General features: G+C 39.5%; 4 protein-coding genes and 1 long non-coding RNA gene across 8 annotated transcripts; 3 read left to right on the top strand and 2 right to left on the bottom strand.

Moving 5' to 3' along the window:
- The first annotated feature begins 1,265 nt into the window (after positions 1 to 1,265).
- Positions 1,266 to 19,922, top strand: LOC117337547 (protogenin A-like). 2 transcript variants are annotated; one of them, XR_004534855.1, is made up of 14 exons: positions 1,266 to 1,456; positions 2,843 to 2,960; positions 3,238 to 3,413; positions 8,081 to 8,260; positions 9,916 to 10,038; positions 10,443 to 10,545; positions 10,793 to 10,989; positions 11,181 to 11,330; positions 11,611 to 11,751; positions 15,504 to 15,965; positions 17,959 to 18,057; positions 18,578 to 18,665; positions 19,597 to 19,767; positions 19,802 to 19,922. XR_004534855.1 is itself a non-coding variant. In XM_033898574.1 (13 exons), the coding sequence occupies exons 1-13, from the start codon at positions 1,315 to 1,317 to the stop codon at positions 19,694 to 19,696; spliced, it is 2,079 nt and encodes a 692-aa protein (XP_033754465.1). In that variant the 5' UTR covers positions 1,266 to 1,314; the 3' UTR covers positions 19,697 to 19,922. The 2 variants fall into 2 exon arrangements, 1 of the variants encoding a protein (XP_033754465.1); XM_033898574.1 differs by having other exon boundaries at positions 19,597 to 19,922.
- Positions 19,923 to 20,292: 370 nt separating this feature from the next.
- Positions 20,293 to 31,156, bottom strand: LOC117337548 (malonate--CoA ligase ACSF3, mitochondrial-like). Of its 2 annotated transcripts, none has more exons than XM_033898575.1 (9): positions 31,018 to 31,156; positions 29,163 to 29,950; positions 28,880 to 29,071; positions 28,418 to 28,584; positions 26,695 to 26,840; positions 25,281 to 25,307; positions 25,017 to 25,136; positions 23,989 to 24,102; positions 20,293 to 23,621 (listed from the first exon to the last, which is right to left on the bottom strand). In XM_033898575.1, the coding sequence occupies exons 2-9, from the start codon at positions 29,940 to 29,942 to the stop codon at positions 23,221 to 23,223; spliced, it is 1,947 nt and encodes a 648-aa protein (XP_033754466.1). In that variant the 5' UTR covers positions 29,943 to 29,950; positions 31,018 to 31,156; the 3' UTR covers positions 20,293 to 23,220. The 2 variants fall into 2 exon arrangements, with proteins under 2 accessions (XP_033754466.1, XP_033754467.1); XM_033898576.1 differs by having other exon boundaries at positions 31,038 to 31,114.
- A 6,286-nt stretch (positions 31,157 to 37,442) lies between these two features.
- On the top strand, positions 37,443 to 38,194 carry LOC117337140. The gene is made up of 2 exons (XR_004534762.1): positions 37,443 to 37,592; positions 37,709 to 38,194. It is a non-coding gene; the product is annotated as an uncharacterized LOC117337140 (long non-coding RNA).
- Positions 38,195 to 38,434: 240 nt separating this feature from the next.
- LOC117337139 (cytochrome b-245 light chain-like) lies at positions 38,435 to 62,695 on the bottom strand. Its single transcript, XM_033897965.1, has 6 exons — positions 62,552 to 62,695; positions 62,382 to 62,451; positions 60,629 to 60,706; positions 60,055 to 60,138; positions 57,706 to 57,787; positions 38,435 to 38,761 (listed from the first exon to the last, which is right to left on the bottom strand). Exons 1-6 carry the CDS (start codon positions 62,610 to 62,612, stop codon positions 38,615 to 38,617), a joined length of 522 nt encoding a protein of 173 aa, XP_033753856.1. The 5' UTR covers positions 62,613 to 62,695; the 3' UTR covers positions 38,435 to 38,614.
- A 95-nt stretch (positions 62,696 to 62,790) lies between these two features.
- On the top strand, positions 62,791 to 106,131 carry LOC117337137 (GPI ethanolamine phosphate transferase 1-like). 2 transcript variants are annotated; one of them, XM_033897963.1, is made up of 30 exons: positions 62,791 to 62,917; positions 63,441 to 63,677; positions 64,165 to 64,286; positions 65,200 to 65,298; positions 66,041 to 66,147; positions 66,761 to 66,885; positions 67,184 to 67,314; positions 69,102 to 69,218; positions 70,288 to 70,328; positions 70,456 to 70,515; positions 70,734 to 70,826; positions 71,320 to 71,375; positions 71,564 to 71,585; positions 71,690 to 71,746; positions 72,443 to 72,522; positions 72,926 to 73,113; positions 73,527 to 73,599; positions 74,003 to 74,114; positions 76,505 to 76,597; positions 77,469 to 77,560; positions 78,218 to 78,268; positions 78,434 to 78,488; positions 82,117 to 82,225; positions 85,426 to 85,528; positions 86,470 to 86,566; positions 86,820 to 86,912; positions 87,287 to 87,342; positions 93,278 to 93,353; positions 104,520 to 104,636; positions 105,585 to 106,131. In XM_033897963.1, the coding sequence occupies exons 2-30, from the start codon at positions 63,451 to 63,453 to the stop codon at positions 105,750 to 105,752; spliced, it is 2,820 nt and encodes a 939-aa protein (XP_033753854.1). In that variant the 5' UTR covers positions 62,791 to 62,917; positions 63,441 to 63,450; the 3' UTR covers positions 105,753 to 106,131. The 2 variants fall into 2 exon arrangements, with proteins under 2 accessions (XP_033753854.1, XP_033753855.1); XM_033897964.1 differs by lacking the exons at positions 93,278 to 93,353; positions 105,585 to 106,131 and having other exon boundaries at positions 104,520 to 104,630.
- The last annotated feature ends 6,114 nt before the right edge of the window (positions 106,132 to 112,245 follow it).

Raw genomic sequence — 112,245 nt, 5'->3', positions numbered from 1 at the left:
ATCACTACGATACTATATCACATCAGTATTATCTGGCCATTATACACTGATCCCGATACTATAATCACATCAGTATTATCTGGCCATTATACACTGATCCCGATACTATATCACAGCAGTATTATCTGGCCATTATATACTGATCCCGATACTATAACACAGCAGTATTATCTGGCCATTATACACTGATCCCGATACCTACTCCGCTGATAAAAACTTGAAAAGTCCCCCCCCCCCCCCCCCCCCCCCACCCCGATTTTAAAAAAAAGAAAATGACTTCAATTATCTGTTAGATTACATCTGCGACGATGATATACATGTATATCTTAAAAACATAGATGAAAGTGATAACTTCCTTCCTCGTGTTAAAACCATAACCGATTTAATATCAATGGGAACTCAACACTTAACCAGTGTTCCCACGCTGTTATTAATATTTTAAGTATATTTCGCAAAATTCATATAAATGGGCGGAAATTGTATCATATCTAAACGTACTGTATATCCCTATATATTCCGCCAGAAAATAAGCGGACTTCCTTACGTGAGGGAGCGAGAGTGCGACGACGGCCGCTGAGGTCTGATCTAGCTTTACCGACCTTCGGTTGAAAACGCAAACACGCCACGGCGAGGGAGCGGAATCACGACGGCGAGAGTGCGAGATTAATCTCAAGTTTTCGCATTCTCGCCGCTCAAATTTCTCATTCTCGAGTTGTCGACCCCTCGCCATCGCGTTTTCGCCTTCTCGCGTTTTCGAGATTTGATATTTGGCCCTAACGAGCCACCATACGGTTTGATTATTCCGGCCACTATCTGATGATATTGGACTAAAAATCAAAGATCCGGAATTAAAAAAATTTTTTTTTGCTTATGGTAGCAACTAGGGATACATTGTGAACTGAAATGTTTGTAATATAGGCCACTGTATAATTCTATTCATATTTTTGTCAAAAGACAATTATTTTTGTAAATGCATGATAGTACCATCACAAACATGACCGATTCATATTCGCATATTATTGACATTATAGCATTCCATAAGTAAGATACATGAACATCCCGTCATGGTAATTTTGTATACATATATATATGGTTTGTTTAAGTGTTATATGTGTGGGACGAACTGACACCATCTCTTTGAATAGTTTGACATTGAGCTGGCTCCGACGGGTGAATCATAGGAAATATTGGCCGGGTAATTCTAGAAAGTTTCCTTCCCTTTGCCGAATTAATCACTAAATTAAGTGGTTACGCATGTAAGCTCCAGTCGGCGTGCGACACGCGCATATACTTACATATGTACAGAGACAGAAGATGAAGCTATGGACTGATGTTATTGACGCACCGTGCATAACTACATATCTACAAAGACAGAAGATGAAGTTATGGACGTATGTCATTGTGTACTTGTTCTACCACTTACAAGGCACGTCTTCTATGGACACAGATAACAAAAGTTTGTATCTTGTTCTCGTTCCTCTATACTGTATTTCAAAGCGTCAGCTCTTTGAAGGATACGAGAATATCTATACATAAGACCTTGAGAACGTAATCCATAAAGTGTCATGTACAAAATGCTAAGCTAGAAGTTAATTTAATTTAAGGCACACAATTTTATATAATTAGTGGGGAGACACCTCTAATATAACAGAGATATAAACGTTCAGGCGAGACATCCATACGACAACTTCCGGTCTCCATACCGCTGATGACAAAAATGTGTATTAGGGACGAATGGAAGAGATAAAATACTTAAAAAGAATCTAGAGTACACAGCACACTCGTAATACAAAGCAGGACCTTATTTGGTATCATTCAGATTTTCTACCCTCGGGTATGAAGTGCGGGCTCGGAACCAGTTCTATCATCCAATATCTTGAAAATACTGCCATTTTGTAGTTTGGCCTATTACTGTATTCGTTTGTTTTTGGTTTGGTTTGTGTTTGTTTAACGTCATATTAACAGCCATGGTCATTTATGGACGTGCTAGGTTTTGTAGGTGTAGGAAAGCCAGAGAAAAACCACCGGCCTATAGTCAGTACCTGGCAACTGCCCCTCGTAGGTTTCGAACTCGCAACCCAGAGGTGGAGGACTAGTGATGAAGTGTCAGGACACCTTAAGCACTTGGCCACAGCGGCCCCTTTAACTTTACTGTATTCATCCAGGGTACAGTCAGGTGGAGGGTTTACACTGATCGTCAATATCCTATCACAGAAGATATATTCAGAATTGAACTATTCATTGTATTAGGTTTGAGGTTTGTTTAGTTTTCCCTGGTCGCTTTAGGCCCTTAGTATCAATCTGTGCGATGCAGTTTAATTATGTTGGCTCTATCTAACCGTAGACTTGTATTGCATGGTGCTAATATCTTGTAATGTTGTATGCCTTATGTAAATACGTTTCAAGGTTTCTTTTTCTATCTATATGAAATGGTAACGTTCACATACCTTTAAAAAGAACGAGAGGGGAAAGAGAAAATGTATTTTTGTCGACTATACATTTGATATTGTGACATTGCCTGTTGTTACTGTACTCACTGCTAGTTTATTTACAATAACAATCCTCGATTTATCTACTTCATAACAACTAGTTCGCACACATATGTTCCTTGCAAAGATAATATTATCAAAACGCCCCATATACATTTGAAAAGACAAAATGATCCAATGTTTTTTTCAACTATGTTTGTTTTAATAATCAAAGGGAAATGCATGGATTTATGTTTATATTTCACGTGTTTTTGCTGTTTTTTTTTTTTTTTTTTTAGAAAACATTGGATTTTATTATGATTATCTGATCGAACGTAATCCTACGTCACTGTTTATTTATTACTGTCGCCCAGGGTTAACAGAGGAGTTCGGACTGCCATCAGTCGAGACCGTATTTGAAGACATCTACTACATGGTACCTAACGATATGCTTAATCTGACATGTAAGGCGAACGGAAATCCTACACCAAGGTACATTCTAATAACCAAGCCACACTTTATAACTATGGTATAGAAACGTCGTCTGACTGATAACTGTCAGAATAGGTTTTCAATGTGTATGATAAAGATACATGTAGGCAGCTATACAAAATGGTTTCTAAGAAAGGAAAGAAAAGACAACTAGCTATCAGAATATTTCATATTAATGTGATTGGCGACAAATAACGTCAAATGGTGATATAGTAGGACGACACCATATACCAGCCAACTTTTGTCTACATTATAAACGTTTTGTTGTTTCCCATAGAATCACCTGGTTGAAAAATGGACAACCCTTCCTTGATACACGAAAGGTACACGTAACATCTACTGGAATCCTGGTAATCATGGATACCGATTCAAGTACGTTAGGAACCTACCAATGCCGAGCCAGTAATATACACGGAGCGTCCGTATCTCCTGTCGTCACCGTCAAACGTGCTGGTGAGTAATCATGATCCACTTTAAAAATAGCACACAACGTTACCGTGACGTCATAAACTAAACCATAGTTAAAATAAAACGTTTTACTTAGTTAAGTAGTTCAGTTACCGGTAATTAGTTGAAACAATGGACAATGGCCCTTTGTCTGTAACGGAAATGATGCCGTCATACAAAATGGACAACACGGCAGTATTAAACAACAAGCATAGCATTTTTGTTATAATTGAAATTTTCAAAATTGAAATATTAATGTTAGTACATTTAATGTTTACTCAAGACATTTTCATAATAGGGGATGGCTTCCGAAAGTCACTCAGGCGATATAAAGCAGGACAACCAAATATTATACCTGAGAATATAGTATACTTGTTGTCTTATTGATAGGCCTACCTTCGTTACCTTAATGGTGTCTTATTGATAGGCCTACCTTCGTTATCTTAATGGTGTCTTATTGATAGGCCTACCTTCGTTACCTTAATGGTGTCTTATTGATAGGCCTACCTTTGTTACCTTAATGGTGTCTTATTGATAGGCCTACCTTTGTTACCTTAATGGTGTCTTATTGATAGGCCTACCTTTGTTACCTTAATGGTGTCTTATTGATAGGCCTACCTTTGTTACCTTAATGGTGTCTTATTGATAGGCCTGCCTTTGTTACATTAATGGTGTCTTATTGATAGACCTACCTTTGTTACCTTAATGGTGTCTTATTGATAGGTCTACCTTTGTTACATTAATGGTGTCTTATTGCTAGGCCTACCTTTGTAACATTAATGGTGTCTTATTGATAGGCCTACCTTTGTAACATTAATGGTGTCTTATTGATAGGCCTACCTTTGTTACCTTAATGGAGTCTTATTGATAGGCCTACCATTGTTACCTTAATGGAGTCTTATTGATAGGCCTACCTTTGTTACATTAATGGTGTCTTATTGGTAGACGTACCTTTGTTACCTTAATGGTGTCTTATTGATAGGCCTACCTTTGTTACCTTAATGGAGTCTTATTGATAGGCCTACCTTTGTTACATTAATGGTGTCTTATTGGTAGACGTACCTTTTTTACCTTAATGGAGTCTTATTGATAGGCGTACCTTTGTTACCTTAATGGAGTCTTATTGATAGGCGTACCTTTGTTACATTAATGGTGTCTTATTGATAGGCCTACCTTTGTTACTTTAATGGCGTCTTATTGATAGGCCTACCTTTGTTACCTTAATGGTGTCTTATTGATAGGCCTACCTTCGTTATCTAAATGGTGTCTTATTGATAGGCCTACCTTTGTTACATTAATGGTGTCTTATTGGTAGACGTACCTTTGTTACATTAATGGTGTCTTATTGATAGGCCTACCTTTGTTACCTTAATGGAGTCTTATTGATAGGCCTACCTTTGTTACCTTAATGGTGTCTTATTGATAGGCCTACCTTCGTTACCTTAATGGTGTCTTATTGATAGGCCTACCTTTGTTATCTTAATGGTGTCTTATTGATAGGCCTACCTTCGTTATCTAAATGGTGTCTTATTGATAGGCCTACCTTTGTTACATTAATGGTGTCTTATTGATAGGCCTACCTTTGTTACATTAATGGTGTCTTATTGATAGGCCTACCTTTGTTACATTAATGGTGTCTTATTGATAGGCCTATCTTCGTTATCTAAATGGTGTCTTATTGATAGGCCTACCTTTGTTACATTAATGGTGTCTTATTGATAGGCCTACCTTCGTTATCTAAATGGTGTCTTATTGATAGGCCTACCTTCGTTTCATTAATGGTGTCTTATTGATAGGCCTACCTTTGTTACATTAATGGTGTCTTATTGATAGGCCTAACCTCGTTATCTTAATGGTGTCTTATTGATAGGCCTACCTTTGTTATCTTAATGGTGTCTTATTGATAGGCCTACCTTCGTTACCTTAATGGTGTCTTATTGATAGGCCTACCTTTGTTACCTTAATGGTGTCTTATTGATAGGCCTACCTTTGTTACCTTAATGGTGTCTTATTGATAGGCCTACCTTTGTTACCTTAATGGTGTCTTATTGATAGGCCTACCTTTGTTACCTTAATGGTGTCTTATTGATAGGCCTGCCTTTGTTACATTAATGGTGTCTTATTGATAGACCTACCTTTGTTACCTTAATGGTGTCTTATTGATAGGTCTACCTTTGTTACATTAATGGTGTCTTATTGCTAGGCCTACCTTTGTAACATTAATGGTGTCTTATTGATAGGCCTACCTTTGTAACATTAATGGTGTCTTATTGATAGGCCTACCTTTGTTACCTTAATGGAGTCTTATTGATAGGCCTACCATTGTTACCTTAATGGAGTCTTATTGATAGGCCTACCTTTGTTACATTAATGGTGTCTTATTGGTAGACGTACCTTTGTTACCTTAATGGTGTCTTATTGATAGGCCTACCTTTGTTACCTTAATGGAGTCTTATTGATAGGCCTACCTTTGTTACATTAATGGTGTCTTATTGGTAGACGTACCTTTTTTACCTTAATGGAGTCTTATTGATAGGCGTACCTTTGTTACCTTAATGGAGTCTTATTGATAGGCGTACCTTTGTTACATAAATGGTGTCTTATTGATAGGCCTACCTTTGTTACATTAATGGTGTCTTATTGATAGGCCTACCTTTGTTACATTAATGGTGTCTTATTGATAGGCCTACCTTTGTTACATTAATGGTGTCTTATTGATAGGCCTATCTTCGTTATCTAAATGGTGTCTTATTGATAGGCCTACCTTTGTTACATTAATGGTGTCTTATTGATAGGCCTACCTTCGTTATCTAAATGGTGTCTTATTGATAGGCCTTCCTTCGTTTCATTAATGGTGTCTTATTGATAGGCCTACCTTTGTTACATTAATGGTGTCTTATTGATAGGCCTAACCTCGTTATCTTAATGGTGTCTTATTGATAGGCCTAACTTTGTTACCTTAATGGTGTCTTATTGATAGGCCTACCTTTGTGACATTAATGGTGTCTTATTGATAGGCCTATCTTTGTTACATTAATGGTGTCTTATTGATATGTCTACCTTTGTAACATTAATGGTGTCTTATTGATAGGCCTGTCTTTGTTACCTTAATGGTGTCTGATTGATAGGCCTACCTTTGTTACCTTAATGGAGTCTTATTGATAGGCCTACCTCTGTTACCTTAATGGTGTCTTATTGATAGGCCTACCTTTGTTACATTAATGGTGTCTTATTGATAGGCCTACCTTTGTTTCCTTAATGGTGTCTTATTGATAGGCCTATCTTTGTTACATTAATGGTGTCTTATTGATAGGCCTATCTTTGTTACCTTAATGGTGTCTTATTGATAGATGTACCTTTGTAACATTAATGGTGTCTTATTGATAGGCCTACCTTCGTTACCTTAATGGTGTCTTATTGATAGGCCTACCTTTGTTACCTTAATGGTGTCTTATTGATAGGTCTACCTTTGTTACATTAATGGTGTCTTATTGATAGGCCTACCTTTGTTACCTTAATGGTGTCTTATTGATAGGCCTACCTTCGATATCTTAACGGTGTCTTATTGATAGACGTACCTTTGTTACCTTAATGGTGTCTTATTGATAGGCCTGCCTTTGTTACCTTAATGGTGTCTTATTGATAGGCCTACCTTTGTTACATTAATGGTGTCTTATTGATAGGCCTACCTTTGTTACTTTAATGGTGTCTTATTGATAGGCCTACCTTTGTTACATTAATGGTGTCTTATTGATAGGCCTACCTTTGTTACGTTAATGGTGTCTTATTGATAGGCCTACCTTTGTTACGTTAATGGTGTCTTATTGATAGGCCTAACCTCGTTATCTTAATGGTGTCTTATTGATAGGCCTACCTTCGTTATCTTAATGGTGTCTTATTGATAGGCCTACCTTTGTTACCTGAATGGTGTCTTATTGATAGGTCTACCTTTGTTACATTAATGGTGTCTTATTGATAGGCCTACCTTTGTTATCTTAATGGAGTCTTATTGATAGGCCTACCTTTGTTACCTTAATGGTATCTTATTGATAGGCCTACCTTCGTTATCTTAATGGTGTCTTATTGATAGGCCTACCTTCGTTACCTTAATGGTGTCTTATTGATAGGCCTACCTTTGTTACCTTAATGGTGTCTTATTGATAGGCCTACCTTTGTGACATTAATTGTGTCTTATTGATAGGCCTACCTTTGTTACCTTAATGGTGTCTTATTGATAGGCCTACCTTCGTTATCTTAATGGTGTCTTATTGATAGGCCTACCTTCGTTACCTTAATGGTGTCTTATTGATAGGCCTACCTTTGTTACCTTAATGGTGTCTTATTGATAGGCCTACCTTCGTTATCTTAATGGTGTCTTATTGATAGGCCTACCTTTGTTACCTTAATGGTGTCTTATTGATAGGCCTACCTTTGTTACCTTAATGGTGTCTTATTGATAGGCCTAACCTCGTTACCTTAATGGTGTCTTATTGATAGGCCTACCTTTGTTACCTTAATGGTGTCTTATTGATAGGCCTACCTTTGTTACCTTAATGGTGTCTTATTGATAGACCTACGTTTGTTACCTTAATGGTGTGTTATTGATAGGCCTACCTTTGTTACCTTAAGAAACCAGTTACAACTGATATTTTCAATCTATGGATACTTTCCAGTGCTGGGAAATTTTCCACAGAGACAAGAAAAGGTAATTAATGAAGATCGGTACCAAGACCTAGCCTTGCCTTGTACAGACCGACCACGATGTGAACCAGCCAGTGTCTGCACGTTCGAGTGGAAGCGAGGCGAAGGCGATAAACTCCCCTCCGAAAACCGCATCTTCGTGGATAATGACGGTAATATAGGATACAACAACCAAGATGTTACAGCTAAAAAGTATTTAAAGAAATATTTAAGTCATATATTCTGCTGGATTATAGGGTGATTTACCAATATATTCTGCATTTGCCATGAAAATTAAAGATATATATATATGTTTCCATATTCCGGTAAAATACTTTTACCAACATTTCCTCTTGTTCTGATCAGAGATAACCACGTGCAGGTCGATATATATTTTTATTACATATTTACCAGTGAAATATCGAAAAAAAAATCATTCTATAAAAGTGATACTTTTCACTAGTGAAAAATATCACTATTTCTTTTTTTATTTGACTAATCAGAACACTGCTTACAAACGAAAATGGAGACAATCAGCAAAATTAGAGCTTTCCGTCATGTTATTTGACGTCATAGTGCAAGACAGAATACATACCGTCAGGATTTGGCGTATTTTGTGAGCCGTTGACAGGGGACTGGGAGAATGAGCTGCCTCGGTGTATTTTGCTATACAATGTAATAAACAGAATATCTAACAGTATCTTCAGTGATACCAAATATATTTCACGAGTGTGGTTAACATTTAAATATTTTTCAAAAGTGCGCACTCGTGAAATATATTTGGTAATACTGCAGAAACAGTTAAATATCCTCTGTATACCATAGGGACCCCGTGTTTCTATTTTAACAACCAGATCATATGAACCACATATTTCTAAATTTAGACCAGCTAAACCGTATTCAATTCCATTCAACTTTATTCCGTAATTTGTTATTTGTTTTACACGCGTTATAAATGCTACTTCCTGTATGTTGTTTTACTTCCTGTATGTAGTTTTACACTTGTTTTAGACAACGTCACTTCCTGTATGTTGTTGAACACGTGTTTTAGACAACGTTACTTCCTGTATGTTGTTGAACACGTGTTATAAACGTTACTTCCTGTATGCTGTGGTACACGTTACTTCCTGTATGTTGTTGAACATGTGTTTTAGACAACGTTATTTCCTGTATGTTATTGAACACGTGTTTTAGACAACGTTTTTTCCTGTATGTTGTTGAACACGTGTTTTAGACAACGTTACTTCCTATATGTTGTTGAACACGTGTTTTAGACAACGTTATTTCCTGTATGTTGTTGAACACGTGTTTTAGACAACGTTATTTTCTGTATGTTGTTGAACACGTGTTTTAGACAACGTTATTTCCTGTATGTTGTTGAACACGTGTTTTAGACAACGTTATTTCCTGTATGTTGTTGAACACGTGTTTAAGACTACGTTATTTCCTGTATGTTGTTGAACACGTGTTTTAGACAACGGTGCGTCCTGTATGTTGTTGAACACGTGTTTAAGACAACGTTATTTCCTGTATGTTGTTGAACACGTGTTTTAGACGTTATTTCCTGTATGTTGTTGAACACGTGTTTTAGACAACGTTATTTCCTGTATGTTGTTGAGCACGTGTTTTAGACAACGTCACTTCCTGTATGTTGTTGCACACATGTTTTAGACAACGTTACTTCCTGTATGTTATTGAACACGTGTTTTAGACAACGTTACTTCCTGTGTGTTGTTGAACACGTATTTTAGACCACGTTACTTCCTGTATGTTGTTGAACACGTGTAACAGACATTTTTAGTTTCTGTGTGTTGTAAATGCTTTGTAGGCACACTTCATTTCCTATACCTGGAACAGTCAGATGACCAAAGCTATGCTTGTGGAGTATGGAATGGACTGTTAAACTTGCACGTCCGCAGTCCGCAAAAAACTGTACTGTTTGTTAGATCTGGTGAGTATTACAGAACCAATACATCTAGTCTCGTGATGTTTTTTATATATCATAGACGTTATACGAGTTATAAGATTGTAACATTAAATGTAGATTTTAGCAAAATGCCCACTTAAAGATTAATATGATTACATTGTGAACGCGAGTGTATCTTAGTACATACTATTAAGTGACACGCCAGAGTATCTTGAAAATTTGACTCGCGAGTGTATCTTGGTAAATACTAAAATTTGACACGCGAGTGTATTTAATTCAATACAAAAAAGTGACTGACTTAATGTCTCTGGAATAATTAGTTTAACCAAGGAAAACATTGAAAAATCCCATACATGTACATGATAAAATTCATTTTGGTGAACGCTTATTACATGTATTTTTTCTTAATGACTTATTATTTATATCAGGCGACACCTTACCGAGTGATTATCCTCCAGCATTGCTGTATAGGAAAAACGTAGTAGGAGAGATGTCACAGTCGTGTCGACTTCAGTGTGTGTTCTCGGGACAGTGAGTACACCTTCGTTATGATTTATATTCTGCAAACCTGTTTCCTTGTAGAATAGGTTTTGTTTAGTATCAGCAATGACAAATTAGCTGTTAAATCGGCTTCTAGCGTTTTACACGTGTTTAGAATATAACATTTGACTTTTTTTGCAGTCCTCTCCTTTGCATTTGATTTTTTTCGCAGTCCGTTCCTTTACATTTATCTGTTTTCGCAGTCCGTTCCTTTACATTTTACTGTTTTTCCCCCCAGCCCTCTCCCTAATATTCTGTGGCAGGATAATAACGGTGAGGAGATAAACGAAAGTGAAGTCTACAGTCTCCATGACAACGGACAGACTTTGGTAATTAGTTCATTGAAAGATACCCACGAAGGCGTTTATACGTGCATTGGCCATCAAGAACAAACTGGCGCGAGGGCGGAGGGTGAAGTGCATCTCAACGTCACAGGTATTTTAACATGACTAAGATAAGGCAGTTAGTTGCATTTTTCGCGTGGCCATTGGTCATTATATTACCTCTCATAACAATAACACCCATCCACAATACATTGAATCATGTATCAATTTGATGTAACAAGATGGTGCTCTTGATATTCGAGCACTACTGTATGACTCTGGGTTTCTTCACCTGTAATACAGGACCTCCCATGTTTGAGGCTGGAACAATGGCGGACCAGGTGATGAGAGTTGGTTTAGACGCTCAGTATAGTTGTTTATCCCGGTCACTCCCGAACGAAATACTTCCCGAAATACCGGAGTGGTATCAAAATGGACGGAAAATATCGACATGTAAGTATCTTTTGTGTGGACCAAGTTTCATATCAACTTTTAAATTATCTTGATATGAAGCTATTGTAATCATTGAAAGACGTCCATGGGAATTTTTTTTAGATATACACTAAATTACACTTGTATCGATGCAGAAGGAAATCATAGAATAGCAATACATGTAATAAATAGCTGAAGGTTGTACGTAGTATATTTATAAAGTTACGGGTACACTGTCCATTATAAACATTCTATGACATTACACAGATCGTCATTATATCGCTCGGTATTCTGTGTTTAGATGGTCCTGACCAGAAGTTCTCCAGGAACGGCACCATGCTGATGGTGAATAATCTGCAGAAGAATGACACATCCTGCATACAGTGTGTGGTAGAGAACAGTGTAGGTCGCAGCCTCCGAGAAGCTCGACTCGTCGTCATAGGTAAACAAGAAATATCTTTAAAAAAGATAAACGGCATAGCTACATTGTAATTAATAAATGCGCAGTTTCAGCACGGATAACAAAATTATATCAGTTTGAATCAATTTTGGTGATAATAAGACTGCAAATGTGTCATTTGAATAGATGCATCCACTTATTCAGCTTGCATTCAATTTGAAAGGGACACCAAGGTAAAAACGTTGCAATTTTCACTGAATGTACGCGTTTTGTTCCTTTCCAGTTATGTTTCTGTGCTGTCCCAATGTTCACAGTCAATCCCTATGTCCAGCTTGACCACTCGATTTAGTTGGGAATCCCCCTCTAAATTTAGCGCGGAAATTATTTTTAAATCATTACGTGACTGTTTTGAAATCGTGGCAGCACAAACACACGATAGTTTACAAGGCGATATATATATTCCATCTGGGTTAGTTGGATAACGATATTATACAGTGGTTTAAATGTTAAATAACACGTTCTGTATATATTACGGCACACATATTTATGTGTAAATAAGTGTAAACTTTGTTCATATAGTATAGTGACAGTAGCGATGTACTGGTACAGACTGTATAAATATTACCGAGTTTGTGGAAATCTTATCGAGTTTGTGGAAATCTTACCGAGTTTGTGTAAATATTACCGATATTGTCATGACCTACTATCAAACAATCAAGCAGAATACGAGCGGCGTCCGTATTACTGCTGTTTTCATGTTTGAACTGTTACAGTCTATTGTACTGCTTCCCAAGTTTAATTCTAGGATTGTGTTTGACCCATTTTCCTATTATTCTCTTCACTGCGGAAGCTGTTATCGTTTTCAACCGCAGTCGATTCACATTGGAAGCCATTTTTGTTTCCATGTGTTTTAGTTTTTTGTGCGCATGCGTTTATCGTATATGTCACAAAATTTTTGCATATTCAGATTGTTTGATAACCTTTTAATAATTGATAATTGATGTTTTTATGTACATAGGCCTACACCATCGAATTCGAATGGTTATTGTTCAGAAGGTTATTTTTTTAAAAGATATACCCAATAATATGATAAAAAATACAAAATAAATATTGGTTTACCGTGAGGTCCCTTTAACTTTGTTTCGTTTTTAACTGTATATCTGCATTTTGCATTGACCGCTACATTGACCAATCATATACTTCATCTTGACCAGAACGCCACCTGTCGCGTCATATCCGGGGCCAAAACAAACTTAGACGGCTATGCCGAAAAATGACTGATTCGGTGTCTGCGATAAGTCAACTGGCAGTCGCCTTAATGTATTCTTTTTAGTTTCTTTTTAACTGATATAATCCTCCCTGTATCACAACTGTATGTACTTATAATATTACTATAATCACCCACTCCCAAACAGTACTCGTTTAGACAGGAATCCCTCTAAATTAGTTACACATAGAAGAACGTATTACAGTGGTATAAATAAGCCCCGCTGCTAGGTGTGACGTCAACATCTTAGTCCATTTTGTATCAAAACGAATACGTTTCTTTAGATATTGTTCCTAAACCAGAACGAAGGTACCTTACCTGACGTATTCCCCGCCGTGGGTATCATGACCTGTTCCCGCCGTGGGTATCATGACCTGCTCCCCGCCGTGGGTATCATGACCTGTTCCCCGCCGTGGGTATCATGACCTGTTCCCGCCGTGGGTATCATGACCTGTTCCCGCCGTGGGTATCATGACCTGCTCCCCGCCGTGGGTATCATGACCTGTTCCCCGCCGTGGGTATCATGACCTGTTCCCGCCGTGGGTATCATGACCTGCTCCCCGCCGTGGGTATCATGACCTGTTCCCCGCCGTGGGTATGATGACCTGTTCCCCGCCGTGGGTATCATGACCTATTCCCGCCGTGGGTATCATGACCTGCTCCCCGCCGTGGGTATCATGACTTATTCCCCGCCGTGGGTATAATGACCTATTCCCCGCCGTGGGTATCATGACCTGTTCCCCGCCGTGGGTATCATGACCTGCTCCCCGCCGTGGGTATCATGAATTGTTCCCCGCCGTGGGTATCATGACCTGTTCCCCGCCGTGGGTATCATGACCTATTCCCCGTCGTGGGTATCATGACCTGTTCCCCGTCGTGGGTATCATGACCTATTCCCCGTCGTGGGTATCATGACCTATTCCCCGTCGTGGGTATCATGACCTGTTCCCCGTCGTGGGTATCATGAATTGTTCCCCGCCGTGTGTATCATGACCTGTTCCCCGCCGTGGGTATCATGAATTGTTCCCCAGTGGTATCATATTCCGCCGTGTGTATCATGACCTGTTCCCCGCCGTGGGTATCATGAATTGTTCCCCGCCGTGTGTATCATGACCTGTTCCCCGCCGTGGGTATCAGGACCTGTTCCACGCCGTGGGTATCAGGACCTGTTCCACGCCGTGGGTATCAGGACCTGTTCCACGCCGTGGGTATCATGACCTGTTCCACGCCGTGGGTATCGTGACCTGTTCCCCGCCGTGGGTATGATGACCTGTTCCACGCCGTGGGTATCGTGACCTGTCCCCCGCCGTGGATATCGTGACCTGTTCCCCGCCGTGGGTATGATGACCTGTTCCCCGCCGTGGGTATGATGACCTGTTCCCCGCCGTGGGTATCATGACCTGTTCCACGCCGTGGGTATCATGACCTGTTCCCCGCCGTGGGTATCATGACCTGTTCCCCGCCGTGGGTATCATGACCTGTTCCACGCCGTGGGTATCATGACCTGTTCCACGCCGTGGGTATAATGACCTGTTACCCGCCGTGGGTATCATGACCTGTTCCCCGCCGTGGGTATCATGACCTGTTCCACGCCGTGGGTATAATGACCTGTTACCCGCCGTGGGTATCATGAACTGTTCCTCGTCGTGGGTATCATGACCTGTTCCTCGTCGTGGGTATCATGACCTGTTCCACGCCGTAGGTATCATGACCTGTTCCACGCCGTGGGTATCATGACCTGTTCCCCGCCGTGGGTATCATGAACTGTTCCTCGTCGTGGGTATCATGACATGCTCCCCGCCGTGGGTATCATGACCTGTTCCCCGCCGTGGGTATCATGACCTGTTCCCCGCCGTGGGTATCATGACATGCTCCCCGCCGTGGGTATCATGACCTGTTCCCCGCCGTGGGTATCATGACCTGTTCCCCGCCGTGGGTATCATGACCTGTTCCCCGCCGTGGGTATCGGGACCTGTTCCACGCCGTGGGTATCATGACCTGTTCCACGCCGTGGGTATCATGACCTGTTCCACGCCGTGGGTATCATGACCTGTTCCCCGCCGTGGGTATCATGACCTGTTCCACGCCGTGGGTATCATGACCTGTTCCACGCCGTGGGTATCATGACCTGTTCCACGCCGTGGGTATCATGACCTGTTCCACGCCGTGGGTATCATGACCTGTTCCACGCCGTGGGTATCATGACCTGTTCCACGCCGTGGGTATCATGACCTGTTCCACGCCGTGGGTATCATGACCTGTTCCACGCCGTGGGTATTTAACAGTTGTATAGGAGACACAATGGTCCCAGTGGTAAAGAATGAACATTTAACACTTTCAATATTCCGTTTTAATGTGATTATGTTTTCAGTCCTCTTCACTCATCACATCTCACAAGTAAAATTTGTTGTTCTGTACAAATAGTTATTTCAGCTTATTTACCAGGTATAATAGAAGAAAACATTTTTACACGAACTGTAATTTTGTGGGCATTGTGCAGAATTTGTTTACCGATTTTTGGTTCCAGATCCTATCACTGTCACAAAGGGTTTACAAGAATCTGTAGAAATAACCCCGAACATTCCGGTCACCGTCGGGGTGGCTGCTGTAACTGACCCACGACTGTCCCTGACGTACAACTGGTCAGTTCTCGACCACGGCACATGGACAAACTTGTCAAATGGCGTGATGATCAGTGACGACCACCAAAATGTTACGTTTACTCCGAACCCGAGAAATATCCAGGAAATGGCAGGCGTCTACAGAGTAGTTATACAGCACGCATTCGACAGTGTGATACTGGAAATTAACGTATCTTCAAATGTCCCATCCACAACAACATCGGCCACAACTACCGCGGCAACGGAAATACCAACAACTACACCTACACCTACACCTACAACTACAACTACACCTACACCTACAACTACTACTGCTGCTACTACTACTATTACTACTACGACGGCGACGACAACAACGGAAATAGCAGGTGACCTTACGACATTGTTAACTAGATAATGTTACGTCAGTGTTAACTAGATAATGTTACGTCAGTGTTAACTGTGTGATGTTACAGCAGTGTTAACTAGGTGATGTTACGGCAGTGTTAACTAGATAATGTTATGGCAGTGTTAACTAGGAGGTTTACGGCAGTGTTTACTAGATGATGTTACGGCAGTGTTAACTAGATGATGTTACTGCAGTGTTAACTAGGAGATGTAACTGCAGTGTTAACTAGGAGGTTTACGGCAGTGTTTACTAGATGATGTTACGGCATTGTTAACTAGGAGATGTTACAGCAGTGTTAACTAGGAGATGTTATGTCATTGTTAACTAGATGTTATGGCAGTGTTAACTAGATGATGTTACGGCAGTGTTAACTAGATGATGTTACGGCAGTGTTAACTAGATAATGTTACGGCAGTGTTAACTAGGAGATGTTACGGTAGTGTTAACTAGGAGATGTTATGGCAGTGTTAACTAGATGTTATGGCAGTGTTAACTAGATGATGTTACGACAGTGTTAACTAGGAGATGTTATGGCAGTGTTAACTAGGACATGTTACGGTAGTGTTAACTAGGAGGTTTATGGCATTGTTTACTAGATGATGTAACAGAAGTGTTAACTAGGTGATGTTACGGTAGTGTTAACTAGGTGATGTTACGGTAGTGTTAACTAGGAGATGTAACTGCAGTGTTAACTAGGAGGTTTACGGCAGTGTTTACTAGATGATGTTACGGCATTGTTAACTAGGATATGTTATGGCAGTGTTAACTAGGTGATGTTACTGCAGTGTTAACTAGGTGTTATGGCAGTGTGAACTAGATGATGTTACGGCAGTGTTAACTAGGAGATGTTATGGCAGTATTAACTAGGAGATGTTACGGTAGTGTTAACTAGGAGATGTTACGGCAGTGTTAACTAGATGATGTAACGGCAGTGTTAGCTAGATGATGTTACGGTAGTGTTAACTAGGAGGTTAACGGCAGTGTTTACTAGATGATGTTATGGCAGTGTTAACTAGGAGATGTTATGGCAGTGTTAACTAGGTGATGTTACAGCAGTGTTAACTAGGTGATGTTATGGCAGTGTTAACTAGGTGATGTTACGGCAGTGTTAACTAGGTGATGTTATGGCAGTGTTAACTAGGAGATGTTACGGCAGTGTTAACTAGATGATGTTATGTCATTGTTAACTAGATGATGTTACGGCAGTGTTAACTAGGAGATGTTACGGCAGTATTAACTAGGTGATGTTACGGCAGTGTTAACTAGGAGATGTTACGGCAGTATTAACTAAGTGATGTTAGGGCAGTGTTAACTAGGAGATGTTACGGCAGTGTTAACTAGGAGATGTTACGGCAGTATTAACTAGGTGATGTTACGGCAGTATTAACTAGGTGATGTTATGGCAGTATTAACTAGGTGATGTTAGGGCAGTGTTAACTAGGTGATGTTAGGGCAGTGTTAACTAGGTGATGTTATGGCAGTATTAACTAGGTGATGTTAGGGCAGTGTTAACTAGGTGATGTTAGGGCAGTATTAACTAGGTGATGTTAGGGCAGTGTTAACTAGGAGATGTTACGGCAGTGTTAACTATGTGATGTTACGGCAGTATTAACTAGGTGATGTTAGGGCAGTGTTAACTAGGAGATGTTACGGCAGTGTTAACTATGTGATGTTACGGCAGTATTAACTAGGAGATGTTACGGCAGTATTAACTAGGTGATGCTACAGCAGTGTTTACTAGGAGATGTTACGGCAGTGTTAACTAGGTGATGTTACGGCAGTATTAACTAGGTGATGCTACAGCAGTGTTTACTAGGTTACGTTATGGCAGTTTTAACTATGTGACAATATGGCAGATTTAAATATGTGTCGTTACGACAATTATAACGTAGACGTATACAAATATATATATATATATATATCATAAAGTTTCTTGCAATGACGGTGTTAAATATGCTGTTGCTTGGTTACAGATGTTACAACAATGATGATGAGCTATATCTACCCTAGCAGAACATCAGAACCAGCTACTAGACCGCCGACACACAGTCTTGAAGAGGAACTGGATAATAGTAAATATACCGTTTTCAGGGATAAAACTATGGGGGAAAATATATCGAGTGTTTGCATTTTTTTGTGTTGTCATTCATACGTATATTTTCGGTGCTACTTTTGCGGTAAACGAATCATTTGTGAATGTTTGTACAACTTTGATTAGGCAACAGTTACTAATAATATAATTTATCAATTAAAGAATACATTTGAAGTCTAGTTACATTAACTACCGGCACACAATCTGTCAGTCTTTAATGAACAAATATCTTTGTCACTTAATTAAAATCCCTTCTCGCTCTTCTTGAACCTTTCAACCCGATTCTTTAACTTATTGACCAAACTTCGCCAATTATTGAAGCTAGCAGATTTAGTCTAAACTCTGTGAAAATGTACCTATGTATATTTATTGATATGAACCTTTGTATGTTTGTTGATATGTAATTGATATGTACCTATGTATGTTTATTGATATGTACCTATGTATGTTTATTGATATGTACCTATGTATGTTTATTGATATTATGTATCTTTTTTCAGCCCCGATGGTAGTGGCTGTCGTGGTTATAGCTGTAGTCATCCTTATCGTATTAGCACTCATCATCGCAGTCCTCTTTCGCCGAAACATGTGAGTTCCAACTAATAAGGCAACATGGCAGATAAATTTACAGAAAAATATGCATGTATAGTAAATATGATAACTATAATACCACTGTATCCCAAAATGTAAATATCCAATTAACAGTGAAGTACTGTGGCCCCGAATGTAAATATCCAATATACAGTGAAATACTGTGGCCCCAAATATTAATAACCAATTAATTGCAATTAACAGTGAACCACTGTGGCCCCTAGTGTTAATAACCAATTAACAGTGAACCACTGTGGCCCCTAGTGTTAATAACCAATTAACAGTGAACTATTGTGGCCCCAAAGGTTAATAACCATTTAACAGTGAATCATAAGAAATCTGAAAAAGATTCAGTCTAAAGAGTACTTTCTGAGAAATACATGTAGCAGTAACAACTTTTCAGGTAGGATCCGATGTACGTTGTGCAACACTCCCTATGTATACCCGTGTCGGTTTGTGTTTCTCATCAAGCGGAGAAACAGGCCGGTCGGTTCTGTTGTGATTGTGTCTCGGGGCAAGATACTTTACCCTAATTGCTCTGAAGGTCATGAAACGGCCCTCCATTATGTTGTTTTTGAGGTAGTCACCAACTACTTCAAAATGACCCAGCCTCAACATGACCCGGGCTGTTCACGGGGTGATAAATCCAGCAATCAGAGAGACAGATAGACAGAAGGTCGGACCACTGACGATGATAGTAGACTAGAAATATATAGAAAATGTGGCTGTTTTCACCACAAAAACCGTTGAAATAATAATAACGCTCATATATGTGTATTGACAGTAGTTCCTCGTACCTTCAATTCCAATTGTACCCCATTATATTCAATTTAAATTTCGTCAACAATCTGTATAATGACTTGTATGCCTTCATCAATACAATTAACTGTACATTAATTATCTTTTCATTCACATACTGTATCTATAGGAGGCAAGGGACACTGGATATCGACGTGCCAACAGTGAAGTTCGAACCCGAAGCAAATGGATCAGTCAATGCGGATAAAAATCCTCTCTGTGACCAATAGCTGTGACTTACGTAGCCATGTAACAGCCGTGGATGTCAAATCATCTGTTCACATTAAAACCTGAAAAGGTCACTCAGTCAAGTAACAGTCTTTGATACAACGTGTATGTCACAAAATCATTTCTCCACTTAAAACCGTCAAAGACAATGTAGCTAATTAACAGTTATGGATATGTCAGAAAACTTAATTCCCTTAAAACCTAAAAGATCACATAGCCAAGTAACAGTCGTGGATATGTCAGAAAATCATTTCTCCCCTTAAAACCGTAAATATGGATATGCCAGAAAATCACTTATCCCTTAAAGCCGTAAAAGATCACATAGCCAAGTAACAGTCGTGGATATGTCAAGAAGTCATCTTTATCACCTTACAACCTTTTAAGGTCATTCATAGCCACGTAACAGCCTTTGATATGTCCCAAATTCATCTGTTCACCTTAAAACCTTACAAGGTCACTTAAGACAAGTAAAAGTTTGATATTGTCATCTTTATAAGCTTAAAGTCTTAAAATGTCATAATATAATGTAGCCACGTCTTTGATATGGTACAAAATCATTTTATCCCCTTAAAACGGGAAAATATCACACATAGCCAAGTAACAGTACCTGTATGTATTATCTTTAAACCTTAAGAGGTCACTCAAGCCAAGTAAAAGTTGTGGATTGTCACAAAATAATTGTATCCCCTTAAAACCTTACAAAGTCACACATAGCTAAGTTACAGGCGTGGATATGTCAAAAAAATCACATTTATTACCATAAAAGGTCACATATACAATGTAGCCATGTAACATTCATGGATATATAAAAAAAATCATATTTATTACCTTAAAAGGTCACATATACAATGTAGCCATGTAACATTCGTGGATATACAAAAAAAATCATATTTATTACCTTTAAACATCACACTCAGCCATGTAACATTCATTCTCGAAAAAGATATTTGGAATGAAGCAAATCATTCCAGGCCCAAAGAGTGACTTGTAAAATAATCATAATCAATCAATAAAAATAAAGTCTATTATAGACCCAACGTAAATCAACCTCATTTCTAAGAATAATGATTGTCACATTCTGGAATAAAAATTCATATAAAAATACTGAGTATGACATCTGTTTAAAACGACCCACGATGTAATATCACATATCATTTACAATAAATCATCTGTAATATTTTATCACAAATATTAACCAATCATATTCATATTTAATCATAAATGCTCTCCTGTCCATGTGTGTGATAAAAAATAAAAAGTTATAAAATGAAATGTGTGTAACTATTTTTAATATAAGCTCATACTGTCCCAAAGATTATGTCATGGTACTGCGTCTGTCGTGAATGTTTTTTCTTTAAAACTGGATCCAGAGGGATTTTTAGATGCACAGAGAAAAGGAAAACTATGAGAAAAGAGAGGCGTCCCCTCCCATGTGTACATGATGATGATTCTGCTGTATTTCATATTCAGTAAATCATATTCCTTGTCTGAATTAGATTCTGCATTTGGAAGGTCAGGGATCTGATAGGACTTGGTAAGGAAGCCCTAAATAGTTAAGTTACACGTTCTCTGAAAGATGCTACACTGCTGACAGTGTATGATGCACTGTGTTTCAATAAAATGCATTGGATGTTTCGTCAAATTAACAACAAATGAAAAGAATAGCAGCACCCCAACAAATGACCGCTTATAAAACCAAAACGTACTTTTCAAAAGATAAAAAAAAGAATGCAGAGATTTGGAGCGTGTAAATGGTGTGAAGTTTGTAAATTTTGGAGGATGGTATTGGTGTGAAGTACGTAACTTCTGGAGGATGGTATTGGTGCGAAGTATGTAACGTTAGGAGGATGGTATTGGTGTGAAGTATGTAACGTTTGGAGGATGGTATTGGTGTGAAGTATGTAACGTTAGGAGGATGGTATTGGTGTGAAGTATGTAACGTTAGGAGGGTGGTATTGGTGTGAAGTATGTAACGTTAGGAGGATGGTATTGGTGTGAAGTATGTAACGTTAGGAGAATGGTATTGGTGTGAAGTATGTAACGTTAGGAGGATGGTATTGGTGTGAAGTACGTAACTTCTGGAGGATGGTATTGGTGTGAAGTACGTAACGTTAGGAGGATGGTATTGGTGTGAAGTATGTAACGTTAGGAGGATGGTATTGGTGTGAAGTATGTAACGTTAGGAGGATGGTATTGGTGTGAAGTATGTAACGTTAGGAGGATGGTATTGGTGTGAAGTATGTAACGTTAGGAGGATGGTATTGGTGTGAAGTACGTAACTTTTGGAGGGTGGTATTGGTGTGAAGTATGTAACGTTTGGAGGATGGTATTTTTGTGAAGTATGTAACGTTTGGAGGATGGTATTGGTGTGAAGTACGTAAATTATGGAGGATGGTATTGGTGTGAAGTATGTAACTTTGAGAGGATGGTATTGGTGTGAAGTATGTAACTTTGAGAGGATGGTATTGGTGTGAAGTATGTAACTTTTGGAGGATGGTATTGGTGTGAAGTATGTAACTTCTGGAGGATGGTATTGGTGTGAAGTATGTAACGTTTGGAGGATGGTATTGGTGTGAAGTATGTAACGTTTGGAGGATGGTATTGGTGTGAAGTATGTAACGTTAGGAGGATGGTATTGGTGTGAAGTATGTAACGTTAGGAGGGTGGTATTGGTGTGAAGTATGTAACGTTTGGAGGGTGGTATTGGTGTGAAGTATGTAACGTTAGGAGGATGGTATTGGTGTGAAGTACGTAACGTTTGGAGGATGGTATTGGTGTGAAGTATGTAACGTTTGGAGGATGGTATTGGTGTGAAGTATGTAACTTTGAGAGGATGGTATTGGTGTGAAGTATGTAACTTTTGGAGGATGGTATTGGTGTGAAGTATGTAATTTTGAGAGGATGGTATTGGTGTGAAGTATGTAACTTCTGGAGGATGGTATTGGTGTGAAGTATGTAACGTTTGGAGGATGGTATTGGTGTGAAGTATGTAGCTTTGAGAGGATGGTATTGGTGTGAAGTATGTAACGTTTGGAGGATGGTATTGGTGTGAAGTATGTAACGTTAGGAGGATGGTATTGGTGTGAAGTATGTAACGTTTGGAGGATGGTATTGGTGTGAAGTATGTAACGTTAGGAGGATGGTATTGGTGTGAAGTATGCAACGTTAGGAGGATGGTATTGGTGTGAAGTATGTAACGTTAGGAGGATGGTATTGGTGTGAAGTATGCAACGTTAGGAGGATGGTTATAGTGTAAATCATGTACCTTTTGGAGGGAAGTAATTGGTGTAAAGTATGTAACTTTTGGAGGATGGTATTGGTGTGAAGTATGCATGCATCTTATGGAAGTTGGAAACAGTGTGAAATAGGTAACATGGTAAAGTAGCCTTTTTCAAATCTGATTATCAATAAATCATTAATAATGTTTGTTTGGCGATGAAGCACCTTAAGAAATGTCTACAAATGCTACACAAGAATGCTGTATTACCCTGGATAACAATTACATAACAAAGTGAATGTCACATCGCTAGTAAGCATTGGGTTGTATGATATTGTGACTTTTACCTGGTGGGTAAAGTTCCTTCAACAACCGTTTTTTATTACACTTGCCCATATGGTTTCTTGGTAACTCAGTCATTACTTCCAGCACAGTGGGGATTTGATAACTAGGTAGTTTGTCTATACAGAATTTTTTAACTTCTTCCAGTGTCAGAGTTGTATTTACATGCAGACAAATGACGGCCACAACCTTCTGACCATACACCGAGTCAGGCTTCCCAATAACTGCCACATCATTGATGTGTGGGTGTGTCCGTAGCACCTGCTCTATATCAAGGGCGCTGATTTTAAAGCCTCCAACCTTGATGATATCAACACTGACTCGTCCCTGTATCTTGTACAGCTCACCGTTGTAGTGAACATTGTCACCTAAACAGAAAACAAACAACTAATAATGATGAAATCTTTTCTTCCTAGTACACAGCTAAATACATAAAGCAGAAATATCCATCTTTACATCTTACGCTATCAATAATAATAAGAACTTGGGAAGGTGAGCTAAAAAATATGATAAAACTTGTCTAGGAACAACCCTTTTTCATTGATTTCTTATGTTGAAATTAAAGTTTTGCTGACATTATATACAAAATGGCGTTTGTAGTGCTACTGTTTTTATAATGACCTCATATTTTGGGATGAGTTATCTCCCATAGAATATTCTACCTTAAAACATGACTTTCACAGATCATAAGTAACATTTCATCAATTGTTTAAGATCTGTTTTGTGGAGATATACCTGTGATAAACCAGCCATCCTGTGTAAATGATTTCTCTGTGGCTTCTGGTAGGTTCCAGTATTTACCAAACACATTGGGGCCCCTAACCAGTAACTCTCCAGTAACATCTTCATCTACAAAACATTGAATAAAGGTTTACAATGATCATTTGCTCCTCTCACACAGTATGTCATACCTGTGTAGTACTTAAGTGTAGACAGTAGCTCCCTCTGGTGTCCCCTCACACAGTATGTCATACCTGTAGTACTTACCTGTGTAGACAGTAGCGCCCTCTGGCGTCCCCTCACACAGTATGTCACACCTGTGTAGTACTTACCTGTGTAGACAGTAGCGCCCTCTGGTGTCCCCTCACACAGTATGTCACACCTGTGTAGTACTTACCTGTGTAGACAGTAGCGCCCTCTGGTGTCCCCTCACACAGTATGTCATACCTGTGTATTACTTAAGTATGTAGACAGTAGCGCCCTCTGGTGTCCCCTCACACAGTACGTCATACCTGTATAGTACTTACCTGTGTAGACAGTAGTGCCCTCTGGTGTCCCCTCACACAGTATGTCATACCTGTAGTACTTACCTGTGTAGACAGTAGCGCCCTCTGGCGTCCCCTCACACAGTATGTCACACCTGTGTAGTACTTACCTGTGTAGACAGTAGCGCCCTCTGGTGTCCCCTCACACAGTACGTCATACCTGTATAGTACTTACCTGTGTAGACAGTAGCGCCCTCTGGTGTCCCCTCACACAGTATGTCATACCTATGTAGTACTTACCTGTGTAGACAGTAGCGCCCTCTGGTGTCCCCTCACACAGTATGTCATACCTATGTAGTACTTACCTGTGTAGACAGTAGCGCCCTCTGGTGTCCCCTCACACAGTATGTCATACTTGTGTAGTACTTACCTGTGTATACAGTAGTGCCCTCTGGTGTCCCCTCACACAGTATGTCATACTTGTGTAGTACTTACCTGTGTAGACAGTAGTGCCCTCTGGTGTCCCCTCACACAGTACGTCATACCTGTGGTACTTACCTGTATAGACAGTAGTGCCCTCTGGTGTCCCCTCACACAGTATGTCATACTTGTCTGGATTATCCTCAGCAAACTTCACAATTCTCACACTGACGTAAGGCATTGGGTTCCCTACGGTACCTATCAAATGTAACATATTAAATCATTTACAATAGGTAATTATTTTGTGGGGTAAATTAATTATTTGGTTGGTTATGGGTAATCTCAATCTTTTAGTTAATATTTGGAAAAGTTTCGTTGTTCACAGAGGAGATCTCTACTTACCAATAATTTTCTTCTTCTTTTCCCAATCTGAAAAAAAACCCCAATATTAACAGCTGATTTGAACCAGTAGTTGATAATGCTAACAGAAAAGTTTGTTGTCGGAAATTGTCAGCACAATTATACTAACCTATAGCAAAACAAAGGCCCGTTGGAGAACCACAACATACGCCAGCCGCAATATTTGACACTTGGAAGGGGGTAGTTTCACAGGTTGTAATGCTTTAAAATGAAGTTTCATTGTTGGAAAGTTGGAAGAAGATATTGATACACATAATGGTGTGTAGTTGAAACCGAAGGACAACTTTAAATGATGCGATGTATATATGTTGCAAATATGGAAAACCTTGGTTTAGACACAACAACACAAAAATTAATTTACATGTTTATATACAGAATATACAGAGCCTGGGTCGGGTAGTATTGAAGTTATGGTCCGGATAAATAAATTCATCAAAGGGCAATAACTCCGCTAATAAGGGGGTAAGGGGCATAATTTTGGTATGTGACACTCCGGCTCATCTAGATGTATATTTGTGTCAGGTATGGAGAGCCTGGGTCGAGTAGTATTGGAGTTATGGTCCGGACAAGTAAAATCATCAAAGGGGAATAACTCCACAAATACGGGGGTAAGGGGCATGATTTTGGTATGTGACACTCCAGTTCATCAATATGTATATTTGTGTCAAGTATGGAGAGCCTGGGTCGAGTAGTATTGGAGATATGGTCCGGACCTCATATGTGCCCGAAGTAAAATCATCAAAGGGGAATGACTCCACAAATAAGGGGGTAAGGGGCATGATTTTGGTATGCGACACTCCAGTTCATCAATATGTATATTTGTGTCAAGTATGGAGAGCCTGGGTCGAGTAGTACTGGAGTTATGGTCTGGACACCATATGTGCCCACCCACCCACCCACCCACATGATAACATAATACTTCCCGTCTTTCGTCGGGTGTATAAAACTATGTAGATAATCCTAGATTTAAGTTGGATTGACTGAAAACTTATCTGACAAGGTCTCGGCACACTTTACCAATATAGAATGTGACGAGTCAATATCATATTTTTTTGTATTGTCTGACAAGATCTTGGCATACTTTACCACTGGAATGTACTGTGTCAATATTGTTAGTTATTGTCTGACAAGATCTTGGCATACTTAACCACTGGAATGTACTGTGTCAATATTGTTAGTTATTGTCTGACAAGATCTTGGCATACTTTACCACTGGAATGTACTGTGTCAATATTGTTAGTTATTGTTTGACATGATCTTGGCATACTTTACCACTGGAATGTACAGTGTCAATATTGTTAGTTATTGTCTGACAAGATCTTGGCATACTTTACCACTGGAATGTACTGTGTCAATATTGTTAGTTATTGTCTGACAAGATCTTGGCATACTTTACCACTGGAATGTACTGTGTCAATATCGTTGGTGAGAATCATGCCCGTCTCAGACATCCCATATCTCTCTAACAGGAAGTGACCAGTCCTTACTCCCCACTGTTCCAGGACAGTTCTGGGGAGTGCGTCCGAGCCACTGACCATTAGCCTGAAAAAAAGATCATGCATTTAGTCATCTATGTATGCAGGTTAATATTCTTAAACTTGATTGATAAGTCATCAGGTTGAAGCACTATAAATAGGTGACTGGGTTCAGGTAATCTGTAACAGGATTCTACTGCAGCTAGTGATGCAAACTGTCTTTTCCATAATCTTCAATATATCTTACACTCATACAAGTATATACAGACCTGGTTATAGGAATGTAGACAATAATTAGAGAAGGGCAGATAATCTGTTGGGCTACACTCATACAAGTAGATACAGAGTCTGTCCATTTTTTCTCATGTCTGACAGCCAGGCAATAAAGAGACAGGGATGGGACCACAGGATTATCAATTTAACTTCAGAATTTGAGAAACTCTTAATTATATGTACCATATTTGTATTTAGGTGTCAACTTTGCCATAATACATGCCATGCACCTTTTATTCAGTCTTCTTTGCAAATTGAAGGGTTAACAGGTAATAGCTAGCATTAATTGCCATACTGTAAATTAAAGACAATCCAGTGAATTACATGCCAGGAATGCAGAGAGGATGAATTAGTGTAGGAACTAATTCTACACACAAAATGTTCGATAGACACATCATATATTCAATAATGCAATAATTGCATTTGTTGGTATCATTCATTTTAGCAGGTGACATCAGAAATTCAATTGAAGTGAACCCATACTCCAAATAAAAGGAGAACCCATACCCCAAATAAAAGGACTTGAATGCCGCAAGTAAAAGTTCCAGTGAAAATTAGTGCAGATCAGACCCAAACAAGTTTTTTCTTTGATTTAGGTGAGAAGTCAAAATATAGGTCAAAGCTATACTCTAGATACACGACACACCTCAACTATGGGTGAATATTAGCCCCAAAGTATCAAGTTCCATTGACTAGAAGTGCAGGAAATAAGAGACAGGACAATTTTTTCTTTGATATCAGTAAAGATCAAAATGTAGGTCAGAGTGACCAGGTTTTGGTACATGAAATACTGCCTCAGGCTAAAATTAAAATATAGTTGTTTTGGCATAACCCGCCAGACCAAGAAAAATTGCGCTGACTCAAAAAAATTTATTACGAAAAATCAAGCTTTTTTTTAACAATTTGTCTGTTCCGGATATTTATGTCCGAAAGTTGCTGTACATACAGTATGTAGGTTTGAAACTATGTCTCTCAAACCCAAATAATGTTGGTGTGTTTGTTTGTATTTTGTTTTGTTAAAGAACCCAAAATAAATAATGATTTCCGTATTTTGATTTGTTTTCGTATTAAAGGTTGAAAAATCTGTTTTCAGAACTGAATAAAAATAAATTTCAGCCCTGTATACCTACATACCCATATGTATGAGCCCCTGGTCAGGTAAGGTTACAGAAAACCAAGATATTTTTAAGGGTGGCCTCACCTATGTAAACCCGGCCCATGCCCCAAGCATGAAGATAGGCAAGATAAAGTGAGGAAGGACAGAAGGATGTACAGACACAACACAAAAACCATCCACCCCCATTTCCCAGTGAAGGACTAAATAATCTAATTGTAAAGATTTTTTCGGGACCAAAGACATGAAATATCTACCTTATCCTTGACTTCATTTCACAGGCTTTTGTCTTGAAATCTTCATCACTAGAGGATAGATCAGAAGTTTGGTCCATTACCTTGAGGTAATCTATTAATTTTGCATAAATAGTGGGAACTGCCATCAACACAGTGATGTTATCATTTCCTGTCAGCTTCATCAACACCTGAAATAAGCATTAACATAGCATACTGTTTAATGCTTTCTGCTCAGTACCAGATGAGATTTTAGAAATTTGTCTAACAGCAATACATATGGATTATTTACCAATATAATTATTATATCATATTAAAAAGAATATCTTCTGAAGCTCTTTAAAAACTGAAAAATGTTCCTGAATTCTAACATATACCATTCAACATACAGTGAATCCCACTTATTATAATACCAGATAATATTATATCCTGATTACCGGTATGTAATACATAAATGTAGATCAATTGTGTCCAATGATTATGTACCTGATGTGCATCGAACTTTGGCAACATGACGCAGGTGGCACCACAATACAGGGGGGTCATGAGTGCATTCACCAGACCGTGAACATGATACAGTGGAAGGACATGAAGGATTCTATCACTGCTGGCCCACTTCCAGGACAACACCATCCCTTCCATGTTGGCTGTGACATTCCTGTGGGTCAGCACAACACCCTGCAGGATATGTAGAATAAAGAATATTATGTATATATTTCTTGGCTTTTGAATACCTCTACCTGATATTTAAATGAGCCAGTGTTCCTACCTTTGGGTTACCAGTAGTACCACTGGTGTAGATAATGACAGCTGGAATATCATCAAAATAACCAGCTCTAGCCATATTTAGAAGTTGACCAGTGGACGTCCCAAACCAATCCTCTTGAACCTTCTGAATATCAAACTCTTTCTGGCAGGATTCTGTGTAATCTGCTGAGGTCAACTCTAGGCACGGAATTCCATAGTCGGTGGTAATACCCTCTACCTTGTCCTTAAATTCAGAACATGTCACCACAACAGAACACTGGGCATCCTTTATACGGTATTCAAGTTCTGAAGGTGGGTGTGTCTTGGCGAGAGGCACTGCTACTCCTCCTGCCATCCATATTCCCCACAAAGCTGTCACAAATGACATGTCATTCTCACACAGTATTGCCACTCTATGGTTTTCAAGCGTGTTGGAGAGATCTACCTTACAACTTTCTATTAGGCGTTGCTTCATCTTATACCCGAAGTATAGCAAGTCTCGGTATGTAAAACTGCCATGTGGATCGATGATTGCAGTGTTGTCCAAATGATCCAGTGATCGTAAATATAGTGGAGTGGACACAAATCGTTCATCTTTCACTTCTGATGAATACTGTTGAGTTCTTATGCAAGACTGCTGGAATAATGAAAATTTCGTCAAATACCTGGAATAAGGCTTCCAATGCTTTTTTTCCCGCAGGACAGATTCTTGCAGTGATATGCTCTTCAAATGATAAAGCACTCTTTGAGGTTGATTCAGCCGCCACAAGGACACAGCCTTTAATCCTAGTCTCAGAGACATCTCTCACTCTGTGGAAAAAAAATAATTAGCAATGTATATGCAAACATACATTAGTATTTATGTCAGCTTAATTATATTTATAAAAGTGAGTATAAAGTCTGCAGTGAAGTATGCATATATTGGATGTGGATATTTTGCAGGATGTCAATTTGGGTCAGAATGAAGGCTTATATATATAGCCTGATAGAATCTAACATGGGTCTGTTCCGTGGACATGGATATACATGTATCTCAACCAAAGTGTAAGAGTTTGGCCAGTCAGCACGAGGCTTATATGCCAAGTGCTGGCCAGCCAAACTCTTACATGAGGGTGGAGATATCATTGTTTGGAGAACAGACCCATGTTCGATTATTTTTCTCACATCCTTGCTAGCAAATGTAAGTTTTTATGAAAGTTTTTCATTGCGCCATATACTTTGCTTCTTGGAATGTGCGTCAGAATTGATGATTCCATCATTTAGGACATGGTTAGGCCTACTCAACGTAAAATGATGATGTTACGTTGTTATACATGTACAAGTGTGTGCACCACTGCACCTTTCACAATGTGATAGTAAAATGAGGTATACAAACTGTATATCATAAGATATGCTAAGTCCGTGATTGCATATTGGATGTATTGACAGACGAGGCTAGGACCTGTGGTTATACCACATGAGTTTGTTGGCTACATCACCGACCTAGATCTAGATTTGATGCAACACTAAATACAAAATGTACACATGAAAGACCAAAGGCGCATGTCTAGTCTTATATTAAAAAATAGTCAGAATACCTATATATACATGTAGACTATTAAGTTTTAATATATAGGTATCCTGTCTGTTTTTAATGTAAGACTAGACATGCCCCTGTGTACATACTGATAATACCTAGCCCGAGTTTCCTCTGGCCCTACACAAGACATGGTGTCAGCAGAGGAAATTCGAGCTAGATAATACCAGACTTGTAAGTTGTATATACGTCTCTGATAATAGGCCTACCCTGCTCGGACATAATACAAATATATGAGGGTTTTTTTGCAAGTGATAATTTTACGTGTAATCTAGAACTTCTAGCAGAAAATCGGCATTACCAACGTAAATGTACACTGACAGTATTAGGTTGTCACACAGAAACGTCCAGGCTCCGGTCTAGTTCTTGACCAAAGTGTGTTGTCTACCGACAGTGGCTTCCATGAGTTGTGAACCTGATAAGTACGACGTTATCAAAACAGACAGTGTGCGAGTGCCGATAACTTTACACGTTTAATATATACAGATCCTCATTAATTTATAGGTGGTAGGACTCGCGCAACTATTTTACTATAATAATGTTTAGATATATATATTACTTGTGACTCCATCCCCCATCATGGGTTTGTGTTATGGGTAAAGGAAAAGCCTATCTATTTTTTTTTACTGTTTTCAGAGACTTGTATGATATATATACGTCTCTGCTGTTTTTTTTTAATGATTTACGGCTGATTTATTCAGAGACGTGTACATGTATGTCTCTGATTTTTTTTCAAGGAACTAGATTTTTACTGAACATGAAGTTTTGGGAAAGGTGCCGTGGGGTCAACATTTGGCCCCCACATCAATTTCTTTCATATTTTTCTTATATGTAGATGTATACATGTGTGACAATAAACCATAACCCCATAAAGGATTATATTAGTCATTATCACTACGGATAGTCATACTGGACCTCCTTGCATAAAACCAGATTGAGTGACGAGGTACTCCAACAAAACGCTTGATATAACTGATAGTGTATAACTGTTATATTGGCATACACGAAGTAAGCGTAGTGACACCTTTATATATTAGAAAATATGCGAATTTTTCATAAAACAAAAAATAAATCCAACATTGCCAACCTGATTTTGAACAGAGGCTTATCTCAGGTTCTAATCACAGTCTATCTTTTATACTTCTCAAAAAACTTTCCACATACATGTATATATATATATACAATTTGTATACTGTATACAGACAAAAAATAATGTAATTTCAAAACCGGTAAAATGCTTTTTTTTAGCACGCCAAACATGCCCTATGCATAAATACCAATTATCATGAAAAATTGCCTATCAAATCAAAACATGTTCATGTGAGATATTGTCCAAGTACATATGTATGTACCGACATCCGTTCCATATATGCCTCGATAACACAGGTCACGAAAGTTTATAATTCCATGGTCAAGAATGGCACTACATTTTGTCACAAATGTAGTATAGGGTCTTTATAATACTTGTTACAAATGTTACAGAGACACTCGTCCCATGTGGGCATTGTTGTTAACATTTTTGTAACATACCTGGTGGATTTACAAGGTATTGTCAAAAGTAATTATATGGAGCACCGTAGGTATCGTGCATATCCCACTATCTCAAAAAGTCAGCATTTGCGTCGAGTCTTTCTTTCAATAAAATATTTTCTGTGTTGCCTATTGAAGTTTTTATAATTCTCCTCCAGGACTGTTTTGTCGGAAATTCCACATATCGTGAATAGCTCAAAAGATAATTTTGTAAGCCATATTTCAACAATATTTCCCAGATGTCAGGAATGAACCCCAGCTGATGTTTTGTCTGTTTTTCTATGGACTGGTACAGTCGTGTTAAGAATTTTTGTTTGGTAGCATGTGTGATTTGCCTATCATGCTTTTTATTCACAAACTACAATTTTTCTATTTCTATGACATACCAAACCACATCAATTATATTAATGACGATTTGACATGATCTTCAGCAGTTATAACATTACTCCGAGCGGAAATATGCTTTTTGCAAAAGTTATGTCTATCCTCTGAACAGCTACCTAAGGCTGAGATTGTAAACTTTGATTATCTGTCGTGAAGACGCTATATAAATGCCACAACACTGCATTTACAAGATGTTTTTATGGGGACAAGGTATTTGTTATCCTTGATGGTACTTACATTTACATCTATGTTAAAAAAAGTGCTGATCACTCTCTTCAAAGATCCTCATACTGTGGGCAAAAGAAACGCAACTATGTACATGAACATTGTCTTTCCACACGGGTATGTACTATAGATACTATATATTAGTCCATTTTATTGGAATGAAAATGATACAAATATCTTGAAAACAATACTTGTGGCTCAGTGATAATGACGACGTGATTGTTGACCGGGGGTTTAGGAATGTGCTAACTTCCTAACTTCTACCAGGTAAAACACAGCATGACACACTGTCTGCCAACGACGACCGCCGGTGTACAAAGTCAAGATGGGTAGTAGAGAGTTACCATGGAAGACTGAAACAGTGGAAACTGTTCAGAGAACAGCTCGATCAGTTCAAACTATTTCCTTAACGTAATAAAGAACTGTTGAAAGTAACAACAGCTTCCTTACGCCTTGCTGAGCGCTTGCAATCCAGTTTGGCTCTGCCAAATACTTCAGCCCCAAGGGTCGCTGATGAACTCGACCTTTCTAGTCACAACAGGGTCAATTGCGTAATACTCTATGCCTGTGCGATCAAGTTTCCAAAACTTGATATGGTATATCTGGAGATAGTAACCTGTGGATCACATCAGTTAAACGTACCTTATATACATTGCAGAGCACCTGACACCAGTTGGAGACCTTGAAGTGTGGGTCTACCAGCCCGCTGTAAATCTCATCCGAGGCCAAATCCATTCAAGGCACAGAAAGGTTACGTTACAGTGTCAGGGTGTGGTATTTTTGTGTAATGACACTACATATTGTTGCTGGGAAAGGTACGTTATCGTGTCAGGGTGTGATATTACAGTGTGATTAAACTATATAATGTGGCCGGGAAGGTTACGTTACCGTGTCAGGGTGCGATATTTCAGTGTGATTACACTACATAATGTGGTCGGGAAGGGTACGTTACAGTGTCAGGGTGGGATATTTCAGTGTGATTACACTATAAAATTGGGCCGGAAGGTTACGTTATCGTGTCAGGATATGGTATTTTTGTGTGATTACACTACATAATGTGGCCAGGAAGGTTACGTTACCGTGTCAGTGTGTGATATTTCAGTGTGATTACACTATATAATGTGGCCGGGAAGAGTACCTTACAGTGTCAGGGTGCGATATTTCAGTGTGATTACACTACATAATATGGCGGGGAAGGCTACGTTACCGTGTCAGGGTGTGATATTTTTGTGTGATTACCCTATATAATGTGGCCAGGAATCGAAGTGTACATTGCCGTGTCAGGGTGTGATATTTCAGTGTGATTACACTACATATTGTGGCCGGGAACGGTACGTTACCGTGTCAGGGTGTGTTATTTCAGTATGATGGCACTATAGAAGTGTCAGTCAACATCATCAATTGACATCATTGACATGTGTGATTAATAGGACACAATCAATACTAAACCATTCGAGAAATATAAGGTCAGATGTCACCATGCCTGTGAAACATATGTTTCAAATAAATAACATAACATATTCGTGTTGTAAAAATATATTTAATATATATCAAAAAGTTTTAAAATGGCTCTATAAATGATGAATATATGAAAAATATATACTGTAATTTCATACACATTTACATGTATACATGTACTTTGTAATATATAAGGGGTCTAATTAAAGCATTCACATGTGTTGTTTGGAACAGACAACAATTTAGTGTGATGGCATATAGATTGGCCTAAATGTTTGAGAACTTCCTAAGCTTACCCAAAAGTTGTAGTGATGACTCAAAATATAAAGAAAGTAATTGAAAAGCAAGTCTTTAAAAAAACTATTGTACTTTAGAGCCAATCTGTTCAGTGATACTTCATAAATATGTTCATCAACAGTGGACAACATGCAAAAAATGGCAAAAAATCACATGATTCATCATGTGAGGTAAAATGTATGAAATAACATTTGCAAATGGACAAGCTAAGGCCATCCTGAGAGACTCAGTAACAGAAAACAAATGAACAGCCTCCAATAAAACAAGGTAATCTAAACAATTCATTAGTCTAAAGGATGTCATCGGAAATGTGAACAACACAATAATAATCCATGGTGTTAATAAAAAAATGTAACTAAATTGAAGTAATAAATTAAAGTGGCATCAGCAATGGATACAAAGTAAGGGGGATTCTATTTATAGTAACAGTGACCTTATTGGTGGTTGATACATGAATACTGTAACAACAGATGACATATGTAATAAGTGTATGAAGTGTCACCAGAATTGGATCAAGCATGGAAGTAAACAGAGAGGCCATGCTATTCTGTCATGTCTGTATCAGTATCGGAATGATGACACTGTTCTGTCATGTCTGTATCAGTATCGGAATGATGACACTGTTCTGTCATGTCTGTATCAGTATCGGAATGATGACACTATTCTGTCATGTCTGTATCGTATCGGAATGAGGACACTATTCTGTCATGTCTGTATCAGTATCGGAATGAGGACACTGTTCTGTTATGTCTGTATCGTATCGGAATGATGACACTGTTCTGTCATGTCTGTATCAGTATCGGAATGATGACGCTGTTCTGTCATGTCTGTATCAGTATCGGAATGATGACGCTGTTCTGTCATGTCTGTATCAGTATCGGAATGATGACGCTGTTCTGTTATGTCTGTATCAGTATCGGAATGATGACACTGTTCTGTCATGTCTGTATCAGTATCGGAATGATGACACTGTTCTGTCATGTCTGTATCAGTATCGGAATGATGACGCTGTTCTGTCATGTCTGTATCGGATCAGAGCGAGAATAATGAATAGTTTGAGACAATTTCATAAAATTTTCTATGGAATGTAAACATACTTTCTTTTCATCACCAAAAATTTTTGTCAGGCAGTTAATGATGTACACATAACTACAGGTAAATCAGTGATGTACACATAACTACAGGTAAATCAGTGATGTACACATAGCTACAGGTAAATCAGTGATGTACACATAACTACAGGTAAATCAGTGATGTACACCTAACTTCTGGTAAATCGGTGATGTACACATAACTACAGGTATATCAGTGATGTACACCTAACTACAGGTATATCAGTGATGTACACATAACTACAGGTAAATCAGTGATGTACACATAACTACAGGTAAATCAGTGATGTACACCTAACTTCAGGTAAATCAGTGATGTACACATAACTACAGGTAAATCAGTGATGTACACATAACTACAGGTAAATCAGTGACGTACACATAACTACAGGTAAATCAGTGATGTACATATAACTACAGGTAAATCAGTAATGTACAAATAACTACAGGTATATCAGTGATGTACACCTAACTTCAGGTAAATCAGTGATGTACACCTAACTTCAGGTAAATCAGTGATGTACACATAACTACAGGTAAATCAGTGATGTACACATAACTACAGGTAAATCAGTAATGTACACATAACTACAGGTAAATCAGTGATGTACACCTAACTTCAGGTAAATCAGTGACGTACACATAACTACAGGTAAATCAGTAATGTACACATAACTACAGGTAAATCAGTGATGTACACATAACTACAGGTAAATCAGTGATGTACACATAACTACAGGTAAATCAGTGATGTACACCTAACTTCAGGTAAATCAGTGATGTACACCTAACTACAGGTAAATCAGTGACGTACACATAACTACAGGTAAATCAGTGACGTACACATAACTACAGGTAAATCAGTGATGTACACCTAACTTCAGGTAAATCAGTGATGTACACATAACTACAGGTAAATCAGTGATGTACACCTAACTTCAGGTAAATCAGTGATGTACACATAACTTCAGGTAAATCAGTGATGTACACATAACTACAGGTAAATCAGTGATGTACACATGACTACAGGTAAATCAGTGATGTACACCTAACTTCTGGTAAATCGGTGATGTACACATAACTACAGGTAAATCAGTGATGTACACCTAACTACAGGTAAATCAGTGATGTACACATAACTACAGGTAAATCAGTGACGTACACATAACTACAGGTAAATCAGTGATGTACACATAACTACAGGTAAATCAGTAATGTACACATAACTACAGGTAAATCAGTGATGTACACCTAACTTCAGGTAAATCAGTGATGTACACCTAACTACAGGTAAATCAGTGATGTACACATAACTACAGGTAAATCAGTGACGTACACCTAACTTCAGGTAAATCAGTGATGTACACCTAACTTCAGGTAAATCAGTAATGTACACATAACTACAGGTAAATCAGTGATGTACACATAACTACAGGTAAATCAGTGATGTACACCTAACTTCAGGTAAATCAGTGATGTACACCTAACTACAGGTAAATCAGTGATGTACACCTAACTTCAGGTAAATCAGTGATGTACACCTAACTACAGGTAAATCAGTGATGTACACATAACTACAGGTAAATCAGTGATGTACACCTAACTTCAGGTAAATCGTTGATGTACACATAACTACAGGTAAATCAGTGACGTACACATAACTACAGGTAAATCAGTGACGTACACATAACTACAGGTAAATCAGTAATGTACACATAACTACAGGTAAATCAGTGATGTACACCTAACTACAGGTAAATCAGTGATGTACACATAACTACAGGTAAATCAGTGATGTACACATAACTTCAGGTAAATCAGTGATGTACACCTAACTACAGGTATATCAGTGATGTACACATAACTACAGGTAAATCAGTGATGTACACATAACTACAGGTATATCAGTGATGTACACCTAACTTCAGGTAAATCAGTGATGTACACCTAACTTCAGGTAAATCAGTGATGTACACATAACTACAGATAAATTAATGATGTACATGTACACATTACTAATTATAATCATATTCCATTATATATCTATATTAAGAATAAATTGTATATACATAGTAATGATAATGATAAACTGTCAATATATCAACATGAAAGGACACTACAGGTGACCATCTTAATGACTCATTTTCTCTAATCAGTGTTTTTATTGCAAAATATCTAGGATCATGTCAAAATAAAAAGGTTTCCTATAGAAATATTTTGTATTTTATAAAATGAGTGATAGTGACAAACAAAATCCCTGATTTTTAAACTATTTGCATATAAAATGGACAAGTAATATTATACAATATTGACAATTGTGTTTGTTCTTTGTTCATACGTAACACACTTTACAGGATTAAAGACAAGTGTGGTTGAATATAAAGTAGAAAAAAATAATCGGATCAAATTATCTTTCCCATTTCAATCAAGATTACATCACAATGACAAAATGTATAACTGTTTACTGATATATATGGAAAAAAAACTTAAATCCATCGACATTCTCACCGAGTAGCTACAATACTTTCTCCCTGAACATAACTTATCATGAGACACATTGATCAGTTAATATACATTTGATAGTTTTTACTTAAAAAAACAAATTTTCAACAATTTTATATGTAAATTTATATAAATATTTATATAAATTCTAAATGATGAAGTCACAGAAACACAATCTTTATTTGCTAACACAGTCATTTAAAACGTTGCTAATGTAATCATAAAATTTATTTGAAGTTGGTACCAGATGGTAATGTTGTAATTTGTAATTTAATAATTAAGAATATATAGTTTAGAGTTATATGGCCGAGATTTTTTAGAGTACTTTTCCAGTGACTCCAGGCAGAATGGTTGTGTGTGAACACATTGCTGGTGAGTGTTGTGTGTGTCTCATACACGGTTGTCCCCCTCCTGTGTCTGACCACGAAACCGTGGTGGGGGTTTCCTTGGCTGTTTGAAGGACTTTAGCTCCCTGACTGGGTCTTCTTCTTTCACTTCCAAACCTACAGCTATCCACTCCTCCCCACGGAAGGCAGCCTACAAATTAAATTTTCTTCATATTATTACGTACATTGTCACTAAAATTTCAATTCCTGACATTTTCATTTAATCACTGCTGAAACAATTTTTTAGGTACAGTGTAAACTCAAACGAATTGTTTTTTTTTCTGTTTTCTCTGGATTCTTGAATGTTAAAGTTCCAAGAAAAATTTAGTCTTAATAACAAGTGTACAACATACAAAACAATACTAATACACACCAAACACATGCCTTACATAAAGAAATGTACATTTAGAAGTAAAACACTTGATGTCCATTAAACATAATGAAATCTATTTAATCTAAGAAGAATCAGTTCCAATCATTTCTCAGTAAAGAAGAGGAATACAATAAGAATATTTCAGTAACAAAAACACAACAATTACATGTAACATTCTCATTGTCCATATATTGTCAAAATCTTTAATTGTTGGCTGTGAATGACTTTTACTATAGTTTACTTCCTTATACACTTACAAACTCCAGTACCGACATGTTTACAAGGGCCTAGTTAAGTGCCTGACAGTGTATTGCATATTTAGGAATATTGGGTACATTTGGTCCTCTGTAAGGGCTGTATATGTTGTATTTTGACAGTATTCCCAGTTCCATTTTTAGGAACATTGACCTAGGCCTTAGGAATGTTTAAAAATCTTTTGCTCATCTGCACAATTACAGTTTAATTATAACCATGTTAATTTTAAGAAATTCTGGCCACCTGGATTTTTAATCTCCAATATGAAAGTGCTGATTGAAAAACAGTGATGACTGATGGGCAGACTAAGTGATCACTGATTGACAGACTCGAGCTCAGTGAAGACTGACCAACAGATTCAGTGATGACTGACCGACAGACTCAGTGATGACTGATGGACAGACTCAGTGATGACAGATGGACAGACTCAGTGATGACTGACGGACAGACTCAGTGATGACAGATGGACAGACTCAGTGATGACTGACGGACAGACTCAGCGATGACTGATGGACAGACTCAGTGATGACTGATGGAAAGACTCAGTGATGACTGATGGACAGATTCAGTGATGACTGACCGACAGGCTCAGTGATGACAGATGGACAGACTCAGTGATGACTGACAGACTCAGTGATGACTGATGGACAGACTCAGTGATGACTGACGGACAGACTCAGCGATGACTGATGGACAGACTCAGTGATGACAGATGGACAGACTCAGTGATGACTGATGGACAGACTCAGTGATGACTGATGGACAGACTCAGTGATGACAGATGGACAGACTCAGTGATGACAGATGGACAGACTCAGTGATGACCGACAGACTCAGTGATGACTGATGGACAGACTCAGTGATGACTGACGGACAGACTCAGCGATGACTGATGGACAGACTCAGTGATGACTGATGGACAGACTCAGTGATGACTGATGGACAGACTCAGTGATGACAGATGGACAGACTCAGTGATGACAGATGGACAGACTCAGTGATGACTGACGGACAGACTCAGCGATGACTGATGGACAGACTCAGTGATGACTGATGGAAAGACTCAGTGATGACTGACCGACAGGCTCAGTGATGACTGACCGACAGACTCAGTGATGACTGATGGACAGACTCAGTGATGACAGATGGACAGACTCAGTGATGACTGACGGACAGACTCAGCGATGACTGATGGACAGACTCAGTGATGACTGATGGACAGACTCAGTGATGACTGACCGACAGACTCAGTGATGACCGACAGACTCAGTGATGACTGATGGACAGACTCAGTGATGACTGATGGACAGACTCAGTGATGACTGACGGACAGACTCAGTGATGACTGACCGACAGACTCAGTGATGACTGATGGGCAGACTCAGTGATGACTGACGGACAGACTCAGCGATGACTGATGGACAGACTCAGTGATGACTGATCGACAGACTCAGTGATGACTGACCGACAGACTCAGTGATGACCGACAGACTCAGTGATAACTGATGGGCAGACTCAGTGATGACTGACGGACAGACTCAGTGATGACTGATGGACAGACTCAGTGATGACTGACCGACAGGCTCAGTGATGACTGATGGACAGACTCAGTGATGACTGACCGACAGGCTCAGTGATGACTGATGGACTCAGTGATGACTGATGGACAGACTCAGTGATGACTGGCCGACAGACTCAGTGATGACTGATGGACAGACTCAGTGATGACTGATGGACAGACTCAGTGATGACTGGCCGACAGACTCAGTGATGACTGACCGACAGACTCAGTGATGACTGACGGACAGACTCAGTGATGACTGACGGACAGACTCAGTGATGGACAGAATCAGTGATGACTGATGGACAGACTCAGTGATGACTGATGGACAGACTCAGTGATGACAGATGGACAGACTCAGTGATGACTGATGGACAGACTCAGTGATGACTGATGGACAGATTCAGTGATGACTGACCGACAGACTCAGTGATGACTGACTGACAGACTCAGTGATGACAGATGGACAGACTCAGTGATGACTGATGGACAGACTCAGTGATGACTGATGGACAGATTCAGTGATGACTGACCGACAGACTCAGTGATGACTGACTGACAGACTCAGTGATGACAGACTGACAGACTCAGTGATGATTGATGGACAGACTCAGTGATGACAGACCGACAGACTCATGATGACTGACCGACAGACTCAGTGATGACTGATGGACAGACTCAGTGATGACTGATGGACAGACTCAGTGATGACTGACCGACAGACTCAGTGATGACTGACGGACAGACTCAGTGATGACTGACCGACAGGCTCAGTGATGACTGATGGACAGACTCAGTGATGACTGACCGACAGACTCAGTGATGACTGATGGACAGACTTAGTGATGACTGATGGACAGACTCAGTGATGACTGCATGATGGACAGACTCAGTGATGACTGACCGACAGGCTCAGTGATGACTGATGGAGACTCAGTAATGACTGACCGACAGACTCAGTGATGACTGATGGACAGACTCAGTGATGACTGATGGGCAGACTCAGTGATGACTGATGGACAGACTCAGTGATGACTGACCGACAGGCTCAGTGATGACTGATGGGCAGACTCAGTGATGACTGATGGACAGACTCAGTGATGACTGATGGACAGACTCAGTGATGACTGACCGACAGGCTCAGTGATGACTGATGGACAGACTCAGTGATGACTGATGGACTCAGTGATGACTGATGGACAGACTCAGTGATGACTGACCGACAGACTCAGTGATGACTGACCGACAGACTCAGTGATGACTGACCGACAGACTCAGTGATGACTGATGGACAGACACAGTGATGACTTATGGACAGACTCAGTGACCGACAAACTCAGTGATGACTGACGGACAGAATCAGTGATGACTGACGGACAGACTCAGTGATGACTGATGGACAGACTCAGTGACCGACAAACTCAGTGATGACTGACCGACAGACTCAGTGATGACTGATGGACAGACTCAGTGATGATTGATGGACAGACTCAGTGATGACTGATGGACAGACTCAGTGATGACTGACCGACAGACTCAGTGATGACTGACCGACAGACTCAGTGATGACTGACCGACAGACTCATATACATGCAGTGATGACTGACGGACAGACTCAGTGATGACTGACGGACAGACACAGTGATGACTGATGGACAGACTCAGTGATGACTGACCGACAGGCTCAGTGATGACTGACCGACAGATTCAGTGATGACTGATGGACAGACTCAGTGATGACTGACCGACAGACTCAGTGATGACTGATGGACAGACTCAGTGATGACTGACCGACAGACTCAGTGATGACTGATGGACAGACTCAGTGATGACTGATGGACAGACTCAGTGATGACTGATGGACAGACTCAGTGATGACTGATGGACTCAGTGATGACTGATGGACAGACTCAGTGATGACTAGCCGTCAGACTCAGTGATGACTGATGGACAGACTCAGTGATGACTGACCGACAGACTCAGTGATGACTGACTGACAGACTCAGTGATGACTGACAGACAGACTCAGTGATGACTGACGGACAGACTCAGTGATGACTGGCCGACAGACTCAGTGATGACCGACCGACAGACTCAGTGATGACTGATGGACAGACTCAGTGATGACTTATAGACAGACTCAGTGATGACTGATGGACAGACACAGTGATGACTGATGGAAAGACTCATATACATGCAGTGATGACTGACGGACAGACTCAGTGATGACTGATGGACAGACTCAGTGATGACTGACGGACAGACTCAGTGATGACTGATGGACAGACTCAGTGATGACTGACGGACAGACTCAGCGATGACTGATGGACAGACTCAGTGATGACTGATGGACAGACTCAGTGATGACTGACGGACAGACTCAGTGATGACTGACCGACAGACTCAGTGATGACTGATGGGCAGACTCAGTGATGACTGACGGACAGACTCAGCGATGACTGATGGACAGACTCAGTGATGACTGATCGACAGACTCAGTGATGACTGACCGACAGACTCAGTGATGACCGACAGACTCAGTGATAACTGATGGGCAGACTCAGTGATGACTGACGGACAGACTCAGTGATGACTGATGGACAGACTCAGTGATGACTGACCGACAGGCTCAGTGATGACTGATGGACAGACTCAGTGATGACTGACCGACAGGCTCAGTGATGACTGATGGACTCAGTGATGACTGATGGACAGACTCAGTGATGACTGACCGACAGACTCAGTGATGACTGATGGACAGACTCAGTGATGACTGATGGACAGACTCAGTGATGACTGGCCGACAGACTCAGTGATGACTGACCGACAGACTCAGTGATGACTGACGGACAGACTCAGTGATGACTGACGGACAGACTCAGTGATGGACAGAATCAGTGATGACTGATGGACAGACTCAGTGATGACTGATGGACAGACTCAGTGATGACTGATGGACAGACTCAGTGATGACTGATGGACAGACTCAGTGATGACTGATGGACAGATTCAGTGATGACTGACCGACAGACTCAGTGATGACTGGCCGACAGACTCAGTGATGACAGATGGACAGACTCAGTGATGACTGATGGACAGACTCAGTGATGACTGATGGACAGATTCAGTGATGACTGACCGACAGACTCAGTGATGACTGACTGACAGACTCAGTGATGACAGACTGACAGACTCAGTGATGATTGATGGACAGACTCAGTGATGACAGACCGACAGACTCAGTGATGACTGACCGACAGACTCAGTGATGACTGATGGACAGACTCAGTGATGACTGATGGACAGACTCAGTGATGACTGACCGACAGACTCAGTGATGACTGACGGACAGACTCAGTGATGACTGACCGACAGGCTCAGTGATGACTGATGGACAGACTCAGTGATGACTGACCGACAGACTCAGTGATGACTGATGGACAGACTTAGTGATGACTTATGGACAGACTCAGTGATGACTGCATGATGGACAGACTCAGTGATGACTGACCGACAGGCTCAGTGATGACTGATGGAGACTCAGTAATGACTGACCGACAGACTCAGTGATGACTGATGGACAGACTCAGTGATGACTGATGGGCAGACTCAGTGATGACTGATGGACAGACTCAGTGATGACTGACCGACAGGCTCAGTGATGACTGATGGGCAGACTCAGTGATGACTGATGGACAGACTCAGTGATGACTGATGGACAGACTCAGTGATGACTGACCGACAGGCTCAGTGATGACTGATGGACAGACTCAGTGATGACTGATGGACTCAGTGATGACTGATGGACAGACTCAGTGATGACTGACCGACAGACTCAGTGATGACTGACCGACAGACTCAGTGATGACTGACCGACAGACTCAGTGATGACTGATGGACAGACACAGTGATGACTTATGGACAGACTCAGTGACCGACAAACTCAGTGATGACTGACGGACAGAATCAGTGATGACTGACGGACAGACTCAGTGATGACTGATGGACAGACTCAGTGACCGACAAACTCAGTGATGACTGACCGACAGACTCAGTGATGACTGATGGACAGACTCAGTGATGATTGATGGACAGACTCAGTGATGACTGATGGACAGACTCAGTGATGACTGACAGACAGACTCAGTGATGACTGACGGACAGACTCAGTGATGACTGACCGACAGACTCATATACATGCAGTGATGACTGACGGACAGACTCAGTGATGACTGACGGACAGACACAGTGATGACTGATGGACAGACTCAGTGATGACTGACCGACAGGCTCAGTGATGACTGACCGACAGATTCAGTGATGACTGATGGACAGACTCAGTGATGACTGACCGACAGACTCAGTGATGACTGATGGACAGACTCAGTGATGACTGACCGACAGACTCAGTGATGACTGATGGACAGACTCAGTGATGACTGATGGACAGACTCAGTGATGACTGATGGACAGACTCAGTGATGACTGATGGACTCAGTGATGACTGATGGACAGACTCAGTGATGACTAGCCGTCAGACTCAGTGATGACTGATGGACAGACTCAGTGATGACTGACCGACAGACTCAGTGATGACTGACTGACAGACTCAGTGATGACTGACAGACAGACTCAGTGATGACTGACGGACAGACTCAGTGATGACTGGCCGACAGACTCAGTGATGACCGACCGACAGACTCAGTGATGACTGATGGACAGACTCAGTGATGACTTATAGACAGACTCAGTGATGACTGATGGACAGACACAGTGATGACTGATGGAAAGACTCATATACATGCAGTGATGACTGACGGACAGACTCAGTGATGACTGATGGACAGACTCAGTGATGACTGACGGACAGACTCAGTGATGACTGATGGACAGACTCAGTGATGACTGATGGACAGACTCAGTGATGACAGATGGACAGACTCAGTGATGACTGACGGACAGACTCAGTGATGACAGATGGACAGACTCAGTGATGACTGACGGACAGACTCAGCGATGACTGATGGACAGACTCAGTGATGACTGATGGAAAGACTCAGTGATGACTGATGGACAGATTCAGTGATGACTGACCGACAGGCTCAGTGATGACAGATGGACAGACTCAGTGATGACTGACAGACTCAGTGATGACTGATGGACAGACTCAGTGATGACTGACGGACAGACTCAGCGATGACTGATGGACAGACTCAGTGATGACTGATGGACAGACTCAGTGATGACTGATGGACAGACTCAGTGATGACTGATGGACAGACTCAGTGATGACTGATGGACAGACTCAGTGATGACAGATGGACAGACTCAGTGATGACAGATGGACAGACTCAGTGATGACAGATGGACAGACTCAGTGATGACCGACAGACTCAGTGATGACTGATGGACAGACTCAGTGATGACTGACGGACAGACTCAGCGATGACTGATGGACAGACTCAGTGATGACTGATGGACAGACTCAGTGATGACAGATGGACAGACTCAGTGATGACAGATGGACAGACTCAGTGATGACAGATGGACAGACTCAGTGATGACTGACGGACAGACTCAGCGATGACTGATGGACAGACTCAGTGATGACTGATGGAAAGACTCAGTGATGACTGACCGACAGGCTCAGTGATGACTGACCGACAGACTCAGTGATGACTGATGGACAGACTCAGTGATGACTGATGGACAGACTCAGTGATGACTGACGGACAGACTCAGCGATGACTGATGGACAGGACTCAGTGATGACTGATGGACAGACTCAGTGATGACTGACCGACAGACCTCAGTGATGACCGACAGACTCAGTGATAACTGATGGACAGACTCAGTGATGACTGATGGACAGACTCAGTGATGACTGACGGGACAGACTCAGTGATGACTGACCGACAGACTCAGTGATGACTGATGGGCAGACTCAGTGATGACTGACGGACAGACTCAGCGATGACTGATGGACAGACTCAGTGATGACTGATCGACAGACTCAGTGATGACTGACCGACAGACTCAGTGATGACCGGACAGACTCAGTGATAACTGATGGGCAGACTCAGTGATGACTGACGGACAGACTCAGTGATGACTGATGGACAGACTCAGTGATGACTGACCGACAGGCTCAGTGATGACTGATGGACAGACTCAGTGATGACTGACCGACAGGCTCAGTGATGACTGATGGACTCAGTGATGACTGATGGACAGACTCAGTGATGACTGGCCGACAGACTCAGTGATGACTGATGGACAGACTCAGTGATGACTGATGGACAGACTCAGTGATGACTGGCCGACAGACTCAGTGATGACTGACCGACAGACTCAGTGATGACTGACGGACAGACTCAGTGATGACTGACGGACAGACTCAGTGATGGACAGAATCAGTGATGACTGATGGACAGACTCAGTGATGACTGATGGACAGACTCAGTGATGACAGATGGACAGACTCAGTGATGACTGATGGACAGACTCAGTGATGACTGATGGACAGATTCAGTGATGACTGACCGACAGACTCAGTGATGACTGACTGACAGACTCAGTGATGACAGATGGACAGACTCAGTGATGACTGATGGACTCAGTGATGACTGATGGACAGATTCAGTGATGACTGACCGACAGACTCAGGATGATGACTGACTGACAGACTCAGTGATGACATGACTGACAGACTCCAGTGATGACTTGATGGACAGACTCAGTGATGAATGACCGGACAGACTCAGTGATGACTGACTGGACAGACTCAGTGATGACTGATGGACAGACTCAGTGATGACTGATGGACAGACTCAGTGATGAATGACCGACAGACTCAGTGATGACTGACGGACAGACTCAGTGATGACTGACCGGAACAGGCCTCAGTGATGACTGATTGGACAGACTCAGTGATGACTGACTGACAGACTCAGTGATGACTGATGGACCAGACTTCAGTGATGACTGATGGAAGACTCAGTGATGACTGCATGGACAGACTCAGTGATGACTGACCGACAGGCTCAGTGATGAATGATGGACAGACTCAGTGATGACTGACCGACAGACTCAGTGATGACTGATGGACAGACTCAGTGATGACTGATGGGCAGACTCAGTGATGACTGATGGACAGACTCAGTGATGACTGACCGACAGGCTCAGTGATGACTGATGGGCAGACTCAGTGATGACTGATGGACAGACTCAGTGATGACTGATGGACAGACTCAGTGATGACTGACCGACAGGCTCAGTGATGACTGATGGACAGACTCAGTGATGACTGATGGACTCAGTGATGACTGATGGACAGACTCAGTGATGACTGATGGACTCAGTGATGATTGACCGACAGACTCAGTGATGACTGACGGACAGACTCAGTGATGACTGATGGACAGACACAGTGATGACTGATGGACAGACACAGTGATGACTGACCGACAGACTCAGTGATGACTGATGGACTCAGTGATGACTGATGGACAGACTCAGTGATGACTGACCGACAGACTCAGTGATGACTGATCGACAGACTCAGTGATGACTGACCGACAGACTCAGTGATGACTGATGGACAGACACAGTGATGACTTATTGACAGACTCAGTGACCGACAAACTCAGTGATGACTGACCGACAGAATCAGTGATGACTGACGGACATACTCAGTGATGACTGATGGACAGACTCAGTGACCGACAAACTCAGTGATGACTGACCGACAGACTCAGTGATGACTGATGGACAGACTCAGTGATGATTGATGGACAGACTCAGTGATGACTGATGGACAGACTCAGTGATGACTGACAGACAGACTCAGTGATGACTGACGGACAGACTCAGTGATGACTGACCGACAGACTCATATACATGCAGTGATGACTGACGGACAGACTCAGTGATGACTGACGGACAGACACAGTGATGACTGATGGAGACTCAGTGATGACTGATTGACAGACTCAGTGATGACTGACCGACAGGCTCAGTGATGACTGACCGACAGATTCAGTGATGACTGATGGACAGACTCAGTGATGACTGACCGACAGGCTCAGTGATGACTGATGGACAGACTCAGTGATGACTGACCGACAGACTCAGTGATGACTGATGGACAGACTCAGTGATGACTGATGGACTCAGTGATGACTGATGGACAGACTCAGTGATGACTAGCCGTCAGACTCAGTGATGACTGATGGACAGACTCAGTGATGACTGACCGACAGACTCAGTGATGACTGACTGACAGACTCAGTGATGACTGACAGACAGACTCAGTGATGACTGACCGACAGACTCAGTGATGACTGGCCGACAGACTCAGTGATGACCGACCGACAGACTCAGTGATGACTGATGGACAGACTCAGTGATGACTGACGGACAGACTCAGCGATGACTGATGGACAGATTCAGTGATGACTGACCGACAGGCTCAGTGATGACTGACAGACAGACTCAGTGATGACTGACCGACAGACTCAGTGATGACTGGCCGACAGACTCAGTGATGACCGACCGACAGACTCAGTGATGACTGATGGACAGACTCAGTGATGACTGACGGACAGACTCAGCGATGACTGATGGACAGACTCAGTGATGACTGATGGACAGACTCAGTGATGACTGATGGACAGACTCAGTGATGACAGATGGACAGACTCAGTGATGACTGACGGACAGACTCAGTGATGACAGATGGACAGACTCAGTGATGACTGACGGACAGACTCAGTGATGACTGATGGAAAGACTCAGTGATGACTGATGGACAGATTCAGTGATGACTGACCGACAGGCTCAGTGATGACAGATGGACAGACTCAGTGATGACTGACAGACTCAGTGATGACTGATGGACAGACTCAGTGATGACTGACGGACAGACTCAGCGATGACTGATGGACAGACTCAGTGATGACTGATGGACAGACTCAGTGATGACTGATGGACAGACTCAGTGATGACAGATGGACAGACTCAGTGATGACTGATGGACAGACTCAGTGATGACTGATGGACAGACTCAGTGATGACAGATGGACAGACTCAGTGATGACAGATGGACAGACTCAGTGATGACCGACAGACTCAGTGATGACTGATGGACAGACTCAGTGATGACTGACGGACAGACTCAGCGATGACTGATGGACAGACTCAGTGATGACTGATGGACAGACTCAGTGATGACTGATGGACAGACTCAGTGATGACAGATGGACAGACTCAGTGATGACAGATGGACAGACTCAGTGATGACTGACGGACAGACTCAGCGATGACTGATGGACAGACTCAGTGATGACTGATGGAAAGACTCAGTGATGACTGACCGACAGGCTCAGTGATGACTGACCGACAGACTCAGTGATGACTGATGGACAGACTCAGTGATGACAGATGGACAGACTCAGTGATGACTGACGGACAGACTCAGCGATGACTGATGGACAGACTCAGTGATGACTGATGGACAGACTCAGTGATGACTGACCGACAGACTCAGTGATGACCGACAGACTCAGTGATGACTGATGGACAGACTCAGTGATGACTGATGGACAGACTCAGTGATGACTGACGGACAGACTCAGTGATGACTGACCGACAGACTCAGTGATGACTGATGGGCAGACTCAGTGATGACTGACGGACAGACTCAGTGATGACTGATGGACAGACTCAGTGATGACTGATCGACAGACTCAGTGATGACTGACCGACAGACTCAGTGATGACCGACAGACTCAGTGATAACTGATGGGCAGACTCAGTGATGACTGACGGACAGACTCAGTGATGACTGATGGACAGACTCAGTGATGACTGACCGACAGGCTCAGTGATGACTGATGGACAGACTCAGTGATGACTGACCGACAGGCTCAGTGATGACTGATGGACTCAGTGATGACTGATGGACAGACTCAGTGATGACTGGCCGACAGACTCAGTGATGACTGATGGACAGACTCAGTGATGACTGATGGACAGACTCAGTGATGACTGGCCGACAGACTCAGTGATGACTGACCGACAGACTCAGTGATGACTGACGGACAGACTCAGTGATGACTGACGGACAGACTCAGTGATGGACAGAATTAGTGATGACTGATGGACAGACTCAGTGATGACTGATGGACAGACTCAGTGATGACAGATGGACAGACTCAGTGATGACTGATGGACAGACTCAGTGATGACTGATGGACAGATTCAGTGATGACTGACCGACAGACTCAGTGATGACTGACTGACAGACTCAGTGATGACAGATGGACAGACTCAGTGATGACTGATGGACAGACTCAGTGATGACTGACCGACAGACTCAGTGATGACTGAATGACAGACTCAGTGATGACAGACTGACAGACTCAGTGATGATTGATGGACAGACTCAGTGATGACAGACCGACAGACTCAGTGATGACTGACCGACAGACTCAGTGATGACTGATGGACAGACTCAGTGATGACTGATGGACAGACTCAGTGATGACTGACCGACAGACTCAGTGATGACTGACGGACAGACTCAGTGATGACTGATGGACAGGCTCAGTGATGACTGATGGACAGACTCAGTGATGACTGACCGACAGACTCAGTGATGACTGACGGACAGACTCAGTGATGACAGATGGACAGACTCAGTGATGACTGATGGACAGACTCAGTGATGACTGATGGACAGACTCAGTGATGACTGACGGACAGAATCAGTGATGACTGACGGACTCAGTGATGACTGACTGACAGACTCAGTGATGACTGACTGATAGACTCAGTGATGATTGATGGACAGACTCAGTGATGACAGACCGACAGACTCAGTGATGACTGATGGACAGACTCAGTGATGACTGATGGACAGACTCAGTGATGACTGATAGACAGACTCAGTGATGACTGATGGACAGACACAGTGATGACTGATGGAAAGACTCATATACATGCAGTGATGACTGACGGACAGACTCAGTGATGACTGATGGACAGACTCAGTGATGACTGACGGACAGACTCAGCGATGACTGATGGACAGACTCAGTGATGACTGATGGACAGACTCAGTGATGACTGATGGACAGACTCAGTGATGACAGATGGACAGACTCAGTGATGACTGACGGACAGACTCAGTGATGACTGATGGACAGACTCAGTGATGACTGGCCGACAGACTCAGTGATGACTGATGGAAAGACTCATATACATGCAGTGATGACTGACGGACAGACTCAGTGATGACTGATGGACAGACTCAGTGATGACTGATGGACAGACTCAGTGATGACAGATAGACAGACTCAGTGATGACTGACGGACAGACTCAGCGATGACTGATGGACAGACTCAGTGATGACTGATGGACAGACTCAGTGATGACTGACCGACAGACTCAGTGATAACTGATGGATAGACTCAGTGATGACTGATGGACAGACTCAGTGATCACTGATGGACAGACTCAGTGATGACTGACCGACAGACTCAGTGATGACTGATGGGCAGACTCAGTGATGACTGACGGACAGACTCAGTGATGACTGATGGACAGACTCAGTGATGACTGACCGACAGGCTCAGTGATGACAGATGGACAGACTCAGTGATGACTGACGGACAGACTCAGCGATGACTGACCGACAGACTCAGTGATGATCGACAGACTCAGTGATAACTGATGGGCAGACTCAGTGATGACTGACGGACAGACTCAGTGATGACTGATGGACAGACTAAGTGATGACTGACCGACAGGCTCAGTGATGACTGATGGACAGACTCAGTGATGACTGACCGACAGACTCAGTGATGACTGATGGACTCAGTGATGACTGATGGACAGACTCAGTGATGACTGGCCGACAGACTCAGTGATGACTGATGGACAGACTCAGTGATGACTGATGGACAGACTCAGTGATGACTGGCCGACAGACTCAGTGATGACTGACCGACAGACTCAGTGATGACTGACGGACAGACTCAGTGATGACTGACGGACAGACTCAGTGATGACTGACGGACAGACTCAGTGATGGACAGAATCAGTGATGACTGATGGACAGACTCAGTGATGACTGATGGACAGACTCAGTGATGACAGATGGACAGACTCAGTGATGACTGATGGACAGATTCAGTGATGACTGACCGACAGACTTAGTGATGACTGATGGACAGACTCAGTGATGACTGATGGACAGATTCAGTGATGACTGATGGACAGACTCAGTGATGACAGATGGACAGACTCAGTGATGACTGATGGACAGACTCAGTGATGACTGATGGACAGATTCAGTGATGACTGACCGACAGACTCAGTGATGACTGACTGACAGACTCAGTGATGACAGATGGACAGACTCAGTGATGACTGATGGACAGACTCAGTGATGACTGATGGACAGATTCAGTGATGACTGACCGACAGACTCAGTGATGACTGACTGACAGACTCAGTGATGACAGACTGACAGACTCAGTGATGATTGATGGACAGACTCAGTGATGACTGACCGACAGACTCAGTGATGACTGACGGACAGACTCAGTGATGACTGACCGACAGGCTCAGTGATGACTGATGGACAGACTCAGTGATGACTGACCGACAGACTCAGTGATGACTGACGGACAGACTCAGTGATGACAGATGGACAGACTCAGTGATGACTGATGGACAGACTCAGTGATGACTGATGGACAGACTCAGTGATGACTGACGGACAGAATCAGTGATGACTGACGGACTCAGTGATGACTGACTGACAGACTCAGTGATGACTGACTGATAGACTCAGTGATGATTGATGGACAGACTCAGTGATGACAGACCGACAGACTCAGTGATGACTGATGGACAGACTCAGTGATGACTGATGGACAGACTCAGTGATGACTTATAGACAGACTCAGTGATGACTGATGGACAGACACAGTGATGACTGATGGAAAGACTCATATACATGCAGTGATGACTGACGGACAGACTCAGTGATGACTGATGGACAGACTCAGTGATGACTGACGGACAGACTCAGTGATAACTGATGGACAGACTCAGTGATGACTGATGGACAGACTCAGTGATGACTGATGGACAGACTCAGTGATGACAGATGGACAGACTCAGTGATGACTGACGGACAGACTCAGTGATGACTGATGGACAGACTCAGTGATGACTGGCCGACAGACTCAGTGATGACTGATGGAAAGACTCATATACATGCAGTGATGACTGACGGACAGACTCAGTGATGACTGATGGACAGACTCAGTGATGACTGATGGACAGACTCAGTGATGACAGATGGACAGACTCAGTGATGACTGACGGACAGACTCAGCGATGACTGATGGACAGACTCAGTGATGACTGATGGACAGACTCAGTGATGACTGACCGACAGACTCAGTGATGACCGACAGACTCAGTGATAACTGATGGATAGACTCAGTGATGACTGATGGACAGACTCAGTGATCACTGATGGACAGACTCAGTGATGACTGACCGACAGACTCAGTGATGACTGATGGACAGACTCAGTGATGACTGACGGACAGACTCAGTGATGACTGATGGACAGACTCAGTGATGACTGACCGACAGGCTCAGTGATGACAGATGGACAGACTCAGTGATGACTGACGGACAGACTCAGCGATGACTGACCGACAGACTCAGTGATGATCGACAGACTCAGTGATGACTGACCGACAGACTCAGTGATGACCGACAGACTCAGTGATAACTGATGGGCAGACTCAGTGATGACTGACGGACAGACTCAGTGATGACTGATGGACAGACTCAGTGATGACTGACCGACAGGCTCAGTGATGACTGATGGGCAGACTCAGTGATGACTGATGGACAGACTCAGTGATGACTGATGGACAGACTCAGTGATGACTGATGGACTCAGTGATGACTGATGGACAGACTCAGTGATGACTGGCCGACAGACTCAGTGATGACTGATGGACAGACTCAGTGATGACTGATGGACAGACTCAGTGATGACTGGCCGACAGACTCAGTGATGACTGACCGACAGACTCAGTGATGACTGACGGACAGACTCAGTGATGACTGACGGACAGACTCAGTGATGGACAGAATCAGTGATGACTGATGGACAGACTCAGTGATGACTGATGGACAGACTCAGTGATGACAGATGGACAGACTCAGTGATGACTGATGGACAGACTCAGTGATGACTGATGGACAGATTCAGTGATGACTGACCGACAGACTTAGTGATGACTGACTGACAGACTCAGTGATGACAGATGGACAGACTCAGTGATGACTGATGGACAGACTCAGTGATGACTGATGGACAGATTCAGTGATGACTGACCGACAGACTCAGTGATGACTGACTGACAGACTCAGTGATGACAGACTGACAGACTCAGTGATGATTGATGGACAGACTCAGTGATGACAGACCGACAGACTCAGTGATGACTGACCGACAGACTCAGTGATGACTGACGGACAGACTCAGTGATGACTGACGGACAGACTCAGTGATGACAGATGGACAGACTCAGTGATGACTGACCGACAGACTCAGTGATGACTGACGGACAGACTCAGTGATGACTGACCGACAGACTCAGTGATGACTGACGGACAGACTCAGTGATGACTGACCGACAGACTCAGTGATGACTGACGGACAGACTCAGTGATGACTGACGGACAGACTCAGTGATGACAGACCGACAGACTCAGTGATGACTGACCGACAGACTCAGTGATGACTGATGGACAGACTCAGTGATGACTGATGGACAGACTCAGTGATGACTGATGGACAGACTCAGTGATGACTGATGGACAGACTCAGTGATGACTGACCGACAGACTCAGTGATGACTGACGGACAGACTCAGTGATGACTGACCGACAGGCTCAGTGATGACTGATGGACAGACTCAGTGATGACTGACCGACAGACTCAGTGATGACTGACGGACAGACTCAGTGATGACAGATGGACAGACTCAGTGATGACTGATGGACAGACTCAGTGATGACTGATGGACAGACTCAGTGATGACTGACGGACAGAATCAGTGATGACTGACGGACTCAGTGATGACTGACTGACAGACTCAGTGATGACTGACTGATAGACTCAGTGATGATTGACGGACAGACTCAGTGATGACAGATGGACAGACTCAGTGATGACTGATGGACAGACTCAGTGATGACTGATGGACAGACTCAGTGATGACTGACCGACAGACTCAGTGATGACCGACAGACTCAGTGATAACTGATGGATAGACTCAGTGATGACTGATGGACAGACTCAGTGATCACTGATGGACAGACTCAGTGATGACTGACCGACAGACTCAGTGATGACTGATGGGCAGACTCAGTGATGACTGACGGACAGACTCAGTGATGACTGATGGACAGACTCAGTGATGACTGACCGACAGGCTCAGTGATGACAGATGGACAGACTCAGTGATGACTGACGGACAGACTCAGCGATGACTGACCGACAGACTCAGTGATGATCGACAGACTCAGTGATGACTGACCGACAGACTCAGTGATGACCGACAGACTCAGTGATAACTGATGGGCAGACTCAGTGATGACTGACGGACAGACTCAGTGATGACTGATGGACAGACTCAGTGATGACTGACCGACAGGCTCAGTGATGACTGATGGACAGACTCAGTGATGACTGATGGACTCAGTGATGACTGATGGACAGACTCAGTGATGACTGGCCGACAGACTCAGTGATGACTGATGGACAGACTCAGTGATGACTGATGGACAGACTCAGTGATGACTGGCCGACAGACTCAGTGATGACTGACCGACAGACTCAGTGATGACTGACGGACAGACTCAGTGATGACTGACGGACAGACTCAGTGATGGACAGAATCAGTGATGACTGATGGACAGACTCAGTGATGACTGATGGACAGACTCAGTGATGACAGATGGACAGACTCAGTGATGACTGATGGACAGATTCAGTGATGACTGACCGACAGACTCAGTGATGACTGACTGACAGACTCAGTGATGACAGATGGACAGACTCAGTGATGACTGATGGACAGACTCAGTGATGACTGATGGACAGATTCAGTGATGATTGACCGACAGACTCAGTGATGACTGACTGACAGACTCAGTGATGACAGACTGACAGACTCAGTGATGATTGATGGACAGACTCAGTGATGACAGACCGACAGACTCAGTGATGACTGACCGACAGACTCAGTGATGACTGATGGACAGACTCAGTGATGACTGATGGACAGACTCAGTGATGACTGATGGACAGACTCAGTGATGACTGACCGACAGACTCAGTGATGACTGATGGACAGACTCAGTGATGACTGACCGACAGGCTCAGTGATGACTGATGGACAGACTCAGTGATGACTGACCGACAGACTCAGTGATGACTGACGGACAGACTCAGTGATGACTGATGGACAGACTCAGTGATGACTGATGGACAGACTCAGTGATGACTGACGGACAGAATCAGTGATGACTGACGGACTCAGTGATGACTGACTGACAGACTCAGTGATGACTGACTGATAGACTCAGTGATGATTGATGGACAGACTCAGTGATGACAGACCGACAGACTCAGTGATGACTGATGGACAGACTCAGTGATGAATGACACTGTGGTTAGTTTTGCTGGGCACCTACAAAATTACATTTCTATCAAGGGTTCCGCTGTTTGCTTGACTGTGTACAGTGTATCTCCTAATTACCATACAAAAGCAACAGACATATTTAAAGTATAAAGATACTCACAACCATGTATATCATGCTTGTGATGAAAAGACACACACCTCCCAGCAGTGTGGCCAGAGTAAAACAAGCAGGCACGCACAATCTGTAACATAAAACAGAAGATCATCAGCATGACTGCAAAACTTTCAAAAATAAAATAACACAGAGGACAATCACCAAAGTAGGACACAGAGGACAATCACCAAAGTATAACACAGAGGACAATCACCAAAGTATGACACAGAGGACAATCACCAAAGTATGACACAGAGGACAATCACCAAAGTATGACACAGAGGACAATCACCAAAGTATAACACAGAGGACAATCACCAAAGTATGACACAGAGGACAATCACCAAAGTAGGACACAGAGGACAATCACCAAAGTAGGACACAGAGGACAATCACCAAAGTATGACACAGAGGACAATCAACAAAGTATAACACAGAGGACAATCACCAAAGTATAACACAGAGGACAATCACCAAAGTAGGACACAGAGGACAATCACCAAAGTATGACACAGAGTACAATCACCAAAGTATGACACAGAGGACAATCAACAAAGTATGACACAGAGGACAATCACCAAAGTAGGACACAGAGGACAATCACCAAAGTAGGACACAGAGGACAATCACCAAAGTAGGACACAGAGGACAATCACCAAAGTAGGACACAGAGGACAATCACCAAAGTAGGACACAGAGGACAATCACCAAAGTATGACACAGAGGACAATCAACAAAGTATGACACAGAGGACAATCACCAAAGTAGGACACAGAGGACAATCACCAAAGTAGGACACAGAGGACAATCACCAAAGTAGGACACAGAGGACAATCACCCAAGTAGGACACAGAGGACAATTACCAAAGTAGGACACAGAGGACAATCACCAAAGTAGGACACAGAGGACAATCAACAAAGTAGGACACAGAGGACAATCACCAAAGTAGGACACAGAGGACAATCACCAAAGTATGGCACAGAGGACAATCACCAAAGTAGGACACAGAGGACAATCACCAAAGTATGACACAGAGGACAATCACCAAAGTAGGACACAGAGGACAATCACCAAAGTATGACATAGAGGACAATCACCAAAGTAGGACACAGAGGACAATCACCAAAGTATAACACAGAGGACAATCACCAAAGTAGGACACAGAGGACAATCACCAAAGTATAACACAGAGGACAATCACCAAAGTAGGACACAGAGGACAATCACCAAAGTAGGACACAGAGGACAATCACCAAAGTATGATTGATTTTCCTAAGATATACATGTAGTACTGTGTTTATCCTGAATAAATCCTGTACAGATAAATATGGTACAGAAAAATAAGATACATATAGACACTGAAACAGAATCACAGACCACTAACAATGAATACAGTGTAATATATATAACAGATTATTCTGCAAACAAATGAACTCTAAAGTAATTAGTGAGTACAACAGTACTAATATGTAAAAACTGTCAAACACACTACAAATGACGTAGTCTCTGTACCAGGCTCTGATCTCATCAATGTTCCGTAACATAAGAAAGTTCCTTAGCTTCAAATTTTCTATAGGCAAGCATTACAGAAGTTAAGGGGAAAATCTTAGTTAAATTATGTTGATAAAATTGGTCCAAGGGGTAATGTCCACTAACAAAGTGGAATAAATCCGGCCTTATCCTTGGTCTCTCTAATGTTCCCATACACAACCCATCTTCACATGTAGGAGTTCTACAATGGCAACAATTGCTCGTCTGTAATATGGCAAGGTTACAATAAAACATCAGAAACCTTTGGATTAGGTTATTTCCTCACTCCTTCAAGACTTGGTGTTACCTGTACCGTAAGTTACACATAAAATAGACTTGGTGTTACCTGTACCGTAAGTTATACATAAAATAGACTTGGTGTTACCTGTACCGTAAGTTACACATAAAATAGACTTGGTGTTACCTGTACCCTAAGTTACACATAAAATAGACTTGGTGTTACCTGTACCGTAAGTTACACATAAAATAGACTCGGTGTTACCTGTACCGTAAGATACACATAAAATAGACTTGGTGTTACCTGTACCGTAAGATACACATAAAATAGACTTGGTGTTACCTGTACCCTAAGTTACACATAAAATAGACTTGGTGTTACCTGTACCGTAAGTTACACATAAAATAGACTTGGTGTTACCTGTACCCTAAGTTACACATAAAATAGACTTGGTGTTACCTGTACCCTAAGTTACACATAAAATGACTTGGTGTTACCTGTACCGTAAGTTACACATAAAATAGACTTGGTGTTACCTGTACCCTAAGTTACACATAAAATACTAACAGAAAATACTATTACTTACATTAGATGCATGATAAATCTAACAAAATAATTGCGAGTGACTGGCCCACAGCAGTTCAGGAATCTTGACATTGGTCTTTGCCACCTGCAGATAATCAGATATCTACATTTTAGTATTATAACATAAAATAATAATACAACTGAAAATTGGCATCTTTAATTTAACACAGGCATGTTTGTTCTCTCCTGCGTGGGCTAGTGAGAATGATCACATATGGATATAGGTAAATCATTTTATATGCAATAGAAACAAAATATATGATCAAAAGCATTTTTGTAAAATATATTCCATTTTAAAGTTTGAGGGTCACTACGATGAAAAGCAGTCTCATTTCTTAGCTACTATAATATGTAAAGTACAGTGCCTGACAAAGTGAATGATTGGTTTCCAAACATGTTAAACATGTATGCATTTATAAGAAGTCAATTAATTAATTAATATTTCTTTTCATATTATGGTATCAATAATATATCTGAAAAAGATCCTCTTAAAAAGATGTACAGTGTATATATATATTTATCTGGGTCTGAAATGTGAAGATTGCTGGTTTCCCTACATACTGATGAGGTCTTACTTTCTTTCCTGAGTAGAATGTCCGGTTTTCCTCTTTCCTCGAGGGTACTCTATTACCAACACAAGAATGCCAGCTATGCTAAATACATGGTAAAGGAAAATAATAGTTGCACTGGTTCAGAATTGTACACATTTTCAATAATCAAACAATTATAAAATTGATCTATTTACAGGATTTACCACTCCTCCTTTATATTCATAGCATTACTGACGAGTCCTATATAGTGAAACAGCTGAACTGTGTCCCTTACATTACTGACAAGTCCAAGATGAACAAAAAGCAACGTTAACTGTATGGTGTCCCTAGCATTGCTGATGAACCCTATAAGGAGAAAACAGCTGTATGATGTCCCTAGCAAACAGCTGTATGATTTCCCTAGCAAACAGCTGTATGATTTCCCTAGCATTACTGATGAGTCATATAAGGAGAAAACAGCTGTATCATGTCCCTAGCATTACTGATGAGTCGTATAAGGAGAAAACAGTTGTATATATGATGTCCCTATACAAAAATGTATTATAGGCAATGACAGAGACAATATACAAAATCTGGAATGATCAATTCATGATAAGATTTACTGCAGTCTCCTAACATGAACATCTTCAGTTCTCATGACTACTGACACTTGTACATTTGGAATATTTTTATATTTAAATGGTCCAACATTAAGGATCCCAAAGGACATTTCATGATGACTTTTACAACTGATGTGTTACCTCAGAGTGGATCAAGCTTTCTCATTTTAAGAAATTCTAAACTGATAAATGATTAACTTGCTTGTCTTAATCTTTAGCTACACGTACTTATAATCTACCCTTTTCAAATGCTGTTATGTAATATGCATAAAGCTGTGAAACTTTTTGTGTTACATAAAAAATAAAAAAATAATTTCATATCATAAGAATCTTAATGTATTCTTATATTTTTGCATTTTTTACCCTATACAACTTTTTGTTGTTGCATATACAGTATGATTAATATCCCAAATAAATATTCTTTATCACTTTCAAAATTAATTTATTGCTTTAAAATTGAGTAAAAATGTTGATATTCATGTCACACACAAATTTAATCTCCTTTATTTTAGCCAAAACTCACTTGAAATAATCATCAATCTCCCTTATTGGTCTCCTGAAAGTATGGCATGCAGCTATAATGTATATACAAGTAGCTAGGTGTCCCTAGCATCACTGATGAGTTCTATAAGGATGTAAAAGCTGTGGGATGTACACAAATGTAGATCTATATTCATCATTCATTGCAACAATTACAATAAACATTGTAATACACATGTATAACCTTCAACGATTAACAACAAAAGTGTCTCTAAGTGTTAACCAATATTGTTAACTTAAAGTGTATATTTTTAATTATATATTACAATCCTATTTCTTCTGTTCATATATTTTGCATGTGTGCAATGTGTCACACTGACCTTTCTAGTGAATCAGATTTTCAAAATACACTGTAAATAAATAGAAAAAAACAACCAAACAGGTGTTGAAACAAACAGCAAAAAATGCTGTTGGTCAATCATAGTATATCCACCATATAACTATCAAATACAACAAAATCTTTCAGTAATACAGGTATGTAGATGAAAGCATTTGTGATTTTTTACATTTACCATCAACAGGCATTGTATCAAAATAATTTTTTTTTATACAGAATTTTTGAATTTCACATCAGCAATATGAAGCGTAAAATAAATCAAGAGAAGAATGATAGGGGTAACTTTTTCAGGAAAGGATACATTCCATAGATTCCAAACTCCCAACCTTTGAATAAACCTGCTACACCAATGGCTCCTCCAGAAATCAAAACTGAAAAATAAGAATTATTAATATTATGCCATGATCATCATTCAAATAACGATGCCACCAATGGATACAGTAGAGAAAAAGTGAAAATGTTAATGCCTACTGAATGCACTAGCTACAGCCTGCTCGTTTGCCCACATCGCCCATTCTATTTGCCGGGTCATGTTTGCTTATTTTTCTTTCAGTCTCTTTCGTTTTGGCAACTGCTCGTTTCCGTGTTTTGTTTTCCGTGTTGTTGCCGGAAGTAAAATCGGAAGTAACCGCGTCTTTCATTGGACATGTAATTGACAGTTTAGCCAATCAACGAAATCATAACAATCTCATGGGGAGATAACTCTAGACTTCCTGTTTTACCTGTCAGTTGAAACGCCGGGTCCAAGGAATGTAAATATAGCTAATTTACTGTTTCATTGCTCTGATATCTATGAATCAACCGCGACATTTATTTTGATAATTCTCAATAACGGAGGTAAGTTATTTCAAATACAGAAAACTTGTCTTCCACGTTTTCCACTCGATAGACTTGGAGATAGTGTGCTATTTAATCAAACAAATCACAGGGCCACGTCACTATCGTATCGATATCGTTTTGTAAACACTTGTTATGTCGGTATACCCTATGACTCAAAGTGTTCACAAAACAATACGACACGGTCGAGACTCTGTGAACAAATATCAGCTGATGATCTTTTTAGAGACTTGTTAGCATTACCAGAGAGAGATATATATACATGTACATATTAAATGTCCATGCTCTCGTGTTTCTTTTCTATTATTTGATTTCATCGTATATTTATCAGTTTGCATACGTTAACTTAACGGTGTAATAGCTTTGGACCTACATCGTACAATATATCAGCGGTCTGGAGTATAAAACTAAGCATTGAATTTTATGTGAATTCGTGTGGTACAGTGTAAATTAATTTTGTATAATTCAACATGTATATATAAATAGAAAATATAATTTAACTTTAGTTTTCTTTGTATTCCAGAACTCTAGTCATGCGAACATGGGCCCTGATCCTGACTGGTCTGTTCGTTCACATCATACTTTTCTATTCCATATTTGATATTTACTTCACGTCTCCGTTGGTACATGGTATGACACCACAGGTGTCTAGTGAATCTCCTCCAGCAAAAAGACTCGTACTGTTTGTGGCTGATGGCCTCAGAGCAGACAAATTTTTCGAGATGGATAGTGATGGAAAGTCAAGGGCTCCATATCTTAGGTACAAGTTTTAAAAAGTGTTTAAGAATGTGCTGTACAATGTATGTCTTGCGAATATGTAGCAAGCTGCATGTATGGAAAAAAAATTACACTGTAGTTTGTGTGTGGGGCCATGGGGGCAGGGAGGCTACAGAATCAAGTGTCTAACAAGACAATTTATTAAAACAATTTAGAGAGCTATTACAGCAAAGCTGTCTGTGATTTAATGATAATATTTACTGGTCAGATCGTCAGGTGTTGAATTTACACTGTCTTATCTAAATGTATTATAATTATGTTATCCTCAAAATGTTCAGTAACTTAAAATGAATGTTATCATTGGACTGTAAAGTGCATGAAGTAAAAGTTTACGATATATTTGAAGCAGAGCAGGAGTTTCTCTGAATTAAAATAAGCAAATGGTTTGTCAGTTCAGCTTCTTTCTCACTAAAATATTCCATCTATTGCCATGATTTCCCTAACAAAGTTTGATATTGTTGTATTTTCAGAACTGTCATAGAAGAAACAGGAGCATGGGGCGTGTCTCACACTAGAGTGCCCACAGAGTCCCGGCCTGGGCATGTGGCACTTATTGCTGGCTTTTATGAGGATGTTAGTGCAGTTGCTAAAGGTATCAACTACATTTTATTTGAAATACAAAAAAGTTTGTTACACTTACCAATTACATGTATATAATACAATCCCCTCCATCATTTTTTTTTCAAACAAAACTAGTTAAAATAGAGGACACAATATAAGGTACAATAGTATTTTGTTTGTTAATGTTTTATATCATCTGTTCAATTATGGGCTAGTTCATGTTACATGTACAGGAGATCATCAAATACAATCATTTGGATAAAACAAACACCAGGTGTAAATTGATTTCATTTGTTTTTATTTCACCATTTTTAGGTCATCTGAACAATACTCAGGGTCAAACCTTTTTCAATCCAGCTTGTTCTTTCATAGTCTGTCATCCCTTGTCTGTGGTTAGTTAACATGTTCAAATTTTTCCTTTTTTCTCAACAACTCCTGAACCATTTTTGACAAAAGTTTTGCAAAAACCCTCAGGGAGAAATTGCCAACTGAAATTTAAAATTATATGTCCCCAACCCCTAGGGGCCAGAGGGGCAGGGCCTTAAAGGGTCAAATGGACAGATATTTAAAAAATCTTCTTCCCAATACCAACATACAGTAGAATCAAATACTTTTCATGGATGGAAGGACCTTAGTTTTTTTTTTTATTAAAATTGTAAATTTCATGGCACCTGGGTTTTACATTTATTCCTGGGGAGGGGCTGAACTTTCCTATATTTTATATCAGAAATTTATCATAAGTTGTTTGTTTCCATTTCAAATGATTAAAAATTGGTTAGAATTATATGGGAAGAGGGGTTAAACTTTACTTTTATTTTTACATATAAGGAACTATTTAAAAAAAAACCCATTGTAAATCCATGTTTTAGACTTGGTGAGTGTTAAAGCCCATAGGCCTCTTGTTTTTTACTGTAATGACCTAGTGTGCATTATTTTCCATGTAGGATGGAAGGAGAACCCTGTGGAGTTTGATTCTGTTTTCAATGAGAGTCGCTATACATGGTCCTGGGGCAGTCCAGACATACTGCCCATGTTTTCCAAAGGTTTGTGTATCATGACTATGTATGACCTTTATCTGTTAAATTACCCCAGAATAAACAGAAAAAAAGATATCTAACAGAAATTGTGAGTCTTATAATTCCAAACTTTGAGTTCTTTAGTATGTTTTTATTGATTAATAGGTGCACATATAACCCAGAATCTCCCATTCATTTAACAATTTAGGTATGGAAGCTTGCAAATATTATTGTGAATTATCTCCCTTTGCTGTTTAAACAACCTCTACACATTCACAAGCCTAAACATTGAATCTCTCAGTCCCACTGCATTAGAAATGTGAAAGCTCAATGCTTGTTTTACTTACATCAAGTAAATGTTATTCAGTACGTCAGCAAACAGAATCTTTTATACAATTAATTTCATTGGAAGAAGAAAGGTAAATTTTTTATCAAAGTTTTTTTTTTAGATATTCCCCTGATGATGATTTTTGTCAAATGTTGAGATTAAAACATGGATGGGGGACTTGTGCATTTCACATGGTCTAGCTATATATTAGCCTATTATACTGGCTTGATTGTTGAAATTATTTAGATTCCCTTTATAATCCTAATTTATAATCTGAAAAAAGTAAACATTACAGAATTAATCAGGATTGATATTGTACCCAATGTATTTAATCTAGACTTGAAAAATATGTTTTGTAATTATACATGTAATACATTCTTGGATGAAAATACATTATCATGTACCTGTAGTATCCTTATTGTTATGTTTTAAATAACTCAGGAGCCAGTGGTGACCACGTGTTGACTGACCAATATCCATCAGAATTAGAGGACTTTGCAGACTCAGACTCCTCTAAGTTGGACACATGGGTGTTTGACCGCGTTAAGGTCAGTTGTGATTCTTTTCTGTATTCAACAAATTGTGTATTTGTCCTTTTCACTAGCTAAAAAAAGAACAAGCATGCTGAATTTGTGGTTTTGTACTTTGCTTGTTTCAAGTGAATTGTCTGTTGAGTGTAATTGAAACAGTAAGAAATCTGTATTCAATTGATAGAAGATCTCAAAGAGTTTCTGGTTAGGACCATACATTTCGATAAGGTTGAGATGACTACTACAAACTCATTAATAAATGTTGCCTCCTGGAGAAGGAGATGTAACAAGAGCCTTGAGAAAACAACAAGAGCCTCGAGAAAACAACAAGAGCCTCGAGAAAACAACAAGAGCCTCGAGAAAACAACAAGAACATCATTGTATCATCTGTAGACAGTATTACAAGTAAAAAAGATCTTCTCTCAATAATACAATCATTTGCTGGATTAAAAATAACTTAATCTGTTCATGCCATATCTTATGAAGGGCAGATATTTCTAGGACTTTCCACTGTGTACAAATGGGAATAGTTTCCATTGTGTAAAGATGGGAACAGTTTCCATTGTGTATGATGGGAGCAGTTTTCATAGTGTAATGATTGGAACCTTCTCCATTTTTATCACATCACTAGGCTTTATTTGAGAGAGGAAGAAGTGAGAGAACATTGACAGAACAGCTAGATCAGGACAAGATTGTATTCTTCTTCCATCTCCTGGGGATAGACACTAATGGTCACGCTCACAAACCACACTCCAGGTCAGTAAATCTACCTCAGGTCAGTCGCAAAAGGTCAATTATAATGCATGGTCAGTTCAAGGCTTGGAATGACAAGAAAAATTGAGTTGTATCATTATTCAGTTTAATAACAAGAGACATGAGGAAGACAGAATTATTCAAACATTGTCAACTAAAAACAAAATTGTTTATAGAGAACAAAATTGTTTATAGAGAACAAAATTGTTTATACATTGTATATAGAGAATAAAATTGATTAACGAAAATAAAATTGTTTATAGAGAACAAAATTGTTTATATCAAATGAAATTGCTTACAGGGAATATTTGGAAAATATCAGACTGGTTGATAGAGGAATAAAGGAAATAACAGAGCTGATAGAGGATTATTATAACAATGATGGGAAAACAGCATACCTGATGACAGCAGACCATGGCATGACAGACTGGGGTGTGTATCTTAGATCACCGTAAACATAACAGACTGGGGTGTGTATCTTAGATCACCGTAAACACGACAGACTGGGGTGTGTATCTTAGATCACCGTAAACATGACAGACTGGGGTGTGTATATATTGTTATAAGATCACCATAAACACGACAGAGTGGGGTGTGTATATATTGTTATAAGATCACCATAAACACGACAGAGTGGGGTGTGTATATATTGTTATAAGATCACTATAAACATGACAGACTGGGGTGTGTATATATTGTTATAAGATCACTATAAACACGACAGACTGGGGTGTGTATATATTGTTATAAGATCACCATAAACACGACAGAGTGGGGTGTGTATATATTGTTATAAGATCACCATAAACATGACAGACTGGGGTGTGTATATATTGTTATAAGATCACCATAAACACGACAGACTGGGGTGTGTATATATTGTTATAAGATCACTATAAACATGACAGACTGGGGTGTGTATATATTGTTATAAGATCACTATAAACACGACAGACTGGGGTGTGTATATATTGTTATAAGATCACCATAAACACGACAGACTGGGGTGTGTATATATTGTTATAAGATCACCATAAACACGACAGACTGGGGTGTGTATATATTGTTATAAGATCACTATAAACACGACAGACTGGGGTGTGTATATATTGTTATAAGATCACCATAAACATGACAGACTGGGGTGTGTATATATTGTTATAAGATCACCATAAACACGACAGACTGGGGTGTGTATATATTGTTATAAGATCACCATAAACATGACAGACTGGGGTGTGTATATATTGTTATAAGATCACCATAAACATGACAGACTGGGGTGTGTATATATTGTTATAAGATCACCATAAACATGACAGACTGGGGTGTGTATATATTGTTATAAGATCACCATAAACATGACAGACTGGGGTGTGTATATATTGTTATAAGATCACCATAAACACGACAAAGTGGGGTGTGTATATATTGTTATAAGATCACCATAAACACGACAGACTGGGGTGTGTATATATTGTTATAAGATCACCATAAACACGACAGACTGGGGTGTGTATATATTGTTATAAGATCACCATAAACACGACAGACTGGGGTGTGTATATATTGTTATAAGATCACCATAAACATGACAGACTGGGGTGTGTATATATTGTTATAAGATCACCATAAACATGACAGACTGGGGTGTGTATATATTGTTATAAGATCACCATTAACATGACAGACTGGGGTGTGTATATATTGTTATAAGATCACCATAAACATGACAGACTGGGGTGTGTATATATTGTTATAAGATCACTATAACCATGACAGACTGGGGTGTGTATATATTGTTATAAGATCACTATAAACACGACAGACTGGGGTGTGTATATATTGTTATAAGATCACTATAAACACGACAGACTGGGGTGTGTATATATTGTTATATGATCACCATAAACATGACTAACTAGGGTGTTAGATAATGCATTGATAACATTACCAAATACATAGATATTTTTTCAAATTGCATTTTACTGATATATGGATTCTTAGTTTGCTTTAAGTATTTTCTTTCATGTAGAAACATGAAGTTGTTTATGCATCTAACAGTGATTCTTTAATCTTAAACTCTAAAGATATATCTTATAAAGTTTATTATTTCAAATTTTTGAAATGTTTTGGTCTTAAAGGAGAATCAGGGGAGTAGATGGTTCATACACTAAACAATGTCAACTTTTATTATTGTAATAAGAATTTTGTTGCAGGTTCCCATGGAGCTGGACATCCTCATGAAACCTTGACCCCACTGGTTGCCTGGGGAGCTGGAGTCAGATCACCACTGACCAGGCCAGAAACGTCAGATGAGGACCCCTATTCTGGAGGTTATTGTTACAATATGTGACCCCTATTCTGGAGGTTATTGTTACAATATGTGACTCCTATTCTGGAGGTTATTGTTACAATCTTTATGTGACTCCTATTTTGGAAGTTATTGTTACAATATGTGACTCCTATTTTGGAGGTTATTGTTACAATATGTGACTCCTATTATGGAGGTTATTGTTACAATCTTTATGTGACTCCTATTTTGGAGGTTATTGTTACAATATGTGGCTCCTATTTTGGAGGTTATTGTTACAATATGTGACTCCTATTTTGGAGGTTATTGTTACAATATGTGACTCCTATTTTGGAGGTTATTGTTACAATATGTGACCCCTATTCTGGAGGTTATTGTTACAATATGTGACCCCTATTCTGGAGGTTATTGTTACAATATGTGACTCCTATTTTGGAGGTTATTGTTACAATATGTGGCTCCTATTTTGGAGGTTATTGTTACAATATGTGGCTCCTATTTTGGAGGTTATTGTTACAATATGTGACTCCTATTTTGGAGGTTATTGTTACAATATGTGACTCCTATTTTGGAGGTTATTGTTACAATATGTGACCCCTATTCTGGAGGTTATTGTTACAATATGTGACTCCTATTTTGGAGGTTATTGTTACAATATGTGACCCCTATTCTGGAGGTTATTGTTACAATATGTGACCCCTATTCTGGAGGTTATTGTTACAATATGTGACTCCTATTTTGGAGGTTATCGTTACAATCTTTATGTGGCTCCTATTCTGGAGGTTATTAACGTTACAATCTCTATATGTGAATATTGAATCTTGATAACTGTGTTGGTGCTGTCTCAAGGTTAACATTTTTTGTGCTGACTCTATTGTCTAAATTCAAAATGATTAAAATTATTGATTTTTGTATAGGTTTGAAAGATGCTGATCATTAATTTTCATAATGATTTCATCGGTATTTTTTCAACCAAATATGTTTACAATTGTTGGTTTAATTGATGAGAATATTTCATCAGTATATTGGAATCTGCAACACCAGATGTGTTTAAAATTGTTGATTTAATTGATGAGAATTTTTACCTGTAGATTGGAATCTGCGACACCTGATGAGGTCAGACGTGGAACAGGTAATGAACTCATTAGATCTTTCATTGTCGTTGAGTTGATAAAAACATAATAAAGATATACATACATCATAAGAGAGTGATGTAATCCTGTAGTTACTGACACAATGATTTACATTGTCTTTCACAGGCTGATATTGCTCCCCTGATGGCCTGTCTTATCGGGATTCCATATCCTCTCAACTCTGTGGTAAGATTTTTCGGGATGTTTCAGTAAAACTTGATAATTCCATTCATTTTTTTATTTTCAAAATGAAAAAAAACAACCAATTAGTGTAATATTAAGTTAAACATAGAAACCATTTTTGATAAATGTATTTTGATCTTAGCAGAAAAATGAATTTAATGTAAATTTGAAATTAATGTTTTGAAACTATTTTCTAGCCATGAACTTGTATATTATTATAGGGCACCCTTCCTATTGACTATCTTAACTTTGATGATCGCCAGAAATCTCAAAGTCTGTATGCAAATGCCAGACAGATCCTATCACAGTACCAGGTAGGTTGTACTTTGACAGATAAATTACAAGTGATAATGAATGTAGAATGTAGCTGTGATAGAAGCTCAGATACCTGTAACTTATTTCATTTTTGTGATTCTTATACAATTGTACCCCCAACTTATTAAAGGTAGGAGGGGGGGGGGGTTCAGTGATCACTTTGAGTTTGTGTGCCTTCATCTGTCTATCTTGCATCCATCTGTGATACACAGTATCTCATGAACCCTAGAACAGATTTAGTTTATATTCAAAGTCTAGCTCACATCATTAAGTTATACACCCGATTTACATTTTGGTGGTCATCTATCAAGGTAAATGCATGGTTAGAGGTCACATTTGTCCACTTTGCAAAATGGAGGGTATCAGTGAATCCCAATAGAATTTTAGACATTTTTCATTATGAGAATTCCCTTACATCAAAACTAGCATTCAATTCTTACAATTAAGATACTCAATCTTGCTTTTTTTAGAGAATGTAACTTGTAATTGCAGATTAAAATGGAACAGAAAAAACAAACTACCCTATCTATGACCTTCAGACCATACAGGTGAGAACTTTTAAATTGTGTTTTACAAAAAGATAATTTATCACTGGATGTTAGAGATAATTTGAAAATGCAATATAAATGGTGTGCGCACTCTGTGATTAGAATGTTTTTATAGAAAATGATTAAATCATTAAAACATATTTTAACAATAGAAATCTGTATTGACTCCATTCTCTGTTTCATTACAGTGACTTGACTCCTGTCATACAAGTGAGTATACATACATCCATCAGGATTTGTTCTATGTCATTTTCTGTCATAAGTTATATCTGAATGGAGAAAATGAATAATTCATAAATACCTATTTATTTTAGGCTGAAATGATTAGATCGATCAACAAGCTGAATCAGGCTGGCGACTATTCTGCAGCAGTAAGTGATATTATTTTTGTTTGTATAGCTGTCGAAGTAACTCATTATTAACCCACCTTTGCCTTGGTTTTGACAGTGAATACACTGTTTTCAGCATGTCACCACCTTTATATGACATGTATATACAGTAATACCACCCTATATAGTAGGGAAACTCCTAATTTTGGACCCTACATTTAGATACAAATTATTATTTTAAAAAATCCAATAAGATCACAGAAGAGAGAACAGCATAAATATGTTGTCTTATTTAAAATAAGTTATTAGTTTATTTTGATTTAGGAGGAGGTCTGTATAATAGGTGTATCTTTCCTGAGGCTTGGAAATATGAACACATATGCAATCTCCCACACGAAAGATGATGGCAAGGATGACATCTGTATACCATTGCCTCAACAACAAAAATTAAACTATTTTAGGAATGGTGACAGATATTTTAGGAATAGTGTCATATATTTTAGGAATGGTGACATATCTTTTAGGAATGGTGACATATATTTTAGGAATGGTGACAGATATTTTAGGAATGGTGACATATATTTTAGGAATGGTGACAAATCTAGGATATCTGAAAGGAAGAGTCCAAACTACAAACTTTGGTAATTTTATCTAGAAAAAAATTCCAATTTTAGATGAATGTTTTTTTTTTTTATGTTTATTTACAACTTGTAATCATTTTTTAATTGATAATTTCAGATAAATGAGAGCAAGACACTTATTCATCTTGCTTTACGGGGCCTGAGTTATTATCAGACATATGACAGGTTTTTCCTTGGGTAAGTAATATTATAAAACCTTTTTCCTTCAGTAAATAGCCTAAAGTAAAGGCCAGTGTTGCTATGTACAAAATCTATTTTCAAATCTGTTATACATTACATTGTACTGTTTAGATTACAGTTGTTTTAATTCACTATATAATGTCATAACTGTACACAAAAAAATATCATCAAATGTCACCATTCACTTTCAAACTCCAAATCTTCATCAATTGTGTTCATATTAATTCATGAGTGTTAATGAAAAAACATTCAATGTCATATAAAAAAATTGACAATGTAACAATTAATATGACAGTACACATCAATAGAAAGAACATTTTAAATTAACAGTTATCTTTCTTGGCTGCGGGTGTGTGATTGTCATGTCACCCAGTACAGAGTTCGATATTCTTTTTTCCAGTGTTAGCATTGCCAGTGGTTTCATTGGCTGGACATTGTACATCCTGGTTCTGGTTGTCAAGGAGCACACGGATGTTGTTAGAGTCCGAGTAAAGCTTGTCGCCCTCGATCAGCCTGTACTTCTGGGAAGGAAGTTCATCATTGGTGGTTACAGTGCTGTAGGGGCACTAGTCTTCATCCTGCTGTCAGGTATGGCAGGTAGAGGGTTGGAGTGGATTAAACATGCTTACACACCGTAATCAGATCCCTACTCTGATTTGTTTTTGTGTTAATGAAAATATGATTACCTTTAAATATCAGCTGTAAGTATCAATCAAATCAAATCAAATAGAGTATAAATGTAAGGAAGAGATAGTTTCAGTATTGATTAAAACTCTTACCTGTGACTTTATGTTTTAGCTCAACACTACCATTGGTGGGGTGGGATGGGGGTGGGGGGGGGGGGGGGGGGGGGGTAGTTACCAACTACTACAAGGAGACCCAATGCTCAAAGTGACACTGGCTGTTTTCGGGGCCACAAACTCAGCAAACAAAAAACCAAAAATACCTTGGACTTGGACATAACTCCTGTTCTGCCTTTTACCTGTGTCTTTTTGTTTCAGTTCAGTCACTTCCTTGGACATATTACCTGTACTGCCTTTTACCTGTGGCTTTGTGGACAGTGGTCACTCTCAAGTATGACAATTCATGTATTTTTCAACTGAGTCAAAAGGAATCTTATTTTAAATCATAATTTATGCATAAAGGAAAATCTAAAATGCCTTTTGCAAATTACCCTATTTTACAGAAACTGAATACCTTAGAAGTTCTGTGTTAAATGTGAAGCCTATTCTTTATAAGATATACATTATTATCTCAATTTGTAAGATAATTTCTATTTAGAAAAAATTAAGTAACTGATTTTCCAGTTTACGAACTTCAAGCTATAATCATACTTATTCATAATGGACCTATATAGTGGATCTATACAGACAGGAGATATCACTCTGTCACTTTTGACTGTATGAGATATCACATTGTTATACCTGTAGTAGTATTAAACGATTCTCTAATCAAATGATGATGTGTTTATGTGCAGCTGGTATGTACTATGGGATTGTTATCAGCGACTGAAGGAGGCTTCCCCAACAGGTGTCTCTGTCAATCTCTGTCTAACGGTGGTGATGTGTATACTAGGACTAGAGATACTGGTAAGCTCAGCAATCTTTTACACTTTGTTTCATTGGTGTATTGTTAATGAATGAATATGGAGTAAAAGTTGATGTAGATATAACTGTGTCAGTACAGATCAAACTTTATGTGCTCTTCTGTCCGACACATATAGTGTAGTCTTGATTCACCAGAGACAATGTACAGATGATCTGATTGTCCCAGTCACCCAGACACCATGTACAGATGATCTGATTGTCCCAGTCACCCAGACACAATGTACAGATGATCTGATTGTCCCAGTCACCCAGACACAATGTACAGATGATCTGATTGTCCCAGTCACCCAGACACAATGTAGATGATCTGATTGTCCCAGTCACCCAGACACAATGTACAGATGATCTGATTGTCCCAGTCACCCAGACACAATGTACAGATGATCTGATTGTCCCAGTCACCCAGACACAATGTACAGATGATCTGATTGTCCCAGTCACCCAGACACAATGTAGATGATCTGATTGTCCCAGTCACCCAGACACAATGTACAGGTGATCTGATTGTCCCAGTCACCCAGACACAATGTAGATGATCTGATTGTACCAGTCACCCAGACACCATGTAGATGATCTGATTGTCCCAGTCACCCAGACACAATGTAGATGATCTGATCATGATTGTCCCAGTCACCCAGACACCATGTACAGATGATCTGATTGTCCCAGTCACCCAGACACCATGTAGATGATCTGATTGTCCCAGTCACCCAGACACAATGTAGATGATCTGATTGTCCCAGTCACCCAGACACAATGTACAGGTGATCTGATTGTCCCAGTCACCCAGACACAATGTACAGGTGATCTGATTGTCCCAGTCACCCAGACACAATGTACAGGTGATCTGATTGTCCCAGTCACCCAGACACCATGTACAGATGATCTGATTGTCCCAGTCACCCAGACACCATGTACAGATGATCTGATTGTCCCAGTCACCCAGACACAATATAGATGATCTGATTGTCCCAGTCACCCAGACACAATGTACAGATGATCTGATTGTCCCAGTCACCTAGAGACAATGTACAGATGATCTGATTGTCCCAGTCAACCAGACACAATATAGATGATCTGATTGTCCCAGTCAACCAGACACAATGTAGATGATCTGATTGTCCCAGTCACCCAGAGACAATGTACAGGTGATCTGATTGTCCCAGTCACCCAGACACAATGTACAGGTGATCTGATTGTCCCAGTCACCCAGACACAATATAGATGATCTGATTGTCCCAGTCACCCAGACACAATGTAGATGATCTGATTGTCCCAGTCACCCAGACACAATGTACAGGTGATCTGATTGTCCCAGTCACTCAGACACAATGTACAGGTGATCTGATTGTCCCAGTCACCCAGACACCATGTACAGATGATCTGATTGTCCCAGTCACCCAGACACAATGTACAGGTGATCTGATTGTCCCAGTCACCCAGACACAATGTACAGATGATCTGATTGTCCCAGTCACCCAGACACAATGTACAGGTGATGTGATTGTCCCATGCAGTCACCCAGACACAATGTACAAATGATCTGATTGTCCCAGTCACCCAGACACAATGTACAGGTGATCTGATTGTCCCAGTCACCCAGACACAATGTACAAATGATCTGATTTTCGCGCACCTCGGACAGGGAAATCTCATGTGATACCCAGTGCTAGATTTTTCTATCTCGTCTGATCTGTACCTTTACGTGAGTTTTGGCGGAATTTTAACCCATTCATGTATTCATCCGCGCAAGTGACGTAATGCTCTCGATATGTGCATTCAAACTGTTTTTGTCATGTATTTAATTACTATGCATTGTTTGGTTGGTTGTTGTTTATTATCAAAATAATATGTACCGATTGATCATTGTTTTTCTTCTTTGATATAACCGAACTATATCTTTACGCGAAAGAACTGAATTTGAAGCGCAGATGAAGTGGTTAATCGGCTTTGAACCGGGAGGCCCCAGACGGGATACTCTTACACTCTAAACGCATATATAGATGGGTTGTTATTATACAACTAGATATATGTAAGAGGTGCGAGAAAAAAATCTATTACCTGTAAGTGATCGAGATCGGGTTATCTCAGTCTCGGGCTAAGATTCTGTAACATCCTCGGCTGACGCCTCGGTTGGGATTATGTTACAGAATCTTAGCCCTCGACTGAGATAACCCGATCTCGATCACTTACAGGTAATATATTTTATTAGTCCCAGTCACCCAGACACAATGTAGATGATCTGATTGTCCCAGTCACCCAGCTTTGGGTACTGCAATGTTGAGTTCTAGTATGTTTGGTAGAATTTAACCACAAATTTTCTTCATCTTTTTAGGTAATTTTCATGGTCTTAGGAAATTTTGATTTTTCAGGTTGCTGGCTTTTTCTACCGAGAAGTACTGTCAGTTGGACTTGTGTGTATGGGGGTGTTACCTCTGATATCATCGCCACAGCGTACAGACAAGGTAAGTTCTGATGTGATATACCCCACCACAGTGTACAGACAAGGTAAGTTCTGATGTGATATACCCCATCACAGCGTACAGACAAGGTAAGTTCTGATGTGATATACCCCATCACAGCGTACAGACAAGGTAAGTTCTGATGTGATATACCCCATCACAGCGTACAGACAAAGTAAGTTCTGATGTGATATACCCCACCACAGTGTACAGACAAGGTAAGTTCTGATGTGATATACTCCATCACAGCGTACAGACAAGGTAAGTTCTGATGTGATATACCCCACCACAGTGTACAGACAAGGTAAGTTCTGATGTGATATACCCCACCACAGTGTACAGACAAGGTAAGTTCTGATGTGATATACCCCACCACAGTGTACAGACAAGGTAAGTTCTGATGTAATATACCCCACCACAGTGTACAGACAAGGTAAGTTCTGATGTGATATACATGTACCCCACCACAGTGTACAGACAAGGTAAGTTCTGATGTAATATACCCCACCACAGTGTACAGACAAGGTAAGTTCTGATGTGATATACATGTACCCCACCACAGTGTACAGACAAGGTAAGTTCTGATGTGATATACCCCATCACAGCGTACAGACAAGGTAAGTTCTGATGTAGCATACATCATCATACAGACTGGGTTAGCTTCCATATAAGTTCTGATATAATATACCTACAATAATATATAACACATATTTGATTTCTTGCCTGTGAATTGTATTTATGTTTTTACATACATTTTCTTTTTTATTTAAGATTTGATGTACTTCAGATGTGTCTAATGTGCAGGCTCTGTTAGAAATATTGATTTTACATGTATGAAATCATCATCACGACATATTTGTTCATTGTTCAACAGGTGGTTTGTTTTGGATGGATGCTGAGCTGTCTAATTCTGGCAATATTTCCCATGATGCCCGTGGTTGGCCGAGAAACTAACTATTACCTAGTGTAGGTGTCATACTTTTTCTATTTAATATCATTTTTGGGAACTTGGAGGTCTGTTTTCTTACTTTCCTTACATACTGGAACAATAAATTGAAATCAGTGTTGTCACAATGAGATTGATGACCTTGGTATTACTATAGTGGTCATGTGACATGATGTACTGTTGCTGTAGTCTCCATACACCTGCACATCTATACAATGAAGACGAATAGACATTTGATGGATGTCAATTACAGCTCTCCAAATAAGGGGGCCATGATAGGTTGGTTGTTAGAGCGCCAACAACTTAACATCAGGAGAAGGTCGAAGGTGCATGGCTCTATGCTGCATGTGTCGGTTTGTGTTTCTCGGGAAAATGAGAAACCGGCCAGTCTGTGCTGTCATGGTTGTGTCCTTAAACAAGACACTTTACCGAAATGGCTATGAATGCTAAGCAATGGGCCTCTCATATGTAATTCACTGCTGTAGACCCTGTCTCAATATGACCCATGCTGTTCACTGGGCAACAAACAAGTTCTAAAGATACATCATGCAACTAGAGGGGGATAACTCTTACTCTCACACCTATTCTTAACATATTTATGTAAAGTTTGAAATATAACCATAATAATAATATTATGCTGTATATGTATGTGTCACACCTGTTTGGATTCATTACAGGGGCACTGCTGGGGTTCTTGCCATCATTACAGGTGTACTAGCTGTACACAGGTAAGTCATTCTACAGCTGTAAACCTTCATTTCACAATGTTTTTGACACTCTTTTGATAAAAAAATCTTGCACTGTTAAAATGATTTATCCCTTTATCTGATTTTCAAATTCTCTTGTATTTTTCATGTTCAATTATGATGTAAATTGTTGCTTTATCATTGTAGATTAAAGAATTTTACAACCTCAAGCAATCATACCTACAGTACAAACTACATACAGGTATGGTAGACATTGATTAACTATATTTTGTTAGGTAATAATACATACATGTATGGTAGACATTGATGGACTATAGTATGTCAGGTAATAATACATACATGTATGGTAGACATTGATGGACTATATTATGTCAGGTAATAATACATACAGGTATGGTAGACATTGATGGACTATATTATGTCAGGTAATGATACATACGTGTATGGTAGACATTGATGGACTATATTATGTCAGGTAATGATACATACGTGTATGGTAGACATTGATGGACTATTAATAGTATGTCAGGTAATAATACATACAGGTATGGTAGACATTGATATACTATATTATGTTAGGTAATGATACATACAGGTATGGTAGACATTGATGGACTATATTATGTTAGGTAATGATACATACAGGTATGGTAGACATTGATATACTATATTATGTTAGGTAATGATACATAAAGGTATGGTAGACATATTGATGGACTATATTATGTTAGGTATTCTACCACGTTTGCTATGCAACGCCTGTTTTGATTGGTTTAAAACCGTGTATTATTTGCCAGTAATACACTCTCGTGTGAAAAAAACACGCTAATGAGTCACCGCTGTTACAATCTTTCCCCCCCAAAATTGTGCATTTGTAAACAAACATGGCGGCGCCAAAACGTTTGAACGTCGGAGACCGTGTATTTTACAACAGAGAAATTTGCCAGATTGTTCATTTTTATCAACCCAGAGCAGACGTTACTAAACAATATGTTGTAGGGTCAATTTCTACAGGCAACCTTTGGCATACTTGCCAACTTTCCCGATTTAGTCGGGAATTTCCCGATTCCAGACTCCCTGCCCCGTCTCCCGATCGTATAGATAAAACATATGGTATTCTCCCGATTTTGGAGAATATGTCTTGATAACCCCGTATGGAGCCCCTATTCATCTTGTTAGTTTCACTTAGGCCTATGACAGATAACGCTTGCTGGCTGGTGAAAGACATATGTTTGGGGCATTGGTCAGTTAACTGACCTGCTCACAGACTGTAACGAAATTCTGACACTTCACTGACTGCAAGGGTGACAATACCCCGATAAATAAACAATTAATTAAAACCAATTAAGCTGAGGACGCGTGGTGATTGTTTCGTAGCAGGTCGATCATGGTTGATTAAACGCTTGCAAATAGCTTCGTATACTGCCTTTGATGTCAAGCGCATAAACGACCTCTATTTGACAGAAAACAGACACCGTAATATCTGGGGACAGAAAAAGTGAAAATAACACTGACAATGTTATCAACGGAGTATCGAATGTGACAGATTACTTATTGAAATGTTAACTATACATTTAAACTTTGGCTGATCTTTAAATAATTGCCACAAGGAAATAAATTCACAATAACGAACGACCATTTGCCTAGTTGCCGGTAGGTAACATGTCGTTTCAATCACTGTATCATCAGCATACTTAGTGTCAATTAGCAGAGACTTATTTTAGCAGAAACTTTCCCAATTCATATTTTGAAAGACAAAAATATGTCCACAAATACTCACTTTCTTAAACTAAATACTGTCATGTTAAAAACTAAGAATTTAAGTATCAGTCCCACCTACAAAGCACTGAGTACAACTGCTAGTACAGCCCTTTTTATTTTTTTGTATCATTGTCTTTGTTTTAAACCAAAAGAAACGTTTGAAATTTCATTCAGATATTATATTGTTATACTTTTATTTAGAGTGAACAGTGTTTTAAATAATTTCCAGAAATAATTAAAAATGATGTAATTTTGCATCTATTTTTAGCTCACCTGCCCAAAGGGCAAGTGAGCTTATGCCGTGGTGCTGTGGTGAAGGTCCGTCATCCGTCCGTCCGGCGTCAACTTTTCATTTAAACAACTTCTTCTCAATAACCAAGAGGCCCAGGGACTTGATATTAGACCTGTAGCATGCTGGGATGAAGTACAACCAAGTTTGTTCAAATAAATGACCTTGACCTTCATTCAAGGTCACATGGGTCAAATAGGCTATAATCTTCAAACGACTTCTTCTCAATAACCAATAGGCCCAGGGACTTGTTATTGGGCCTGTAGCATGCTGGGGTGAAGGGCTACTAAGTTTGTTCAAATAAATGACCTTGACCTTCATTCAAGGTCACATGGGTCAAATAGGCTATAATCTTCAAACGACTTCTTCTCAATAACCAAGAGGCCCAGGGACTTGTTATTTGGCCTGTAGCATGCTGGGGTGAAGGGCTACCAAGTTTGTTCAAATAAATGACCCTGACCTTCATTCAAGGTCACATGGGTCAAATAGGCTATAATCTTCAAGCGACTTCTTCTTAAACACCAAGAGGCTCAGGTACTTGAGGTTGGCCCTGTCTGTAGCATGCTGGGGTGTAGGGCTACCAAGTTTGTTCAACTGAATGACATTGACCTACATTCAAGTTCACAGGGGTGAACTATTTTAAAATCATGCGATAGCCAAGAGTCACCAAGTCCAGATATTAGGCCAATAGTATGTTGGAATGAAGGAATAAAAAATTTATTGACATGAATAAACCTAGCTTACTCTGATATTTGAATAAATTGGTTATCAGCATAGTATCTGTAAAAAATGACCTCAATCAACTGCAAATTTGCTGTAGAGCCAGGTGAGTGATACAGGCCCATTGGGCCTCTTGTTTTGTGAGGTAATACATATAGGTACATGTATCATACACATTTACATGAATTTATGGTTGAAAAAAGAACATTGACATCGCAGAAGTTCTGCCTAGAATGACCTGATGTTTGGACTAGGCTGACCAGACGTTCAGCCTATAATGACCTGATGCTTGGACTAGACTGACCTTATGTTCAGTCTAGACCAATGTGACGTTTGGACTAGACCAACCAGACATTTGGACTAGGCTGACCAGACGTTTGGACTTGAATGACCTGACGTTTAGTCTAGTCTGACCTGATGCTTGGACTAAGCTGACCAGACATTCGGTCTAGACTGACCAGATGTTCGGTTTAGAATGACCTGATGTTTGAATTAGACTGACAAGTCGTTCGGTATAGACTGACCTGATGCTTGAACTAGGATGACCAGAAGTTCCGTCTAGACCAACCTGATGTTTGGACTAGGCTGACCAGAAGTTCGTCTAGACTGACCTGATGTTTGGACTAGGCTGACCAGACGTTCGGTTTAGGCTGATCTGATGCTTGGACTAGGCTGACCAGACGTTCGGTCTAGACTGACCTGATGTTTGGACTAGACTGACCTGATGTTTGGACTAGGCTGACCAGACATTCGGTTTAGGCTGACCTGATGTTTGTACTAGGCTGACCAGACGTTCATCTAAACTGACCTGATGCTTGGACTAGGCTGACCAGACGTTTCGTCTAGACTGACCTGGTGGTTGGACTAGGCTGGCCAGAAGTTCGGTCTAGACCGACCTGATGTTTGGACTAAGATGACGTTTAGATTAGACACACCAGACGTTTGGTCTAGACTGACCTGATGTTTGGACTGACTGACCAGACGTTCGGTCTAGACTGACCTGATGTTTGGACTAGGCTGACCAGACATTCGGTCTATACTGACCTGACGTTTGGTCCTTGTACATATGTATTTGTGATTTGTTTTGGTTTATATTCAGATTGTAATAACAGCGCTGTCAGTGTATGTAGTCCTGTCCACTGCGTCCAGTATACAAAGGAAGCAGGGACTTCCTGTCGTCAACCAGATCTTTAGCTGGCTTATACTAGGTAAGCTCTTTTGATAGTCCTGTTTTAAAAGTCCACAAATATTTCCAGAAAATTTCCTTTCATGAAATATCCAACAGGCATTCAGGTCTATTTTGCTGCAGAACTTACTACTTACTGGCATGCTAACCCTTGATTTGCATGCAGTACTGACCTATATACTGGCAAATCCTTGATTTGCTGCAGTACTGACTATATACTGACCAATCCTTGATTTGCTGCAGTACTGACTATATACTGACCTATCCTTTATTTGCTGCAGTACTGACTATATACTGACCTAACCTTGATTTGCTGCAGTACTGACTATATTATATACTGGCCAACCCTTGATATGTTGCAGTACTTACTATATACTGACCAACCCTTGATTTGCTGCAGTACTGACAACTCAGTGGCCAACCCTTGATTTGCTACAGTACTGACTACTTACTGACCAATCCTTGATTTGCTGCAGTACTGACTATATACTGACCAACCCCTGATTTGCTGCAGTACTGACTATATACTGACCAACCCCTGATTTGCTGCAGTACTGACTATATACTGACCAATCCTTTATTTGCTGCAGTACTGACTACTTACTGACCAACACCTGATTTGCTGCAGTACTGACTATATACTGGCCAACCCTTTATTTGCTGCAGTACTGACTACTTACTGGCCAACCCCTGATTTGCTGCAGTACTGACTATATACTGACCAATCCTTTATTTGCTGCAGTACTGACTATATACTGGCCAACCCTTGATTTGCTGCAGTACTGACTATATACTGGCCAACCCTTGATTTGCTGCAGTACTGACTATATACTGACCTATCCTTTATTTGCTGCAGTACTGACTACTTACTGACCAACCCCTGATTTGCTGCAGTACTGACTATATACTGACCAATCCTTTATTTGCTGCAGTACTGACTACTTACTGGCTAACCCTTGATTTACTGCAGTACTGACTACTTACTGGCCAACCCCTGATTTGCTGCAGTACTGACTATATACTGGCCAACCCTTGATTTGCTGCAGTACTGACTATATACTGACCAATCCTTTATTTGCTGCAGTACTGACTACTTACTGACCAACCCTTAATTTACTGCAGTACTGACTACTTACTGGCTAACCCCTGATTTACTACAGTACTGACTACTTACTGACCAACCCCTGATTTGCTGCAGTACTGACTACTTACTGACCAACCCCTGATTTGTTGCAGTACTGACTACTTGCAGGACTGACTATATACTGACTAATCCTTGATTTGTTGCTGTTCTGACTACTTACTGACTAACCCTTGATTTACTGCAGTACTGACTACTTACTGGCTCACCATTGATTTGTTGCAGTACTGACTATATACTGACCAACCCCTGATTTGTTTCAGTACTGACTACTTGCAGGACTGACTATATACTGGCCAACCCCTGATTTGTTTCAGTACTGACTACTTGCAGGACTGACTATATACTGACCAATCCTTGATTTGCTGCAGTACTGACTACTTACTGACCAACCCCTGATTTGCTGCAGTACTGACTATATACTGACCAATCCTTTATTTGCTGCAGTACTGACTACTTACTGACCAACCCCTGATTTGCTGCAGTACTGACTACTTACTGACCAACCCTTGATTTACTGCAGTACTGACTATATACTGACCAACCCTTGATTTGCTGCAGTACTGACTATATACTGACCAACCCTTGATTTGCTGCAGTACTGACTATATACTGACCAACCCCTGATTTGCTGCAGTACTGACTATATACTGACCAATCCTTTATTTGCTGCAGTACTGACTACTTACTGGCCAACCCCTGATTTGCTGCAGTACTGACTATATACTGACCAATCCTTTATTTGCTGCAGTACTGACTATATACTGGCCAACCCTTGATTTGCTGCAGTACTGACTATATACTGGCCAACCCTTGATTTGCTGCAGTACTGACTATATACTGACCTATCCTTTATTTGCTGCAGTACTGACTACTTACTGACCAACCCCTGATTTGCTGCAGTACTGACTATATACTGACCTATCCTTTATTTGCTGCAGTACTGACTACTTACTGACCAACCCTTGATTTGCTGCAGTACTGACTATATACTGACCTATCCTTTATTTGCTGCAGTACTGACTACTTACTGACCAACCCTTGATTTGCTGCAGTACTGACTATATACTGACCAACCCTTGATTTGCTGCAGTACTGACTATATACTGACCAATCCTTTATTTGCTGCAGTACTGACTACTTACTGACCAACCCTTAATTTACTGCAGTACTGACTACTTACTGGCTAACCCCTGATTTACTACAGTACTGACTACTTACTGACCAACCCCTGATTTGCTGCAGTACTGACTACTTACTGACCAACCCCTGATTTGTTGCAGTACTGACTACTTGCAGGACTGACTATATACTGACTAATCCTTGATTTGTTGCTGTTCTGACTACTTACTGACTAACCCTTGATTTACTGCAGTACTGACTACTTACTGGCTCACCATTGATTTGTTGCAGTACTGACTATATACTGACCAACCCCTGATTTGTTTCAGTACTGACTACTTGCAGGACTGACTATATACTGGCCAACCCCTGATTTGTTTCAGTACTGACTACTTGCAGGACTGACTATATACTGACCAACCCCTGATTTGTTTCAGTACTGACTACTTGCAGGACTGACTATATACTGGCCAATCTTTGAGGTCTATATTGTGTTTTAGGTGTGTTATATTTTATAGATGTTTTGTTGGTGATATCTGTGTTGTCAAGGAAAGTTTTTCTTTTAATTTCACAGGTGTTTCGTTGGTGATATTACTGTTGTCAATGATAGTTTTTGTTACATTTTACATAATATTATGTTTCGTTGGTGATATTACTGTTGTCAAGGATTGATGTGACATATTTTACAGATGTTTCGTTGGTGGTATTACTATTGTCAAGGATACGTGTATGGTACTTTATATGTGTTTTGTTGGTGATGCATGTGGTTATGAGAGATTAGTTTGTCATATCTTACAGTTGTTTCATTGATGCTATCCGTATTGTGAGAGGCAGGTGTGCTATATTTTACAGATGTTTCGCTGATGATACACGTGTTATTAGGGACAGGTAAGTTATACTTTCAGCTGTTTCGCTGGTGATATTACTGTTGTCAAAGAGAAGTGTGCTATATTTTACAGGTGTTTCGCTGGTGATACCCGTGTTGTCTGGGACAGGGGTGTTACATCGACTCCTGACTATCACACTAGCCTACATTCCCCTCTACATGCTACTCAGCATCTCGTATCCTTTTTCATTAACGTCTTCTTGACATGGGGAAGATGGATCTAAATAGCATTTCAATTAAACGAGCCCAGGAATGAAATATGTGTCCCTTAATTGACCTTTGCTGTTGATAGGGCGTTTAACAATGCAAAGAAAAAAAAAAAAAAAAAACGAAAAAAAAAAAAGATTCAATATTCAAATTACAATCATGACTTTAGTTCTGTACGCAATAATGAATTGCCCGGTTTACTACGAGAAATAAATATGTTACCGTATATGATGTCATAGTGCAATTGATGAAAATTTCAGTCATGTGCGTTTCGTACCTCCGTCAAATTTTTGGTTGATCCAAAGGGAACTCTCTCAAAGTGAGTTCTTGGCATCAGTATTGCCCGTGGAGTGCAATGCAATCAGAAGCCATAGCTGGCGAAGATGCAATATCTTGTATTCTCCAATAGTTGCAATGGCTGCACTTTTGTGCATTGAATTGATCAATTTTGGTCCTCCTCGTTGGTATACGGTTCCATTCCTCACTCAGGGCTAACGTCAACTGAGCGACATTGATTGGAGGGTTCGGCCTTCATGTTATTTTCTATTCAATTCGTCCCATAAAATGTTTCCTGCTCGGAGAGGTCAGATCAACCTGAAATTTGATAAGAGTACAACACGTACATGGCTAATTTTTTTTATAGACGGAAGCTCCTTAGCTGTAATTACACCATTATTGTATTCTATAACATCTTTTTATTTCCGGTAGTAAACCGGACATTTTCTAATTGCGTTTATTTTTTTTCTTCGATATATCTGAATCAAACAGAATATAGAAACTTTATTTACTCGTTGGAAGATGTAAGTACTTTCAATTTAATATGATAAGTGTTATACAAGCATTGAAATAGATTTACCATCATTGGTGCCAATGAGCCGTCATGTTGTGTTTATCTTTGACCAGTAATCAGTCATGAAGGACTCTTTGTGGTCAATCTCTGCTACCTGCTATATTTTTGGCTACACTTGGAGGACAGAATTAGTCGACATACCGGCCAGATCAGACAGGTGTGTACTCGAATAGGGTGACAACAAATGGTTTGTCTTATTTCTATTATTAGTTAAAATGATAATGGTGGTGATTATTTACAGATGTATAATATTTAAATAAACTCTGTGATGGGAGTTTTTGTTCTAGCATCCTCCTTATGTACCAAGGGATGATTTCTTTCATGACATATGCATTGTAATCTATTTTGTTTTAGAGCTGTAGTATTGTGCATGCCTTGCAATAATCAGGATATACAATGTATTGTTACAGGTAGGATCTGTTGATTTTGTCCCATCAATACCATCAGAAATAAAACAACAACGCCACCTACAACTGGAAGATGTCCGCAGAGCTTTTTATTTTGTATCTTTTTCGTCGTTGTTCAATGTTCCTGTTAATAACTTCCTTCAATGTTCCTGTTAATAACTTCCTGCATGAGAAGGCGATTTCTGATTGATGGTATTTAGTCAGGTTTCTCTATAGAAAAGAAAATCGGGCTATCTGGCAATGCATTCCAGTTTTCAATCTAAATATAACTTTCTGTCCTTTTAGACAAATTTTGTTAAAGGATTTTTTATTCTTTAGAATGTGTGTAAAAAGAGTTCAAAGTTCTCCTATCGGGTCTTTAAGATTGATTACCACACAAACCATATCGGAGAAACTGATCTGCAGGGAAAACATGAAAGCAGTGTATTAATTGGTGTGATAAAAAGTTTGATGTTTCCTTAACCGACAAGGTTTTCCTCATGCTGACAGGGTTTTTCGGCACTGGCAATATAGCCAGTATAAATAGGTAAGTAATTCAGGTGTACGTCTGATTTGTTATATTACACGTCTAGAAACCTAAGTTAGAAGTAGATTTTATTGATGATGTTGTCGCATGCCATATAAACTATAATTATTAAGGATATAAGAACATTATTGTTTACCAATTGGTGTTTTGTGTGATGTTTTATTTTTACTTCTGTCCTTTTATTTTATTTTAAACATTCTGACAATTTATTCAGCATGAACACTATAAAACATTCTGACAATTTGTTCAGCATGAACACTATAAAACTTGTTCATTTTATGTACATCACATTATGTACATCACATAAACTCCACGTTTCAACATTCAACGATTTTACCAAACTACTTCAATCTGACCGGTCGATTTAGTATAATATATCTCTACCATAAGAGCGAACATTTAAAAAAAGTTGAAGTAATATAAAGAATGCGTTTTTTATGTTATCTATTTGTCAAATGGTTAGTGATGATAACTTCGTCGTGATATTTATTGGATTGTCAGGAAGACAATTTAGTTCCACGTAACAACCAGTGTAAATAGGTAGAAACATTCTTCACAAGACATCGTGATGCACCATGATGATAGGAAACAGGGACGGCTTCTATACTAAATTGTAAACGGGGCGTAGGTTTTACCTGATGCATAAATACACTTCATTCCTGGTGTAATGAGGGCTGCAATGATTTGCGCGTTGTAATTTAAAACTGAAAGCGTGTCTAATTTCTTAAAGTGGGCAAGTTATACGTCATACTAAAGCTGCCAAGTTTACGGAATAAGATGTCAGAATGTACATTACATTACTGTTTTCATCAGTTCTCGGTGGTATCGGCACACCGATCAATTATCTCATCACCTCAATACTGTTGTCAGTTTTATATTTCCGTTCCAAAAACATATCTGTATATCAGTTTAAATACACAAAGTAAGAAATGTTCTACACATATTATTATATAGCATATAAAACGTCATAATTCAGGTTCCTAAAGTTTCAATGTATCTTTATATTACTACACACAAAAGTACCGAATAAAATGATACGTACAATTTGCTGTCACATGCTGCTGCACTTATTAAATGCCACTATTGTTCAGCTACATGGTATGTCAGTCAGCTTATTTGACTAGGATACGTTAGGTGGAATTTCAAAGGTGCAGTACGCAAGGCCTTCCGTTCGTTTTCGTTTCAATTTGGTCTATTTGGTTATTAGGGACAGATGTAGACTACGTTCCTTCAATCATAGGTAAATTAACCGTAATAACAGTTTCAACAATCGCACTCGTCCACATTTGTGTTTGTCATGGTAAATATTTACGTAATTATCTTATTTGCGTTCACAACAGCATGTACCTTGAATGATGGCGCACGACTCATACATTAGCATTATAGATGTTTTTGTAGCTTAATATATGAAAAAATTCAAATATTGTGATAAAAAGTGTCGGTTGCATCAGTGCAGATTATATATACATATAGTGCAGAGTATCTACCAGTGCAGCCGAACGTCTCGTAAATGCTGCATTTTTGAACGAGTTCGCGTTACAATTCACCACGATACTTGCCATACTTTGTTTAATCGCAGGGTAAGAAATACCTAAAACTTTTAATTGCTTTCTTTTGATAAGTATAATTATTTTGATTTATGCAATTCGTGTTCAGTATGAATTTGAATATGCATTTTTCATTAAGCGAATATTTATATGTTGAATTTATTTTACATTTTCTAGCCATAAGTTTGATTTATTTCTGTTCCATGTCAGAATCATGGTCCACGAATCAAACGTGACTAAATTATATCATATATATATATAAATTGTGCTAACTATATGGACAGATAACAGTGTCATATGATAAAAAATGATGTAGTCATATTGACTGTAACGTGGTATTAAATAGTCGTTCGATATGTTGTTGCTTATCATTTACTATTCAACCATGTTGGACGTGATGAAGTAAGTACACAGTGTATGCAGGAGATCTCATTAAATATCCTAGTGATATTACTTTATTTTACTGCCGCTGGACCCTATTTGTGGAGATGAAAGTGAAACACAACTGCGATAAGTTTCAATTGTACATTATATTGACCACGTTTACCGCGCTTCAAGGAGTAAAATGTTTTCTTCATTAGATAGTTCGCTTATAAAGTAGGCGGGGCTTCAGGTCTTTCAGCGCTAACGTTCTTCATTGAATTTGCCTTTGTCCAGTTGGCATTCACCAGCCCATAACTACCAACTGAAAGCAGATCAATGCTTAAATAATTCATACATCCCGCGATAATACTACGCGTCATGAGTCATGATGTAAGAAATTATACAGCACGCGGTAACACTACGGGAGTCACGATGTAAGATTTATACAGCACGCGGTAACACTACGGGAGTCATGATGTAAGATTTATACAGCACGCGGTAAAACTACGGGAGTCATGATGTAAGATTTATACAGCACGCGGTAATACTACGGGAGTCGTGATGTAAGATTTATACAGCACGCGGTAACACTACGGGAGTCATGATGTAAGATATTATACAGCACGCGGTAATACTACGGGAGTCATGATGTAAGATTTATACAGCACGTGGTAATACTACGGGAGTCATGATGTAAGAAATTATACAGCACGCGGTAAAACTACGGGAGTCATGATGTAAGAAATTATACAGCACGCGGTAAAACTACGGGAGTCATGATGTAAGAAATTATACAGGACGCGGTAATACTACGGGAGTCATGATGTAAGAAATATACAGCACGCGGTAATACTACGGGAGTCGTGATGTTAGAAATTATACAGCACGTGGTAATACTACGGGAGTCATGATGTAAGATGTATACAGCACGCGGTAATACTACGGGAGTCATGATGTAAGATTTGTACAGCACGTGGTAATACTACGGGAGTCATGATGTAAGAAAGTATACAGCACGCGGTAATACTACGGCTCCCAGTCATGATGTAAGATTTATACAGCACGCGGTAATACTACGGGAGTCATGATGTAAGAAATTATACAGCACGCGGTAAAACTACGGGAGTCATGATGTAAGAAAGTATACAGCACGCGGTAATACTACGGCTCCCAGTCATGATGTAAGATGTTTACAGCACGCGGTAATACTACGGGAGTCATGATGTAAGAAATTATGCAGCACGCGGTAAAACTACGGGAGTCATGATGTAAGAAACCATACAGCACGCGGTAACACTACGGGAGTCATGATGTAAGAAATTATACAGCACGCGGTAAAACTACGGGAGTCATGATGTAAGAAATCATACAGGACGCGGTAACACTACGGGAGTCACGATGTAAGATTCATACACTTCGCGGTAAAACTACGGGAGTCATGATGTAAGAAATTATACAGCACGCGTAAACTACGGGAGTCATGATGTAAGAATTTACAGACGCGGTAATACTACGGGAGTCATGATGTAAGAATTTATACAGCACGCGGTAATACTACGGGAGTCGTGATGTAAAGATTTATACAGCACGCGGTAATACTACGGGAGTCATGATGTAAGATAGTATACAGCAAGCGGTAATACTACGGAGTCATGATGTAAGATTTTAGTACAGCACGTGGTATACTACGGGAGTCATGATGTAAGAAAGTATACAGCACGCGGTAATACTACGGTCCAGTCATGATGTAAGATATACAGCACGCGGGGTAAATTACTACGGGAGTCCTGATGTAAGAAATTTATACAGCACGCGGTAATACTACGGGAGTCCATGATGTAAGAAAGATATACAGCACGCGGCTAATACTACGGCTCCAGTCATGATGGTAAGAATGTATACAGCACGCGGGTAATACTACGGGAGTCATGATGTAAGAAATTATACAGCACGCGGTAAAACTACGGGAGTCATGATGTAAGAAACCATACAGCACGCGGTAACACTACGGGAGTCATGATGTAAGAAATTATACAGCACGCGGTAAAACTACGGGAGTCATGATGTAAGAAATCATACAGGACGCGGTAACACTACGGGAGTCACGATGTAAGATTCATACACTTCGCGGTAAAACTACGGGAGTCATGATGTAAGAAATTATACAGGACGCGGTAATACTACGGGAGTCATGATGTAAGAAATCATACAGCACGCGGTAACACTACGGGAGTCATGATGTAAGAAATTACACAGCACGCGGTAACACTACGGGAGTCACGATGTAAGATATTATACAGCACGCGGTAACACTACGGGAGTCATGATGTAAGAAATTATACAGCACGCGGTAACACTACGGGAGTCATGCTGTAAGAAATCATACAGCACGCGGTAACACTACGGGAGTCACGATGTAAGATTTATACAGCACGCGGTAAAACTACGGGAGTCATGATGTAAGAAATTATACAGCACGCGGTAATGCTACGGGAGTCATGATGTAAGATTGATACAGCACGCGGTAAAACTACGGGAGTCATGATGTAAGATATTATACAGCACGCGGTAACACTACGGGAGTCACGATAAAAGATATTATACAGCACGCTGTAATACTACGGAAGTCATGATGTAAGAATTTATACAGCACGCGGTAAAACTACGGGAGTCATGATGTAAGAAAGTATACAGCACGCGGTAACACTACGGGAGTCATGATGTAAGAAAGTATACAGCACGCGGTAATACTACGGGAGTCATGATGTAAGATTTATACAGCACGCGGTAATACTACGGGAGTCATGATGTAAGAAATTATACAGTACGCGGTAACACTACGGCTCCCAGTCATGATGTAAGATTTATACAGCACGCGGTAATACTACGGGAGTCGTGATGTAAGATTTATACAGCACGCGGTAATACTACGGGAATCACGATGTAAGAAATTATACAGCACGCGGTAACACTACGGCTCCCAGTCATGATGTAAGATTTATACAGCACGCGGTAATACTACGGGAGTCATGATTAAGATTTATACAGCACGCGGTAATACTACGGGAGTCGTGATGTAAGAAATTATACAGGACGCGGTAACACTACGGGAGTCATGATGTAAGATTTATACAGCACGCGGTAATACTACGGGAGTCGTGATGTAAGAAATTATACAATACTTAAACTAAGGCAGCAGGCTCATGATCAGTGATATCGTAGAATGTTTGCTGTGCACGTTGTACAGAGATCATGTTAGAGGTTTGGTGGTTGTGTCTGCTCTAACGTCACGTTTATATTGGTATTATGGGTATTTTTATACTTTCACATATTGTAATTGTAACGACTTTTCAATCGGTTTTAGTATTTAATGGTATTTAACACTGAACTTACATGTTTAAAGATTTTTGTAGTTTATTAACACGGCGTTACATCGGTGGTATTATTTACCGTCAGATCGTTCGTAATCTAAATAGAAAACCATTAGTATTAAAATGGTAGCAAACATGTTTTGGACAGATACAAAATGTACATGTAGTGATATCTCAAATAACTTACACTATTGCATACTTAATCTAATTCACAACAGGCAAATTGCTTATTTGATCGTGTAAAAACGTAACGTGTTATTTTTTAAATCAGAAATATGGAACAAATGATTTTCATTATCTATCTGTGTCATACTAAGTAGAGATAATTGATTCATACCGGTATGTATAGGTCAGAATAAATAGGTTTGCAATATATATCGGTGGGACCAGTAAAATAAAATATTGTATAATTAGCTAATAAAATACTTTCCAGTTGTAAATCTCCTGAGTTTTTGGTGAAAACCTGCTACTGCCGCATTACATAATATGTTAAGAGATTTATCAATAAAAACTATGAAAGTTAAAACTGCTATTTATCGTCCACAATGTGGGTGGGTGAGATTGGGGATTCTCTTTTTGTGCACTATGCGTTGATAACATGGTTAAGTATTACAATCTTGCATGTCAAAATGTTTCCGTTTTATCTGCTTTTAGCTTTGAGCCTGCATCTGTGTATTGTTTTATGACTGTGTTCAGTCCATTCACCATGGGAACTCTGATGATGTTAAAGGTAAGACAGTATTGATTTTTTACTAAACCACTACTCTGATTTGATCACTACATATTGTATCTTTGGTATTCAATCGACTTTGTATCTTTTTGTTCTAAACCATATAAGTTAATGCTTGACCAGCTTACATAATGCACATGCATTGTAATGATTATCTTCTATATTAATATGAATTGGCTATCGGTACTCACCAAGTTGGTCATCGTTACAAGGGCCGATTGATTTGTTGTGAGCCTCATATTGAAGGATTTGAATTTTGCCGGACATATTGTATTATTTTTCAACATAATCCCCCTTCAGTATCTATACAATTTCGCCAGCGGTGTTTAAGGGCCTCAATGCCACTTTTATAAAACTCCTTTTCTTGACTGTTCAGAAAGTCATCCACTCCATGTAAGACGTCATCATCGGACTGAAAGTGGGTCTCTGAGTTTTGAAAATAGATGAAAGTTTGATGGAGCAAGGTCAGATGAATAAGGTGGATGCTCGTTCAGTTTGAAGCCACACTCGTGGCAGCCATGGCAATGACAGTCTTGTGAACAGGAGCATTGTCCTGATGGAATAACCCACCTTTAGTAAGCTTTCCACGGCGCTTAAATTTAATTTTTTCCCGAAACTGCCTCAGAAGTGAAGCATAGTATATGCCATCGATTGTTTGTCCCTTTTGGAGATAATCTATCAGCAGAACGCCATTTGCATCCCAGAAAACCAAGGCCATATCCTTCCCAGCTGATGGAAAAGTCTTTTTCTCTTTGGCGGGTGAGAGCCAGGGTGCTTCCATTGTTTCTATTATTATTTGGCCTCTGGGGTAAAATGATGGACCAATGTTTCATGCATGGTGACAAAACCCTGAAGAAAGCTGGCAAGATCTTCCCCAAAAAGGTTAAGATTAGCAATCGATAATGCGCCCGGTGTGCTTCTGATTAGCTATCTGAAGTCTTGCTACCCATCAGAATGAAAGCTTTCTCATTGCAAGATCCTTGGTCAGGATGGAATGCACTCTTTCCTGTGAAATGCCAACTCTACTGGCTGTATATTTTTCTGTGACTCGTCTGTCAGCTATAAGAATATCATGAGCTTTATTGACCATTTCTGGGTTTGCAACATTGAAAGGCCTTCCAGGACGGGTGCCATCCTCAAGGCACTGTCGGCGGGCTTAAATCCCGCCACCCACCATTTCACTGAAGCATATGAATAGACATCTTTCCCTAGTGTTGATACCATATTATTATTGAAATCCTTAGGTGTTAAACCATTTTTTATGCACATATTAGATCACTGCTCTTTCACCGATTTTGTCCATTTCCAAAGCCGCTTGTCTGGTTTATTTTAGAGTGCTACCTTGTCGATATAAACTATAAGCAAATGAGACCAGTCCTTGGGTACATTGCCCGATATAGTCAGAGAAAAATAGGATTAAAAACGAACATCCGTGGGTACCGCCTTCAATATGAGGATCACACCATATCAATCATCCCTCGTTGATAAATCGCATTCATTAAAGTTGTATGGAAGATATTTCCGAAGTTAGGGGGGTATACTGGAATCAGGTTGTCCTTCCGTCCATCCGTCTGTAGAGACAACGATATACCGGCTAATCTTCCTAAACTACCGAGGGAATTTCAACGAAACTTGCTTGCAATGATCCTTATACATTGTAGTGGGGTTGAGTTACCTCGCCTTTTATATTTATAAGTTATTTGTTTGCGGGCGGACACACATTGGTTTCATTTCAATAACTTAGTATTTTTTTTTCAAAGCTTTATAGGCAGGTTTTATCAATATAAGGGTTCATCATGGTAAGGGAGAGTGCAATGGACCTTTTTTTGATTGGTCGACCGAAATGGCTGCCGTGGCCACGGATTGGCTAAAAAAACTAATTCAGTATAACGCTTTTACTTTTCAATGGAATTCAATGAATCTTTGTGGGAGGGATGGCTACAAGATAAACATTAATTTTGTATGAAAGAAGTTGAAAATAAAAACAAATTTGCCGCCATAGGGATGGCTTCTTTGTGGTCGAAATTCAGATATTGTTTGATTTCTATGGAAATTAGTATTCAGGTGTATTATGGAGCGGCAAATACAATGACGGTGGTAATTTGTTTGGGAAAAAATTTATAAAAAACAAAATAAAACGGATGCCATTGCCTGGACTCTGATTGGTTTCGTTGTCATTAACCATACGAAGGCTTCTGATTGGTCGAAATCTAAATAGTGTCCAATTATATAAATTTGTATCGGTTTTGCTGCAGTAGTAATTACACGGAGGTTACTGATTAGTCAAAAGGATATTGTTTGATTTCTATGAAAATTTGTTGATATGGGTTTTAGGGACTGCAAATCTAACGGCATGGGTCTCGTTGCCGTGGATACCACATCTTCGCCAGTATGTTAGGCGTTTAGGGGTGTTCTGTGATGGTTTCCCTTGTAATTATAACTTGTCACACAAATGCAATGGGATTTCAACTGATCTTACCAGCAATAGTCATTATAAATTGTAGATGTACGTAAGATATAAGAGGTAGAAGTTACCGCCTGTTTTGGAAAGATAAATTGACCCCGATCCTGTGTAAAAATAACTTCATTGGCCGGGAAGGGGGTGGGGTTATGAGTTGGCCTCCGGACGACAGTTCTATTTTCTGCCTTTCTCACACCTATTATCCTTATTTACCCTAATACGTATCTGATTATTTAGCACTTTCAAATATGACCTTCAATTGCATTAGTCTCTTTAAATACATCGTTGAGTACCCATATGAAATGCTTATGATATTGACAAAGCGAGAAAGGCGACAGTTATATTGATGCGCTATTCTACCTTTTACTCAGTAACTATTTGATGTGTGTTAATTCACAAAGGTAATTCTGTCATTGCTGTAAGATTGTTAGTCCTCAATCTGGATTGTATTATGGCCTGAATTACTCAATCTAGCTTGCGTAATGGCTTGTACCCAATATGGCTTGTGTTATGGCGTGTTCACAATCTGGCTTACGTTATGGCCGGTACACAATATGGCTTGCGTTGTGGCCTTTACACAATTTGGTTTGCGCTATGGCATTGCTTAATCTGACTTACGTACACAATCTGGCTTGTACTATGATCTGTACACAATCTGGCTTGAACTATGATCTGTACACAATCTGGCTTGCGTTCTGGCCTGGTATTGTTAGGTACACCGCATTCACTGTCACAAACCTTTATTATGTGCAAGACCATAATTGTGTATAAAAGTGTCTCTTATATGGTTTAAATTTGTTCCTCTTTTAAGCACAAGTATATTTGGTTGGAGAGGGAAGTGGGATTGATGGGAGAGAGGGGGATTTATCTGCCGTTCTAGCAAACCTAAGGTCCACACATGTAAATAAGGATCCTGAGTTGGAAATTCGTGCCAAGTCCTGTGGTATGCTCTAGCTAAATGATGCGTGATCTGGAATGGAATTTTAACAGAGGAAGAGCACGTCGTTATTCAATTCTTTTTAAAATTCATATGTATAATCCATTAGTTCTCGCAGTTTATCAACAGAATGTATGAACTCTGTATTTGTTCCAATTTTCATTAATGCATTCTTTTAAAAAATATAAATAAATATCCACCATACAAGTTTCAATGCCATGACTTATGGTGTCGTTAAGATAACAACAACACGTCCTTTTAACAGCCTTAATACTCGATATCTAATGATTCTAAGGTATTTGTATGGTACATCATTCATGAAATATGAAGACTTATCACAAAGTGGCGACGCGAATTCTCTCTTGTGATCTACATTCTGGTTCCCTGCTGCTATTTTGTTCCTTTCCAATTTATCAAATATATCTGTTACAGTTTTCTGATCATGACACTTAATAATATTATCTATTTTATCTCCTTCCAACATTAATTCCCCTTGCTATGAGATAGTATTATGATATTCTTTCTGTTTCTCGTTTTATTTATAACTCTTTTATAGAAAATATCTCAAACCAATTTTACTTACAGAAACAGAATTGTTATTGTACTACTGTGTTGGGATACATAAAGAATGCAGGCTCTCATAATCCCATTATAATCACAATTTTTTTATATATACAGCATTATGCAATGTTTGTTAACATGTACTCCGTGGGTCAGGTATTCATTAACAGCACGCTGCGTTAACACGCACAATATTTATACTACTTGAGAATGCACATGTCTCTTTCTACTTTACTCTCTAGTGTAAAGTTCGGCTTGTGCAAGAGACTTTCCGCCTTGGATATGGTTATGTTCATCAATCGACAGAGTTATTATCCTTTGTTCGAGCATGTCAAAATTTTCAGGCTTTGGCAGATCCATATTTATCCTTGGATGTGGTCAAATGAAACACTGAATATGACCAGGATCTCTGCTCTGGATCATATTAAACAAATTATGTACATGACTATAGACTAAATTTCTTCACGAAGGTTATAATTTCATAATGGGCCTCTGGGGTTGTAATGTCTTGATAGCATTTCCGTAGTTGTGATGTAAAACACACATCGGCCCTGAAATGTTATCGAACTAATGTTGTTATTAAAACGTCGTGTTGCGATGAATGTGGAATTTCCATTAATTCTTCAACAAGCCATAACTACTATTAATAAACACTAGGTTTACAAAGCGTAAAACGTGAGATTTTCTTCTTAATGCTGGATCATTAACACATATCGAGTATCATCACCTGTGTGTATTTAATAGGTACATAGCTGCTGTGTGGGTTTGTTAGTTGTTCCACTATAACCGTGCAAACATTGAGATGATGGACATGTTGAAGAGGGGTGGAGACACAGGGATATAATCATAAAACGTGTTCACTAAATCTCCAGACAAATTATGTTGTTTTAACGGGATAGCAGCGGGTAGAATTGCTGTCGTGTTCTGTATTATGTCAAAAATGCAGTTTTAGATATTTTAAGAGGTTCACGTGTTTTTACGTTTATCCAGTAAATGTTTAGATACCAGGGCCGTGTAAAAATGATTCTTATAGTACGTCACTTGAAAAATGCTACGCTCCCAACGATGGATTTATACTGTATATACAAATATATTTGGTAATATTGGTAAAGCTACACCGAATATAAACTAGTATAACATAATTCTGTTAATTAGTTTACAGTTTGAAATGATTTGGTGAAAGTGAGTATTTTGAAAAATCCATAATTAGTTTACGGTAATGTTCTCAAATGTGCAAAGTTTTCGAGTGGTGGTCGATACTTGTGTTTTGTTTTACGACGGAAATGTAGTTGTACCTTCAGTGTTGTAAGTACTTGTCATTGCTGTTATACATGTACAATGTACAAGACCTTGTTTAGAACATCACTAAACACAATAAAGCCGTTTTTTTTTATAAGATTCATCATAGACAACAGCTGTCTTATAACGAAAGGCGTCGGCCTAGATAGTTACATTTCTCTAACCTGCCAACCTGTCAGTACCGCACATACCCAAATTCTCTGAATAACATCAAACGTCTGTAATCCGTCGAACATTTACATAAAATATTAACGGATGGTCTATATTTCAAACGTGAGACATTTTATCTACAAAACAAAATACTTATCACTCAAGTACGACAAATGAGAATACATTATCTGATACTATAGTAGACAGTACAAACACATACGAAAGTTTATGTGTGTACGTATTTGATTTTTTGGGCATTTATTTAATCTTTATACCTGTACCATTCATTTGTTAGATTTAGTAGTTGTATTCGATTAATTATCCCATGCGTTGCTTGGTTTAGGTACGATAATACCCTGGTGTGGGGATATATATACACGCACCCGATACAATTTCTGGGTATATGGGTTTTATGTAACAGCTGATGCTAAGATACATATTTGTATATGGCATACACAACGGATGTCATAAATCACACACGACCCTATAACAGCTTTGACTGATTGTTTGTACAAATTACAACAGTGTTTTAAGGGTGCTGGCTGGAAGGTAACATATGTATAGGTTGGCAGTGAATCTGTCTCATAGATTAGTTATCGTGTTCTATGTAACTTGGTTATTGTTGATTCAGATACTCATCACCTATTTAGATCATGTTCTGCTTAAGTATGGACCAGTAACTGATATACTGTCAGTAACCCTGTGGTAGCTTGAGTTGTAATCCTAGTACTCTTGTTTTACCACAAGAGGGATTTCAGTCTCGATGGTTGCTCTGTTTCTATTGGCCCTGTCTCGATGGTTCCATTGTGGTGACTCTGTTTTTATGGTTACCCTGTCTCGATGGTTCCTCTGTGTATATTTTGGTACTGTCTCTATAGTTACTCTGTCTCTAGGGCTACTCAGTTTCCAGTGTCTTCATGGTCACTCTATCTCTATAGTTTCTTGAAGTTTAAGCTGTCTCCATGGTCACTCTATTTCTATAGTTTCTTGAAGTTTACTTTATCCAAACAGTCACACTATGTCTATGGTTCCTCTAGGATCAAGAGTCACTTTATATCTTTGGTTCCTCTAGGTTTACTTTGTCTCTAGGGTCTCTCTCTGTATCTATGATTCCTCTTGGTTTTCTCTCCCACAAGGCTTCCCCGAGGGTTATTCTGACTCTGGGATTCCCCGAGGGTTACTGTGTCACTAGATATCCCGAGGGGTACGCTGGCTCTAGGATTCCCTGAGGGTTACTATATCTCTAGGGTTCCCCGAGGGTTATCCTGTTTCTAGAGTTAATGTGTCACTAGGGTTCCTCGATGGTTACCCTGTTTCTAGGCTACTCTGTCTGTCGTCAAACAAAGCCAACTGTTGTAAGCTAATTTTACCTTAGATCGACTTCTCCGATGTCTGCTCGAGATACTGTCACACAAAGTGTTTTATGTGTTAAATTGCAACACTTTCTTGTCAGAATCGTTGATGTTATTTAACGCTATCACTTATTACCTCCATAATCTTGACATTATCTGGAAACTCAATAAACTACACATTGCTTGAAGTACATGTTAGAAGCTTGTTCGCCAATCCTTCCATTAATTTTACGTCGCAAGATATGTATTAATGATGCTTTTGAGATAATGCTTATCATAAAAGACCCAAATTTGACGTTATCATTGTTTTTAAACTATTTAGCGCTGTAGTTTGTACTGTTCTCTCTCTATCTTGCCAGTATGCTGTTCTGCATGATTGTTGATCAGAATTAAGATTCCCATGCTGTATCTCTTGTGACAAACGTCATAAAAATAATGCATCGACTTAATACTTTAACTTCCGTAGGCGATCCTGTACAGACATGGCTACTACCCTCTTACATTGTACTTTTAAGAATAATGGTCACTTCCTAGTGTTCCTGACACACTTCCTACTGTTCCCGACACACTTCCTGCTGTTCCTGACACTTCCTACTGTTCCTGACACACTTCCTACTGTTCCTGACACACTTCCTACTGTTCCTGACACACTTCCTACTGTTCCTGACACACTTCCTACTGTTTCTGACACTTCCTACTGTTCCCGACACACTTCCTACTGTTCCTGACACGCTTCCTACTGTTCCCGACACTCTTCCTACTGTTCCTGACACACTTCCTACTGTTCCTGACACACTTCCTACTGTTTCTGACACTTCCTACTGTTCCCGACACACTTCCTACTGTTCCTGACACGCTTCCTACTGTTCCCGACACTCTTCCAACTGTTCCTTACACTCTTCCTACTGTTCCTGACACACTTCCTACTGTTCCTGACACACTTCCTACTGTTCCCGACACACTTCCTACTGTTCCCGACACTCTTCCTACTGTTCCTGACACACTTCCTACTGTTCCTGACACACTTCCTACTGTTCCCGACACACTTCCTACTGTTCCTGACACACTTCCTACTGTTCCCGACACACTTCCTACTGTTCCTGACACACTTCCTACTGTTCCTGACACACTTCCTACTGTTCCTGACACACTTCCTTCTGTTCCTGACACACTTCCTTCTGCTCTTGACACACTTCCTACTGTTTCTGACACTTCCTACTGTTCCTGACACACTTCCTACTGTTCCCGACACACTTCCTACTGTTCCTGACACACTTCCTACTGTTCCTGACACACTTCCTACTGTTCCCGACACACTTCCTACTGTTCCTGACACACTTCCTACTGTTCCCGACACTCTTCCTACTGTTCCTGACACACTTCCTTCTGTTCCTGACACACTTCCTTCTGCTCTTGACACACTTCCTACTGTTCCTGACACTTCCTACTGTTCCCGACACTTCCTACTGTTCCCGACACACTTCCTACTGTTCCTGACACACTTCCTACAGTTCCCGACACTCTTCCTACTGTTCCTGACACACTTCCTTCTGTTCCTGACACACTTCCATCTACTCTTGACACACTTCCTAGTGTTCCTGACACTTCCTAGTGTTCCTGACACTTCCTACTGTTCCTGACACACTTCCATCTACTCTTGACACACTTCCTAGTGTTCCTGACACTTCCTAGTGTTCCTGAGACTTCCTACTATTCCCGACACACTTCCTACTGTTCCCGACACACCTCCTAGTGTTCCTGACACTTCCTACTGTTCCTGACACACTTCTATCTACTCTTGACACACTTCCTAGTGTTCCTGACACACTTCCTACTGTTCCTGACACACTTCCTACTGTTTATAGCACTTCCTACTGTTCCCGACACACTTCCTACTGTTACTGACACGCTTCCTACTGTTCCTGACACACTTCCTACTGTTCCCGACACTCTTCCTACTGTTCCTGACACATTTCCTACTGTTCCCGACACACTTCCTACTGTTACTGACACGCTTCCTACTGTTCCCGACACTTTTCCTACTGTTCCTGACACACGTCCTACTGTTCCTGACACACTTCCTTCTGCTCTTGACACACTTCCTTCTGCTCTTGACACACTTCCTACTGTTCCTGACACTTCCTACTGTTCCCGACACTCTTCCTACTGTTCCTGACACACTTCCTACTGTTCCCGACACACTTCCTACTGTTCCCGACACACTTCCTACTGTTCCTGACACACTTCCTTCTGTTCCTGACACACTTCCTACTGTTCCTGACACTTCCTATAGTTCCTGACACTCTTCCTACTGTTCCTGACACACTTCCTTCTGTTCCTGACACACTTCCTTCTGCTCTTGACACACTTCCTACTGTTCCCGACACACTTCCTACTGTTCCTGACACACTTCCTACTGTTCCTGACACTTCCTATAGTTCCTGACACACTTCCTAGTGTTCCTGACACACTTCCTAGTGTTCCCGACACACTTCCTACTGTTCCCGACACACTTCCTACTATTCCCGACACTCTTCCTACTGTTCCTGACACTTCCTATAGTTCCTGACACTTCCTATAGTTCCTGACACACTTCCTAGTGTTCCTGACACACTTCCTAGTGTTCCCGACACACTTCCTACTGTTCCCGACACACTTCCTACTATTCCCGACACTCTTCCTACTGTTCCTGACACTTCCTATAGTTCCTGACACTTCCTATAGTTCCTGACACACTTCCTACTGTTCCCGACACACTTCCTACTGTTCCTGACACACTTCCTACTGTTCCTGACACACTTCCTACTGTTCCCGACACTCTTCCTACTGTTCCCGACACACTTCCTACTGTTCCTGACACTTCCTATAGTTCCTGACACACTTCCTACTGTTCCCGACACACTTCCTACTGTTCCTGACACTCTTCCTACTGTTTCTGACACACTTCCTACTGTTCCTGACACTTCCTAGTGTTCCTGACACACTTCCTACTGTTCCCGACAATCTTCCTACTGTTTCTGACACTTCCTACTGTTCCTGACACACTTCCTACTGTTTCTGACACACTTCCTACTGTTCCTGACACACTTCCTACTGTTCCTGACACACTTCCTACTGTTCCCGATACTCTTCCTACTGTTTCTGACACACTTCCTACTGTTCCAGACATTTCATACTGCTCCTCTGCTCATGTGTTTGTGATACGACACGTTGTTTCAAGTACATCTTCAGTGTTTGCCACACGACACATTGTTGTTATATGTACAAGTTTGGTATTTGTTACATGACATTTTGTTGTTATAGGTACATGTTGGGTATTTGTCACATAACATTTTGTTGTTATAGGTACATGTTGGGTATTTAGTATTTACTACACGACACATTGTTATATATACATGTTTGGTATTTGTCACATGACATATTGTTGTTACAGGTACATGTTTTATTTGACGCAAGACATATAGTTGTTATAGGTACATCTTACGTAAGTAAACATGATATGCTTGAAAATCTTCACAAAAAACAGCACACTCTATCTTTAAAGTGTGAGTTCAAGTTTCGTTTATTGAATTGGTGCATAGGTATCGTTAAGATAGAGTTATGTAAGTTATGTGAGTATCAACGATCTTTGCTGTCGAGGCATCCAGGCTACACGGACAGGTGGAAACAGGTGCCGTGCTCCTGTCGATTGTATGAGATATGTCGATCGAGGACACAGCAGTATGATTATATTTGTTGGATTGGCACGGATGCTGCTCCCAGGCAGGTAGAGAGTTACGGATGTGTTGACAGACCGTGTACTGTATCATGACTACTGTTTATCAATTGTGTCCTCACATAACTGGCCCACTTGTGCTTTACTGAATGATTGTGCAAGGTGTGTAGCACCTGCTTCAAGGCTGTCTTAACATGAAAAAAACATGATCTTGTCATACTGGTTGAGTAGAATACCGGGTATTCCTGCGGGGGAAGAGTAGAAAACACACCTATAACTGTCTTAATTAGAATCCCTGTCACAAGTCCGACATACATAAATGTGTACGTGTCAGAATTAGTGTCGGTTTTTATGCATTTATGTGTCACATTCCCGTTGTTTTCATTTGACCGAAACAAAAAACCTTTCTAATGTATTTTAAACCTCACAGTCTTGACAAGTAAATGGGATGCCTCATAATCAAATCGTTATCGGTGCTTATTTCCTGTCTACCTTTCCTGTCCACTTTTTTTCCCCTACGTCATATGATTCATAATATTCACGCAGATTCGAGATAAAAATAGTTAAAGCCTTTTTTGAAAGTATTTTAGGTGATTGATTTGATTTATCTAAACTTCCAATATTTTGATTTCCATTGTTAATTCCAACTCAATTCAAATAAATTAAAAAATGCGATGTATTGTAATTTCAGAATGTGATTCCTCTGGTGCTCGTGACATGCACGTTCAGAGCCATCCATATTACTACGCATGTTCCCATCCGGGCATTGTTTTTACTCGTTCTGGCTATGTCTGACGTCATGGCACTGGTAAGTTAGACATGTTGATACTGATCACTATCGTATACTCCTTTTCGAACTATTTTTATGACAGCTTTTAAAGTACATTTAATTAAACAATACCCGGAAGATTCAGGCACTCAACGTTTGACAATCGCATATTCTCGGGCCTTTCCGCCATGTTTTCAAACGTCCGTCTTGCTATGTTTTGAATTATTTTTCAAAAATTTTATTTTACATTCTGTGTAATCCCATGGAGTGATTTCATTCATTAATGATTGTAATGTAAAATCGGTATTATTACACTTTTTCCACTTTCGCCAACAATGTATTACTGTACTAAAATCCTCTTAAACATAATATTAAGTTATATCTAGGTTCTGCATTGTTCATAGCATCAGGTTTTTTTCAGTTCCATACTATTTTCATTCCTGTTCATTTGTTTTCACATAAGCCACCATTCAAACTATCTAACTACTGTAGCTTTATATAAATCCTTGATATCAGTGTGATTCCTAACATTCAAAAGAGCTTGATCAATTTTTGCCGTACCAACATTAATGAATAAACAAAACTATGTTAGCACATATAGAACTGTGCGCATTAATAATCTTGGCTGGCGGGTATATTGTCATCCACTCTGTGATATTTGAGTTTTAGCGAAATTGTTTTTGATATTTCTTTCTTCAACATCACATGTCAGAAATCATGGCAAATTTGAACACAACCTGACGTTTGTTCCATACTTTTAAATATGTATGCATACAAATGAAGCTTATTTCACTGTGGCTATATTAAGATACATATACATGAATTTATTGTCACAATAAAATCTGATACAAAATTCCTATTCTAGCAGGTATAATCTTCAGTATTGACGAGCGCCGTCATGTCTTCAAGACATACTTATATTTTTATGTTAATATTTGTGTTTATAATCGATTATTTATAGACATATTCTGTATCGTTGCCTTTCAGAATTTTTTCTTCCTGGTCCGTGACTACGGAAGCTGGCTTGAGATAGGAACGAGCATCAGTCATTACGTAATTGTCATGTGTATGATCATGTTTCTCATGCTGCTGTTTGGCCTGTCTCATTGGCTCACTACATATTCTGTGATCCCTCGCAAATCGCACAAGATCTGAACTGCTCGCCACGTTCATCAAACGAAAATCTTACAAGATCTGAACTGCTCGCCAGGTTCATCAAACGAAAATCTGACAAGAACTGAACGGATCACCACGTTCATCAAACGAAAATCTCTCAATAACTTAACGAGGTCCCCATTCTGTGTAGCCCTTCTGGACTGAACGGTTCTCTTCATCAATGTTCTTACCTAAATCTCATGGAAACTGAATACATTCGCATTTCACCGGCGCTGAACGTGTTTTCCATATTTGGTGATCGTTGAACAACGTTAACATAGACTTTTGTCTTTATTTTTATCTATCGTACGTATACATTATACAATGAAGTTATACAACGTTGAATTAGTATTTTAATAATAAAATCATTTCAAGGTAACAATGTTCTGTACTTTTTCTTTTACTTCTTTAGAAAATAGTCTTTACATTTACTTTTTTCAACCACAACGTTCGTCAGAAAAAAAAAACACAATGAAAACGGATGTATAATTACATTGTATTACGTTTGTGTGGAGGAACACATTGTTCTTATTTTTGTAAAAAACATTTTGTAGAACATTTCCTACAAGCGATCATCAGCACATAGCGAAACCAAATAACAGAAAATGGATATTACTATTATACTCGAGGGTATATAATGCTTAATGTGGGTTTGATAGTACGAATGTAGATTTTTATTGATGTGTTTGGTTACTCTACTGCTGTGTAGAACTGCTGTGTGGTAGGGAGTTTATAGCTTTATATACTGGGAATTTGTGGGGATTGATTCTCATCTCATTGTTAGTTGTTTTAATGTAGCAATGATTTTCTAAGTTTCGTTCCAAGTCTAATTGGGATCATAATAAAACTTTTTATCAAACTTTCGAGCAATAACAGAACATACGGTGCCAAGTGCTCGATGGTATCTTCGTTCACAGTTAAGCTTTAACACGTGAGTAGGTGGTTATCAGATATATTTAAGATCGTCTCTCATCTATAAATATCGTGTTTATTTAAAAAAAACAAAAACAAAAAAAAAAACAAAAAAAAACACAATAGGATAAATTGTAAAAAAGGAAGTATTTAATGTTCGTATCAACAAGAGATTGTCTTGATCCTCTCCAAACGAAAAGTTGTAGGAGGAATATTTAATCGTCTGATACTTGATAAACATGCCACTGATCTGTTACGATTATGTAACTGTATTTTATAGCTAAAATTAATCAGCAACATGTATATCCCTCTGTTGTGTAATTCAATCTTGAAAAGTTAGCGAATAATGTGAGAATCTGATAAATGTTATCTCCCCGTGATACCGCTGGCAGACATTTTAATTTGTGCTGTTTGTCCATCTTCCATGCATTCATATCTTTATTCCTCAAGATCCGAAGAATTACGAATGACATCAATAATGTATTACAAAGATAAATACATAAAGGACAAAATAGTTATCGGAAATGAATTCATAAAGTATAAAGTATCAAACAAGACAAAATAAATGATTACAAAATATGTGATATTTAGTAAGGTAGTTTAATACATACACAGGACTTTATAAGAAAATATGAAAAGCAGGTAAGTAAAGATAGGATTATGAAATTGCCAGGATGAACCCTGTGCATAATACATATGTATGCCAATCCTAAAGTTAGCCAATAAAGCGAAAATATGACACATTTTAGCTCATGATAGTGTCGGCAGAAATTGTTTTGTTTGTCGGTCGATCTCCTGTCTGTCTGTGATAGTGTCGGCAGACATTATTTTGTGCTATTTTTCAGTCCATTTGCCCGTCTGTCTGTGATATTGTCGACAGACATTATATTGTGCTATCTTCAGTTTTTTGTTACATGTTACTCGTGTCTAGGGGTTGTATGGGATAGCTATTCTTGTTTAGAGGTCAAAGATCACATGGTCTTTTATAATAGAATAACATAAAGATTCACTGCAATAGCTTCTGTTTTAATGGACTAGGCATGACCGCATTTGGTGCATTGGTCGGTTGGTTACCTGTTAGAAGGGATCCCATGGGATTGTTTTTCATGTCTACAGGTCAAATGACATATCCACGGGTCAGCAGACATGCAGAATGTTTACGACGCCACCAAAGAAGACATGCATAACCCAAGACGATGCTTCAGTTGAAACTTGAACATAACCCGTTTTGATATTATGGACGCTGTTGTGTCTACCGAGTTGAGGCGAACTGCGAGAAAACGTCTATGGGTCATCTGTTTCCCTTAACAACTGATTTGAATACAAAAAAGAGTATTAATCTTAGAGTTATATTGATTCACAAACGAAGAAAATATTTTTAAAAAAGATACAAATTTGGACGTTTTTTTCCCCACAATGTACGCGCTCCTTTTGAGCTTGATGTAGAAAGGCTATCATTCAACGATTACCCTCGATGTTTTTTTATTTTTTTATTTATTTTATTTTTATTTTTTATTTTTTTGCTTTTTTAAACAAGTAAGCTAACTGTATTGCTTGGACGTTAAATATCTTTAAACAACCAAGCATCCTCACTTCTTTGCAAATGAGATTTTCGCATGTGAAAGTAAGTTAAGTAGACCTCGTAATTTCGTGTAAATATATAAGTTATAGTACATTTTCTGTATATTCCAAGTGCTCCATTCACCAACAACAAAGCCACATTAGACATAACAAATCTTTACATATGGTGATATATGATGAATCGTACATAAAATGAAGCACACTCGGGTACTATGTCGAGAGCTTATACATCAACAAGCCAGAGAACACATGTAAACAGATATCTTACACGTATGGGAAAATCACATTAGACAAAGTACTGTTACAGACTGAAGACATTTAATCTAATTAGCCGTTGATCCACATGGAAGACTTATTTTCCCGATCTGTGATTATCATTATGAAAATATGTGTACAAAGAAATATTTACTTGTCATTGAGGTGAGCGACAGAAATATAATATACTCTCCCCCATTTAAGTATTCCTCTGTTAGAGACCACTAAAGCGACAGAAATACAATCTACTCTCACCATTGAAGTATTCCTCTGTTAGAGGCAACTAAAGCAACAGAAATACAATCTACTCTCCCCGTGGAAATGTTCCTCTGTATTCGTACACGTTCCTTGCCTCTCTTCGCAAACTTTTAGTTTCGGCCTAAGAGTTGAAAGTCTTGCGAAGTGAAGGTTATCGGCTATATCCCCTGATGGAGAACAGAAAACTGTTAAAATACACCTTCTGTTTCTGCTTAAAGTACAGCCTTCAAGCTGGCATACGGTCAGTTTGTTATCAGGATAATGATCATTCTTGGACATCGTCACCATATTAACTCATAAACTCATAGGGCGAACAGATGCATGATTATAATCTACATGTATAAAGTGTTTTTATTAAGTGTTCTGCATCCCATAAAAAAAATGAAACAATATCGCATGATATGATTGTTATATACGGTCTTGTTATCCTCATATAGGACATATACTAAACGTGGTTGATTCATGTGCTGATGTAAATGCTTTCACCCGTAATTGGAATACTTATTCAGGTTTAACTAAAATAGACAGGACCAGGATAAGCCTGTCAGCAGCCGTATGACACGCCTGTGATTAGATCACCGAGTACGAATGAGTGAGGTCATACCGTTCGTACCTCACTAATTTTGCTGCCTTTTTTTCAAATTCGTGGCTATATTTTGGACTCACTTAACTTTTTAATGTTTTTGCGGTAAGTTATCGAAAGTCAAATTGATACATCCAACACCCCCATCGCTCTTGTTTTGGCACATGAGATCTAGGCGTGATGCTGTGGCAATAGTTGAAGATATGTGTGATTTTTAAAACATACCTTGCACATGGCATTAAAACTCACTTGAATGTGGTTTTATTTCTGTAAGGTTTTGATGGTTTATAATTCCATAAGGGTACTTTCAATCATTACAGATATATCAGTAATCCGTTGTACATTCCCTTAATTTCACCATGTTCTTGATCTAACCCTTCGTTCTACACGAGTTCTGATTTTGCTTAAAGATAGCGTTTGGATGTCTACCAATTCGACATATATTTGCTGGTTTTATGTTAGAGCAATACTGCTTAATTCAAAAGTCCATTACAAGATCAAATGTAGCTTACTATTTTTTTTAATGTTTAACTTCGTTTAAAACTTTTTATTTAAAGTGTTGACTTTCGAAGCTTTATCATTAATTCAGTTGACTTTATAGATATCCTACGTTGTCTCAATTTAATGTTGAAGTTGGTTAGAAAGTATTATTCTACTGCTGTCTCAAGCGGGTTTCACAATTGAACTTTTTTATGTTTTCTTTTTTCTTTACATTTTACATGATGTATGCATATTAAATACATATACAACATGGTATTATAACGTTATAATGCACGTCTTTATAAACTAATATACATATACAACACGGGGTCGAACGACCAATGATATATTATACATATACAACACGGGGTCGAACGACCAATAATATATTATACACAACATATGTTCGAACGACAATAATATATTATACATATACAACATAGGGTCGAACGACAATAATATATCATACATATACATCACAGGACTGAAAGACCGAATTATATTACTATATGGTTAGTATTTATACCATATACTTATAATGTAATACCATGTTATATATGTTTATATACATAGTTTACTTAGTTCTCATATAGAAATTAATGACGTTAGCACGGGATATGAAAAAAAAGAAGAAAAAACATTTATTTGCAATTAGCTGTATTGCATCGATAATGGTGGTCATAAACACCTCTGTTAAGAATTTCCTGGTTTAGTTTAGTGATAACGTTTTAGCATCAAAATTACATTTCACAAAAATATACAGAAAAAATACATGAAGTTGTAAACCTGGATGAAATAAGTAGAAGTAAAGTTTACCAGGATACTAACTATACAATAGTCCGCGGAGATTATCCGGATTAATTTAATACACCAAGGAAAACAGGAAGAAAGAAAACAAAAGTGATTCTTCCTCTTTCTTTTCCTTGGAGATTCACAATCCTTTGTTGGCTAATTAATTTGATTACGCCATACGGGATTTGATCTATTTGCTCAGAAAATATGCAATTTCAGTCATCGTGCATCATTTGATGCGGAAGATAATTTTTCATTTTCATTCAATAAAATAATTTTCAGGAAGATAAAATAATACCTTATTGTTTGTATAATGTACTTTGCCTTAGATAATGATGTCTGACAGGCATTGGTTACTCTTTAAAATAAATCTTTACCACAAGCACTTGGACAAAACTCGTTGGAAATGCTTAAAGATACAAATAAAGTAAGAAGATACATTTTCATCACAAGAGTAAATGCGTATTTTACGTTTCGAGTTAAATGAAATGATAAATTGCTTATTTAGCGTCAAATCTTTACCAATAATAATAATATAATGTCCGTGTTTTGTACCAGATAATAAAAGTAAACCGATGGCGCTAAGGATCCATGATATCACAAGTACTCTGAGAACAGGTTCAGAGAATCGTGGAAGGCTAGAACGCTCTCTGATATGGACTTATTGGCTTGGAATTTCATTACTTCCTTGAGTCATAAAACAGCATATAACCAGTATAAAAACAACAAAATATCTCGTCTATTATAAACTAGGTTTACTACTGGTAGAGTTTATCCAAAGTACTAGGGTGTGGACGGGTAAGGGATTTAGGTGCAGAACATCATCTGTTTAGAAAGCCAAAATTTTAAAGTTTATTTGTTTTATATTATTCAACCACAGAAATGAAACTAAATGTATCTACAAAACATTCATAGTAGGTATTTTGGGCGTAACATGAGTTATATATCATACATTATCATGTATGTATGAACAATCTCCTTACGAAATAATGATGTCAAATACTTAGTTGGTAAACTGTTAATCAGATCTAGATACTCATCTGAGTGTCAGTTTGGAATTTTCAGCCCCGTTAAGATTTATGTCGAACTGATTCTTGGTACATTTAATACCTGTCGATTGCGCTCACATCAGCGAGCAACTAGAGCTAGTGATACCGCACAAACAGGCTGGATTTACACAGAGAGAGCTATAACGGTAATATGTGGTTTTAGATAAGATGATTAAACGCTGATGAGACGTCTATAGATAGAATTGGCGAGATGTTCAACCATATCAGAATAAAAAAACACGTCATATCATTGATATCAAGGCGCTAATTCAAACACGCCACATCAGATTAATCCAAGATATATATAGACCATAAATAATTCAGGTGGTTGCACAGATCACCTATCTTACTTGAAACACGTAAAAGTAAATATCTCATAAATACAGTTATAATTCTTGAATCCCGTTATAGAAGATTATCTCATTAATACAGTTTTACTTCTTGAATCCCGTTATTGAAGATTATCTCATTAATACAGTTATACTTCTTGAAACTCATTATAGCAAATTATCTCATTAATACAAATTGACTACTTAAATAACGTCATTGTAAAATATTTCATTATTACAGTTTTACCAAATGA

The sequence above is a fragment of the Pecten maximus genome, chromosome 11 (genome assembly GCF_902652985.1).
Source record: "Pecten maximus chromosome 11, xPecMax1.1, whole genome shotgun sequence".
Lineage (NCBI taxonomy): Eukaryota > Metazoa > Mollusca > Bivalvia > Pectinida > Pectinidae > Pecten > Pecten maximus.
Note: the sequence above shows the minus strand (reverse complement) of the source record. Positions and strands in the feature narration are given on the sequence as shown.

Coding starts and splice junctions, on each gene's coding strand:
- LOC117337547 (XM_033898574.1), top strand. CDS start 1,315: ATGAAGCTATGGACTGATGTTATTGACGCACCGTGCATAACTACATAT. Junction 10,546..10,792: donor CAGTGTGTGTTCTCGGGACA/GTGAGTACACCT, acceptor TTTTCCCCCCAG/CCCTCTCCCTAATATTCTGT. Junction 11,752..15,503: donor AGCTCGACTCGTCGTCATAG/GTAAACAAGAAA, acceptor TTTTGGTTCCAG/ATCCTATCACTGTCACAAAG.
- LOC117337548 (XM_033898575.1), bottom strand. CDS start 29,942: ATGTCTCTGAGACTAGGATTAAAGGCTGTGTCCTTGTGGCGGCTGAAT. Junction 25,137..25,280: donor AAAGAAGAAGAAAATTATTG/GTAAGTAGAGAT, acceptor TACATTTGATAG/GTACCGTAGGGAACCCAATG. Junction 24,103..25,016: donor GGGCACTACTGTCTATACAG/GTAAGTACCACA, acceptor AATGTTTTGTAG/ATGAAGATGTTACTGGAGAG.
- LOC117337139 (XM_033897965.1), bottom strand. CDS start 62,612: ATGACCCGGCAAATAGAATGGGCGATGTGGGCAAACGAGCAGGCTGTA. Junction 62,452..62,551: donor GGCTGTAGCTAGTGCATTCA/GTAGGCATTAAC, acceptor CTTATTTTTCAG/TTTTGATTTCTGGAGGAGCC. Junction 38,762..57,705: donor CAAGCATGATATACATGGTT/GTGAGTATCTTT, acceptor TTTAATTTGTAG/GCTGCCTTCCGTGGGGAGGA.
- LOC117337137 (XM_033897963.1), top strand. CDS start 63,451: ATGCGAACATGGGCCCTGATCCTGACTGGTCTGTTCGTTCACATCATA. Junction 72,523..72,925: donor TATGACAGGTTTTTCCTTGG/GTAAGTAATATT, acceptor TCTTTTTTCCAG/TGTTAGCATTGCCAGTGGTT. Junction 82,226..85,425: donor CTTTAGCTGGCTTATACTAG/GTAAGCTCTTTT, acceptor TATATTTTACAG/GTGTTTCGCTGGTGATACCC.